The sequence below is a fragment of the Microchirus variegatus genome (assembly GCF_963457635.1).
Source record: "Microchirus variegatus genome assembly, chromosome: 14".
Lineage (NCBI taxonomy): Eukaryota > Metazoa > Chordata > Actinopteri > Pleuronectiformes > Soleidae > Microchirus > Microchirus variegatus.
In genome coordinates, this window is record NC_139815.1 from 27,219,708 (window position 1) to 27,363,886 (window position 144,179).

General features: G+C 40.3%; 4 protein-coding genes across 5 annotated transcripts; 3 read left to right on the forward strand and 1 right to left on the reverse strand.

The window, feature by feature from the left end:
- Positions 1 to 935: 935 nt before the first annotated feature.
- On the forward strand, positions 936 to 18,279 carry slc12a1 (solute carrier family 12 member 1; the record flags this gene model as incomplete). The annotated part of the gene is made up of 26 exons (XM_083900476.1): positions 936 to 1,178; positions 2,136 to 2,279; positions 3,540 to 3,615; positions 4,714 to 4,809; positions 6,066 to 6,205; positions 6,310 to 6,420; positions 6,865 to 6,976; positions 7,601 to 7,728; positions 7,805 to 7,889; positions 8,009 to 8,166; positions 8,308 to 8,415; positions 9,260 to 9,383; positions 9,545 to 9,646; positions 10,263 to 10,418; positions 10,512 to 10,611; positions 10,737 to 10,848; positions 12,023 to 12,163; positions 12,714 to 12,820; positions 12,914 to 12,996; positions 13,814 to 13,939; positions 15,527 to 15,655; positions 16,642 to 16,753; positions 16,839 to 16,925; positions 17,155 to 17,275; positions 17,349 to 17,416; positions 18,144 to 18,279. 26 exons carry the CDS (start codon positions 936 to 938, stop codon positions 18,277 to 18,279), a joined length of 3,105 nt encoding a protein of 1,034 aa, XP_083756602.1.
- Positions 18,280 to 20,771: 2,492 nt separating this feature from the next.
- On the forward strand, positions 20,772 to 23,349 carry dut (deoxyuridine triphosphatase; the record flags this gene model as incomplete). 2 transcript variants are annotated; one of them, XM_083901198.1, is made up of 7 exons in its annotated part: positions 20,772 to 20,911; positions 21,750 to 21,903; positions 22,034 to 22,125; positions 22,530 to 22,574; positions 22,706 to 22,780; positions 23,056 to 23,126; positions 23,218 to 23,349. In XM_083901198.1, the coding sequence occupies 7 exons, from the start codon at positions 20,818 to 20,820 to the stop codon at positions 23,272 to 23,274; spliced, it is 588 nt and encodes a 195-aa protein (XP_083757324.1). In that variant the 3' UTR covers positions 23,275 to 23,349. The 2 variants fall into 2 exon arrangements, with proteins under 2 accessions (XP_083757324.1, XP_083757325.1); XM_083901199.1 differs by lacking the exon at positions 20,772 to 20,911 and having other exon boundaries at positions 21,734 to 21,903.
- Positions 23,350 to 24,047: 698 nt separating this feature from the next.
- Positions 24,048 to 111,479, reverse strand: fbn1 (fibrillin 1; the record flags this gene model as incomplete). The annotated part of the gene is made up of 65 exons (XM_083901266.1): positions 24,048 to 26,900; positions 27,804 to 27,990; positions 28,066 to 28,297; positions 28,965 to 29,084; positions 29,168 to 29,296; positions 31,361 to 31,477; positions 34,811 to 34,933; positions 35,152 to 35,277; positions 36,085 to 36,291; positions 37,208 to 37,333; positions 38,641 to 38,772; positions 39,518 to 39,640; positions 40,611 to 40,730; positions 40,845 to 40,964; positions 41,615 to 41,677; positions 41,764 to 41,916; positions 48,027 to 48,152; positions 49,298 to 49,417; positions 49,512 to 49,637; positions 50,328 to 50,444; positions 50,532 to 50,657; positions 52,955 to 53,077; positions 53,204 to 53,329; positions 53,974 to 54,045; positions 54,140 to 54,298; positions 54,388 to 54,510; positions 56,516 to 56,641; positions 56,762 to 56,830; positions 57,895 to 58,062; positions 59,034 to 59,156; positions 60,257 to 60,379; positions 61,359 to 61,484; positions 61,590 to 61,712; positions 62,695 to 62,817; positions 68,236 to 68,361; positions 68,937 to 69,062; positions 70,311 to 70,433; positions 70,549 to 70,674; positions 73,085 to 73,210; positions 74,766 to 74,894; positions 76,266 to 76,391; positions 76,489 to 76,716; positions 76,819 to 76,944; positions 77,067 to 77,117; positions 77,204 to 77,341; positions 78,069 to 78,188; positions 78,312 to 78,437; positions 78,534 to 78,659; positions 78,871 to 78,924; positions 79,468 to 79,620; positions 81,299 to 81,421; positions 82,785 to 82,907; positions 84,230 to 84,355; positions 84,444 to 84,563; positions 84,659 to 84,814; positions 86,837 to 87,097; positions 87,190 to 87,342; positions 89,082 to 89,207; positions 92,591 to 92,716; positions 93,840 to 94,037; positions 102,805 to 102,900; positions 104,444 to 104,539; positions 105,276 to 105,374; positions 108,211 to 108,293; positions 111,286 to 111,479. 65 exons carry the CDS (start codon positions 111,477 to 111,479, stop codon positions 26,526 to 26,528), a joined length of 8,736 nt encoding a protein of 2,911 aa, XP_083757392.1. The 3' UTR covers positions 24,048 to 26,525.
- A 21,760-nt stretch (positions 111,480 to 133,239) lies between these two features.
- ca7 (carbonic anhydrase VII) lies at positions 133,240 to 140,825 on the forward strand (the record flags this gene model as incomplete). The annotated part of the gene is made up of 7 exons (XM_083900821.1): positions 133,240 to 133,276; positions 134,356 to 134,553; positions 137,046 to 137,164; positions 137,709 to 137,804; positions 138,122 to 138,184; positions 138,275 to 138,430; positions 140,706 to 140,825. 7 exons carry the CDS (start codon positions 133,240 to 133,242, stop codon positions 140,823 to 140,825), a joined length of 789 nt encoding a protein of 262 aa, XP_083756947.1.
- Between the last annotated feature and the right edge of the window lie 3,354 nt (positions 140,826 to 144,179).

The following is a 144,179-nucleotide window of genomic DNA, read 5'->3' on the forward strand; positions in this document are numbered from 1 at the left end:
TAAATCACTGTGGTGTATCAGTAATGAGGAAGTTCACCTGTTAAGAGGTCTTTTAAAAGCAATTTAGAAGTCACGTGTCTCTGGAGAAGGGCCGCCGGCATCTTCCGCTAATCCATGGTCTTATATTAACTCAAAATTTCCCTCATGAATGCCGCCATTCCTTCTGTGGCAGCCAAAACGCCAACTTTTCCACTTAAAGACTTTGAATCATAAAGAACAACATAGATTATCGCTGTTAAAGCTTTTATGAGCCCCATACCATGTATCACTCTAATTGATTTCCATCTTGTTACCAGACTTTAACTTTAATCACTCTGCATTAGCTGCTTCTATTTTCTCCCGTGTATTGTTAGTATCATAAAGAATGTGTAAAACTTTTCCACTTTGTTAAATCTTCCACTGTGTATGTTACCTGGTGAGTCACCCAGAGCATCACAGAATTCTGTCCCATAAAGTGCAACCACAGAACAACATGTGCTGTTGCTCTGCACTTCAGTCATAATATTAGTAATCAATTCTCCACGACTAAGGCAATGGGCGCCTTTATCTCCCGTTTGGCGTTTATGACTTGGTTAATCGTTAAGCAATGCCTTTGTGTCCCCTAGGATGGAGCAAGGACATATCTGACACCCCTCGCTCAGTTTTTTTTCGGAGGGTTGATCCTGAGAGTTAGCCAATAGTTAGCGGCCAGTGTACGATCCCTGGGATGCAAGGTATAAAGGTAGGCCGTCCAAGACAAACTGAGTTTATTCACCAGGACTCTCAGAAGAGAAGAGATCTCTGTACGTCAAATTCTTATAGTCTAGTTCAGTGGTCGATAAAGAAGGATAACCACGACCCGTTGAAGACACTGTTGGCTCACTGAAGATTTAATGCATTCACTGCAGTTTTATCCTTGAATCTTTGAATCTGAGAATCCCTTGGCTCGTGTCTCGATGGAGAGGTTCAAGTCTAACACGGGGGAGCATGTTAACCCCGCTTATGATACCACCCTGGATGGACCTCCTCATTACCAGGATGTGGCTGTCCGTGCGGTGCGGCCCTCGGTGGTCAGCGCCTTCGGTCACGACACTCTGGACCGAGTGCCCAACATTGATTTCTACCGCAATGCGGGCAGCATGAGTGGTCATCGTGCTATTCGGCCGTCGCTGCAGGAGCTCCACGATGTGTTTCAGAGGGTGAGTGCTTGTGCATTTCTCTGAGGGGAAGTTGAAACCAAACAGGGTAGTTGATGATAGTTGGTCTGAAAGAACAGATACAAACAACAACAGTCGTTAAATCATTCCAGCATCATCATAACTTTAATTGTGTCCACAGTTCAGTCATCGTGCCTTTGCTTTGAAGGACACCGAAAAGTTTTCTCTGGAACTCATCAGCAGTCAACAAACTTGACACTCTTGGGAGTCTTTAGTGCTGTCTTTTTTATTAGGCTGGAGTTATATTACCTTGTGTTGCAAAAGACAAGGGGTTATAGGTCATTTGGGTTTTATAGGATGAACTTTATTAACATTCTGCAGTGATTTAAAAAAAAAAAACCGTCTGCATTAAAGAAAGTTCCGTCATAATCATTGATTTGTGCACTTTTGTGACTCATTAATTTTGCAGAATAACTTTACAGGAAACAAATAATCTACGCTATACATTTGATTTAATTTAATCTATTACCCTGGCATAAGAAATGACTCAGATATATCGTATAACTTTCTGAAGTCACAGTTTGTTTGGTTTTCTTTCCGTAAAGGAAAAATGAGAAGCATCCAAGCTGCTTTATTAAATCTGACGTGATGGCGTAAATGTTTGCAGAGTTTTATTTTATTTCACCTCCATAGAGAGCGAATGGGAAGTTTATCTTTTTCTCTCTCGATTCCTTCTCGACTTGTCAAGGACAGACACGCAGCAGCATATCGTCTCTTCATTAGTCTTCATCCAAAATCAAATCAACAGTTCCCTGTGTCTCAATTCCCTCCTGTGTCTTTACACAGCAGACAGAAGACCGAGAGCTAAATATAAATTCAGGACATCAGTCTTTATCTCGGAGTTTGCTTAAACTTCTTCTTACAAATTTAAAATGCACATCAACAACAAAATCTAAAGATATTAAGTCAAACTGACATGTTTCTACATAACCCCAACAGAATGGAGCCATCGATGTGCCGGACACAGTGCGGGACGACGATGAGGACGATGACAGGAGCGATGGGACACCTTCTGATGATGTGGAGTCTGCCCCTGAAAAAATGCAAGGGGGGGTAAAGTTTGGCTGGATCAGGGGCGTCCTGGTGAGTTATTCTGGGTCATGTCAGGCTCCTCCTGCGTTATAGAAGCAGGGTCACTCTACATATATTTTACGACCAGGCTAGACCAGGCTCTGTATGTGTCTCCCGGCGGGGTCAAGTGGGACTTTCAAGACAAGAATCTGCCTCTGGGAGTCATTTACATTTGCATTCAGGAGCTGCTGGTTGATCATTTGCACTTTGGGCATGACCATAAAACAGTGCTTAGATGTTTCAGTTTAGTATTGAAGTTGAGACGACAGTAAACATCATTTTTAACAAGAGGATGAGCTCTTTATAAGATGACCCATCTCATTTTTTAATCCACAATATAAAATATAACAGCAGCGCAGTTACTTTATTGGACTTTTTTTGGATACTTTATATCCAACATGGCGTGTGGTCTATGGGATATGCAGGTATACGCGTATATCCACTAAAAAAGAGCCATGATTTCCGTATAACCACCTAAAATGCACAAAGATACATATCAACTCCTTTTTTGACAGAAATTACACTCAAGTAAGAAGTAAAAAGTGGAGAAAACTGTCGTTTCCATTAAAAACACTAATTAAATATCATAAAATTCATCATATGCGTACTCTTTTTGCTGGTCTGGCAACCCATGCTGCTTTTTTTAAATAGTTTTTTATGTGACCAGTGAAAAGTGGTCTGGACTCAACATGACCCCGACCGTTCCACTTTACTGTCCCCACAGGCCAATGCATCACAGTTATAAACATAGACACAAGAGGAAATGAAAAGCAAGGAAGCAAGTGACACCTTTTTGAGTGTCTTTAACCACCTGTCCCTGAATCTACAGACACTTTAGAGCAAAATGTGTCTGTAGAAAACAAGTGTCAGTATCAGTATAACATAGTATACCCTACTACAGTAGACCACAGTAAACTGTACCACTGTGCCTCATATAGTCTCTTCTGCAGTGAAATTAACATTATATTTTTGCATATTCTTGTCAAAGCAAATGTCTATACATATAAATGTCCTTTATTGTGCAAAATAAAATAAAAAAATACATAGTTGGCGATATGCAATAATTTGACATTTTAAAGCTATGAATAAATACAAATAAATAAATATACTTTTATAAATTGTGGGTATATTCACAGAATTATAGGCAGGAATGTTTGAGATACACAAACAGAACGGCTAATTTGTGATGTTGCTTTAACGTCTTAATTCTTGTGTATATTCCCCGTGTTATAACGCTACAGGATAATAAATGAAGCTCCTTCTCTTCCACAGGTGAGATGCATGTTGAACATCTGGGGTGTCATGTTGTTCATCCGTCTGTCGTGGGTTTTCGGTCAGGCAGGTTGGGGTGAGTGAGGTCAAGGACACGAACATACCAGTGTAAAAATAATGACTGCACATTCGCTGTAAAAGCATGAGTTACATTAGTTTCACAGCAAATCACTGTGTCCGAGATACTGTACCTTCACATTACATATATAGCACCATATTATAGTTTAATAATGTCAATTGACACCTTTGTATAGTTATTTCACAGTAAGGCAGTATATTACTGTGATTAAGCAGTTTGTTTTCTTTAAAAGTACTATATGTTCCTGTAACTTCACATATTCTATGTCATACAGTACATTATTTTGAGTATTTGCATATATCAATTCTGCATAAATATCCAAAATCACTTTCCTGTAGTTTCCTATAATAGGCGTAACCTACTTCCCAATAAAAAGTGGTATGATATTGTAAATAATCATGTTTAAAGCCGTTTATTGTGAAATTTGCATTTGAATCTGTGAAATCCTGAAAACAATTTACATTATAATTCTCAAACACATGCTATAGATAGAATTTCTGTTGTATTTTTTCTTCTTAAACAGCTCAGGGTTGGTTCGGCTAAATTCTCAACCCCAGTAGAACCAGAGTAATATCTGAGGGGAAACCCTACATGTCTGTGACCTCTTGCTGGTACCAATAATTGAAATTACGAGGAACAATTAAGCATCTTATATCGTCCTCCCCTTATTAGCAGGAGACGACTGAATCGGGACAGATTCATCTTAACTAGTCTTCCCAAGCTTCCGTAACATTAGGGCTCTACTGTGAGAGATAAAAGAAAGACAGAGAGGAGAAACTGTGCAAAGAGCTTCACGAGTGTGTTCGTTGTTCAAGAATCTATTGATTAGGGAGCAGCTTTTGTTCAGGAGCTCGTAACTAAGTGGTTTTGAGAAGCAGAGAAAGCTACGGGCAGTTTGGCAGAGCAGGTATAGAGAGGATGGCTTAACTTATAGCCTCCAGCTCCTGTGAGACCATGACTGTCACTGTGTGTTTAAAGGTGACTGTGGAGCGGAGGAGGTTTTCATTTCACCATCATAACCTTTTATCTGCGCTCACCTAAACGTAACGGCTTAGACCGATCATTTTCATCTGTCACATGTGTTGTTATTGTCAGGTTTGGGCATCGTGGTCATTGCTCTGAGCTGCGTGGTCACCGTCATCACCGGTCTTTCTATGTCGGCCATCTGCACTAACGGTGTGGTCAGAGGAGGTAAGTCAGTGTCCTGTCAACACACAATATGAGATGACTTCATGAGTGGGAGAATAAGTCATAGCAGCCTTTCTTACAGTCACCTCAGTCATATCTCACAGACCAGGGTCACGACAGTTAAAATGTTATTTATACGTATTTATAGCCAGGGATTACACACACACACACACACACACACACACATTTGTTTTTTAAATCTTAGTGATGACACATCATTGACATAATGCATTCCCAAGCCCCTTACCCAATATTTACCCATCACAACTAATGCCTAACCCTAACCCTACTGGCACTTTTCCATTATAAAGTTTGAGAACTATACCCAGCTTGACTATTTGGCTTTTCCATTAGTGATAGTTCCTGGTACTTTTTTGCTCTGACGAGTTTCCAAGCAAGCTGGGTCGATACTAGAATGTGACGTCAACAGACTGCCAGTCATTGATTGGTCAGAGAGTGTCGTCACTGGAAAAGTCATGAGTGTGATACCATGCCATGAGTGCGATGTCCGACACATGAATCAGTTCAAAAGACTTAAAAATCCTGAAAACGTGCAGTAATCCCCAACATTTAGCAAGGAACATTTCAGTTCAGTGACTGTGTCAGATAGAGTGCAGGAAGTACTGAACGAGTCGGTGAACAAATCTTTAAATGAACTGATTCTAATGATTCAGTTACACCCAAAACAGCTGCTTTGCCCGTCACTAGTTTGTGTGTTTGTTTGAGTCGCGTATAAAAAATCACGTCACAGCAGTTTTCACGGCAGCCGTCTTATGGCGAAACCCCGCCCATGTTGAGGAGGTTCTATGACGTCATGGACAACGATGTGACTGGTGCCAACATGAGAAGAGTCATAGAGCCAAGCTAGAACTGGCTCTAACCCTTACCCTTACCCCTAATCCTAATCCTAATCCTAATCCTAACCCAGTCTGAGTAGAGTCATAGAGCCAAGGTAAAACTGTATAATGGAAAAGTGTGATAATCCTAACCCTAAAACCAGGTCTTAACCCTGAAAAGCCCTTTAAAGTTGTGTAGAGATAGCTGTTTACTTCTTTTTTTGGATCTCACAAAGATATAAATACACAGACAGAAACAAAACTCAAAACTGGGCCTGAATGTCACCTCTTGAAAAGCCTATCTTCCTATTTTACAGCCTACTAACTTGTCCAGACATTAAATGAATAAATTAGCAGTGCAGTGATTAATCATCCACAACTTTGTGTGTGTGTGTGTGTGTGTGCTTCATTGTGTCATTTCAGGGGGAGCTTACTACTTGATATCTCGCAGTTTAGGACCAGAGTTCGGTGGATCCATTGGCCTCATTTTCGCCTTTGCCAACGCCGTGGCTGTAGCCATGTACGTGGTGGGTTTCGCTGAGACTGTGGTCGATTTGCTCAAGGTGAGAGGACGTTACAGTGATTGTGTGACTGAAGATGGAAAACTGTAGAGATGTGTTTTTTATTTCATGCCTCACCTCCTCTATCTGCCTCCTGTCACACTCAGGACAACAACGCCATCATGGTGGATGAAATAAACGACATCCGAATCGTGGGCTGCATCACGGTGGTGCTGCTGTTGGGCATATCAGTCGCAGGAATGGAATGGGAGGCCAAGGTCAGAGACGAGCGCCGTTATTGCTGCCAAAATTAGGCCTGAACAATTCAGTGTAATTCAAAACAGCTCAATTGTTAAACTGCAAAGGCTGGAACATCATTTTTCTGTTTTTATGTAAAAAAAAGTAGTGTGTACTTCAACTGCAGCTTAGTGATTACTACAATAACTGTCCACAATTCTCAATTAATCAGTTTATGTGTTGTTGTTTTTCCAGTTTAACATAAAACGTTTTACATAATACATAAGACATTTGCATATTTTGAATATGAATAGACACAATTTTGGTTCCCATCCTTGTGTTAGAGAATTGTAATTAATATTTTGACGGTGTCACTGTCATGTGGTATTTAAACATATAAAACACTGTCAAACAACAACATTTGAGATATTTTAGCCAAATCATTCGAGGGAAAACGCGTAACCGTCATTTTTTTGCTGACACAGGCTCAGCTCGTTCTGCTGGTTATTCTGTTGGTCGCCATCGTGAACGTGTTTGTGGGAACTTTCATCCCTGCAACCACTGACAAGAAATCCAAGGGATTCTTCAACTATAACTGTAAGATGCTTTTCATCCAAAACGTTTGAAAGTCTAGTGTTTTGATTTAGAGGAGGCATCTATAATTAACAGTTAGCAGAAATCCAATACAATGTTTTTATTATTTTATGATCACTTTAAGAACTGCTGGGTTTTCATTGCCATGGAGTGAGTCATAACTGTACATAAAAAGTGGTCACAGTCTTAAATCTGAGCCTTGAGATTCATGATTGATTGTCTATTTGCTGCTTAATGGGAACATAAGTTAGAAATATGACGTCATATTTTATTGAACGACCGATTCAGGCGACTAACTCATCAGTTATGAGTTCATTCCATTCAATTGGAGTTCTTTTTGCACTCAGTGGAGTCGCCCCCTAGTGGCTGACTGCTACTTCCATCCCACGTCCTGGACTTCACTTTTAAAACCTGAAGGCTATGTCCCTTTTTATGTACAGTCTATGGAGCGAGTGCTAAAAAATGTATTAAAGTAAAGTTACTTTCATTGCAATATGCAACTTCACCCCTAGATGTCACTAAATCCTCCACACTGGTACTTTAACTTTCAAAAAAATGTGAACATTCAGCTCTTACATAGAGCACCATTCAACGTATTTCCTCTCATTTCTCATCCTTCTCTCGCAGCAAAAATATTCTTAGAAAATTTTACGCCGGCCTTCCGTGAAGGGGAGTCGTTTTTCTCTGTGTTTTCCATCTTTTTCCCTGCGGCAACGGGAATCCTGGCTGGAGCTAACATCTCTGGAGACTTGCGGGTACGTTTTTTTTTACTGCAATTTAATATATTCTCTGCCCTGAATTCTCTTAACAGTGTTGTCCATACATTTACAGAATCCCCAAAAAGCTATCCCTAAAGGTACCTTGCTAGCCATCTTGATCACTGCTATCACCTACTTGGGTATCGCCCTGTGTGTCTGTAAGTACAATCATCCATGATGTTCAACTCCTCTATTCATCTTACAGTTGTTTGGTTTCTAATAACAAACAAGCTCTTTTAATGCGTTTCTTCTTTTCTGTCCGTTTTCTTTCTTTTAGCTGCCACTGTTGTCCGTGATGCCACAGGAAACTCTACGGACCTCATTTTTCCCGGCACGGTGTGTAACGGCTCGGCAGCAGTTGCCTGTGAGCTCGGCTGGGATTTCTCTTCCTGTGCAGAGGAAAAATGCAAGTTTGGCTCGATGAACAACTTCCAGGTACACAACACATTTGCACAAGTGTAACTAAACCTGACATATCTACTGCCCTCAAATGTAGCCATTGGCCCTTTTATAAACTTCAATCTACGCTAGAGAACAGGTTTGGTTAGTTTAACACTCTCCTCACACTCTGTACAGGTGATGACCATGGTGTCTGGGTTTGGTCCGCTCATCATCGCTGGAACATTCTCAGCTACTCTGTCTTCAGCTCTGGCTTCCCTCGTCAGTGCTCCCAAAGTCTTCCAGGTCAGTCGCTCATCATTCTTTCAACTTTTAAGGAAACTCCTTCTGGAACTCCCTCCCCATTAGAGACTGTAGAGATCTTCCCAGAAGAGAAGAGAAGATCCTGCTTTTAATGTGTAAATTATGTTATTCTCTGCAAAGTTTTCATATCCTAGAATGTTTTAATGTGTGAGATGGTAGACCAAACAATACACCCAAGAGCAGTGGTTCTCAAACTTTTTATATCAAGTACCACCTGAGAAAACATTGGGCTAACACCACTAGTGCCAACATTAAAATACAGTGGTGTAGGCCGAGCAAAGTCAGCTATGGACTTTTCATAGGAGGCAGGTTTATTCCCAATAAGATCATTTACTCTCTACCTCCAGAGGAAGCTTTCGTACCATTAGCATGTGCTACAATTCCTCTGCCTCCAAGTTTGAAACCAGTTTGAAACAAGTAATAGAAGAAGCCTGTACACAGAAGATAACTGTGACAAAACATGGCAAAATCAATTCCGGTGTATTTGCTGGACTAACAAGGAAACTAATTTTTTCCTCTAATTTAAAAAATGAATCTGAATTTCATGGATTGTAGGGAGACTCTGAATCGCCCTCCACATGCTAACAAGTAGCTGCTAGCTAAACCAGAAAAACAGATGGTAAAAGGTCTGTATTTCCGTAGTGCTCTTTTTTTTTAAAGTTGCTTTACACTATAGTTTTACTTTCATACAGTGCTATTTCTATCACTCCATCTTTAATACGCATTCACACAGCCGTCAAGAGTTCAGTATCATGGTTCCTAAACCCACAACCTCTACCACTGCACTACTGTCACACCCTAGACACTAACGTCCGTCTCTCCACAGGCTCTGTGTAAAGACAACATCTACAAGATTCTGCACTTCTTTGCTAAAGGACACGGCAGGAACGACGAGCCGATCCGCGGCTACGTCCTCACATTCATCATCTCCGTGGCCTTCATTCTCATCGGTCAGTTCAACTGTCTGTCATGACCAAGCAGACGGTCTCATCTCACACTTAATACGATTATTTCTCAGCTTTAATTTAACCAGTCAACGAACTGTAAAACAATCAAAGGTAACTTTCACTTTGACTGATGCTTTTTTCCCTGTTGTTCTGTGTCTTCACAGGTGATCTCAACGCCATCGCTCCCATCATTTCAAACTTCTTCCTGGCTTCTTACGCACTCATCAACTTCTCCTGCTTCCACGCGTCCTGGGCCAAGTCTCCAGGTCAGTGTTTCTCCAAACAACCGCTGATGAAATGGAAAAGCTTCAGTCAGGCGACCTGAGCTAATTGTGCTTGTTTCTTCTCAGGAATTATGCTCGAAATATATTAAAACAAGCCCATATGTCAATCAGGACCTGATTTAAGACACTACCTCAGACAAAGTGAGCTGCATTAGATATTGACTTTCCTGTCACTTCTCCTGCGATCTGCACTTACTTATGAACCTTTAGGGTTAATGTTATATTATTAACCTAAGCAGCTGCAACTGGTCTTGAATGGTCCTGGACTAAAATACATCCTAGACTTATTAGTTCCCTTTGAAGCATCCAGAGCTCTAAGATCATCAGGGACAGGTTTACTGTGTGTTTCCCTGAAGTGTTCAGTCATTCTGCTCCTCACCTGTGGAACAAACCTCCTAAATACCTGAGGTCTGCTCATTGACTGTCTGTGCATTTAAATCAGGCCTGAAAACATGACTGTTTACTGCAGTTTCCCTTACTCTCTTCCACTTGCTGAAAAAAAGGATATAAGACACTCTCTATGTATATGTTTTTACATATTAATGGAAAAAGCAGCCTGAATGCTCTGTGTTCTAAGAGATAATCTGTTGTTTCCCAGGTTGGAGACCTGCATATAGATTCTACAACATGTGGCTGTCACTGGTTGGTGCTGTGCTCTGCTGCGTCGTCATGTTTGTCATCAACTGGTGGGCTGCTCTGCTCACGTACGGCATCGAAATCCTCCTCTACATTTATGTCACGGTCAAGAAGCCGGGTGAGGACTGGAGTTCATGTGTTCGCGTTTCTTTGAAGGAACAATCGACCACGACAATCTTACAACTTTCATTTTCTCCTCCTCCTCCTCCAGATGTGAACTGGGGTTCGTCCAAACAGGCTGTGACGTTTGTGAGTGCGATCAACAACGCTCTGTCTCTGTCTGGTGTCGAGGACCATGTCAAGAATTTCAGGTAAGGAAAAAAAAAGAACCAGTGAATTCTAACCAGCAATTCAGAATTCTAAGAATAAAACTATAAACTAAAAAACTAAAACTAAAAATATTTAAAGAGGAAAACTGTTCTTTTCTCTTTCTCAGGCCTCAGATCTTAGCGATGATGGGTTCACCAAAGACCAGACCAGCTCTTCTGGACCTGGCTCACTCCCTCTCTAAGGACTATGGTCTCTGTCTCTCCTGTGAAGTCTATGTGGTGAGGAACATCTCATCATTTACCAATGAAAAAAACAAACAAACAAACATCTTTTCTTTCACCTAATCTATGTTTAATTATCAACCTCCTATTCAATTAAACATTTGTAACAGTAAGCGACTTTGAAATGTGCCGACACGGCCAATAATCAAGCAAATGTCAAGCTGGACGGAGGGAAATGTCAAGTGTCTGGATTATGGATTAAGTGCACAGAGACTTCCTGCTTTTCAATAAATCAGACGAGACTGTTTCCGGTAAAATGTCAGCCAACGATGCAGAGATGTTCTAAACTCTGTGTTTGAAGAAGTATTTAACGATAAATTAAAGATGTTATCGGAGCACAGAGGAGCATAGCGATGCTTCACTTGTTGTCCCCGCAGGACTAACTACTAACACAAATACTAAAAGACGATGTAAAAGTATCTGATTGATAGCGGACATTTTGATCTTTTATGTTACAAAGTCACTCGGTGACAACTGAGCAGGTGATATAATAACGAAGGATCTGTGTCACAATCTGAAGGTTGTTTGGCAAATGGACCTAAGAATACGTTCAAATATGGGAAAGTACAAACTGAAAGTTTATTCAGTATATATGAAAACATCGATTTTATTTTACTCTGGTCAAATAACCTATATTAGATACAGAGATGGGAACATTTGTACAGACACTGATTTTAGGAGAAGGTTATAGAGCATAAGAAGGAGTTGAAGGTCACAGAGTCTGTGCCTGTTGAAGGACATACAGAGCTGTTGACCTTGCAAAGGTAAAGGTCATGGTGATAACGGCCGCACAAGTGATTCTTTGACTTTGGAAATGTAAATTTGCCCCTGGAACTTATGTCAGAGATAGCTTCTTAGGAACATAACAGAATTATAGAACGTTAATTACATACAGAACCTTAACAAGAATATAAAGGACTTTAAGACGAACAGAACTTTTAAGAAGAACATATTGGACTTTAAGAAGAATATAAAGGACGTTAACAGTAATATAAAGGAGTTTAAGAAAAACATACAGAACTTTAAGAAAAACATACAGAACTTTAAGAAGAACATACAGAACTTTAAGAAGATTATGCTGCCTATGGTGTTACAGATGTGCTACGATGAGGTGCTTTAACCTTATAATTAAATAAAAAGTTGTATCAAAGGTGTGTTTCTGTCTCCACAGGGTCAAAGATCAGAGATTCTCCAAGACATGAACTCCAGCATGGAGAAGAACCAGCTGTGGCTCAGGAAGAGTAAACGAAAGGCATTTTACTCGGCTGTGGCCTGTGATGAGTTCAGGGAAGGAACTGAAAGTCTTCTGCAGGTCAGTGTGATCATGAAACCATGAAAAGGAACCAAACAAACAAACCAACTAACCCAGAAACATAACTGTGATTAATGTGTAACCGTCGGGAGCTTTTTTAACGTGGTAACAGGTTTTATTGACCCGTTTCTTCTATCTATTGCCGTTTCGACACGGACCTGAACCTGTCATAAGGATGTGGTCGGGACATTAGAGGAGAGAGTTAATGAGGAGCAGGAAAAAAAACAGTGTTATGGCTCTGGCTCTATCACACTCTGGAGATAAGACCCGGGTTCATAGTCAGGACTTCTTACTTCAAACAGGATGGCAGATTAAGAGCTATAATTGATTAACACTGCATTGGAGGAGCCTCTGCAGACAAAATGAGTCGTGCTGAGTGATCTGCTCGTAACTCCTGACAGTAAAAGTGTTTCTACAGCTCTCTCTCTCTTCTACGACTCTCTATTTCTGGTTCTTAACAACAGTAGGTTTTACACCATGGTGTCTGTGTTGCTTCAGTTAACAGCTCGTCCTGATTAGGCTTTTAGAGTCTGGTGTTTTCCTCTTGCAGGCTTCAGGTCTCGGCCGCATGAGGCCCAACATTTTAATGATGGGCTTTAAGAGAAACTGGAGGACGGCAGGTGCAGAGTCGGTGCAGACTTATGTGGGCATACTGCAGTAAGTCACAGGCAAACACACATTCAATGTAATGTCACGCCTGTTAGTTAAAGATAGATGTCATGAGCTGACGTCTTTCTTTCTTCTTGACAGCGATGCGTTCGACTTTGAGTACGGGACGGCGTTACTGAGGATGAAGCACGGACTTGATATGTCGCACATCATCGAAGCTGAAGGTCAGTGTGTGTGATTTAATCCACAGGAACAAAAACGATGTCTCTACTCTTCAAGCATATGTTAGACAAAGGAAGGACACACAGTGATGTCAATTCTTTACCTTTACCGATTAATTATTTAGTGAACTAATGAGCTCCATCAGAGTTCTTAATCACCAGCATCATCCATGTTATACTGCTTTATCCTCCACATGAGAGTCATGGTGATCTGAGGCCATTGATGCGATTGTTATGTAATTATTGATCAAAGAGGTCTTTGATGACACATTTGCATTAACTTCTGTAAATGTTGAAACAAATCAAAGTAGGTAGAAGTGAAAGGACAAATTGGGGGAACAGAAAAGGAAAAGAGGAAGTTGAGGTAGAGACAGAAGACAAACACCAGTTGCGTAAAGTTCAGTTAGAATCGTCCTGAATCGTCCATGGTGATATTCTTCATCACTTCCTCTACACTGACGTCTTACAGACTTTGACATGAAGGTGCAGAACGACGACCCCCAGTTTCAATGTGACACAGCAGAAGAAAAATAGAAATACCATTTACAACAGACTATAAACAACCAAAAGGAACAACACGAGTCATTGTGAAACAGCACCGTGTCACTGTGTGCTGTGTAAAATCATGTTATTCTATCCTTCATAACTACCTGTAATAAAAGGCCACTGATAAACCTGCAGATTAAAAGTCCTCATGAAGGTTAAGCTGTTGACACATGACAACTTTACGGCCGTGCCTCTGTCTACGTCTCATTCATTTTCAAATGCTTTTAATTTTTTTCCTGCACGCTAACGATGAAATGATTGTTCTGTCTTTCAGAGGAGATGCTAAAGGCAGCGAGGGAGCAGGAGGCGGTGGAGAGCGACATGATGCCGAATGGAGGGAAAGCAAAAGGACTGTTCAAGAAGTCCAGGAAATCGTCTCAGCAAGTGCTCACCACCAGAGGTAAAGTGTCTGCATCGTCATTTCACCACGACAGTCGAGGAAGTATTTAAAGACCCGGTGTGAGAATAGGTGACATTTAACAGTGAGACTGCAGCTCATTACTCCTTTTTAAACTACGGTGTCTTCACGTCTCAAAGCTCCAAATAAACGTTCGGTCTGTTTCAGCTGCTGCAGAAACGTGACGCTGAAGGTGACGGCCTCCATAAAGCGTGACTTTGCCTAAAGTACACATAAAAGACTTTATGTAAGGCGACAAAACCACAGACCTTTTAATTTAAAGCGATTATACACTCATACAAACATACCTTTGGGTTTATCTGACAGTGCATCCTCAGATTTGACCCACTTGGTCAAACTAAAACTTGTTTTTTTTGCAAAGTTTTCTGTCACACTATTTCAGGATATTACATGATCAGTGACATCATGTTGCATGTCACATACACAGAGCTCATTCTCAGGCAGAGAATTATATTTTAGCTATAAAATTATAACACAATATTCCATCATTTTTGTCGCATTTTTTAATATTCGAGATCTCACAAAGTAAAAGTGCGTGTTTTAATGTGTATTGATGTGTAGGTGTTAGGTGAAGCAAAAATAAATCTAGTAACGTCAAAAACAGAGACAAAAATCTCAAATTAAACAAATAATAACACGGATAACTATCGTATTACTATTATTACTATTATAACAAATATTGTTGGAGGTTGAGGAGGCCTCACGAGGGAGTTTTTATGATGAAAAAATCAAACATTTTAAACATTAAATAAATATTGTGTTATTTGTTTTTATTTTGGAGTTGAAGATTTGCTCATTTAGTGCAAACTTGCAAATAAATTCAGTGACACTGACACAGGTGTGGTGTAAATAACAGAAGTATAATGAATACAGTTTATACTGTTACTATGTATCTATAATAGTTAAGTTACTTCAAGGTGGTGTCTGGCCCCCGAAAATCTAATTCAGCTCAGGGGCCTCGTAAAGGCTCGGTCCGGCCTTGACTTGGCCTTAAAAACACTTGGGGGGGGGGGGGGGGGGGAGACCAAGTCTCCTCCTTCACATTTTTACAGAGTCATATAAAAATATAACAGCCATTTAACGAATGAGACCAATGACTAACTTTTTCTTCCTTCTGTGAACTTCTCCTCATTCACTCTGGGATCAAACTGAATGAAAAGCTCTCACTAAAGTGATCTGAGGCTGTGATCTAATAACACACTCCCCTTCATTCCATTTTTAAAGAGCGTAACTTAAGAGAAACTCTTTAACCCAGACAGCAGAGGGAGCTTTGCAGCCAACGTGATCCGTCTCTGTCTGTGCATCACACACACACACACTGAGCTGAATCTTGGCAGCGTGGTCAGTGGTCATTAGTAAACAATCTGCATCTGCTCACTGGAACATTAAAGTTGAGCGATGGCGTTTTCCCGCTGACGCAGAGCGAGCGTTTAATGTTGTATTTTGCACTCGTTTCCCATCAGAGTTAACTCTGTGTGATTTGTCCATAAAACATAAAACACATTTCCACTCTAGAGTCCGGCTTCATTTCATTTCATTTCATACAGTCTCTCTGTTCTCCCTCCTCAGTGTCAGTGTGTGGTCCTCCACCTCCACAGATCGCCAAGATAAATGAGAAGCTGATAGAGGCCAGTGCTCACTTCAAGAAGAAGCAGCCTAAAGGCACCATTGATGTGTGGTGGCTCTTTGACGATGGAGGTAGGTGTCGGTTACCCTTGGCAACGCTGCCTGTCGACTGTAACAGTAAAAGCTGACTGGATTCCTCAGTTTAAGTGTGTTTTTTTTAAAGAATCTGGATATTTGAGCTTCTTATAATGTAATATTTTATGGTTTCTTAGAAACACACACAGACACACACACAGAAATAATTTAAAATGAATATTTTTTGTGGTTCTCAAACTGTGGTGTGTGTATCACCAGTGGTACGCCAGCTTCCTCTCAGAAACACTGTTCTACTGTATTTACCAGGGAATATGAAACAAATAACTTATAAAATGATAATAATCTATAATCTCTCGCTCCATGTTGATCTAATGTCACTATACCAGTGTGTGAAGTGTGTGTGAGGAAGAGGATGATGAGAGCGCAAATGATCTGATTGGGATTAAATCTGCCTCCTGTAAAAAGTGCGTAGCTGACTGTACTTTGTATTAAAAAAGTTTGAGAACCACAGATTTAGAAGTTTGGGAAACAACGATCGTTTTATGGACGGAAAATAAAGCAATATACTAATCTGTAACTACACAGTTACTCCTGATACATACGTGACCACTTTCAACCTTTATTTTACTTTAAATAAATGGGTTTTATGGTCGTTTATGTTTTAAATATCATTGTTTTTATTTATTATGTGGAGATTTAATTTTTATTTATGTGGATTAATAAGTAAAGAAAAGTATCAGAGGTACAGAGAACACCATTGTGGTCGATATGATTACATACTGTATGTGATCCCATATGACTCATCATTGTTTGGTATTAATGAGGCAATTTTGCATACTGTTAATGTTATTTTTATGTAAATGTATACATAAGCACATCTCAGTACACCTTTACTGCACAAACACTTTATGTTGCTTTTAATGTCTCCATCGTGACTCACAGAATGTATAATATAAATGTGCTTTATTAACAATAAAGCCTCTCTCTCTCTCTCTCTCTCTCTCTCTCTCTCTCTCTCTCAGGTCTGACTCTGCTGCTTCCTTACATCCTCACCACCAGAAAGAAGTGGAAAGACAGTAAACTAAGGATCTTCATCGCAGGACAACCTGACCGCAGTGAGCTGGACAGACAAGAGTGAGTGTGCAACAATCATTCAACATTAAGATGTTATTGGGCTTTTTGCCGAGCGTTAATCAGTGTGTGACGATCTGTCTCGCAGGATGAACTCTTTGTTGAAGAAATTCAGAATTAAGTGCACCGACATCATCGTTATTGACGACATCCACGTCAAACCGCGCACTGACAGGTGAGAGTATAACACTGACAGATGAGAGTATAACACTGACAGATGAGGGTATAAACACTGACAGATGAGGGTATAAACACTGACAGGTGAGAGTATAACACTGACAGCCGAGCAGATGGTGCAACAGTCACAGTAAAAACTTTATCACCCTTTACCACAGCAGCAATATCGTTAAAAACAAACATGATCATGTTTTCTAAACCCTAACCCACCGTGTTCTCTCCTCCAGTCTGAAGCGGTTAGAGGACATGATCGAGCCGTTCCGTGTGCGCGGCGCTCAGGTCGAAGCCGCTCAGCGACAGCAGCCGTGGAAAATCACCGACGAGGAGCTGAACAGCTTTGAGGAGAAGGTAAAAGCAACAGACTACGCGACTACGACTCCATACAACGCTTGAAAGTTACTGATCTCTTGCTGTTTCACAGACTCACCTGCAGGTGCGACTGAACGAGGTGCTGCAGGAGCACTCCAAAGAAGCTAACGTCATCGTTGTGTGAGTATCAGCCACTGTCACATTGACCTTTAAATGGGACAAAAGCAACGTTTTAGTCATTGTAATACTTATATTTGGGACTCTGGAGGCCTTATGAGTAGACATGAAAAACATGACTCACTCATGTTTTTGTGGTCCTCCTCAGTCTAAATACAGGAGATAAAACACACAATGTTGACTTCTGCACTCATTGTTTCGTCACAATGACACATTCCTGGAATTGTTGTCTCACAGAGCTCTGCTTTGTCCCTAAAAAACATGAGAGTGCAGACGAGGACAATAGTATCCTGAAGAGCGGAAATCTGTGAAGTGTTCTATTCTTGTCTGCACAGTGCAGCACAGAGTTCTACACAAACTTCCAGCCTCAGAGGATTTACGTGTATATATAAGATGGCTAGAGTCTGCAAATGATGGCTTTTCCAAATGCTAACTGCTGTTAGCTGCTGGAGCCTCAGTGACGCTGACATAGTTTCCTGTGTCTCATTTGCATATTTAAAGAGACAGACACTCAAAACAGAGTGTTCTGAACAGGACTGTTTTGTCAGAGTGATTGAACTGATATGGTGCTTCATCCTTAAGGTATTTTGACCAAAGTATGTCACAGACATGTTCATTAGGACACCAGGGAACTAGGTTAACTTGTAGAAATAGGGTATAATATGAGTCCTTTAAATGTAAATACAAGTGTCTAACGTTGTGTATCTGTGTCTTCTGTGACCTCTTCCAGGAGTATGCCCATTGCTCGCAAGGAATCTGTGTCCGACTACCTGTACATGGCCTGGCTGGACGTTCTCACAAAAGACCTTCCCCCAACGCTGCTCATCAGAGGAAACCACAAGAGTGTGTTGACTTTCTACTCCTGAGCGCCTCACAGAGGCTTCATAGCAAAGTCCTGTGCAGAAGCTACAGGGTTGAACCACAAAAGCAAAGAATAACAATAAGTCCAGCATTTTAGTGAACTCCTGATGAAGGCCTTCATGTTCCTGTTGTCATTCAAGCATGAGAGTATAATAATCTTCTGTTTTACTGACTCATGAAGCTTTTCCATGATACAGTTCTAGCACAACTCGACTCAACTTGGTTTTTTCCTGCTTTTCCATTAGTGAAAGCACCTGGTACCTGGTGCTTGTTTAGGTACCTGCTCTAACGAGGTTCCAAGCGACCTGATTGGTCAATGCCTAACTGAAGATCAGTTAAAAAGACTTTACAAACCTGAAAACATGCAGTAATCTGTGACATTTAGCAAAGGAATTGTGTCAAATCTCAATATTTAACAGAGGAGTCTGGTGTATTTAGCGACATCACTGCCCTAAGGCCGGCGATCGTGAGCCGAATCACGACCTGTTCGGTCATATTTCAGTTCAGTGACTGTGTCAGATGGAGTCTGTGCTCCGCTCATGCAGGAAGTACTAAAATCATCTTTTTAATGAGCTGATTCTAATGATTCAGTTACACCGAAAACAACTGCTTTGACCGTCACTAGTTTGTGTAGCGTATAAAACGACGTCACGGCCTGATACACAAACAATCAGAGTGGAGTGGTGCGAGAACTATAATGGAAAAGCGCCATAACACATAAGTGCATGAGACAGGAGTGGGAAAATAGAGGATAAAAAAAAAAAACAGTTCAGCTGGCGTACAAGGATGTAATCAACATGAACTCTCCACTCGCAGCTCAAGTCTTATTTTGAGCTACTTCATCAGGGATAATGGGAAGATAAGCTGCAAATAAACTATAGTCAATGTGTAGAACGAGTTAAACTAGTTAAAACCCAAACAACTCAACTACAAAATGTGAGTTTCAGTGCAGAGGTAAAGTTTGAGGTGTGTGTGTGTGTGTGTGTGTGTGTGTGTGTGTGTGTGTGTGTCAGGGTCAGTCCTTGGATCAAAAAGCAGAAGAACATGGTTCCACCTACAGGGAACATGTTGCCTGACTGTAAAATACATGTATATAGTCGTCGTCTGAATTCATGGATATTTTTGAGCTAAACTTTAAGAAATCAGGATTAAGAAATGTTTTAATTCATATGTTTGAAAATTGTAAAATACACTGCTACTATGGAGATGTTTAGCTTTTTTCACCACACGATATAAGGTTTTAAATTTCACAGTTTGTTTTGTTTTTATCTCACATGCAGATTCTTCTATATATTTTAGCCTTTTCTCTGTATTTCTATTTAGATTGTGATTGTATAAAATAAAGAATGAATAAAATGAAAACAAAATCTGCTGTTTGTGGCTTTTTCAGAATCCAGTTCAGTGTCAGATGGATCCTTTTGGTTGTTGCTGTGTTATTTTACGTTTTCTTAAAAAATTGAAAAAATAAGTGAAAAACTGAAAAATAAATGGGAGCAAATGTATTTATCTAATTTTTCTAAAGGATTTATTTTTAAAAAAAGCATATGGAGTTATTGGTGACATGAATGTGAGCGTGGCAATGCCAATTGCCAACAGGGGGCAGCAAACAAGTCTTAGCCTACACAAAACTCTTTTACAGTACTTGTGTACAGGGTTTTCTCATTGGTTTTCTGCTGCAACTGAGATATGACTCTTATGTATAATTCCAGTTTGTCTTTTTAAAATATTTGAAATCAGGTTTTAATGAGTAAATGTGTAATAACTTATATAACTTTGCTGTAACAGGAAATCTTATCTACAAGAGGAAATCTTATCTGTTAAACACGTCCTGCACCTTTGTCTTCCTCTTATCACATCATTACGTATATTATTGTTTTGGACATGTGTATAATTATTGTATATATACACACACACACACACACACACACACACACACACACACACACACACGTGTGTATAAATGTCCACTCAATCTCAGAACTCATTTTATTTTTATGTAGAGTCTTAATTTTCAAAGGTCAGTTCAGGGAAACAAAACACTGCAACACACATCAGCTGATATGAAGGGGAGTCACGTGGTTTCAGGCACAGTGTCGTCGCCATGTTGGTCCAGGCAAAGCCAGAGTGCAGAAACTTACTGTATGGACTCAATGATCAGAACGTGGATTTACTCCACGCAGTTTATATAAATGTAGCAATGAGGCGTTGAAAAATATGGAAGAATAAAAACGTTATCGCGCTTTTTAAACGGGAAAAAACGTGCCTCGTTTACGTCTATGTGATTCTGTTTTGACCGGACCAATATGGCGGCGGCGTCGACGTACGTAGTTTATATAAATGTAGCAATGAGGCGTTGAAAAATATGGAAGAATAAAAACGTTATCGCGCTTTTTAAAGGGGAAAAAACGTGCCTCGTTTACGTCTATGTGATTCTGTTTTGACCGGACCAATATGGCGGCGGCGTCGACGTACGTACGTACGTACGTTGAAGGGGCCGTGTTTACGTGCGTCACGTGTGTTTTGTTGCGTCTTGACAAACAGTTATGCTAAGGACGCTGCTAAGTCTCCGGTATCTTCCGCAGTTCTGTGTGTTTTTAGGAAGAGAAGTTCACACTCAGACGCTCTGTTTAAACAAAGGCAAGCTTTAAAAAGAATAAGTATTTAATATGTAGACGCCGCGAACGATATATCAAGAGCGAGTTGACGTTAGCTTCTTTTTTAAGCCTAGCATCTTGTTGTGTGTCTTCCCAGTGAGATCACTGTCGATGCTATTTTCTTGTGTAATTCTATAATAAAGAGAAGCTCAATTTATCTGTTACTATACTTCGATATAACAGATCATCTGGTGGAGGATATATATATAAAGCTTTACACGTTTGTGACATGAGTCTCTATTTAAGAGGACAGTTATTTACATCAGTTCGTCTCGCGCTAAGTGTGTGTTAAACTGTCAGAACATCTGTCACAGCTTATCCCAGAACAATGCCGAACTTTAGATCAGTTCAAAATACACAACATTCAAACAAAAATATATATGTTTAACTCCAACATTGAGCAAGGAAATGTCTAAAATCTGTTTTAACAGATGGGGGTTTGGTGTAAACGAGAGCCGGAAGTACATACTTACATACTGATCTGCGATGATGGAGTTACGGGACACATTTTATTGCATCTGAACATGTTTTTACACCGATGCATTACAAATATCCGGTTGTATGTTTTTGTGCAAACGCGTTTGGTGACTTTTCTGCAGCGCATTTGAAAAAGTCTGTGCCTTTAAGATGACGTAGATAAATGGGCGCAACAACAGGAAAGTCTTATTGAAAGGCGCCAAATCACTGGTTCATAACCCGCGTGATTATCACTATTGTAGGACTAGTCTGCACCCGTCGTTAGTTTGTTTTATTCCTTACAGTTAGTTTATTATTGTGCATTATCGGTTGTTAACTGACTGTCAACATGCCTGTTCTTGAAGGTATAAGCGCATCTGCAGTGTCTCCATCTAAGAAGGCGAGGACGGAGACAAAGACCTCAGATGAGAGAACCGTCCTCAAGTTTGCTAAACTCTCTCAAGATGCGACTGCACCAACCAGAGGCTCGAGTAAAGCTGCAGGATACGACCTGTACAGGTAACTGTATATGAACAACATGCATAGATTTCTTTGTTATGAATGTGATCACATGGAACATTAACATGTTTCTATATTTGCATATTAGATCACCCATGTGAACTGTATTCCTGTGCCTTTATTCACACAGTGCCTACGATTACACCATCGAGTCTATGGATAAAGCCATTGTGAAGACTGACATTCAGATTGCTGTTCCACACGGTTACTACGGGAGAGTGGGTGAGTCATTCTGCAGCTTTTCTTGCTTCTTTTACACACTGTTCACTCTTTACCTCTGTCAGCAACACTAAGACACCAGAGTCTGGTCCTAATGAGGAAGAAACCACATTTCTGATAACATTTGAGCTGTGGTTGGGTTAGTTAAAGTTATACATAAACATCTAAAAGAATCTATCACCATTACAATCCTGTACGCTATTTGCATATGTCACAGGTAGGTCATTATTGTGTGTGTCTTACTGTTGAGTTGCATTTTAGGTCAGAGATGTAGAAAGTGTTTTAAAGGGCTCATAAGACGATGCATATTTTCAGTTGTGATGCTTATTGAAGGATACAGATGTTGTACAGAGTTTTTCTGTTTCTGTACAAATGGACCATAAATGTGTCCGTTTACGTCTTCACAGCACCGAGATCTGGACTGGCAGCCAAGCACTTCATCGATGTCGGTGGTGAGTTTTTACGCACTCGAGATGATGATGATGATGATGATGACGAGACTCTTGTGTTAAATTTGAACCCTCACAGTGTCGGCCATTTTTAAGCCTGTTCTTTTAAACGTGTGTGTGTTTGCTCTTCTCAGCTGGAGTGGTGGACGAAGACTATCGAGGCAATGTGGGAGTTGTGCTCTTCAACTTTGGCAAAGAGACATTTGAAGGTGAGCTGTGATAATATAAGTTAAATATCCATCCATCCATAACGGTCGTGGGTGGAGCTAAAGGTGGAGTCTGTGACGTGTAACCAACCAAATCTGCTCAACATGTTTGTTAGAAAAACCGAAAAGTCAGAGTTCAGAATGAAAATGATCTTTGACTTCACATTGAATTGTTGCATTTAAAATCTAGTGACGATAATAAATCACATTTTGATAATCTAGGTCTTTTAAGGATGTCACAATTGTCGTTTCATGTCCTTCTCCTCTTTGTCCCTCAGTGAAAAAGGGCGATCGTGTTGCTCAGCTTGTTTGTGAGAAGATCTGTTACCCAGATCTAGAGGAACTTGAGGTGAGAAACTTTAAAAAAAAAAAGAAGCTTTTTTTGCCCTGAATATTTGATGAAGTTATTTTTAAATGATTTGTTATTGTTTGCGTTTCAGACTCTAGATGAGACGGAACGTGGTGCCGGAGGCTTCGGGTCGACTGGACGCAACTGAGAGCTTTGAAGTTACTGCAAATGTATACGTTGAAAATATATGAATTAATTTGTTAATAAAGTTTATTTCTTATTATTTTGTTAAGTCTTGTTGCTGTTTTCTTATAACAGCATTAATCCCACACATTTAACAAAGAAGTTGCATCATTTCGAATGTGAAATATTGCGTAGTAATATGATGACTAAAAACAAAGGCTGGGAGTGTTTCACACATGTTTGAACCCTGTTAAATATATTGATTTAGAGAAGTGTTTTGTTGCATTATTCTAGTAGGTCTTTATTATTTGTTGAGAATACTGAGTCAGCGTTGTGGACATTTTCTACAATTTACACCTGAAGATGTTCAACTTATTCAGGGCTTTTTCATCATTGTTAAGAGTACAAATTACAGAGCTCAACCTGCTCTGTATGTTTATCAGAGAAGAAATGTAATTTATATATATATAAAAAAAAAGTACCTGAAATTGCTTAAAACTGTTAAATAATGAAAATCACAAAGAAAAAAATATTATCAGTAGTTATGGTGTTTCATGATCTTGACAAAATGGTAGAATTCCTTTTTTTGTTTGTTTAAGATGTCCACAAGGGGGCAGTGCAGGACAAGGATTGTACCAAACACAAGTCACACAAACTGAAACATGGAGGTCATTTTGCACATCTTTTTTAAGCCTGGCTTGGAAGTGTGTGTGTGTGTGTGTGTGTGTGTAAAGATGAAAGCACTGCAGTAAATACATGTACACCAAAAAATATGTTTTTATTGTGAATTTACAGCTAAACCCTCACTGATGTGAACAGAGAACACAGACTGGTGTCAGGCTGGTCCGTGACAATGCAGCACTGATTTTGACGTGTGAGAGAATGTGTGGCCATGAAGACCTCAGTGCATAATCATGAAGGCCCAGGTTTGGCATCATCAATGTGTGTGTGTATGTGTGTGTGTGTGGGTGCAGGTGTGTGTGTGTGTGCGTGTATGTATACACAGTTTACAAAGGAAGTAGTTGGTCATTATAAGCACCATTACAAACCCCTCTATTTCCAGGGGCTTCCTCTAGTTTACAAATGCTTCATAGATTAAAAGTGGCATTGATTATTACAGTATAAACACAATTTACATGTAGTATAGAGGAGAGCAGACAGGCTATGAAGCTAGAGCTGTTACGGCTGCAAAGACATGAAATCTTCAGAATGGCCGATGGGATTGTATCTTGACGACTACTGAGTTTTGTATAGTAGTACAGTGCATTCAGAAGTCTATGTGTTTGTGTTGCTAGCACCAGTAAATATGAATTATTCTAGTCAGTAGGAAAGATGGAAAAGCATAGTTTAAATATGCAGTAGGAGTCATTCATTCAAGCTCAGACATGGCTACATCTCAATAGTCCACAGTGGGTTCCTTTCCTCGCCTCAACATCCATCGTTTATATCTTCTCGCCATTAAAAAAACTACAAGGAGAAATGTGCTGGCGTCCAGGTTGGTTCAGTCATTTACCTGAGGGCAGGAAATGAATTTGTTTCAGACTATTGGGATAAGGGCTGGGTATCGACCGACAATACTTTTGTGGTAACGACCGAACTTGGAGCTGGGTGTCGAACGACAATACTTTTGTGGTTGTGAGTGTTGAAAAATGTAATAGTTAATATCACCAGATTCGATGAGGCAAGAAGCACATGCTGTTTGGTCAAGATGAAGCTCAAGTGTGTCTGTGCTGTGTTTGATGAATAATGGTGATGTTGACATTATCTAAAGTGCAAAAAATAAATATGAAAGCAAAAAGTTTCTCCACGTTTTACTGCAAGAAGGTGTTTGGGGCTAGCTAAAACTAAAGAATCTGACCGTAATCTGTAAAAATTATTTCGGAGCTGGCGAAATCTGTATAAATTTATCATTATCTGTAAAAAGACAAGATTTGGTGCTAGCTACAACTAAACAATTTCACCATAATCTGTAAGAAGACACTTGGAGGGGGTCGTACCTATGTTCCCCGGGTCCTATGTTCCCCTTTTTTCCCAAAAAAGGTCCACTTTGTATGTGACAGGGGCACATAGGACCCTTTTTTTGAAAAAGGGTAGGGTTAGGATTAGGGTTAGAGAAAGGGTCCTATGTTCCCCGGTCACATACAAAGCGGGGAACATAGGACCAGGGGAACATAGGTACGGTCCCCACTTGGAGCTAGCTAAATCTAAACATAATCTGTAAGAAGACTTTTGTAGCTCGCTAAAACTAAACAATTTTTACCAAACTTTGTAAAATAAAAAAAAATAAAAAACTTTTGGGGCTAGCTTAACCTGAAGAATTTTGGGCTAGCTAAAACTAAACAATTTCACCGTAATCTGTAAAAAAGACTTTTGGGGCTAGCTAAAAGTAAAACCTTTTTTACCATAATCTGTAAGAAGACATTTGCTAGTTAAATCTAAAGAAATGACCATAATGTATTATGTGATTACAGAGCTCATTTCTCAAAGGAGTAGATGAAGGCGGAGCTTAACAGGTCTGTATTGTGAGGTGAGAGGCTGGTGTTTAACAACTGAAGGTAAGTCGAGAAGATCTAAAGTGACGCGATGAAATGAATGATAGTGCACAGAATAAATATGAGAGCAGAACGTTGCTCCGTGTTCAACTGCAAGAAGACGACTGACCATGTCGACTAAGATTGAAGACTTTTACTGTCATGTGTCATTTTTGTTGTTAAAATGGATTTCCTAAAATTGCTATCAAAGTCCAGATATCAATATCAAAATGTTTAATCAATACCCAGCCCTAATCAGGACCTTTCATCCACCTAAGCTGATTCTAAAATAAAACTCTAGCCTTGAAAGCTTTCTCCAGTCCACACGCCCTTCAAATGGCACCTGATTCCACATATCATCAAAGAACAGTAAACCCAACCATTAAAGACCATTCACCCTCTCAATAGTGCTTTTTCTTTTCTTTTCTTAACACATAGCTGATGTGTGTCAGGGTAAGACGTTCTTCATTTGACTGAACCACTTCATTCAGCTGGCAGATAGTGTATGTATGATATGTAGAATCATCTTTGGTAAATCTAACGACGCAGTCCCTCCCCCACCCCAACCCCCTTTCTTGTCTCTTTGGTGGCGAGCCCTTCTTCTTCTTCTTATTGGCGCAGTAGAAGTTGCCTCGAAACCACTGATCCAGAGTCAGAGATGTTTGGCCGCTGTGTTTGGGGAGTGTGAGCCTGACACTGGATTAGCAGCCGCTGGCAACGCCTGCCTGTCTCAGTCTCGTGACGGTTAGTGGAGGATGATCTGCACCCTCATCTTCAGTATTTCCCCCAGCTGTCCTGTGAGGTAGTCTTTATCGTGTTGGTCCTCCAGCTCAGCCAGATCCTTCTTCCTGTAGAGGGGCATACTGCTGATCTGAAGGGAGTACGCCCCTGCAGGGAGGGACTTCTTCTTGCTCAGATGCAGGTAGCTGACGCCCTCTCTCTGGTTGATCTTGAAGAAGCCGTCCTCGTTTCCGTAGTCGATGCTGTAGCGCACGTGGTCGCTGAGGGCGGACAAGGCCGGGGTGAACTCCAGGATGTGGTCGCGGCTGCTAAGGTCGGTGATGTTCAGGTGGAGCTGCAGAGTATCGTCAATGTCCACACTCTCCAAACTTACAGTCTCCTAATGACAAAAAGGAAATAGAAGATATGTGAACATTTTCTGCCAATAATCCAGAAAAAGAGAAGTAGTGTAGTCGAGGTTCTGGTGAGGCTCTGAGTTGTGTTGATACAGATAATTCTGACACACAAAAAAACATTTTTATGAATGATTGTGGGAGGGTGAGAATGTATTATCCTCCTGGGATCAATAGAATCTGATCCTAATATTAGTTATTAGCTAATACAATTGTCCAACCCCTAAAAGTACTACAATTTGGGCGTCCTCCAAGCATGGGCGTCCATCCTAAAATTTTAAAAACATTACAGAAAATAACAAAAAACGATTCAGTTAAGGGCCCACGGTTGGTGTAGTGGTTAGCACTCTTGCAGCAAGAAGACCCTGGTTCCTGGGTTCGAGCCCCATTTTGGAACAACTTCGGAACAAGGGCCTTTCTGCAAGGAGTTTGCATGTTCTCCCCCTGGGTGTGTGGGTTTCCTCAGGGTTCTCCGGTTTCCTCCCACAGTCCAAAAACATGCGATATGGGGATTAGGTGAATTGGTCACTCTAAATTGACCGTAGGTGTGAGAGTGAGAGTGAATGGTTGTTTGTCTCTATGTGGCCCTGTGATGGACTGGTGAACTGTCCAGGGCGTACCCCGCCTATCGCCCTATGTCAGCTGAGATAGGCACAGCACACCCCGCAACCCTCTGGTGGAGGATAAAGCCGTAGATAATGGATGGATGGACGATTCAGTTAAACAAAAAATAACTGCTTTATAAGCCACTACTTTCTGTGTGTCGCAGCAGTTTCATGCAGCCGTGCTATGATGACTCCGCCCACAAAAGTGGTCTGGAACTAGGCCTGAGTCAAATACACATATACAAATGGCTGTGGTGCAGCTACAGCGTGAGATAAACTGATTACCTGCACGTCTTCAACAGGTTCCTCCAGTGTAGAGTTGGTGCTGCGACGCTGGCGTCCTTTCTTGGGATATCCGTTGATCTTACATTCATAGCAGGCCTCGGGAGACAGAGAATTTTCGTCGTCTTCCTCATCACCCTGTCCTTCGCTTGGGCTGCCAGCCGTAAATCCAAGGCCTGTGACACAGTGTCTGCACCAAAGACAAAAGCCGTCAGCCGACACACAAAAACATCCACAGACAGCTTTCGCACACACACTGACGTACCCTTGTCCCGCACGGAAGTATCCAGACGGACATCCGCAGAGGTAACCGCCGTCTGTGTTGGAGCAGCCGAACTTGCAGGGGTTCTGGGTGGTGGAGCACTCGTTGACGTCACTGCAGCCGCCGTTGGTCTGCTCGTAGTTGAAGCCGGTGGGGCAGAGGCAGCGGAAACTTCCCAGGGTGTTGTGACACGACGCTCCCCCGCAGATCTGGCTGTTCAAACACTCGTTCTCATCTGGGTCACAGGAAGGTGGACGGGAAGGAAAACCGACAAAGAGGCCATTCCAGTTAAAAGGACACACTGAGTACTGCAGAAGACGACGTCATTTCAAAAGGAGCAGCTTTTTTAGCTAGGAGTAGGAGCTTTTTTGTCGAGTCATGGCTGGTCTTAAATTTTAGTTTTAAGCTACAACAACATTTTTAAACTGCTTTTGTTTATGCCTCTCAAAAAAGGCCAGTCGATGACTTATCATCATCATCATCATCATGAAAACAGAGTCATCTTGATGTAGCAAAAGTCAAGAGAAATGAAAGTAAAATAGCTCTAATTGTGTTTTTGTTGCAAACATTTTGAAAACTGAAACCCTGTATGTACGGTTATTTTTAATATACAGTAATGTTTCCTTTTCTCATGAACACAGTAAAGTCTTGGGCAACAGCTTTGAAGGGTTCAAATTCCAGAGCAAAAAAAAAACATGTTGACCCTGTTTATATTTTAAGAGCGGCTGAAAAGAGGTGAAGGGTGGAGAAGTTGTTTTAAAAACTTTCCAGGTCGGACTTTAGCCAAGAACTCTGAGACGGAATTACACATACCTTGGCAACTGAGTCACCAGGATGCCCCAAAAGGAAAGAATGTTTATATTTGCTGATAAAAAAGAAAGTGGTGCAGTGGTTTTCCTCACCCACACACTGGTTCCACTGGTAGTGCTGCAGGTAGCCTTGTGGACAGCTGCACCTGTATCCACCCACCAGGTTCTGACAGCCGTGCTGACACCTGTGGTTACCGTCACACTCGTCCATATCTGTCGAGGGAACAAACGAGACAACAGTGAGACTCTGTTTGTCCAGCGACTGAACCCTCAGACGCTGACGTTTGTTTTCAGACCTTCACAGGATTGCGCGTTGGGATCCAATGAGAATCCTCGCTGGCAGTCGCAGCTGAAGCTCCCCGGAGTGTTCTGGCAGACGCCGTTGGAGCCGCACAAGTTGGGGTCATTTGCACATTCGTTGTTGTCTGCGCGGAAAGAAGGGAAAAGTTCAGGCGAGGTTAAAACTCTCTGATGACCATCATGATATTCAGGATATTCTCTGGATTTGTTCTGATTCTATGGCTGTAGAATTGTCAAAGAATGTCCTTTTTCCAAGATAAGCAGTGATTCAACCGTTTAGGAATTAGGCTACTAAGCTCTATTTGTCTGCTTTCCTGTACTTTTCCAGATATCACAAACGTCCAGGAGTTGGCGACGACAGGATGGTAACAGAAGTGTTAAAAGGTGTATATTAAGAGATAAAATGAGAATTTGTCATGAGCGGAAAATAGTTAAATTGAAATACTGGCTTTACCTTTTGTAAAAAAATGTCTCATTTATGGACCATAAACTCTCTCCAGAAGAATGTGAGCTTCAGCTAAGGGTCAGATAAGCCTCTCTTCTTATACACATTCCCTGTAGATATTTAATGTTTTTATAAAGTTATTTTTGTACTGTTGACCCCAGATCATGTGATAATGTGTATAAAACCAAAACGTAACATCGGGTAATAAGTGCAGCTTCTGTGTTTCGGAGACGCTCTCCATTGTTTTTAACTTTGATTGCAGTGTCTGTTTCAAACACTAGAGGTCAGTGCTGTACATTTTTTTTGGAGCGCGGACATTTGTCTTTGTAGAAATACTTGTTTTGGTTTCAATACTCTGCAATTTTTGAGGAACACAAGGTCTCACGTTATCGTACAAGGAATTCATAAACATTTGTGAGTGTGAAAGCTAAATTCTTAGCCTTACAGAATATCAGTGAGGCAAAATAATCTAAACTCAGCGTCCACTCGCTCACGGTCAATGAGCCTTGCTCTCAGATTATTTTGTCAAACAACACGAGCATGTTTGGCTGTTGTGATTGGAATCTATGCAAATCCAAACATGAGTTGCGTAGCTGAAGCTCCACAGTGACTGAGATCAAAGCGGTGAGAGAGAGAGATGTCATTTGTTAGATGTCAGCTGACGAACGCTGCAATCCAGGATTTTCACAGTTAATTGAGATCTGAAAATGTCTTTTAATTTAAGAGTTCCAGCTTTAGATCTCTCTTTGGACAAAATCGTCAACATGTGGGACATACTATAGTTACGTAAGAGGGACTTGTCCACTTTAATACCCGGCAATCTTCAAACAAGACTGAATCATTATCAGTCGGTGTGACTGAAAAACAGAAGCCAAACATGATTATACTGGAAAACAGGGGCACAATGCTGTGGCAGCATTAAAGAGCTGATAGAAACAAGGACTTAGAATACACCTGCAAGAGTGTTGGGTGGTAGTTACTGAGGTTTGTTGTGTTTTATGTCTCTTATCTCCTATAAACCTTCTACACCTTCTCTGTGACATTTGCCTGTGGCTAAATGTCCTATTGTCAAACAGGACAAGTTTCCTTTGCCACTGATTTGATGTGAGATCATGAAAAGCTGCTGCTTCACGGTCTGGAAAAACAAAAAAAAGGTTGTGGTCGTCACACTCCAATGTTCCATAACAAAGCACTGCTAAGCTGCCATGACGACAACCTCACAGGCTTCGTCAGATCACGGTGATATCACCAGGAGTCCATTAACTCTGAGATGAGAGTTAGGCCTCATTCATGACCTTTTTCCCTTTTCGTTCTTAAAAAGGTTTTTCCATAAACACGGCATTCTTGTCCAGAAATGTCTTCGTCCATTTCACGGAGCTGTATATCGTTTTGTATAGTCGACAATGTAAAGGTCGGGGTTTCTGTTTTCCAAAAATAGCATTTTTAAGGTTCCCAAAACATCTGTTCTATCTCGGATAAAAAAATAATAAATAAAAAATGATACGACACAAAACTTTTGCAGATTCTCCAAAACATGTTCTCGTGTGTACGAGCCCTTAGTCAAAGTTAGACAACACGATGCTTCAGAGGATTTTTGGACTGGAAGTCATTGTGAAAGGAGCAAAACGCCTGAGCTCATCAGGGCATGTAGCACATGGCTTTTGGGAGAAAACACAGATGGCCCAGATAATTACAAAATACTTGGGTGTGCACTGTATCAATCACTTGCACGTTTTGTATTTACCAATGCAGGCCGTGTGATGCTGTGTGAAGCCAGGAGGACACTTGCACGTGAAGCCACCGATGGTGTTGACGCACAAGAACTGACAGTTGTGTTGTTTGGTCGAACATTCGTCCAAATCTGAGGTGGAGAGAAGTTGCACAATATGGAAAAGTAAATGTATAGGAAACACTTCAACAGCGTGGTGGTTAATGCAATGAATGTTATACTTCATACCAATACTCAGTAATATTGAGTATTGTTGACAACACTTTGAAATTACAGTTCATTCAAATACTGGTCACTTAGTGCCATAGTTTCACTGCTGATCAAAGGTTGGCTGTTTGTCTTTATTAGCTTTAATCTGGGATTTTAAAGCTCCAGTATGTAATATCTACCACCAAAACACTGCTAATATCGCTAAACCCAATCCAGGCTACAGGCTTCACTCCTCTAGGTTCATATTCCATCCTCGTTCCACAGTCGTTTCAGTATCTCACGACCTCACTCGTGTTTCAAAGAACCAGGGTCATTTCCTTAACCTAAAGTTCATGTTTCACCTTACTCGTGTTTCAGAGAACCAGGGTCATTTCCTTAACCTAAAGTTCCTGTTTCACTTTACTCGTGTTTCAGAGAACCAGGGTACTTTCCTTAACCTAAAGTTCCTGTTTCACCTTACTCATGTTTCAGAGAACCAGGGTTATTTCCTTAACCTAAAGTTCCTGTTTCACCTTACTCGTGTTTCATAGAACCAGGGTTATTTCCTTAACCTAAAGTTCCTGTTTCACTTTACTCATGTTTCAGAGTTTCGGGGAATCATTCCTTAACCTAAAATTTGCTGCTGTTTCACTTTCCTGTCTTCCTTCCTTCCATAGGCTTGAATGTAATGGACACTTCCTTATATTGAAAACATTACACACTGCAGCTTTAAACACTCCAACATGCAAGCTCACATGTTGATATTTTTAAGAAGCAGCGTAGCTGACACTTGCCAACGCTGTGGGTTCACTCGACACACACACACACACACACACATTGCAGACAAAAATAGCTGCTCACAGCTGAATAAACTTTAATACAATTTCTGCACACACACATATAAACATTGAAGTTGAACAGCACAGCAGTGTCATGGCCTCTATGGTTCATGTGTCACATCACATCATGGCCTGGCTTCAACTTGTGTCAAACCACTGAGGTTCATCCTGCTGCTGCTTATAAAGACAGAGCATAATTACAAAGCAGCAGCAGCAGCTGTGGTAATTATCTCACCTGCAGCTGCTTTAATGAACCACCTCCACACACCTGCATCTCCACTGTCTCATGCTGCTGAGTGCCAACCACGCCCACATCCACAAGAAGCTAAAAACACCTCTAGGCTTCTGCCTGTTACTCTGGGTGTTTTTAAAAACATCTTTATATACACACTTCTGGCTGAAACTTTTTATATGAACAAAAGTATTATTACGAAGTGTGAGGAATCTGTTGTTTCTGTTGAGAATATTATTTTTCTCCGACATTGTTCTCATTTTTGAGGGGGTTAGTATGGAGGGTAGGGTTGATGAAAAATGCGATAGTGTAGCCCCAGGGCTCTATAGCGCCCCCAGAAGTCAGGTCATGATCAGAATAATGTCATCAGATCAAGACAAAATTTGGTGAGTGTTTCAGGCTTATTCCATAGTTTCTCGTGCATATTTTTTTATGAATGTTTGATGAAAGAGAAAGTGGCCAAAATTGTGTTATTGCTAAATTTTGGATTTTTTTATCGTGTCTAAGTCGCACATAACTTGGTACACTTGTTGAAATCATGATTCCAAATTTCCAAAGTCCTTCCATTAGCTCCGCCGACCCAGAAGTCGGCAATTTTAGAAAAACAAAAATGTCTAGTCTACACATTTGATCAAACTCATCCTAGCACGTTTGAGCTGGTTGTCAAAGGATTGTCTCCATGTCAAAGGTGTGGCCTCAGCGCTCCATCAAAGTTGAAGTTAAAATGGCAGGAAAACTACTTTAAAATTACACTTTTTGAAAGCTTTAACGTAAACAGAACAACATGAAATTTCTGTTGCGTGGGGCGAGGGCTCCCACGGTAACATCTGAACAATGTGATTGTCTTTCTTTGGTCAAAGTCAGTCTTTGTAATTGTCTTTGCTGAGACAGAGATTTTCCAGGCATCACGACATTTGCTCTCTCTTGCTTAACATTACTCACGCATTGTTCTGCACAGAATCTCATGTCAACAGCAGAGAAACAGTGGACAGTGTCCACAACACCACTAGGAATTACGACTCGACATTTGTTCTGCGTAGGGTTAGTCTACGCACATCAACCAATATACATTTACCTTAATATCAACTTCTTTCTTGCACAAAATTCAAGCGTTTTCAATGACCCATGTCAATTTAGGGCCTTCAAGGATTTCAATGACCATGGGGACCCTGAATACTGGGCTTGCAGCAGTGTATGTACAAGTGTATGGTCGCTGCTCTTTTCCGAGTCAAATTCCAGTCCTTGTACAGTCACTGACCTACAAATGAACTGCAAACGAAGCAGACACCGGAAACACGGAGGGGAACTGTTCGGGTGGGGAGGGGGTGGGGGGCTAAGCGATGGTAAATAAAGATGAGGAAAGACTGAGCACTTTGTTTAGAAAAAAACAAACAAACCTGATAAACACACACACACACCCATGGGTGTCCCATGGGTCTGCTCCCACCTACTTAAATGCTCTCCTAAAGGCTTGTGTTACCCCTCGACTACGAAGGATTGTCTTCTGGCCGCTCCAACACCCCGCTCAAGACAATCCAGACTCTTTTCATGTGTCATTCCACACTGGTGGAATGACACCAGGTAGGCTTGGTAGGTGGACCTACCAAGCCCTGCCAGAACAGGGGTGTGTCCCTGTCTATCTTCAAGAAGCTCTTGAAGACCCAGCTCTTTCAAGAGCATCTTCTGTCCTAGCACTATCTCCTTCTGCACTTGGATCCACCTCTGCACTCTCACCCTCGATCAGTCCACTGGTCTGATCTAGTGGAGTTCTTTCCAAGACTACTTTGTTTTATGCAGTTTATTCCTCTTTTGTAAGTCGCTTCGGATAAAAGCTAAATGCTAAATGCTTAAATGTAAATGTTCACCAATAAATGAGACCGGAGTGAGACCCTCAATCCTTGAGGGTGTTTACACAGTGGTTTGTAAACCATGGAAATCGAATAAAATCCTCCAAGAAAAATTGGCAGATATTGACAAAAATCAGCACTTTTGCTTGACATAAAGTAGAACTGATATGGCAGTACAGTGACTCGCTTAATAGTATGATAAGTCTGCAATAAGGAGGTATCATAGTAAAACAATCTTATTCCTAATGCAGCTGCTCCATAGGAGCTACTGGACCAAGTATTTTTCACTTACACACCCAGTTATAAACACAATTTCTCTCTGTCACACAATAGTTAGAGATTGGAGATTCAGTGTCACCTTTGCAGCTCTTTCCATCCTCCTGTAGAATGTAACCACGGGGGCAGGAGCAGAGGTATCCTCCCTCTGTGTTCTTACAGATGAAGTTACACGGCTTTGGTGCCTGTATGCACTCGTCCACATCTACAGAGTGAGGGACGGGGGTGAGGGTGAGAGAAAAAAGAGTGAGTTTGATCTCGTAGCCTGAAATTCCATAAAGGGGGAGAGACGATTAGATAGACAGACACAGTGTGTGGGCAGTCCACCCACAACGCTTCAGTCAGGAATGAGAACGGAAGGTCATGCATGGTCGGAAAATACTTAGTAAAGTTAAGAGCGCTGGTGGTGAAGTTATGCCTTACCCACACACAGCGTGGCGGTGATGTCAGTGGTGTAGCCCGGCTTGCAGGTGCAGCTGTAGGAGCCCAAAGCGTTGATACACTGACCGTTCTTGCACAAGTTCCCCATGACGCGGCACTCGTCGATATCTGGTCAAAAAACAAGGGTGTTTATTTTATCTCCACAAAGATTTCCTCACAACATTATGGAAACATTGTTCAGCAAACACAACCTTCATCAACATTATCAGCCAAAAACAACAATTAATTACTTTTACAACTACAAACACACACACACACAGTGGTTTCCTGTCTGTGTACTCATTACTGCTGACACATTTTATGAAGCATAACAGCTGCTACAGTTTCATCACCAGCTAATCTGGATAGTTTCCAATCTTTGTAGTACACACACAGAATGTTAACTTACAGAGAATCACATCATCTTGATGGGTCACTGACTTATAAAAGGGGAAATTATTCCCCCATTTCACTCCCACTCTGCTCCTTGAATGTCTGTCCTTGCACGATGTAAATTTTGGTGAATGGACAGTAAACGCTGAGAGACGTCAGTGACTCAAATGGCTCGAAACAGGCCCAGATATAAGAGTGATGATGACCTGACTGAGGTCAGTTAACACGACTTTACAGACATTAAAAATGTTTCTTTATCACATCCATTTTGGTTCCAGTAACTCTCATTTTCACCAACCATGTACAATTAATTTCAAAAGTTTCGAAACAGAGTACTTGATATTAACAAATTTAAAATTTAACAAATGTGGTTGTTAGTTCATTTGTTGCAGTTCTATAAAAGCGCAATAAAGGTTCTGTAAGGTGGCAGCCATCTTGGGTTTATGATGTTATGATTTCCTGTGCGCCATGACCTCAGAAATTCCGAGTTCCAACTATAAATGGACTGCACCATATACTCAAGTGTCTTCTGTAGTGAGTTACCTCTGCCATCAGTGGTGTAACCAGGTCCCAGAGGGCACATCCTCTTATACTGTGTTGTCCCAGGAAGGGGGCAGAGCTCACAGTTGGTGCCCCAGCCTCTGCCTCCATAACAGCAACACTCTGACTTGGTCACCATGTTCCGGTTACTGGAGCTCATCTGACACAGAGTGGTCAGAACCTCAGTGAAACAGAAGCCTTCCCTGTTATCTGGAGGGTGAGATACACAGAGACCACAGGGTTAGTATGACACAAGAGAGGAGGAGGAAAGGAAAGTAGACCAGACCGAACCAAACCACCCAGACAGGTCCAGACGTTAGCAGATAACTGTTCTATCACAACTGTCTGTGAGAAGGCAGATAGACTCAGGACTTACAAAGAGCTTTTCTCACCCAGTTCAGCACATCATGTCTATAAAGGAGTATATTTAGCAAAGGGAGGGTGTTTTCTAAAGGATTTCCTTCTTCTCCTATCTTAACAATGAAAGACCCTGTTTTGTAACAAGACTGTCACTGAATGGGTAATTTCCACTGTGATTAAAATGATGTGTTTCACCACCAAGTTTAAATTCCACTTCCACTTCTATCTGTCGCACCCTGCTGATTAATTGATGAGTAATTACCAAAACAGTCTGCGATTTCTTAGACCCTGAAGTGTATGACCTAGTTTTCTCTCACACACACATAACAGAGAGAAAAGCAAATCATACAGTGGTGTCTTCTGTTTATGGAACATTTAATGAAGTGTTACTTGTCCAAACGGAATCCAAGAAACTTAATTGGAGCTGCACAGTGAAGGGAACAGCAGCAGCTGTGATTCAATGTGCAGTTGGTGGCTCTTCAGTGAGCGTTTTTAATATCACACAATCGCAGTAACAATCAAAAATGGTATTCATTCTTGTGATACTTATGTGTAATAATATAGATGTCCTTTACACTACCATGGAGTGTAGTATTATATGAAATGGAGCTCATAACAAATGTCAGTTTTCAAATAATAAATGTGAAATGATAATAAAGGTGGTCTTGTTTCCTTCATCTCTGGACTTCGTTGAAAAACAGATAGAAATAGTAGAAAAACCCACAGTAATGCTGGGATATATCGATATACAGTATATGGTACGTACCAATACATTCAGTCTGTGTGGGGTTGGCAAGGAAACCTTGGTCACATCTGCAGCGGAAGCTTCCTACTGTGTTCTCACAGCGGCCGTTCTTACACACACCTGGTTTGGCCGTGCACTCGTTCAGATCTGAAACATAAACACACACATATGATCATTAGTCATATAATATTTGTTACACAGGAATTAGGATTAGTTCATGTAAAAGTCAAATTCCACATTCTTGTGGAAGCTGTTCGCCAACAAACATCTGTATTTATGGTTAAGTCAAATGTTTCTGATTATACCTAATTTCCTTTTTTCAGTGCTAACACGCAGATTGTAACAAAGGGAGGTCTCACTCCAACAGGAAACTACGGTGGCCTTGGCATACCAAGGCTTCTGCTTTAATATGTGAAATGTGCTCTTTTACTGGTTTGTCCATTGTGGGCTGATGTAAAAACATGGCGGCACAAGATGGCGGTCTCTGTAAAGTTAATCTACATATAAAAGCCTTTTTTTAAGACTACAAAATTTTTTGTTGTTGTTGTTGTTTTTGTAATTCATCCAACAAATGGAAGCCCATGGCCAAGTGGACAAGTGTCTGCCCACTGCTCCTAAGTCCAGGAAGGTTTCAAGTAGAGGATGAGTTAAATGCAGAGAAGGATTTTTCCCTGTGGGACTGACAAAGGACTCGTTTATTGATGTTTTTGCAAGAATTTGTTGTATGTTGTCTGTCTGTCTGTTTGTCTGTTAGCAACATAACTCAAAAAGTCACAGACAGATTTGGGTGAAATTTGCAGGAAATGTCCGCAATGGGACCAGGAACAAGTGATTGAATTTTGGGCGTGTCCCGTAGACGACATCACTATTTCTATCGTTATTATATGGAGGCTGAGCTGCCTTGGCTGAGGTCCGAGTGCTTTTCTAGTTTATTTATTTATGGGGTTGTGATTGCTACTGTTCCATGCAAATATTCAGAGCACAAACATTCAACCTCCAAATTTCATTAACATCAAAGTAGACAGTTTTCTTTTCTCCTAAAAACTTGTCATTACAATTTTAAAAACTGATATATAAGAGTGAGTGTAATGTGTTTACGCTGGTCCCCTGTAAATACTCGCTGTCACTCTTGTTATTCTCTTGGCCATCGGGACAGTGTGTTTTCATGGAAAGAAAAAAAAAATGACAACTTAATTTATGAATACAAGTAATTGCATTATCCCGTTTCCAGAAAACAAAGAAGAAAATAGGTTTCACACAGAATCAATCATGGTCTATTATGACACATGAACACAATGCCGTTGCCTTTCTGTCACAGCTGTTGACAGTGTATGAGCTAACACTGACTCGTAACCAGGACAATAAAGTTTGTGTTGCACAAAAGTGGATGAAAAGTAAAGAAACAACATGAAGGAATAAGGGTTTATGATTTGACACAGTCTATAAACTCTTACCCATGCAACCCTCTCCACTGGGCAGACGAGTGTATCCAGGGGAACAGATGCACATGTATGTGCCGATCAGATTCTTGCAGGTCATGCCTCTGCCGGCACAGTCGTCGATGCCGTCCTCACACTCATTCTGATCTGGAAAGACAAACGGCACACTGTGTGTAAGAGGTTGATGAATTGATTATTTATTGATTACTAAATGAATCGTCAACTATTTTGAAAATCGATTCATCGGTTTGAAGCTATTTTTCATTATTAAAACAAGATTTCTGGTTGTTTTATGATCATGTTTTTAACATTTTCTGACATTTTATAGAGCAAACGATTAATCGATTAATTGAGAAAATAATTGACAGATTAACCAATTATGAAAGTAATCGTTAGTTGCAGCTCTAGTGCCGCAGATAGTGATGTAACGCAAGCGCTCGTGTACGCGGCAGCCGCACAGTTTAATCTGACCACAGAGTGCATCGCTGAGTGCTAATGTCCATGTAGTGGGAGAGCTGCTGGTCTGTTTGGAGCTCAGATGTAAACAGTGAAGCTATAGACACTGACATGTCCCGCCTGTCTCGGCGCTTCCCTCCAAATACATCCGTTGCCATGGCACCCACACTATTATCTGTGAGTGCGGAGGTGTAAATAGTGAGTCAGCCTGTTAAGGTTTACAGAGAGTGTTTAAAGTTCGTGCCAGACGGAGAACCCTTGAGTGTCTCACAGAGGCAGTGTGTTATGTAACATTGAGGATGGGGCCAGAGAGTCTCTCTACGAGGAACTTCAGTTTATTTATGACCAACACTTCCCAGTAAATGGTCCATGACTTGGGGAAAAAATGTCTCAGAGTGTCTGAGTGAGTCATTTTTTTTTTTTTTAGCTGTGGCACCTTTGCACATCCTCTTGTCCTCGCGCAGGACGTAGCCCGTTGGACATTTGCACTCGTACGAGCCGACCACGTTGACACAGCGGAAGGCGCACAGCAGAGGGTTCTGGGCACACTCGTTGATGTCTGGAAAAGAAGAGTACAATGTTACATATAGTGATGTGGCTATAAAGCAGAGGCCCCACAGTCAATGACCTGAGGTGGTCAAGTGAAAGTAGTCCAACAGGGTGGGAAAAAATAACTGTTCAGTGATTTGAAACTACGATATTGCACACCATTTCAAAGTAAAGTAATCTTTGTTTTGATTTACACTACCGTTCAAAGTCTGTGGTCACTTAGAAATGTCCTTATTTTTGAAGGAAAACCACTTTTTTCAATGAATATAACATTAAATGAATCATAAATACACTCTATACATTGTTAATGTGGTAAACGACTATTCTAGCTGCAAACGTCTGGTTTTTAATGGAATATGTACATACAAAACATTAAATTGATATTGTACAAATGTAGTTCACTGTGAGTTAGAGAACCCTGCTGTATATGATAATATATACTGGCGTATAGAATATCAACATACAGTCAGTACATAATTAATTAATTTATTTTTCTTTTTCTTTTTTAAAAATCAGAATGACTCATTATTTCTAATGAAATGACTAATAATCATCTATTTATCAGCATTTTATGTGACTTAGAAACGTGATAAATGCATCTAAGTCACTCAAGTTTTATATTTTTGTCCAAAAGTTGAGTTTTTTGTGCCAATGCAAAAGTCTATTTTGCACATCATTTGTTATAATTATAATGAAATAGTTTTTCATCAGCTGGATGGATAAGAAATTCAATTCATTTCATTTTGCCAATAACTTTTAATAAAATAAATCCCGCCCCCTTCAAATACAGGAAGTTGTGTTTTTTTGTAACTTTCCTGACATTAGACTATTTTGTAGCAGCTGTGCAGATTTTGAAAGTTTTGCTCATTTAGATTTTATTAACAAAAACATAATGAAAGCATATTTTTACACCTATGATAATATGATTGTGAAGCACAGTTATTTTGTTGAGGTTTAATCATGACAGGAAATGTTCATACCTTCACAGGTCATCATTGGTCCAGGCTCAAAGCCGTCATCGCACGCACACTCGAACCCTCCGATGACGTTGGTGCATGTTCCGTTGCCACAGGGATTTCCAATTTCACACTCGTTTGTGTCTGTGTTGAAGAGAGTTACAAAAAAAGACCTCAAATAATCATAGTAGTGTTTAAATGTAAATATTAAAAGGTCGATGAGACACACGGAAATAGCACGGCCGTGAGAAAACAAACCTTCGCATCGAACTCCACTGATATCCAGTCGATATCCCATGGGACATTCACAGCGGAAAGAGCCGTCTGTGTTGATGCACTGACCGTTAATGCAAGGGTCGTTGACACACTCGTCGATATCTGGAATAGAAAACATCAACAACAGGATAATTACATTCCAAAACTACAACACAGATGCTGGGTTAGGGTTAGACTGGGTCGGGACCCACTGATGGGTCGTGGGAGTTTATCAATTTATCATTTAGAAATTCCAAATTATATTAAAGGTGCATTATGTAATGTAAATTTGTGGACGGCAAATCATGTTTATGTTTTGGCATGTGGCGCCACCTACCGCCGTCTACCAATCATGGCAGTCAGTAGAGTCTCAGCTACCGAGCAACCATGGGTTGCCAGTTACGTCTGAGCTACAATGGAAATTAAACGAAACCTAAAAGACCTCTGTATTTTGAATTTGAGTGTAGTAACCGTTTTTGGCCACATTTTTACAAATGGCACCTTTAAATAAAAAATATGATAAGATAAAATAATCCTTTATTAGTGCTATAATGGTGAAATTAGACACCGACAGATTAGATGTTACAAAAATTGCTACACTAGTTGCTACATTATGCATAAAATACTAATATATATCACAGTATAATACGTTTTAATACATATCCATATATCTTCTATTGTTTTGTGTCCAGACAGAAATGCAAAACCTCAATTAACTGGTTAAATTCCTGTACTTCAATGCTTTATCTGAAAGCAGTTTCACACACACATACCTTTAGGGTTTTCATCTATCCCCTGCAGATAGCCCTCATTGGGGCAGAGATGACGATAACCCACTGAAAGCATGAAATGTTCAAACATTAGATCAATCATTTTTGTGTGTGTTTCCGTACACACTGTATGTGAGAGGATGAGTCCGTACCTTCTCCTTTGCTGGGGCAGATCTCACAGGGGTCTCCCCAGCCTTGACCTGGCATTCCAGTGCAGCAGCACGCTCCCTTGGAGGTATTCTGAGGCTTTGGAGCAAGGCAGCGGCCATTATCAAACTTGGTGTAGCAGTAGTTCACGCGGATATCTAAAGGAAACACACATACACACACACTGTTTCACTAACTAGCCACTAACATCATCCAAGCACAAAACAGCAACTCTACACACAAGGTCAAGCAGACTGTCTGACCTGTGAACTCTTTCAGACCACGTTTGTAAACCCTAGAGATGCTTGTGCACGACAATATCAGGAGATCAGCAGTCAAACGTGTATGTAAACGTCAGAAAAACAACAACCATGTTGAAATAGTTTTACTACATTGTAGTTGTATATTATCAAGTTTTTATGTTTTATTGGTGTAACATTTATTCAATACTCTGTGCAAAAAACTCTTCACGTTTCCAATAGTTAGTGAGTGATATTGAACACCCTCCATATTCAATATCACTCAGTATTAAGAATGGGCATGTTCTTAAACAGGCCCATTCTTAACCCTACTGTAAATATATAAATATATAAAATAATATATAAATAAATAAATCAGAGGTACTTTATCTGTATAGCACTTCCACTCCCCAACACACACACAGTAATACATACAAGAAACACATTTTACTCATACATACAAAGGCCAGAACGAAAAAACAAAACAAAACAGAAAAAAGAAAAGCAGAGGAAACACAAGAAAGACAGTTCAGCAGAATATTGAGTAAAGAAAAGCTGAATTATAATAAGTTAAAAATCAAGGATAAATAAAATAAATAAATAAAGGGATAGCTGGAAATCACATCAAATAGTTAAACAGATGAAAATATATAAATAAAGGGATCATTTAGACAAATGGGTGGCTAACAAGCTAACAAGCTAACAAGCTAACAAGCTATCCTTCTTCTATGTCTTTTATGAAGACTCCTCAATTTCATTTCTATATTATGTTGTTGTGCAAAGAATTAGTTTAGTAGTAATCGGGAAGCCATTTGTGCTGCATTTGCATATTTGGAATAAACAGTACAAGCAAAAAACAAGAAAACAAGACAGATGTTCCACAGACTAAAAAAACTAGGTCTTGAATCTGTTTTGAAAAACATCAACACTCAATATAACTGTAATATAACTGTAGTGAAATATGAAGTTATTATACTACAGTTATATCCACAATAACAGGACAGATTAGATTTTTTTATCTGTAGATACAGGAAATTGAACAAAACTACAATAGTAAGACAGTTTTAAATTAAATTGGTGGAGAATCTACAGTAGATGCACTGACTCGTCTTTTCCATTCTCTCTCTCTCTGCTTCTGAAGACTCTTATTCCTCCTGAACGACGCAGGCACTTGTAATAAGAAGCATATGGTTGTGCTCTTAAGTTTGCACTGGCCTTCACCAAACTCAACACAAATAAGCTTTCTTACCACCATATATCACACACACACACGCACACATGCACACACGCACACACGCACACACACACACACACACACACACGCACACACACCTGGTTCTGAGACAAAGGATCACATGCACAAACACAGGGTGCAGTGAGGAGCCGAACGTCACAAAGCGTCATGTTACTTTTTCCTCCATGAAACTGATTTGTCAGCCTTTGCTCAAAAGAGATTTATGGTGCTTTTTGCACAGCTGTTATGCAAGTGTGTGTGTGTGTGTGTGTGTGTGTGTGTGTGTGTGTGTGTGTGTGAGTGTGTGTGTGTGTGTGTGTGTGTGTGTGTGTGTGTGTGTGTGTGTGTGTGTGTGTGTGTGTGTGTGTGTGTGTGTGTGTGTGTGTGTGTGTGTGTGTGTGTGTGTGTGAGAGTGTGTTTGTGAGTGGATTCACATGTGCATCTGCACGTGCAGATGTCATTCTTACTTTGCAGTTACTAACTGAAACAGATATGCCAGTGTTTGGAGGGGGGTGAACACCCTCACAGAGAGCTCAGCATGCATCCACCCAAGCTAGAGACACACACACATCATGTTTATACATAAACACACATACAAGTCAGGGAATGGAAAAGTGATTTGTTCAGATATGAAGCTAAACTGAAACGGCAACGCTGTGTGATTTATTTGAATCAGTGACAGACACTTATACTAGATATAATAATGACATATGTATTTATATGAAATAATATGTCTATATGTAATGTAGAGGTCGACCAATTAAACATTTTGTAAATTCTTTCTCTAAAATGAACTACAAACTTTTTTAAAATACAAAACTTACATCATTTGCTAGTTATTTAGTTTGTATGATGACCTGTTTCATGCACATATGATTTAGTTTGTGCATTTTTTACCTAAAATATGTGAGTGTTAAGTGTTGTTAAGTGAATATTTATTGAAATGAATAAGACATTTTTGTATTACTTGTTATTATTAAGCTGTTATATTTGACCAAATAGAAGAAATAAAGAAAACAAAAATAAATAAAAATCTGCACCAAATGTCACAGATTTTCTAGAAAAACCTGATCAACCTTAGAAAAACCCATACTGGTCGGCCACTAAATACAATATTTTAATATAATAATATAATCTTTGACTAAATTCATTGTCAGCTACATTGATCATCGATATTTGATTTTTCAGCTTTTGTAATGAAATGAATATTTTCTGGTTTGACAAAGAAATAATTTGACAACATCATCATTTCGAGGTTTGGGAAACATCCATCCATCCATCCATTATCTACCGCTTTATCCTCCACCAGAGGGTCGCGGGGGGTGCTGTGCCTATCTCAGCAGACATTGGGCGATAGGCGGGGTACACCCTGGACAGTTCGCCAGTCCATCACAGGGCCACATATAGAGACAAACAACCATTCACTCACACACTCACACCTATGGTCAATTTAGAGTGACCAATTCACCTAATCCCCATATCGCATGTTTTTGGACTGTGGGAGGAAGCCGGAGAACCCGGAGGAAACCCACGCACACACGAGGAGAACATGCAAACTCCATGCAGAAAGGCTCTTGTTCCGAAGATGTTCCAAACGGGGCTCGTACCCAGGAACCCGGGTCTTCTTGCTGCAAGAGTGCTAACCACTACACCAACCGTGGGCCCGGAAATAGATCAACATTTTCCAACCTTTTTCTGACATTTTATGGATTAAACAAATAGATAATCGATAGTTGGACGCTCTAGTATTTTCCAATTTCTTAATAACAAATGTGAAATATTGCCAAAGTGTAATTCCAGCTGTGGACAGATCATCTACCGTATATACTCTCTGTCTTATTTCCTGTTGACTTTTGTGTGTCACTGTTACTAAAGAGCGTTGTCACGGCCAAATGTGGCTTGTAATTTGTTTTCTTATAAAGCTTCACTCATTCATCGCTCCTCTTAGACCGGACTTGTGATTGGCTGCAGCCAAGCCCAGCAGACACTGAGTGAGAAGCAGCAGACTACACCCTGGTCAGATCAGCAGCCAATCACAGGGCCAACACACAAGAGACAAACAAGCATTCATGCTCACATGCCTATGGGCAATTTAGAGACCTCCAATTAAACCAAACCCCAATCTGCATATGTCTTTGGACCGGAGTACAAAGCATACGAGGAGGAAAAGCCACACAAACCGAAAAAACCTTCTGGCTGTGAGGCACCAGTGATAACCACCTTCTTGTAAATGCAATGGAGCTGGTATGCAGCACAAACACTGTTACGAGTGGAATTTTTCAGAGGAAAAAGTCCCTTTTTTTACACTCAAAAACGACTAAAGAAGACACATAATTCAATGCACTTGGGGCTGTTTTGCAGCTACAGCCTGATACACAAACAACACCATGTCTCTGTGTTGAGAATACAACTGTGGCTCCTGTTAAACAAAGACAACTTTTAAAGGATCCACATTATACCCTATTTCTACAAGTTGACCTAGTTCCCTGGTGTCCTAATGAACATGTCTGTGACATGCTTTGGTCAAAATACCTTAAAGATGAAGCACCACATCAGTTCAATCACTCTGACAAAACAGCCCTGTTCAGAACGCTCTGTTTTGAGTGTCTGTGGCTCCAGCAGCTAACAGCAGTTAGCATTTGGAAAAGCCATCATTTGCCGTCTCTAGCCGGCACATTGCCGTCATATATAAAATGTATCCACTGGACACGTAAATCCTCTGAGGCTGGAAGTTTGTGTAGAACTCTGTGCTGCACTGTGCAGCCAAGAATAGAACACTTCACAGACTTCTGCTCTTCAGGATACTGTTGCCCTCGCCTGCACTCTTGTGTTTTTTAGAGACAAAGTGGAGCTCTGTGAGACAACAATTTCGAAAGAAATGTGTCAGTCTGACGTCACAATGAGTGTGGAAGTCAACATCGAGTGTTTTATTTCCTGTACTTAGACTGAGGAGGACCACAAAAACATGAGTGAGTCATCTTTATTCACACTTTGCCTACTCATAGGACCTCCACACTCCCAAATATAAGGATTAAAATGAATAAAAATTTGATTTTGCATATGTCCTCTGTGTGAAGTACGTGACAAGACAAACTGACCAATCACATGTCAGTTAAGATGGAGAAAGTCTGATTAGCTGTTCTTCTAAACTGAGATGGACATAAAATATTATTATATATTAATGATATTAATGAGCCTTGACATTTTATCTGCGTATGAAAGTGTGTGCATTTCTTCCCTGAAGTGTATTCTGCACCCTTTAAAAGCACTGCTTCAATTAAACGTATTATTAATTAACATTATTTGTCGGATAATCCGATGAAGAGCATTTTTGCTTGCAATGCTCATCCTTAGAACACAACTAGGCCTGTGTCAGTGCCAGTGCAAGTAAAGCTGTTCAAAGATGGAGGGATTGCTTTGGCTCATCTGTCACATAGTAACTGAATGTATCTGCTTGAGCTCATCTGGTGATAGAAGCTCAGGACCAAGAGCCACGATCCTGAAAACTTTAATAGAGATAGGACTCAAGATCAGGTTCTTAGAAATGTGACAAGACAAAAGATACTGCTCCTAATACTAAAGGAGTGGGGAAAATATTTTGAAAAAAACAAGTCCTTTCTCAGTGGGACAGGGTTAATATTTTTCTTAAAAAACTCTCTTTTATTGCCCGAGTTGATCGCTCTCCACCTCCTGTTTATCCCCCCGACCCTCAGGGATCTTCTGACACCAGGGGAGAAAAGTGAAGCCCAAACAGTCCACTGCCTCACACTGAGGCCATGACATCATCGCTTCAGTGTTTGGAAGGGGGGGAACACCCTAACCCTCAGCATGCATCCACCCAAGCTAGAGACACACACACATCATGTATATACATAAACACACATACAAGTCAGGGAATGGAAAAGTGATTTGTTCAGAGCTACACTTGGTCTTGTTGCCTCAGGAGAACCACCCTGAACACAGAGTGCTATCATGGGACAGTCTGACACCACTGACTGCTGTGTTGTCCACACACACACTGTTTGATGCACAAAACTGATTCAGGACCTGAATTTAAGAGAATCCGCAGTCAGATTTTTACCCACGCGGAACCAACATTCTGGGAAACCTAAAACGTAGAGAAGTTTGAAAATTGGGATTGAAAAGAAAACCTCAAGACGACACCCTTGCTTGTTCCCATGATGTCATAGCTCCACCGCTCTCTTGCACTCGCGCTTACATTCGCTGACATCTTCTCCATCGTCAGCTTCTTCTTGCGTATCCGTGGCAGAGTTACAGCGCCACACACAGGCCTGGCATGTACTGCATATACTTGGCATATACTGTATGTTTAAGAGTCTTTTGGAGGAAAAAGGTCGTAAAAAAGGGAAAGTTTCCGTGTGAATATGACCTTACAGCCACTCAGGCACACACAGAAACTTGTTTTTATATCTTAGTGAGGACCCATCATGGGCATAATGCATTCCCTAGCCCCTTACCTTAACCTTAACCAACACAACTCAGTGCCTAACCCTAACCCTAACACTAAAAAGCTCTTTAAAGGTGTGGGGCCAAGACAAAATGTTTCCACAAGGATAAAATGGGTTAATTCCAACCCTAACCCTAAAACCAAGTCTTAAAATAAACATAAAAAGTCCTTTTACGGTGGTCACAGAAAGTGAGACGCAGCCAACTTGTCCTCACTTTCACCATGTCCTCACTTCCTGTGGGTTATGAGTTTTGTGGTTCTCACATAAATGTATGTACACGTACACACACACACACACACACACACGTACAGACACGACACAATTACCTAAACATCTGCGTCCGGAAGCAGAGAGCTGGAAACCTTCAGGACACAAGCAGATGAAGCTTCCCTCAGTGTTGGAGCAGGTTCCAAATGTACAGATCTCAGGCGACTGGGAGCACTCGTCAATATCTGAAACATACACAAAGGGGAATTAGATTAGCCTCATTATCAACAGACTGACATATTTACAAAACAGTTCAACCTTAATTCAGTCCTTATTTGTACCATCAGAAGGACATTCTTCATTGCTTCATCCAGAACCTATTTTTCCTTTAACTACCGTCAAGGCTTCACGGATGAAGTCACACCAGCACATCATGGCCTATCGACATGTGATAAAACAGAGCGTAATCTAACTAATGGGTGTCTGCGTGGAGGCGGTCACCACAATGACCAGCTGCTGCTGCTGCTGCTGCTGTTAGCGATGTTGAGAAATGAGCGATTTTTCTTTGGCTGCTTCCAGGAACAAGCACAAAGCAGGAATGTGTCGAAATCCACTGAATATCTCTTCATCAGCTCACTGTGTAAACAATCCAAGTGTTCTGGCTTGAACCCACTCCCATGTGTTAAAGGGAAAAGAGGGGTGTTCTGGAGGAGAGGGGGAACTCAAGAAGAAGGAGCTGGCGACAAAGTGGTTGATTCTCTTTTTGCATTGTCAAATATGGAGTTAAATACCAAATGAAATCAAATCAATTTAATATTAAAAAAATGATTTTAGATAGTTAAATGAGATTTTGGCTAAACATATTTGTTATAACTGTTGTATGGTGTACACTACCGTTGAAAAGTTTGGGGTCACTTAGAAATTCTTCCTTATTTTTGAAGGAAAAGCTCTTTTTTTCAATGAAATACACTCTATACATTGTTAATGTGGTAAACGACTATTCGTCTGGTTTTTAATAGAATATGTACATAGGTGTATAGAGGCACATTTCCAGTGTTCTAATGGTACATTGTGTTTGCTAATCATGTTAGAAGACTATTGGATGATTAGAAAACCCTTGAAAACCCTTGTGCAATGATGTAAGCTAATGATGGTTCTTTGAGGAAAGGACAAAATTCTTATTTTGAATAAAAATCCTTTTTTCTAATCTTGTCAATGTCATGACTATATTTTATATTCATTTTGCAACTCTTTTGATGAATAAAAGTGTGAAAAAAATTGTATTGGTGACCCCATACTTTTGAATGGTAGTGTATATTTAAGCCCTCACTCATGCATGAATAAATTGTACCATTTTTTATTTTTCTCAATGTAGTTTCAGCTGCTTTACCTTCACACGTTTCCTCATGGAGGTAGTAGCCCGGTGGACAGATGCACCTGTAGGAGCCGTCCAGATTAAGGCAAGTTCCTGCACCACACGTGCCTGGATGCACTGCACATTCATTAATATCTGAGGAAAAAGGAAATGCACTATATGAGGGATGCGCCCCTTAAAGAGCATACATATATAATACTAAAGATAAATCATTGTGTCATGTCCTTACCTACACACACTCGGCCATCCAACGATAGTTCATAGCCGTCGTGGCACACGCAGAAGAAAGTACCCAGTGTGTTCATACACTGCCCGTGTCGACACAGGCCCCTCTGCGTCGCACACTCGTCGACATCTGGTCAACACACAAACACAACAATATAAAGGCCATAAAAGAACAACAGTGAGTTCACAGTTTTAGAATTCTCTCGTCATTTTTTAAAAACACGAAAAAATTACAAAAAGACAAAGTACACTTGTGAAAAATAATCTATTTTCAATTACTTTCAGCACACCTCTTGAAATCAATAGTGTTAATAAACTGGAATGCTGCAATACATTGTAGTTTGTGTCTTGTATGCATTAACATGGGCATATTATTATACTGTATATCCTCGCAACTTGAACGGATAACGGAAATCATGGCTGCACCAAACCAATCCATACCAGAATTTCTTCTATAAATGTGCAAAGTGCAGCTACTTCCTGTCAAACCAGGCAACAACTTCCTGTCCAAACAGAAAGAAAATAATGCCTGTTGGGGTAAGGGTTTCTCATTTTGTTTTATGTCGCACAAAAAAAAGCGGTAACAGGAAGTTGTCGCACTTTCACGCATGAGAAAATAGGGTTTCCGTAAAAGATCGGGTCGTGGCAGAATCAGAAACATTGCAATTGCCGCTGAGGGTTGTGGGTAGTGTAGTACTTTGACCCCTTGATGTCATATATTAATATAACATGTTGCCCTTAAAACACAGTCAGTACGGGAGCATACAACAAAATCTCTTCTCCCAAAATCCATTTGTAGAATCCACACATGTTTACGCACCTATGCAGTCGCTGTTGTGTGAGTTGTGAAAGCCTGGGTAGCAGAGGCAGTTGTAGGAGCCCACAGTGTTCTTGCATGTCCCGTTTCCACAGGGCTGTCGCTCACACTCATCCACGTCTGAAACCAGAAAAAACGCAATCACAATTTTTACGTTTGACGAGTAAAACTGAGGAGACTGAGCTGACAGGAACCAACAAAGCTTACCGACACACATGGACTGGTCCCGTGTTGTTTTGAAGCCGTTGGGGCAGATGCAGCGATAGCTGCCCAGAGTGTCTATGCACTGACCGGGATTGCACACAGCAGAGTTCTCCGTGCATTCATTTCGGTCTGAGCATAGAGGAAAAGAGCTTTGTGACAATCAGAATGAAACAACAAGAGAGTGAGATCACAAAATCATCAGGAGACTGCATAAAATGTACAGTCCCACTAATTCCGCTTAGTGGGACTGTACTGTGTGTTAAAATAGTGAATTAACAATTTAAGAAGGAAAAACAAAAAGTTTTATTTAAAAACAAACAAACGCTGTAGTAATACATGAACACCAGATTTAGCATGATACATTTGAAATTTCAACAGTATAAAAGATATTTGTACATACAGATATAAATACAATATTTGGAGATTTTGTCTCAATGTCCAAAAACAGGCCAAAAAACGGAAACTATGTACAGGTGTTTTCCCCACGCTGGCTTTGACGTACAGCTTTTCAGCTTTCCGAAACCGGCAGAATTTTTTCAGATAGCACGTCGCGTAATTAGGGTAATGTCTTGTCGGTGTTAAAGGGTTAACATATATGATGATATTCTGGTATCACCAGCCAATAATCTTACTACAGGCCAAAGATATTTTAGTCATTTTGAAGATAGATATACAGAGAGTATATGATAGAGCTTTCTCCTTTGCTCCACATATCATTAGTCTTATAAGTCATTAGTCTTTGAGCTAATGACAATGTCAAGTTTCAACTGATTAGATGCTTAGTGTATATATTATATGGGTCTGTTTGTTTACCTACATGTTTAAAGACCTGAAGACCTGAATGATTTTGGTTTTTCTCCACTTTTGTCTATTTTAAAGCTTAAGTAAAATGTAGTTTTATGCACTTTATTATTGTGCTGCAAATCTAAATTCTGTCTGTACTGTATAATGTGTTGACTCGTGTGAAATAATATTTAAATGTCAAGATGTGACTATAACAAATTCACTCTTTAGATGATTATTATTGGTAGCCACAAACAATCACTAACAGGACTGGGAAAAGTTAATAATCTGTTGCATTATTAGACATCGTTATTAAATTAAAGTTAAAAAAAACTAAAGCACATGTTAATTCACATTGTCCTTTGTAGCAACATGAAAAAAAAAGAAAAAAAAGAAGTTCAATCAGTGTAATCATTCCATCATCTCCACAGTCGCAGCCTCACACTAGTGTCTGACCTTGTTTTGTTCTTAGGATTTGACATAAAAAGCGTGGAGAAAAACAGGATGTTGATTTAACATTTACTTATTGGTGAGGACTTCTCCAGACTGACAGTGACATGTTTCAGATGTACTGCAGCACATGTTCAACAGCTTAACACATGCTTCACATTTACTCTTCCTTAATAACAAGCCCACCATGAAGATCCGACACCTCCTCTGCCCCAACTGTCACTGTGCTGCCTTCACTGCTTCATCTTTAGAATATGATGTAAATATAAGAGTTTGACACAAAGGCTTAAAAAGTAATTTGATTTCAAACATTCAAACAGTAATTATGAAAATAATATGATGAAGAAATAATAATCAGTTCATCTTTCAGTGCCATAAATCTCTGTGTACAAACTGATTTGGAAAATTGGAAACAGGAAACTCAACTGTTTACACTCCAGCTCATTTAAAAGACTAGTGTTTCCTTTAATAAAATGTATATTTTATCATAATAAACAGGACATTATACATAATAAGGGATTATTTTTGGGTCCCCAAACAAATTTGCTGAACCTTATGATCAATATTTAAGTGCATTATGTTTCAAATAACATCCATGAAATAAAATCCAAATTAATTTACTAAACATCTCTTGGAAACTATTAGTTTACCAATTCCAAATAATATTAGCTGTTACAGTTACAGCTGTGAATGACTCACTTAACTCATTTTGCTCATGATTTAGGGTTTGTCATCTATAAAATGTGAGTTTGTGAAACACTGATATACGGAGCACCCCAAGGCTCTGTTCTTGATCCTCTGTTTTTCTTTGTTTATATTATACATGCCTTCTTATATTCACTTAAGAAGGCAATTTTCACTGCTATGATGATGATGCCGACAAGAAAAGCACACGATTGCCCGAGCTGCTCACTTTCCAATTACAGGTGATGATTGGATCTTTATGTATGATATTATTAAAAAGTAAGATCTGGAGCTGCTTTACATGTAAAGCGCCACAATTTATGTTATGATTTGGTGCTAGAGCAATCTGAAATTCGACAGCTTTGTACATAAAGAGGTGTTAATGAGTCGTAGGGTGAAATCATATAACACCATTAAGTAGAGTATGCATCCCAGAGAAGTTAGAGCCTTTCTTATTGTAGTCTTTTTTCCTCCAATCTTTTCCAATCAGTAACATGGAGATGTCTTACCTAGACATTGTCCAGTAGAAGTGAAGCGATATCCGGTTTTACACTCGCATCGGTAGCTTCCCGGCATGTTCAGACAGGCTGCGTTCTGCTGGCAAACGGGTCCGTTCTGACATTCGTCAATATCTATCAACGACAGGGACAGACACGTTCAAAGAGATTTACAAAGAATGTAAAAAAAAAAAAAAAAGATTAACACGAGTAAGGAGGAATTCACAGCATGTTATCCACGCCAACACCTCCAAGCCTTACCTTCACAAACCAGCAGCTTGTCATTGTAGATAAATCCCATGGGGCACTCGCACCTGAAGCTGCCAATCAGGTTGATGCAGACTCCATTCTCACAGACTCCTGGGATTTCCCTGCACTCGTCGATATCTATCACATCAGGGGGAAAAGAAAAGCACAAGATAAGACCAATACAATCTTTGCTTAATGTCAATTAATGACAATGTCAAGTCTCAAAAACAGAAACACATATAATATTAAAGAAGTGGTTTGATAAATACTAGGGCGACAGGATATTATATATTTTTTGATGCTTATTAACTTTTATATCCACATGAGTATGAAAAACATTATGTACATTTTTACAGAAGAGACTAAATGACCTCTGCAGGTGGGCAAAAAGAAAGATGCATATATTGGTTGTGTCGGTTCAAGCACTCCTGCTATATCGGATATTGGCAAAAAGTCCACTATTGTGCATCCCTAATAAATACAAGTCATCTCTTAATTTCAACTTAACAAAATTAATGTTATTTGGAAATTAGGAGCAGATCAACGTTATTATTAAAAGAGTGTTTGAGAATAACATGTCTGTGAGTCATGTTTAATCAAAGATGGTGGGGAGTAATGGAACATAAATCACTGTAGATGTATTAACTGTTCACTTAATAAATCAACAGTGGGATAGGGGCAGGAATTAACTACATGTACAGTCATAGTTTTCTGTGTTTTCTATGTCCTAAATAAATTAATTAATTAAATACACTCAACCTTTGTAGGGTAAATAATCTTACCGGTGACTCGTCCTGTTGTAATGTCAATGTAATATCCTGGTACCTCGCTGCCACACAGTTCTGCAAAGTCATCTGTGTGAACGAAAGACAACACAGACAGTTTATACTTTCCGTCACTGACCTTTTCAACACAAACAGTATGTAGTGTTGTAGAGTGTGAGCACACCAGTGCTGGGCACAGGACACTGTTCACATGGTTTGTTCCATGCACGGCCAATATTGTAGGAGCAGCAGCACATCTTTTTGGTCATGTTGAAGGTCAGCTCGCCGTCACACGTCCTGTTATCAGAGTAAAAGTTTCGGTAGCAGTAGCTTTTCCTCATGTCTGTGTGTGTGTGTGAGAGAGAGAGTCAGAAGGTTAATGGACAGATCTCAGCACATGACATTTTTGTCACAGCCATGTAAGAGTTTTACCCATGCAGTTGTTCCCGCCGTTGACCTGCATGTAGTCCACAGGACAAATGCAGGTGTAGTTCCCGATGGTGTTGTAACACTTGCCTGGGCCACAAATACCTGGTCTTTCACACTCATTGATGTCTGTACATACAGAGACAAAGAGAAAGAAAGAACATCATTATTTGAACACTTATACCTGTGACCTAATGTATCACGATAGATATTGCCTACACTCTTAGAAATAAAAGTGCTAAGTAGCACCATATAAGGACTCCGGCTTGTCCTCATAGGAGAACCCTTTTTGGCTCTAGGTAGAACTGTTTTATAAAGGTTCCACCTGGAACCCTTTTGGAGGGTTCCAGGTGGAACCTTTATAAAACTAAGAACCCTTTTAAAACCCTTTATTCATGAAAGGGCTTTTAAAGGGTTCTCTGGATCAACATGGTTCTTACTGGAACCATTGGTGTTACCAAGAACCCTTGAAAAACCCTTTCTTTGGGAAAGGGTTTTTCAGAAGCAAATTGTTCCAGGTAGAACCTCAGCCCTTGTAGAATGACCCTTTTGGAACCCTTACTTCTAAGAGTCTACACTGAGCGAACTATCTACAAAGCATTATGGTCCACATCTTGATGGCAAAGTATTGGAATTCATTCTTTTTTTGGAATTGGAATTTCATTGCTTTTGTCATTTATTGAGTCTAGTTGATTTAATATAGTAATTATAGGGTTGCAATAAAAGAGAAATCTATTTAGCAGAACAATGTGATGATACTGAATCAAGGCAATGCAGTTGGTAGCACTTTGTCAATGTGGTTGCAAAGAAGAAGAAGAAGAAAAGAGCCACCGTGTGACAAGATCCACCAAAACCTACATTTGTGCAATCAATCCTGTGTGAAATGAAATGTATGGGTGACAATGCTTGGTGAAAAAATTTATCTTTCAGTGTGAATTGATCCTCGATGGGAGACTGCGTGAGGAGATCCACCAGTGCCCACATTCGGAATGTGAGGACACACAAATACCATGATAATTATGTGCAGATTCTTGGCCTTGGTTGGGATGAGAGTATTTCACAACCAAAACATTAGACAATACTGCCACTCGGAACGAAATGAAATCTGGGATCAGTGGAACCAATGCAGATCCATTCATAACAGTGGTTCTCATAAGTACCACCTGAGAAAATACTGAGCTCTGGAAGTAACACCATTATCGCCAACGTTAAAACACAATAAGGTGACTAATTATTTTTATTTTTGTCAAAATTCCTCAGCTCCAGTCACAGAGCCTGGAAGCTCACCTACCACTGGTTGTTCACATGCTACAGTTTGAGAACCATGGCTCTATAAATATAGATGAAATATTACATTGTATTATCAGGTAACTTTCACATTATACATATTTTTTGTTGCACGTCCCAGGTCCAGCCAAACACTTTACAGGTAGCTTTTACTGCGCCTTCTATTTACCTCTGTTTAATAGCATTCCTTACTTAAAATGATTTCTCTAACAACATGACCAACACATGGCATTTGTTCCGTTTGACCCGGCTAACAGCTGGACTGACGATTAACTAGATACATAGTGGATGTGCAGTCCTGGACTTCACAGAGATGACACCCGACTTTGTTCATCTGGCCAACAAACACATGCTAATTAAAATGCCGCCAGCCACATGTCATTGTCTAACCATCCGCCCCCACCGCTGCTCTTCTCTCCTCTATGTTCCCATTTCTCTTTTCTTAACTCCCTTCTTATTTATCCCCCCCAACCCACCCATCCAAGTCCTCCCTCTGTCATCTCTGCCCTGTCGACAGGAGACTCAGTACTTCCCCGAGGAAAGGGCTGACCACATCTGAGCCTCGCTCCTCTGGACAGAGTTATGTGTTCAGAAGTCTCATCAACATCGCCGCGCTCTGCTGCTTTAGCAACGGACCGTACACATGAAAATGAACTGCAGAGTTGTCAATGGGACAAAGGGTTCAATATTTCTTTGTCTCAGAGCTTCTCTCTTTCCATGTGTTGCCACTGAACGAAGGCCTCGACTGCTGGACTCAATTTCCTTCTCAGTGAAAAATCCCACGGCAAGAACTAGAGAGGACCGGGTCATTGGTGAGGCTACAGAAGAATACGCGTGTGTCACATACCTTCGCAGACTCTGGTATCTGGGTTGAGGGCAAAGCCTCGAGGGCATTCGCAATGGAAGCTGCCGAAGGTGTTGATGCACCGTCCGCCCTGGCATACGCCTGGCAATTCTTGGCACTCGTTGATGTCTGCCAAACAGACAAAAGGAAACAGTCAAACATTGGCATTGACATTTTAAGGTGTCCGTAACTGTGGACGGGGCAACCGCACACAAACGCAAACACATGACAGCATGCGGTTTTTCTGACCTTCCAAGTTGACAGTGATTGGGTTGGGTCTGAAACCTTCTCCTCCAGGACAAAGTGTCTTGTACTCAGCTGTAACACAACACAAAGTCATATTAACCGACAGCCGTGGAGAGTCTGGTCAGTGAGCTGTTTCCTGTCACTCTCTGTTCTGCCTTTTTCTCCTGATGAGCTAGTTCAGAACTCAGAGTTATCCACAGAGCCCAGTGGACCGGACATGGCTGCAGCTTCTCAGAGGCAAGCATTTCCTTGAGCTGAGTCATTCCCTGTAATGTTTTGAACCATCTGTTGGTAATTTCCAAGTAAGCTGCACAAAGCTGTCTCATCTTCACCAGTGACAACAATTACAGCAAACACATACTCTTTGCATGAGCAGGCAGCATCTCACATGTATGTTGGCAAAGCAGTGAACTGATTGGACCTGGTTTACATTTTGGTGTATCGTTCGTGATTTTTCCATGTTATTTATAGTTTAATAGGTAATAAAAAACAGTTAAACCTCTCAAGGGCAACAGGTGCCAAATGAAATAAAATACACTAATAGATGGATTTTACAGGGCTGTTGATCAAAACCAGAAACTCTTTTCAGATTTTTGCCAGAGAGTCACATTCAAATCTAGTTTTTCAGCTACTTTAAGGCACAGAGTCTTTGATTCTTTCTACTTATTCACAGATGGAGGGCCGTGTGAAACCACACTTTGCTACTTAATCAGAAAAACTATTGTCACGACAAGAAAACACAGAACAAAGTTTGTGTTTTATTATCCATTTTGTATTAAGTATATTGTTTCTCAATTTTTATTTTTACATGCAATCTGATCATCAATCAATTGTAAATGTTTTTGTTTTCAATGGTATTAATGCATTTTTCAATTTGTATTGTTTTGCCTGTCATTGTTCCCTGTAAATATCATCATTTCAACTTGTCTAACTCCATTAACTCTATTAAAATTATTCTTTAAGAGGTTTGCAAATATTTTCAGTGACTCCGTGTTCAGGGTGATGCTGACTATTACTATATGAAATAATACATTTATTCATTCACATCTTGGAAGTCATTTCAAGATATATATATATATATATATATATATTAATAAAGGGAAATTATCAGTTTGTCCTGAGACAGTGAGACTCACTCGTGTTGAGGAAGGGGCACGATTCACACGGATTTCCCCAGCCTTGGCCCAGCGAGCAGCAGCAGGAAGCCTTTGAAACACCTACTCCGATCTCATTGGAGCAGTCTAAGCTCTCCGACGCGTCTCCGCGGGAACGAACATCCAGGAAGCAGCTTCCAGAGCGTGTGTCTGTTAAAACACAAGCACAGGTGTTAAGTTAAGGTATACATATACACAAAAAGGACCATTGTTCAGACCTGGTGTTAACATCCACCCAGAGTGATTCAATCACATCCAAAAACCCTAAATTCAGGTTCCAATGCCACCAATTTTGTTCTGATTGCCTTCTAAGATTTAATCACATGAACCAACTTTAGAGGTGATTTGAGGACGCATGTGACCACATTCCTGATAGAAATCATTGCTTTGGATTTATTAGTATGAGTGCCTGCTTAGCTTCTGACCCTCTGTATATTTTTTTTGCACTAATTTGCACTATGGGTGGGTCAAAATATCGATTTGGTGATATATCGTCGTCATTCTTCGTACAATACGATAATCGATACGCCAGGACAAATATCAATATTTTAATAAAAAAATTAAGGAGCTCTAAAACAAATAGTCCTGCCTGTTTCACTTGCCATTGATGATTGACAATTGGGGGAGAAAGCTACGTTAACATATGCTCCATCAACGGCCAATACATGGACTTTATACACTCTGTGTAATAGTGTAATATAATATTCATAAAAACTGTTTCTACTTTATGTTTTCTAAATGGCTAAACTCTTATTTCATGTTACTGCAGCGCAAGTAGTGCTTTGTTTTACTTACTCGTTTGCACAAAGAGACAGATGTGCACAAACACAGAAACACCATGATCAGACACATCTGTGCAGTTATACTTGTTCAAAAAACATCATTGGTTCTGGTGAACAGACATGATGTCAGTGTGTGAATAAATTAAGGCCATGGGAATCCAAATGTGTTCTCATGTGGTCACAGGAGATGCATTTTCATGTCAGGTGTGAACAGTCACACTAAGTGCTGTCCACCTGCGATCAGATCACAGAGGATGGATGTATACTAAGTATATAAATATACCATACTATTATTGATAAATAAGAACAGAAGTATCCACAGAGGTTGTTCAGTCTCACCTACACAGCCCACCCGAGTGGGGTTGAGTTCAAAATCTGCTGGGCAGTTACAGTGGTAACTTCCAGGGATGTTGACACATATTCCATTAATACATATCGTTGGGTCTGCACATTCATTGACATCTGAAAGAGAAGGAAAAAATCAGTCAACACAATGTCTTTATCTCAACAATAATTCAGCTGTAAATGTATGACTTCTTTTTGATACCACTTACAATAACATATCATGAAATTAATTTATAAACATATTAATTTTAACACTGATAAGTGGGCATAAAGCAAACATCACTTTACTGTCCTAACATCTCAGCCACACCAGTCAACCGTAACATGAGACACAAACATGAAAAAATGCTACATTAACAAGTATTTGTGGATTTAGTGGAAGAAAAGTGTGTGGAAGAAGCCAGAGGTGTTTATAACCGGAGCTCTCAAGGGTCGCATTCCTGTTTGTGTTTGTCGTTACTAGGCAACCAAAACTTGCAGGCTGCTGAGAGGACCGGAATAAAATCAACACATTAAACAAAAAAAAGACAATGGATTATCAGCCTCATATTTCCTTCAGAGCAGCCTGTATGTGTGTATCCTCTCCTTCATCAAGTTTGCTTATTTCAGAGCCAACGAAGACCAGTTTGACCTACTTGTTTGGTTTACCTAATTCACAGCTAGGTAAACCCATTCATTGCCCCAGGGCTCTGTAACGCCCGAGAAGTTGGACAAATTTTTGACGCACGAGAAAGTGGCCAAATTCTGTTAAATGTAAAATTTTGGTGTCTAAGTCGCACATAGTTGTTCTGATTTTAACCAAACTAGGTACACTTGTTGCTCTCATGATTCCGAACAAATGTCAAATATACTTCCATTAGCTCCGCCCACCCGGAAGTCAGCTATTTTGGAAAAATGGTTATTAAAAGTCGATTAAAAGCTATCAAAGGATTTTCTCTACATTAAAAGGTGTGGCCTCAGCGCTCCAGCGAAGTTGACGTTAAAATGGCATGAAAACTACTTTAAAACTCCTACGAGCGGTCCTAGTTTAAACTGTTGCAGACAATGTATGACCTTGTTAACTAAAATCCAACGCTTTTTCACAAAATTTTAATTAAGATTTCATTTTGATAATTGTATGACCCACATCTCCTCACTGCTGTTGGCCCGGTCAAATCGCCAGGGTCGTAAAGGCAGAGCGGAGCATCACTGGGGTTAGGGTTAGTAGCTCGTCTCACCTGTGCAGTTGCCTCCACTCCTGTCAAGTTCATAACCAATGGTGCATTCACATCTGAAAAGTCCTGGCATGTTGCGGCAGCGTCCATTGACACAGATGTCAGAAAAGGTACACTCGTCTATGTCTGTGAAAAATGAAAGGGAGGGAGAGAGAGAAAGAACGAAAGACAAAAAGAGAGGGAAACCCAGCTGTGAGGGATTAGTGGATCATGGGATCATGGTAGAAAATTGGCAGCCAGCAATGAGAAGTGAAGGCTACTCACCTCTGCTAAAGAAAATGACAGTTCTGGGGCAAAAAAAATACTCAGAAATATCCAGGCAGACACACACACACACACGAACACACAAGCAGAGCTGCAGCCAAGCTTATAAAATGGTGCTCTTTCACACCATGAGACTCTGCACAAGTCGTTTGTGTCCAGGCCTGCCTGAGCTGAGACAGGGAGGACTGGACGCAGATTATTTCGGGAGGTTTGACACATCAGCACAACGAGGTCAACAGGCTCATTCCACTGAATCCAGCGATGTCTTATCACAGGAAGCACAGTTCACGCTCAGCTGCTACAAGTCATAAGGGTGTTCATAAAAATGTCAGCTCGACAGTAGCATGGCTAATGACTGCATACAAGAAGGTATTTAAGTCAGCGTGTAATCTTACATCACCTCTGTAATTTATTCTGTTTTACTCTGTTTATGCTAATGCATTCAATCATTTCTTTATGCAGGGAAACGGCTGCAGAGAGGAAGCTCTTTTCAAGAAATGCAACACCACTATTGAAACATTCGTGAAAGATCATTTTTAGAAGGTCGGCTATTGGCCTAAAATTCAGACTGAGCTTTAGTTAATGTGTTTAACAGTGAAGGTACGGATAGAGGGACTGAATTGGGATTGGAACTGAAGGGTTGCTGGTTCTAATCAAGGGCAGGGGCTGCCCCTGAGCAAGATACCCAATTCCAGATAAGTGGTGCCCACTGCTCACTGTGTGCAAAAATCACTACCATAACAACCATTCACTCACACACATGAAACTCATCATTAACTTCATTATTTACACCTGTGACTTTTCCTATTCAGAGGAACCTGGACGTGTTGTGATGCTTTACCTTCACAGGCCTTGCCGTCAATGGTGGGGATGAAGCCCATGTCACACTCACAGCGGTAACCTCCCGGCAGGTTCAGACAGTGGCCGTTGTCACACAGGTTGCCGTCCTCTGCGCACTCATCGCTGTCTGTAACGGTGAGCACATGCAGACACAAAGTCCATTAATACACGTGCGTTGTTATTAAAAAGCCAAAGTGAGGTGGTGGACATTGTTTGGCTTGTGATGTGTGACCTGAACAGTAGAATCCATCGCCAGAGAATCCCTCCTTGCACGCACAGCGATACGAGCCCAAGGTGTTGACGCAGTCGGCGTTGTTGCTGCACATGTGCGTCCCATTGGAGCACTCATCAAGGTCTGAGACAAACAGAATGAACATTTATGCTCTACTTTTTACATTTTTGATTAAAAAAAAGGGATAGGGATAAAGATCAATGCTACTTTTTCATGACTGATGGCAATAGCACATCATTGAGTGCTTGAAACACGGCTGACATGACATGCTGATGATCACATTTAATGTGGTATTTAGGGTTTTTGGATCTTATTGGATTCGGGTTACATTGGAATGATTTTCCTTTTTCCCATATCGGAAAGATAATGATACTCATATCAGCTTGTTGTTGGTGTGTATTTGCAGTGTCTGTTCATCTCTTCTGAGGCTGTTTCTCATCTTCGGTCCGATTCTGTCATCAAAACTGCTTGATTTCTGTCTCTTAAGCTGAAAAGGGGTCAACCTGAGGTAACCCGTGAGGACATCGTGGACCAGATAAAACTGGTTTCTGGCACCAGGGTCGTATGTTGCCCATGTGTGTCATTGTTTTTTTTTTTTGACAAGCATCCATCTATGGTGTGCTTTATTTTTGGGGGTGGAATGTGTGTGTAAATATTGCTGTTGCTGTAATATGTGCTGTCCTTGTGTTGCTCTGACCTGCAGATGTGAATGAGCTCGAAGCTATAATCTGGTACAGTGCATCGAATGGTAACGCATACGTTTTTAACTGTACACTGTCTCTTTAAAGTAAAAAAGAAATTAAAATGATGATTTAACTCAGTAGAAGGGCAGATTTTGGACATTTATTGATTGTCCAGACACAATTTGAAGTGCCATGATTTGACCTCAGATCACCACAAACTTCCATCCTGATCAATGCTAATTGATATTCCACCTCTGCTAAGCACAAACATATTTTAATGTGAAATGTAAGGCAATGCAATCAAATTAAAATATTGGCATAGATATATCCAGATGAAAAAAACTAGATTTTCTGAACACATTATTGATAAAAATAAAGTTTCTAATGTCATCGTTCATGTTTGCATTTGAGGCCTTCCTTACCTGTGCATTTGAGGCCGTCGCCAACCCACCCCGGAGCACACTGGCATTTGAAGCTTCCAGCTGTGTTGGTGCAGGTAGCATGTCTGTCACAGTTGTGGGCTCCAATCTCACATTCATTGATATCTGACCAAAGAAAAGAAAAGAAAAGAAAAATAAAGTTATCATGTGAGGAAGCAAAAGAGGAAGTGCTCTGATGGTCTGATGACTTGGGTCTGAATTCTCCCCTGTGAGATTCTTGGCACTGTGGAGTGAGTTGATGCTTGGTTTAAATTGTGTAAAGGCAGCAGCTGAATTTGGCCGAAACAAAGTCCTTCTGGCTCATTGTCTTAATCCATGCACATGGCCTTTCATGATCTCTGATACTAAACAACCTTCCTGTGAAGGTTTAATGGGCAGACACAGAATATGTGCTTTCACTTTGTCCACAGAACTAAAATAAAAAAGGCCACTCAGGTCTTTTTTTTTGCTGTCGTCTATGACTGAACTAGCCTTTCTGAGGTTATTTTAGGCAAAGACTTCAATCTCTCACTTCCAGACACTGCACCGATCATACGAGGCGTTTGTAACATCAAAACGCAGACTTTCATTTCATGCTCATGTTTTCGTTTTCTCACCACCACGGCTGTCACATTTGGAAATTTAATAAATTTTTAGAAGAATCCAATGTGGTCATGTGCAAAGTCTGTAAATAAATATTCCTTCACTACTAGACCATAGCAAAGAATGTACAACCACCGGTCCAACTGCTTGTGAACATAAATATCTCATCAGCCAATCACATGGCAGCAACAAGTCGACCCTGCTGAAGAGGCAGAGAGGTGATTTAAGTGATTTTGAACGTGGCATGGTTGTTGTGTGCCAGGCGAGCTGGTCTGAGTATTTCAGAAACTGCTGATCCACTGGGGATTTTCACGCTCAACCATCTCTGGGGTTTACAGACAATGGTCCAAAATAGAGAAAATACCCAGTAAGCTGCAGTTTTCTGGGTAAAAATGACGCGTTGATGCCAGCGGGCCAGAGAGGAATTTACCAGAAGGCAACAGCAACTTACGATGCTAACTCAATTAACCACCCGTTACAGCTGAGGTATGCAGGAGACCATCTCTGAATCATAGACTGAAGATAAAAAATGATGTTCTGGTTTGAAAAGTGGAGCCCAGGACAGAAGTAGCACCAGAGGAGCACCAACTCTGCCAATGGCATAAAGAAGTCTATGGTGAAATAAGTTATTTATAACACCAGTAAACATTTTCCTGGGGAGTTAATGGTCTTTATCTCTAGTTTTAGATTTTCTCCAAGAGAACATTTCACCAATTCTGTCACTTATGTTTCCTTTTAGAGACAAATAGACGATAAAGCACAGCACATATGAGTGGACACCAGTGGGATTAACAGCCAGTGTCGTCCAATGGGTGGCAGGTGACTATATACACTACCGTTCAACAGTTTGGGGTCACTTAGAAATGTCCTTATTTTTGAAGGAAAATCACTTTTTTTTCAATAAATATCACACTAAATGAATCAGAAATACACTCTATACATTGTTAATGTGGTAAACGACTATTCTAGCTGCAAATGTCTAGTTTTTAATGTAATATGTACATAGGTGCATAGAGGCCCATTTCTAGTGTTCTAATGGTACATTGTGTTTGCTAATCACGTTATAAGACTATTGGATGATTAGAAAACCCTTGAAAACCCTTGTGCAATGATGTTAGCACAGCTGAAAATAGTTTTGCTGGTTCTTTGACGAAAGTTTATTATTTTGAATAAAAATCATTATTTTTAATCTTGTCATATATGTCTTGACTATATTTTCTATTCATGTTGCAACTCTTTTGATGAATAAAAGTGTGAGTTTTAATGGAAAACACAAAAAATTGTATAGGTGACCCCAGACTTTTGAACGGTAGTGTAGAGTCGTGAACTTCTGTATTCAAAGAGTGACAAAATTGTGAGGAATACATTTTACAACCTGATTTTTTTCCCCATACAACCTATGCACAAGATCCTGAACCCTGAAGCAGATGGGCTACAGCACCACCAGCCACTTTATTACAGAGGTACAGAGGAAGCCTAATAATGTGGCTGGTGCAGCGTGTGAGGTATTAGTAGAGAATGTTGACATGAAAAGACTTTTTTAATGTGTGCTAATCTATTGTATGTTGTCCTGGATACTCATAATAACAAACCAAATTAGTGGCTAATAAAATCTGCCCTGCCCTACTGTTGGGTGTAGCCAGTAAGAATCTCCACAAAGCAGCTGGTGTCGATAAGACGCTGTTACTGTGACTCTGGAGTGGTCCTGACATGATCAACAACATGGCACAATGGGGGTAAAAAAAAAGAAGCCTGTATTCAGCTACAACAATGGAGACTGCTAATCTGAGCTGAAACAAAACCCCTGTGAAACCTTGACGAACACAATATCTGGCCATGAGCCTGAGAACTGAATAATACAGCTTTGAGACAAGTGTATGTGTGTGTGTGTGTGTGTGAGTGTGTGTGTGTGAGTGTCCATAAAGGGAAGCCATGCGATGAACTCGATCAAGATGTTAAGACTTATCAACCAATGAGACACGCTCCTCTCGGTGTGTCTGTCTTTGTGAGGGTAGTAATTCAAAACAGTGTCAATTAGAGATCAGAGCTGCTGGTTTACAGTCTTCCTGAAGAGAGGGCACGGTGTATTTATACTACACTTGATGAGTGGGTTAATATGAGGGCTGGCGGCAAACAAATCTCCCTGGATTACACATGGAATTAAAGATCATTTCCCCCAAAGCCTTTGATGGTTGAGCACAACAAACACACATCACACATTTTCATGGGGAAATGTAAAATGCAAGCAGGGTTTGTTTGCATGCGAGAAACGTGTCAGCCGCCACAGCTGGTGTCAAAGAGAGAGGTTTGACTTAAGTTGGCTGATGTTTGACAGATGAAAGACAAAAAAATAGGCTTGAATAAAAAGGGATTGCAGAGAATTACACATCTGCCGCCAGAAGTCTAGCACATAGGCTGTATATAAAAAGTGGAAGTAGTCTAACATTTGCAAAACAAACTCCCCTTGAAGCCTCAAGATTCACCAGCACAATGTTAGTTTTTAAACCAGAAATTCACAGACGTCGCCTGAAACGACCTGAAACTTTCAATTAAGTCCTGCAGAAAAAGCGTGAACTATATTCCGATTTCAACGAGTTCTACTAGTTCCATCCTACTTTTTAGGCCTTTTTTTGGGCGTACATGTTATTAAACATTCAGTCTATGGTCATGATGTATTGCATGGCTGACTTTCTTAAAACCTTGCAGTAATAGATATTGGATACAAAACAAAACAAACACTGCATTTTGTCATATATTGCTGTTTAGTCCACGACTATAAACCGAATATAGTAAATATTTGAGGAAGTCTTTTTTTCAGGTTTTAACCATCAGCGTTTTTTCCACCACGTTCTCACAGTTTATGGATTACAAAATGTTGTTTCTTTCTTTTGTTCTATTTTTTTTATGTGTAAATAAAGAACCACAGCACATGTGGCAACAAGTGACACAACAAGCCTATAAAATGTTACATAAGATTAATCAGCTAGCACAAGAACAGAGGACTCATATTAGCCACAATGCAGCACCAGATTAACTTCAAATGAAGCTGACTGTATTTTCAGTTCCAATATAATACCAAACTAAACCTTTCTCATATTAAATAATGACTAATGTAAACCTCTGGTCAGTACACGACTATAAAGGCCAACAACAAAGTCAAAGGTGTGTTTTACTGCAGTAAAACTGTATTATTTCTTGTTTTCTAAACATACAACAGTCCTTTTTTATCTCTTACCTTGACATTTAACAAAAAGGATAATTATTCCAACAGGCTTAAACCTTCACTTTGATCCCCTCTTTAAAGTTAAGAGTCTTGTAAACTCCAGCGGTACATCCCCACCCAGTCCTAACTTTCCAATGAACGCAAAGACGCAAAACTACTAAGTGTAAATAAATGTAAATACTCTCTCCCAGGCCCTAAGTTTATACTATTGCGGTATAAAAGATATTCCTGTGGGTGCTTCATCAAGAGCTGGAGCTTCAGTCAAACATTAACACCAACAACAGACGTAAGAAGATTTGAGTCCAAGCATACCACTGTGGTCACGAGGGGCAATTTGACAATGAATATATTGGAAGGGGATCTTTTCCAACAAGAGTAGCAGGATTTTGTTCACTTGTCTATAATGACACATGCCGCTTGCCTGAGAGGAATTAGCATCTTGATTCCCAGGAATTCTGGGGCTGAAACTCAAAACCTGTGAATCCAAACTGGCTGCATCACTGCAACTCAAGCTTTCTCAAAACAAGGAAAATTCTGTAAGGACATTTTAATGGGATTAGAATGAGGAGAGGTTCTGAGTGTGCGTACGTGTGTGTGTGGCTTTTTTTGAGACGAACCTGTTTATTTGTGTCTGAGGGAAGACATGCTGCTGCTGCTGACTACGTGTCCGACTCATTTCAATCACCGATACAAGGCCAGAAACTACTAGCCTTCCACCCCTAATTTTTAAGTGGCCTTATAAATCAGACCTTGCGCCGGCTGGACAAGAAGCGAGTTCAAGCTAGCAAAGGACTCTAGCAGACGGAATGACTGCATATTTATGTGTTCTGGAGCCGGTACAGGTGATGACGTGCATGCCCAACTCTTCCAACCATCACGTAATGTTTAACTGACCTTAATGAAAGAGCAACAAAAGAATAAACAAAGGTGCAACGTGACGCGTACATCGAACGGAAAGACGGTGATCTCACTACCCCTGCTGCTGTTCCTGTTGGTGTGTGTGTGTGTGTGTGTGTGAGCGAGCGTGTTTCTCATCAAGTGAGACAGGAGCTCTTGACCGAGGGTGAGTAACTTCAGAGCTGCTGCTGAATAGCCTGACATTCCGCCTCGCATCCTCTCATTTCTCACCTCTCTCTCTTCAGTTTGCATTCAACAAAACGACACACACACACACAAACACAAATGTCAAATCCATGTCATTTGACTCAGGAGTGTTTAAACTCATTGTTCAAGACAATGTTAGACAGAAACATTGCACTTGGGCTGGGTGATGAAATAGATTTTATTGATTCGGATTTGTTTTCATCTTTAAATTCCCCTTGGGCTCCCATAGTTCAAGTAAGATTCCTGGAGATTGGGACATTGTTTGAAACCAGAAGAAGAAGAAGAATGCTTGTTGAAAAGTGATGTGTTTGCTGTTGTTTACAGTGGTAGGGCCTGCTATCTTTTAAACAGGCTTGTTTTGATGCTTTTGTTGCACTTCAACCCGAAGGGGAATTTAAATTTTTCCAAATCCCACAAGGGCAACTTGTTTTGAATAATTCCGCTGTCAATTGCTTTTTGTTTTTGAAAAAATCAATAAAATCGAGCCCGACATTGTGCATGTGTGAGAGTGGGGGTTAGGCATTTAGTTGAGATGGTTAAGCTTAGTTTCAGGGGCCACAGAATGCTTTGTGTCTTTATGAGTGTCCTCACAAGTGTGCGTTTGCTTCGTTCACCTGTGCAGCCGGTCGTTCCCTTGCGTACAGAGTATCCCATCTCGCAGTGACAGATGAAGGATCCCTTAGTGTTCTCACAGTTCCCGCTCAGACAGATGTTTGTGTTCAGCTCACACTCGTCCACATCTAGACAGACAGGGAGGGAAGAGATGAGAGAAACAGAGTCAGAGCAAGAATGTTAATGCGCTAAACACAACCCATCCTCGCTAACGGGTACGTTTGTGACAATGAATGAGTGAATTTGTTGATTCGGTCTGACAAACCGGTTACACATAACATAATAAGGTGACTCACGAGAGAATGACATCCTTTTGCGGCTTTTTCCTAATAAATCCAGCAATAAGAAAGTGTGCTTTTGTGATATTTTTCTCAAGCCCTTGCATTATCAATGTCAGATTTTATTCTTTCCACTTTCAGTGGAAGCACACATCCACAGCATGTGTCACATATTCCACCCCACTTAAGCAAACAAACACAATGATCAGTGTCTTGTAAATCAACAACAATAACACATGTACTCAGGGATCTGAGTCATTAAGTGTTGTTCTCATGACTCACTTCTTGGAGAACCACTAATATGATCATTACGCAGTTTCAGTAAGTCCCTGAGAAACCCCTGGATTTAATAAGCACGGTGCCGCAGAGGGAGTAGCTGCAGCGTTTTATTTTGGGCGTTAAAAATGTGCAGGGGTTAGTGTTACCCAGGCAGGTCTTCATATCCTCAGATGACATGAACCCGTCGAAGCACAGACACTGGTACGTCCCCGGTGTGTTTGTGCACTGGCCTCCGTCGCAGATGTCTGGACTCTCCTCACACTCGTCAATATCTGGAGGTTGACGACACAGAGGCAGAGATCAAAAAATGGAGCCTAGAATGCTCATAATAAGCTTTCGTTTAAACTCATAAATCACTGAGGTCAAATCAGAACATTATCCTGAATAATGGTACAGCAGATTATCTATATATATACATATATAGTCTTGAGAAAAAAACATTAAATCTGAAGCATTACATTTTTGACATTACTTGTAATAAACAAATGTGTTGGGAAACTTTTAGTAGTTCCATATAAATACAGTCCAATTGATTGATTTAATGACTGAATTGTTCCATAATAATAACATAACATCACATAAATCAAACGAAAGAGACAGAACTATTCTGTCCCTCCTGTAGACTCTGTCTGAAGCTTTGTAATAGCCTGGGCATTTCAAAAAGTTCTTGGTCTCGACCAGAAAGTATTTTTTCTTGTTTACAACATTGTCTCCTTTAATATCTTTGGTCCACCAATTTGCTATCCCTTTGCTAAAGAAGGGGAAATCTTGGGCCTGCACATGCTCCTTCACAGCATGGATGACTTCATCACCACTATGAAAATGGTGACCACCCAAGTTAGGATTTCAGTCTGGGAAAACAGCGAGAAGTCAGACTGTGCATGGAGCAACTGTTCAAAGCCAGATTTGGACTTCTTCTTCTGCCACTGCCACTTTATTGTCCATTCTTAGACATTTCTACTCATTTTCAAAGGATGTCACTCAAAGAAATGACCACAAACATTAGATTTTCCTGATGACAATCCTATAAGGTTTTAAAATACACTGCCTAAAATTATGGAAGAAGAGTCTAAGAGAGAGTCAGAGATTGTGAACACAATCACATGAAGAGATGGGTCATTGGAATAAGAATAAACACCATCTTAATATTTTGAAGCTAATAATGAATGAACAGCTGTAGCCTTGTGTGTGTTTGCTTCAGATCAGATCAGATCATTTGTTATACCAGGTGCCACAAGAGCAAGCTTGCAGTCCACAGTACACGTGCCACAGTGTGAGAACCATGGCTTTAGCTAAATGTCTGTCAATTACAGCAGCGCCTTTCTACTGTTTGAAGGTTGTTTCACGATGTGCTGCTTTATTACTGCCTTTAAATCTGGTTCTTCTAAACACAACCTTTCGTGCCACCATGTGTGTAATTCACAGGACTGAAAAAGAGGGGTTGTCTTAACAGTAAAGGCACAAGAAGAATCAAGTTTCTTCTGTAAGTGCGATGACAGAAGAGACAAACGGATATTTACCAGTGCAACTTCTCAGATCGGGCATCAGGGCGTAGCCACTGTGACAGCTACACTCGTAACTTCCCTCTGAGTTGGTGCAGAAAGTCTCACAGCCGCCGTTCTCGATGGTACACTCGTCGATGTCTGACAGGGACAAAGACACACGGTCACACACACACACATACACACATACACACACTTCTGGAATATGAACAAGAGTATGTCGTTAGAAATGGAAAGTCAGGCGTTCGGCACCTACCAACACACTCCACTCTGTTTTCGGTGGATTTGTAGCCTGTGTTGCAGGAACACTGGTAGCGGCCAATCATATTAACACACTGGCCGTTCCTGCACAGCCTGTCACTCAACTCACACTCATTGATATCTGTGAAAAAATAAAGAATACATTAACAGTAAGTTTAATGCTGATGGTTGCCAGTAATGTGTGAATGATGGTTGGATTTTTTCATCCTTGGACAAAGAAAGTGTAAATGATGATTAGGACCGTAATCGTCTCAGCTCTTCATTCACGCAGTTTCTCCACCGTCAGACCACTGTCTGCCTTTGTTGGGTGCCATTTGTCTTTGGTAACGGGGGAGAAAAACCTTTAGTATTTGAGCTATAACGTTATTTGATTGGCTGACTGTAGGAAAGTTGATCATCTCTCAACATCTGCCACATGGAGCGCATGCAAAGTGTAGCATAGAACTCATAATGCAGTCTGGCAAAGACTGATGCTGCTTCATTGAAAGCCATTGAGTTCATTGATGCCCACAGTCATTCTGCTAATTAATATGTCATAAATTTAGTTTTTCTACCCGTTTCACATGACTTACCAAAAAATAGTGTAAGAATAATGCATATTTTGTGTATCTTTTGTTATTATACTGATATATTTTATCAAATGGAGAACTAAAGATAAAATTAACATCATTTAATGGCCACTGGCTGCACTGTTTTCTCAAGATCGTCATTAGACACCTACGTTTTGCACATATATGTAATTGTCTTCATGATCTACATAATTAAACACCTGCGTGAGACCAGTTAATTACAGTGAAGATCATTAATCAGTGTTCAAGCACCAGACTGCTCCATGATGGAGTTTTAACCCAACATTGATAAATGGACTTTTTCTAATGTTTTACTAAGCACATCTTATCACACTCATCTGTATTTCATTATTAAGTTTCAGATTATGATCGTCATTTCTTTCACGCTAACACATGTGAAATTAATAGCATAACCGTTTTCTCACAGGAGATGAAGTAAGTCATTTTTTAGCTAATGCTTTAATTAGTTTGGGTGGTAATAGAGACAAGAAATTAGTTTATGGAGCGGTGATTGTTTCATCATTGAATAAAAACCTTAATGCACTGCATGAGGTCATCAATGCTCAATGCTCTAAGCTAATCGTGGGAGATTAGCTTAACAATAGGAAGGAAAACAGCGGTTTCTTGTTAATGTAGAAAGAGTGAGCAGGTGCTAACTTGTTAGCTCTGTGCTCAAATAACCAAAAGGTGAAAAAAAAAAAACTCTAATGGCGCTTTTCCATTATACACTTCTTATCTCCACTCGACTTGATTCTGGATAAAAGGGTGGATAAAAAGATTGAATACAATTAAAAAGATTAGTTCTGATTAAATGTCGGAGATAAACGTATATTTTTTGTCTTTTTATCTGATCTACAGTTCGGCATTGCTCGGTTAGATTGTTGTGTCGGACGTTGCGCTCATGACTCTTCGTGAACAAACAGTGTCCAGGAAGTCTGTTGACCTCAAATTTTAGTATCAGCTCAGCTCACTTCGAACTTCACCAGAGCAGATACTAAGAACGCACCAGGTACCAGGTAGTATCCTTAATAGATAGGCAAACAAAACAAAAAAGAGTAGAGTTGAGTTGAGCGAAGTTTAGATGGAACTTTATAATGGAAAAGTGAACCATATGTTTCAGCTGTGAGTTTTATAGAACGAGACTGATCCTCCCTTAACCCTAACCCATTTATTTATTTTATAATCCTTTCCCTCTTATCTGTGGAATGTACAAACTATTTTACTTGACCTACTTGGCTTTTTGAAGTTAACGTTGGGTTACGGCAAAGCAAGAATAAGTGACATTTGTATAAAAAATATGACAAAATGTTATGCTTGTTTACACAAAGTGCATCTATCTATCTATAAAGCAAGTTGTGTCTGTGTGTGTGTCTCTCACGGGCATATCTCGCTGACCGTTAGTCAGATCGCCCTAAGAGTATGGGCTGAGCATGGCCCAATGGTGTGCATCCTTGATTTTTTCCTCACATTTTTTGGAGTAATTTAAATTTTCGCTGATTTATCACACTGTACTTTCGCGTGTCAACAACAGGTAGGCAGCTCATCAGCCGTCAGAACACACTAGCGCTAGCAGTCCGCAAAAACCAGAAGTCTGTGAAAAGTTCTATTCTTGGCTCCACAGTGCAGCACAGAGTCCTACACAAACTTCCAGCCTCAGAGGATTGATCTGTCCAGTGGATACATGTTATATATGACGGCAATGTGCCTGCTAGAGCCTGCAAATGATCCCTTTTCTAAATGCTAACTGCTGTTAGCTCCCAGTAGTGGCTGGGCTGATGTCATTTCCTGTGCCTTTCAATAGATTGACGAGTGAAAATGTAATCGCAGGTGTGAATTAGCTCTATGCTCTAATCTGGTAAAGTGCATCCATCACATGGTAACAATTGTCCCTTTTAAATCAAACAAATACATTAATAAATAAATACACAGTACTTACACATGTACAGTTTATTTGTAACTCACCTAGACAGGCCGAGCCATCAGGTGCAATCTCATGTCCATCTGGGCACACACACTGGAAGCTGCCCTCACTGTTCACACATTCACCTCCACGGCACAGCAGAGGATTCCTCTCACACTCGTCGATGTCTGATGGTGGAAGACATACACAAATGTTTTACTCTAGGGTGCAGATCTATCGTTCACGTGTCCATAGATAACGGATTGGCTTTGGCACATTTTAAGGACATTAAGTGCTCCAAATATGTGGACTAAAGCGAAGGAACACAACCAGCAGCTCCATCACTAGCAGCAATGTTAAGAATGTAGACGGACAGTAACAAAAATAAAGAGTTTGGTAAAGGAGCCATGCAATTTTTTACCAGTTAATTATTTTTGCTAGCCTAATTGCCCAATTAGTATAATTATCTCACAATTGATACCCTGCCCGTGATACTTTCAGTCCCAGATCCGGTCTTTTGCCACAGCAAGCAATTTTTGTCCAATAGCGGCTTTAGGCCAACACAAGTAGTGAGATGCTCCATCTTGTGTGTGCGCGCAATTTTTCCCAAATAATTTAATCAAGCAGTGTTAAAGACAGACTGCAACAGAAGTAGGGCACTAAGTATTTTTACAGATGGCATAAAATGTGTATTTGTAGCTTTACACAAGAGCCACTTTTCAGGGCATCTGATTGTGTGTCCTTAACAATTAAAATCAGTCACTTTTAAATATACATTCAGTGTGCACGCAAGCAAAACGCCTTCCCACGCCAGGTCAAGTATAAAATTTTGTAAAAAAAAACACCATCTGATCTGAACTGTAGGTACTGTATGTATTATATTGCAAAAAGGTGTTTTATGCTTGAAGGAGGTGGAAAAGTTGGTGCATCAGTCGAAGGTAACTCTGACTAAGTGCAGTGGAAATAGTTCAGTGAATGAAGAATGATCTTTAGAAATCATATGACACTGGAAAACGGGAAAAACAGCAGAAACTGCGAAAAAAAAGAAACAAGAGAAGGTACTGTGTGTGTGGACTGATGATATTACAGCATTTCCCCGACCCAGAGCAAAAGGCAAATATTACTTACTACAAGAAGTACAAATAAAATGTGATAATTTATCAACAGCTACTTGCACATCAAGTTACACCTTTTCATCCAACTGGACATTTGAACCACCTACTCCTTACCTTGGTGAACATTAATATTATTGTGACAGCAGTGGATGGAGATTTTCTTTTACCGCATTTCTAAAAATGTATTTTATCAGTTTGAAGCAATTGTGACAATAGCTGAGCTGAGCCTGCAAATTTAAGATTTCATTCGCCGTCTAAACAGTGAGTTCCAGGTTTGGCACGTTAGTCCAAGCACCTCATCCACAGCTTATGGCCCATGTGGGAGCACGGAGGCGATGACTGAGTTGTGACTGTTGCGTGGCAGGCTTTCTAATCTGTGGAAAGCTTTGTCGGTTGGCAAAGTTCTGTGCGCTCAGACCCTGCCACTTTTTTACAGGGTGTTAGAGGAGGAGATCCAGTTTCTCACTCGCAATTTTTAGACAAAATTATTTCATATTAAAAAAAAAAAAAAAAAAGTGCAATGGCTGCATGTAGTGTAACTGAAGCAAATCATGTGATTTTTTTATTTTTATTAGCTGTGTGTATTTTATTATCTGTTAGTGTGGAGGTGTGAGGACTCATCACGTACCCATGCAGTTTTTCATCATCATGAAGCCGCTCTCATAACCCTCAAAGCACTCGCACTCGAAGTCTCCCGGTGTGTTGACGCACCGGCCTTGTCCACACAGGTCCGGAGAGATGCGGCACTCGTCAATGTCTGCAGGAAATGAAGAGAGTAAAGTTCCCTTATAAAATTACAATAACACAGAGAAAACTGAGTGATTTACCACAAAAGTGAAGACGGATAAGGTCAGTCGTAAAAAGCCATAATATCGCTAAAGTAAGAAATGTCATTGTGAGGCAAACAAAGCATAAAACACTTAACAGAAGGTAGAAACATTAAGGAAACACTATAAAATACAATTAAGGGGGGATTTAAGGTCTTTAAGCTGATTCTGCCAAAGTCTAAATCCGAAGGCACCGTCCCTTTTGATTTTAATCCACATTTTGAAACACTTTACTCGGCGACTGGTATATCACTCATACAGGGTTAAAAGGTCCTAGATATCATTTACTCATGTGGAGCCTATAAATTATTTCAGAGAAAGTAATGGCACTGGCATTTAAACCATAAATGAGTGTGTGCACATTTCAACAGAGCAGTAATGCATCTAACCAGACAATAAGGACTGGCTCCCACATGTCCAAAGCAGCCAGATTATCATTAGAGTGAATGAGTTGAATGTAGGCAAAGGCTTTACACCGTTTAACTGTAATTGGTGTTGGCAGAGGTATTCAGAAGAGGGGCACTGATGGACACTGGATAGACTCTTTGAGATGCAACGTGAATGCTGTAATGATGTTGTAGCTAAAAACTGTGACATTAACTGCTGAATCAATGTGTGAAACTATGGACTCATAACTGATGCTAATGTTTACATTGACAATATGGCTGACAGTCAGTATCAATGTTGATGTTGTCCTTATTTTTTTAGGTTTGATTGTTCTTTTGTGGTTGGAACACAAAGAAATGATTCTTCATTATATAACACGAACTGTGTTTGCACCAGACGATGTGCGGTTTAGATACAAAATGTACAGACACGACTAGACGGTAATTTCAAGTCGGTCGACTGCATGGTGCCTATTATGTGTACGTTTTTTTTTAAGCTCTTTAAAAATGTTAAACAGATAACGTCACATACTTGCAGAAGCTGCTCGAAATGGAGGCAAAAATGATAACGACTGTGTGTGTGAGCACCTGGAGTGACACAACACAAGTTGCTAAATGTACCGGGACAAAGAACATAAAGTATAGAGCGTGAAAAATGGCATTGCAAATGGTGTGAATGGTGTGGCACCATGCAAAAATTAGCATTTTGTGTGAATGCAGCATTAGATCGCTAGTAGCTTGATTATCGAGGCTAACTACATAGCAAGAGTTGCTAATGTGGCTAAAATTGATTGCAATAATGCGTCCACCATTGCTGGGTGAACTTTGTCCAAAGATATTTTCAGAGTGTTTAGATTACAAATTATTATTAATTGACTGAATGAATAATCTGCTCATCCCACCACAATTACTCACCAGTACAATTGCGTTCATCGAAGTCCAGGGCGTAGCCGTTGTCACAGCGGCAACGGAAGCTGCCAATGGTGTTTCTGCACCTCCCATGTGAGCACAGCGTGTTTATCATCCTGCATTCATTTATGTCTGTGACACAAATCACAGAGAAGAAGGATAATGACAGATGTGAGAGGCCATTGATGCAAAATCCTCCACTCTACACAGTCTTTGGAGATCATGATACCTTTCAGGAAGGGTCTGCCATTAATGAAGTCCCCCCTGTGTGAGAAGCCTGGGCCCCGAGGACAGAGCTGTGCATAGTCTGGAGAGCCCTTCTCCGGACACTCATCACATTCAGGGCCCCATGCCACACCGACTGAGCAGCAGCAGGCGTCCACGCGGTGTTTCCCTGAGATCGGAGCACCACAGCGCTCATCCTCATGGGTGAGGTAACAATGCTCCGTACGCAGGTCTGGAAGTCACAGGAAAATCCCATACTCAAAGAGTAAAATCAGAGGAAAAGACTTACACAATATGCAACATAACAAACTCACAATCTGTGTGTCATACCCACCAATGCACATCCTGCCACTGACATCGACAGTCATTCCCGGAGGACACTGGCAGAAAAAGGAGCCTGGTGTGTTGATACACTTGCCGTTGATACACACTCCAGGAAACACTTGACATTCATCCACATCTGACAATCAGCAACAAAAACAGAAATGTCGTCAATAATTTCACAATCCTCAAAGAAACTACGAATCTGAATTTGTCCACAACATCATTTCTAGCTCAAAATGGTTTCAACACCAAACTAACCTTCACAGTTATTCCCTTTTACTCGAGCCAGGCCTTTACCACAGATTGGATCTAAAAAGAAAGTTTGCACAATACAACATCAGACACTGCACTTAACGCTGAAACTACACTGTGGTTTTTGATATTAATTGTATCACCTTTTTCACATTTGGCACAAGGGCTGTTCCAGGCCTCGCCCAGTGTGGCACAGCAATGGGACTTCAGTGTTGCTCCGTTGATGTTGACCTCACAGCGATCATTGACTATTTTCAGCCAGCAGGTGCTCTTAGTAGTTTCTGTTTTCGGAGACAAAAAACATTACTGGCGATATTGCAGTTGGTGTCTTTTATGCAGCTGCTTGTCTGCATGCAGCTGAAAAACAAACCAAAACAAACCACTTAGTCAAGAGGACTTATTAGTGCTCCTTTATTTATGTAAAGCACATAAAATTACCTTAGTGTAATGTGCAACACTAATGCAAATAAAATTATAATAGATTTATTTACCATTACATTAGTCAAGACAAAGAAAATGTATTTATAGCTTCTCAAGTCTCTTAAATTTCTTTGTCTCAGAGCTACAACTGCACATCACTCTATACCTGCCCAACACAGAATACCAGGTCCTTTTGTGTATTGTATAATATACAATACACAAAAGGACCTGGTATATCCTAATTACACAATATTATTGTGTAATTAGGATGTCTAGACTGAACTTGCACCTTCCTACAACTTCTGCAGGGAGTCGGCTCCCCGATACCTGCTGTAGGCAAAGAGGTGTGAAAACGCGGCCTGGAAAGGCAGACTCCTTTGTCTATTGGAGGAAGGCGAAAGGCGAGTTGCTCAGGTATAAATGTGGAGGGCTCACTATGCTCTGGATCTTTCTCCAGCTAAGATCACTCGTGTGCAGATTGACCTTTTCTATGCAAAGAAGATAAAACCTTGTCGTCCGGCAGAAGTTCTCTATTTTATCCTTCACCAGCAGCAGAGAATTTCCACAACAAATGCAATGCTCACTTACCTATGCACTCCAGACCAGAGCTGTCCAGCGAACTGCCCATTGAACACAAACACACATAGGACCCTTGGCTGTTCCGACAGTCACCGTTGATACAGGGACTGGACTTACACTCATCCACATCTGTTGGAGACAAAAACACAACAAAAGCTTGTTGTTATTTTGTCCTCGCATCAGCTGAGCACAGCAGACGCAGCACGTGCAGCAAGACAGTGATAATAAACAGAACAACAGAGAGTCTCTGACCCTCGCAGACGTCCGTCTCAGGGTCGAAGCGGTATCCTTTAGGACACTGACAGGTGAAACTGCCTGGTGTGTTCCTGCACAGCCCGTTTTCACAGAGCATTCTGTTCATCACACACTCATCAATATCTGAGAGAAAACACACACACAGACACAAAGATTACGTCACTGACATCAAAGCTGTTCATTTTCTTCTTTTTTGCATTTTTTAATCACTGCACCTACCAATACAGTTTTTTCCCGTGAGGTCAACCTCAAAGCCCTCATTGCAGGTGCATTTGTACGTCCTCAACATGTTCTCACACACTCCATTCTGGCAGATTTCAGGGTCGAGGGCACACTCGTTAATATCTGACAAGGTAAAGAATAAACATCACAATAGGAAAACCAATATCTGCTTTTTAAGATGCACTGTGTAACTTTTAATGATTGTTGTTGTCGATAGATTACTATTCTACCTATGTTTAGTCTTTGTGAAAAAAACAAAACACTATATTTAAAAGTTACGCACTACAGCTTTATTGCATGTCACAAACAAGCTTTAAAACCTTGTGGCCATTACCTCTTCCATCACCAGTTATGCCAATGCTATTAGGACACAGAGCCAGGAACTCAGCTGCAAGAAAACACACAATTGGCACAGTTTAAGTTGATAAAAATAAGAAAAGTGTTATAAAGCATTGCATTAGCCAAGACATCTCAAAGTAAGACCTTCACACCATGTCATTATCCATTTCTATGCTTTCTCATTTGGCCTGAATGTATATAAAAGCAGCTCCTTAATGTGGTGCAGGTCTGGCGTGTGTTGATACAGAGACTTTAATTGGCAGGACTAATGAGAAGTGACTGCATGAAGTGTGTTTTCTGTGTGTGTGTGTGTGTGTGCGTGCGTGCTTGTGTGTGGAGGCAGTCATCGTCTCCTGATTGTGTGTGTCTCAGCCGTGACCATTTCACTGAAATCCAATCTGGTATGTCAGGGAAGACAAAGCGTTTCATCTGGTCATTTTGACATTGTCAGGTGTGTTTTGAATTTAAAGTAAGCTGTGTTTGCAGCTTGTGTGTGTATGTGTGTGTGTGTGTGTGTGTGTGTGTGTAGTGTGTCAGGCAGCGTGAGGTGGCTCCACATGTGTAAAGGGTGGAGTGATTGGAATATCCATACCAGAGCTTTGTGGTGGGCAGGGCTGGCACGGCTCCCCGTAGGCGTACTCTGTACTGGCACAGCAGCACTCCGACTTGGTCACAGCTCCAAATAAAGGCCTAACACATTGTCCTCTCTTGTAGCCGCCATAACATGTACTGCGCATATGTGTGTCTGTTTCAGGCAAACCAAGACAAAACAGAAACATAGATGAGGCAAGAGATCTGCAATGAGACTCGAACCAGACAGAAAGAGAGAAAAGCGAGAGCGAGAGCGAGAGCCTGTGGCTCCAATAAACAACAAGGCTGGCAAAACAAATGGCTTTTCTCTCCCCATAATATCTGGGGATTTGAGGCATTCTACTGCACTGATATCATCACCGAAAAAACTCAGCCAGACTCAATAACAGCATGTCAATACTTCCCACACAATACACAGAGTTGTGTTTTGAGTGAATGTGGGAATGTTGAAAGGCACAATCAGATCTGGACTCCAACTGCCAGTCCAGGGGTTTGGAACACGAGGAGACAGGAAAGCATTTATCACTGATGATCAATATGCACTCGTGAGTGACGCAGCGCATGGTTGCAACAGGTTGATATCAGCTTATTAGCTCACTGACATCATAATTCTATACTATTTATTTTTACATATGATACATATCAGCAGTGTAACTTTTATTGTGTATATAGGACGCCAAGTCTTAGCTAATTTGGAGTCCTTGTCCCTAGTTGGGTTTAAGAGACTAAATCAGATAATTAAACAATAAATCCAGCAGTCTAACTCGAACAAGCAGAGCGACTAACAATAAAACAGACACTGACAACACACAGGAAAGATTATCACAATAATCATACAGTGATAACAACAAACAGGGATTAAAAAAGTGACTAAAACCACAGCAACACAATAAAAAAAAAAAACTTAGATCTCAGTGTTCACAGATTTACACTTGTTTTGAGTTTTAGTTCATGTTTTTTCACAGTTCTAGATCTGTGGACCTTTCACTGTGAACGTTAACTGACAAAATATTTTACATTTTGCTGGTTTACAGTTTCCATTATCTTGTCCATTTGCTAGTTTTCAGATTCAGGTTTATATTCAGATTAAATTGAGAGAGTACAGTAACCTACCCAGACAATGAGATTGAGTTTGGCATCCAGTCCAGCAAGTGCTAGCAGTGAGAATTGCCACAGATATATACCATACATACAGTATATACTTTACTTTACAAATGGGATAAAAATGGGTTAAAAATACGAAATCTCCCAGCAGTGGGTGAGACTACATCTTTTGCTAGATTAAATGATCTATGTTAAGGAATACGTAAGCAGCAGCAAGAAAATGAATTTGTGGTCAATTTCAAAGCTAGCTAGCGAGTAGTTTGTCACTTGCTTGATTCGTCTGGTTTGAAGTCAGGCCAAGAACATTGACATTTTTCTGTCTGAACATGAGAAACCACTAACTGAGACCAACCTGAACCCCACAAGACATTGTGTTAAAGTAAGCGGTGCTAAGTTAGGGTTAGCCAAACTGTGACACACAACTGTTAGCATGGTAAGACCAAAAGTTTCTAAGAACTTTTTAAGCGGTCGATTAACGACTTAAACAAACAGAGACACAAGATTTTCACACGATTTGCAGAAGGACGTGTGCCAGATACACACACAAAAAAAGGTGTCTGAGTTGCCTTAAGTTACTCCTGAAGCAAAAATACATGGCTATGCAGCTGCCATCACCTAAGGACTGTTGCTTTTGAACAGGGATTGGTGTGAAATTTCTTTATGCCACGGTATCCAACATAAACACTCAAACTAGTCCTGGAAACAAAACTAGAGCTCCATTTACTCACCAACACAGACCCGTCCATCCAAGCCCACCGCCATCCCAGCCATACACTCGCAGCGGAAAGATCCCTCTGTGTTGACGCAGTGGCCGTTCATACACATGCCCGGAGTCTCACACTCGTCGATGTCTGGAAACAGATGCAGAGAATGTTTTATTGCTCCTCACAAAACAAATAATAAAAGGCTAAATTCTCTTTTTGCTAAAGCACTTGCTAATGAAGACCTTGAGCACCTGAGTCATTAAAACTCAGTCAAAAAGAACTAAGTTAGTTTCTAAACTAAGAAATCATTCTTTTCCTTCAGCCTTAATCCCATCAGCATATTATGATAATTATCATAATGAGTGTAAACAGCGATATGTCAGGCAAACATTAAAGTACATTTGTATGTGAGCGCTCTGTCTGGGTGTGTTGGGGACAATAATGAGGTCCCAGGGCACCTTCAGACTACACATGTCATTAATGACTGAGTACATCAGCACATTTCACCCACACCCTGCTCTCTCATTTATTTATTCTGTCATGACGTAACCAGGTCACTATCTTTTAGATCAATCGTCTGGATCTCAAGATACATAGCTGCAGGTTCATACTTTATCTTCCCCACCCTTCTTTAGTGGCTTAGCTAAGAGGATTTATGGCACATATTTTCAACATTACATTAATGTAAACTCCGTTTGATGTTGAGCTCAAGTCCAACACATCACCCGATAACATCAAATCGTACGTATTGTGTGTCCTAACCAAATTGCAATGTGTTTCTTCATTTTTCAGGAGAAGGCTAAATCTCTTCTCTGTGCACTGAACACGTTTAGGAAAGGCTGTCTGCTTGTATCATAAAATAGGCGGGCCCCAACTATGCACATGTCCAGCTGGCCTGCCAGGATGCTATGGGATTTTTCCAAGGCTTTTAGGGGGATTTTTTACCCTGTGTACAAAGGCTCACATAACAGAACCACTAACATACCAACATTTACTGAAGCAAGGTTAACTGAAAATGCAGGAGAACTGATCTCTTATCTTCTCTTATCTTAAATCTAGCTCTTTTTTCTTTTAAATGTTTTTTTTTAAATTGTGTTTTATTATGCCTTTTATATCTTATATGCTGCTGCTGTATTTCTATATCTTTTTTACTTTCTATTCTAAAACATGAGGTCATAAGCTTATCATAAGAAATTAGTGTAGGGATGACTGGGTGTCACTCTTGATATGTTGAACATATTTTGTTTAATCATTGTAATTACATACTTAACATAATTGACTCTGGTCTAACGTTGGACCTCTAGCTAAATTTCCTTAGACCATAATGTAGGAAAACCTCACTGTACATTTGGTATGATCTGAGGACACTGACATTCACGTATCTGTCCGCATCACTTGCTAGCAATTTTTCAATATTTCACAGACGTTGGCTTTAGGCTCAGAGCTGGAGGAGGTAGATAATCTTCCACTTATACAACCTTGTGATCTATGGGCTCTGCGACCAACACACCTACACACATGCGTCCGCTGCTGTCGAGGAGGAACCCTGGTTTACAGATGCATTTGAAGCTGCCGTCTTCGTTGATACAGAGTCCGTTGAGACACATGTTCCTGATCAGACACTCATCCATGTCTGTGGAGGAACAGAAATGAATCAATAGATTCATAAGACGGTGTGCAGACAGTCAATGTGTAACAGAACGTGATTATAGTACCACCTGAGAAAATATTAAGCTGTTGAAATAACACCATTATCGTCAACGTTAAAATACAGTGGTGTAATTCCCAATAAGATCATTTGCTCTCTCATCATCCTCCTCTTCCTCACATATAGTTCAGGTATCGGGAAATTAGATTCACAAGGATCAAAACATAAGGTGACTCTAATATTTCATTTATTATTATTATTTTGTTATTTGTTTCATTTTCTATGGACTCTAGTCAACATTCCTAATTCCAAATTCCCAAATTTTCCTCCAAGTACCACTAGAGGAAGCTTGCGTACCACTGGTGGTGCACGTACCACAGTTTGAGGACCATGGGCCTCAGTGATGTTCTATTGTTATTTTTGAGAAATGCCACTATTGTACTTTTAAGGTTACTCACAAATTTGAAAAGTATTAGCACACTGTCAAATCATTACATTTGCGAGTTATGTGTGCTGTCATAGAATCAAATATATCAAAAAAAAAAAAAAATATGACGCAAGGAGACGACTCAGGAACTTGTGGACAAAATATGTTGCCTTTAAGCAGCCAACTCTATAAAGCCAGAACTTGGAGCACAAGAGGCAGAGTTTTCTTTTTTCCGCTCCAATCCTTAAATGTCATTCATGTGTCAGCAATAAAACCTGACAAGAGAAAATATAAGGACAGAGCTATGATGAATCCAAAGTAGTTTGTACAAAGTGCAGTGTGACCACTTTGGAAATAAAAAAGTGTTAATAGCAGGTCTGAAAAAGCGACGACGGCGGACTGGGGGTGAAAAGCCTGCTGTCATAAAGGGGATATTTCTGTTCAAATTTAAAGTCACAGAAATAGTTCTGTCAGAAAATGAATAAAGAGAGCTGGAGGGTATTTCAAAATCTGCCCACCCACATCCTCCCTCAGGGAAGGTGTGGGGTGAAAAGAGGTTTTCATAACAATCTGGAAATAAGGCAAGCGAGACTTTATAGCAAATTAAAATAAATTGAAGCAAATGGATAAAAGATATATATATAAAAAATATTAAATATCCATTCTAAAAAAGGGTTGATGGTGATATAAACGGTACCACCAACATGATCTATTAAAATTCTCACTACTTTGTAATGCATGTGGCCAACATTAAATTACAACCTCCACCAGATGCAGGGTATTTTAAACAAACATTACACATACTGTGGTTATTACAAGAAAAACTATCCTTTAAATATGTTTCTACAACATACACACAGATGCCAGAAAATTGACAAACCTTGACAGTTTTTTCCATCTACTGTAATTTCAAATCCAGCATTGCAGACACAGTGAAAGCTTCCCTCTGTGTTCACACAACGGCCGTTGTTGCAGATACGACCGTTGGCCACGCACTCATCCAGATCTGGAGGAGACCGGCAGGTAGCACAGTTAATAGATACTGTTTTTGTATTATGTGCATGTGTTAATGTGTGTGTCTGTGTGTGTGTAACCTCTGCACTCTGTCCTGGTGGCAGTTGATTGGAATCCAGCAGGACACTGACAGATGTAGGACCCGGGCGTGTTCACACATTCACCGTGAGCACAAGGGTTTCGCTCACATTCATCATCATCTGTAGAGCAAACATGAAGCTCAAGCACCTTCGTCTACCTGACGTTTGCTTTTTACGCAAAAAAACAACTCAATTTTCATTCTGTCTCCACTTACCGATGCATTCTCCTCTTGAATCCAACCTGAAACCCATGTTGCACTCACAGCGATATCCAATGCCTGGCATGGGGACGCACCGGCCATTCAGGCAGAGGTTGCTGTAGGCCTGGCACATGTTGGTGATATTCTGGGTTTGGATAGGATAGGAACCACCTGATGAAATAATAATAATATAGCAATAAAACATCACACAATGAAAAGTCTACAGCGTTTCTGCCAGTGAAATATGTGTTAAATAGCTCTATGAGGGGAATGCTAAATGTTAGCTACCTTGATGCAGGAGGTGGCTATTGGTGGTAATGGTGTGTTCCAGTAAAAGTTAAAGGGGCGTTCCTTCAACTGGAATGCCCCCATGAAGTCGGATTTCCAACTAAGTCACATCAATGGTAAGAACGCTAATTTTGCTGTTGTTGTACACATAACACATACTTTTACATTTTTGTCCATGGACATGTTGCTAGACTGTTTATGTGAGGGAAGAACCCATGAAAAGCATGAACATTGACTGGCATTGCTAGCAATGGCTAGCCTGAGAAATACAGTATTTGGATCCATGGTTTTTTCCTACTTCTTAACTGGCATGCGGCTTTCTGTATTTATTCACAACAAAGAGAACAAAGTGCATAAAGTCTATGTAGTGAAGACAGATGGGGCATCCCTTAATATAGCTTTCTCCGCCATTATACCATTGTTAAGTAGCATGTATCAAGTAGCGACGCACAGTGAGTGAAACTGGCAGGGACTGTTTACTTCAGAGTGCCTCAAATAGTGGGACGGTCGCTCTTTTGCTGTCGCAGCTCCCAGGCTGAGGAACAGACTGACCCCTGACATTCACACCACTACAGACCTTTTTAAATCGAAGCTGAAGGCACATACTTTTTTAGATTGGCTTTTAACTCTGACTAGGGTAGTCCTGTTCTTAGGTGTACTTATTTGACCTGTTTTTTACTTTATGCACTTTTAGAGGGCCTCTGCAGCACTAGCAGCACTTTCTGCTTTTATGTATTATTTTATTGATCCGTCTGGACAGCGATATATCACCAAATTGATTAAATTTTGATCCACCCCTAATTGTCAATGGGAGCAGATAAATCATTCTCTGTTTGGATGGCCAGGGTTTGATCTAGAGCCATGAACATGATTTGACTGGCTAGTGCCTGTGTTGGAACTCATGACCTGATTGGCTGGCACTCTCTACACCACTTGAAAAGTGCCATTTTGCATTTTGTCATCTGGCAGACACTTTCTAAAGATGAGAATTGTTTCAGAAGTTTGTTGCTGCCAAAACAACATCTGTCATGAAGAGGGGCTTTAATTTTGAAATCTTAATCTGTGACATACTTGCTCAGTAGATAACAAAGGAACATTCAGTTACACACTTAGTAGTTTTATAAATGTTACATCTCACTTGCCTCTAAAGGCAAAGTGTCATATTAAGCAGGCTAGCTTTCAGTGGGACCTTTGCACAGCAGCCATTTTGACAGGTCGCAGTAGGAAAATCTCATGTGCAAATAATCAAATTAATGATAGGTGTGTTCATTTTAGCTTCCTCAGTTGCAGGCTACATACTTGGTTCTCTGTCACACTGTACTGGCGTACATGAACTGAACAGTGCCAATTCTTAATGTGATGACTAACACCTGTACTTTTCCTGCTAAAACATCGTCAAAATGGCTGCTGTACAAAGGGCACATTGCCAAGCCAATCTATGTACTGAGATTCAACAGTCCCAGCTATCATTCTAATGTTCAAAAAAAAAAGAAAAGAAAAAACATTGAGCCTAATCTCTGCCAAGACCTTACTTGCAAAACAGTTCAGGGAAAAATATTATTTTGGAAGAGTTAGTGCATAGTTATTTAAACTCTTGACATTGCAGGTCTTCAAATGGATATGAATGTTTTAAGATCTTTAAGATTTTCTGCACACTTCTTAGCAGCAATACCCAAAATGAATTAAGCAGTGTCAGTGCACAAATCAAGTCTAGGTCAAAGTTTTCCATCATTAACACACAGCTCATTAACTGGAGTGTGGCGGCAGTTGTTGTTGCTCAGAAACTGTGATTTTTAATAAATTATGGCAAAGAAAGAACAGTGAGAGGTGGAGCACTTCACATTTGAAGATACAGCATGTCAATTAAAGAGTGTGAAAATAAGAAACAAACACAAGCGGAAATACCTGGTGGAGGAGGAAATTGACCTGGAATTTGCCCTGGAATTTGTCCTGGAAATTGCCCAGGTATTTGGCCAGGAACCTGGCCTGGAATCCGAATGGGAATGTGACCAGGAATCACTACAGGTGGTAGCTGCCCAGGAATGTGTCCTGGAGTGTGACCCGGATACGGAATTGGGTAGATGCCAGGCAGGTCGGGGCCCCCTGGTACACGACCAGGTATTGTTACTCCATCAGGTAACTGGAAACATAGTTTCTGGTATTCATCTAAAAATGAAAACATAGATGACATAGACATTAGACATAGCCCAGAATAAACATTTATAAAGCCAGTTCCTTGTGATGTTGAGCGACCCCACCTGTTGCACGCAGAGGGCACATTTCAGGCGCAGACCCATCAGACCAGCAGCGTCCACTATCACAGCAGCACTGCACTTTGGTCAACAGCTGTGAGTTTTGGTTGGCACAGCGTCCATTAAGCACGCTAGCATAGCAGTACCCGCCTCGAGCGTCTGCAGGAAACAACACAGCACGCAGTCAGTTCAACTATTTGTCCTGTACAGAACATGACATATGAAGACATATACTATATGGACAAAAGTATTTGGCCACACATGTTAAGTATTGAATTCAATCAGGCTTTGGGCTTTTATATCCAGAGAAGGACAATCTTAACAAACCAGCATCCCAAGACATTTTGGACAATGCTATGCTTCCAACTATGGGGCACCAGTTTAAGGAAGTCCATTTTCTATTCCAACATGATTGTGCCCAAGTGGACAAAGCAAGGACTATAAAGACGGTTTGATGAGTTTGGTGTGGAAGAACTTGACCGACAAGCACAGAGCCCTGACCTCAACCCCATCAAGCAGCTTTGGGATGAACTGGAACAGAGAATGCAAGCCGGGCCTGACCTCATAAATGTTCTACAGAATGAATGGACACAAATTCCCATAGAAACACTTTGCAATCTTGAGGAAAGTCTTGAGGAAACTGCTATAGCTGCAAAAAGAAACCAACTCCATATTAAATTGGTGTAAGGGTCAGGTGTCCAAACTAAAAGTAGGTGTTTTCAGAGTCATTTTCAGAGTCATCACTTCTATGTCTTGTCTATCTTGTAGTTTCTGGCAGTGAGATTGTGGGGCTTCACAGTATAAACACTATGTAGCTGCTACTACTACTACTACTACTACTATGTGATAATGCTGTTGAAAATTGTAACATCCAAATATTCATATGTGGTGCTAATGTATTTTCCTTTGGGTTCTCTCTTAACATAGAGGTAGCGAGTAGCATTAAGTATCTTAAAGCCTCCTTAAACATGTTCAGCTACTCTATATAAAAACATCTTTACCTACCTGATTTGTTGCAATACATAAACAGAATTTTCTTTTGCAAATGCTTAATATTTCTCTGTTGGAGATTATTCTTACCTTTATTTGAACTAATGCTTTTTACGTTTATATATTCAAATAAATGAATGAATTAAACTTTTATACGATATCTCACACCCAGTCCATACACTGTTAAACACGGAGAACCTGACACACGTGCCATAAGACCAATTGCTCGGTTAGGTTCAACATGATGTCAGCACAGCTCAGAGGTGGTTGAAGGAAACAGGAATGCATGGGAAACAGACTCAAATGTTTGGCACAACAATCTTCTGGAGCAGAAGACTCAGACATTCCTTCCTCACAAACATCTTCTCCTGAGGGGGTGATGATGTGAGCGTGTGTTTGCATATGTTTGAGTGTGTATGTGCATGTACATCGAATAAACTCTTCTGAAAGACATTTCTCCCTGCTCTGTTTTAGGTCAAACTGAACTGAACTTGCATGCTTGGAGTTGTTTTTCTGCCAGTGTGTGTGTGTGTGTGTGTGTGCGTGAACATAAACTGTTTCATACCTCCCACAAAACGGACTGTCCAATGACACACACACACACACACACCACTCTTTACATAAGACTGATAGATAGAACCTCAAAATCAAAGTTACCTCAAAGTGACTACTGACCTAAATTCTACCAGCTGGAATGTTGGATCCATTTCAGTTCTTTCTGCTTTCAGCGCCAGCCATAAAGGGAGAGGAACCCAAATGGGTTGGAAAAAGGAAAGAGAACGGGACGGCACGTTTTGTGCCTCGGTCTAATATGTTACCTATCCTGGTAGCAATGAACCGAAGACAAACCCAATGTGGTAAGTGTTCTTTTGGAGCAGTCATAACAGTTTGGATGACACAGGACTCACCTATACACCGGGATCCGTCCACAGAAGAGTGATAACCCTGTGGACACTTGCAGAAGTAGCTACCAATGGTGTTAGAGCATTCACCCACACCACAGAGACCTTGGATGTTTGAACACTCGTCCAGATCTGCAGAGAGGAGAAGAAATTAGAGTTCCTGTTAGGTCTAGGTTGATAAAAGCCATTCCGACAATCGGGTGCGCCTTCCATTGTTAGGCTGATATACCCTGTAGTGTGAGGGGTTAACAGACGCTATTTTAACGTCATTGGCCACATTAGAGTCTTCCTGTAGCGAGGGTTAGGGTTAGCGAATGGAGTTGACCCGGGAACTGATCTTGCATACTTTTGTTTAGAACCGTAACTTGTACAAGACAAGATTCTGTCTTCTCAGCCCTGACTTCATCCACAGTATTTTGCACAAAACATCGCGCACAGACAACAGCTATTAACTGACGACGCCGAGGGTTCCGCCTCCATGTCTGTTTATATTCTGAAGTCACATTAAATCATGCAAGTTTCTGTGAGATCCTAAAATCAAGTCAGATTTGAAAATCCTCTGGTGTGGGGCAGGCTTAAAGGGGACATATTATATATTATTATCTTATACTTATATTTGGGACTCTGGAGGTCCTATGAGTAGGAAGTGTGAAAAATGACTCACTCATGTTTTTGTGGTCCTCCTCAGTCTAAGTACAGGAGATAAAACACACGATGTTGACTTCTGCACTCATTGTGACGTCACAATGAGACATTCCTGGAATTGTTGTCTCACAGAGCTCCACTTTGTCCCTAAAAAAAGCGAGAATGCAGGCGAGGGCAATAGTATCTGGAAGAGCGGAAGTCTGTGAAGAGTTCTATTTTTGGCTGCACTGTGCAGCACAGAGTTCTACACAAACTTCCAGCCTCAGAGGATTTACATGCTAACTGCTGTTAGCTGCTGGAGCCTCAGTGACACTGACGTAGTTTCCTGTGTCTCATTTGCATTTAAAGAGACAGGCAAAAACAAGTTCAATAACCCTGTTTTGGTAGAATGATTGAACTGATATGGTGATTCTTCCTTAAAGCTCACATAGTGGTCCTGTTGCACATATAAGTTAGTTATGGAGGTCTACTTACATACATTAACTTGTTTTTATGCTCAAAAACCTCCTAGTTGCTTTAAATGAGCCGACAGAAATCTCTCCTCACTGAAGCTCTCGTCAGCCACGCTGTTTCTTTCTGAAATACACACCACCATCATCACCATCACGCAAAACTAAACCTGTGAGGAAATACACTGCCACTGCGACCCGTTTGAAATGTCATTTACACAGTCCAGACGTTACCCGGCAATTATTTCTGGGCATGAAATAGCACATATTTTACTCTGCATATAAGTAAGTGCCACAGAAGTCTGCTCGCTCTGTTTCACCAGAGTTAAACTTGGTCTGGAAGTTGTCATATTCATGTTTAAATGAGCCAATAATTTTTAACTGTAGGTCATTATTTCTGGAAAAACAAGAAGTGCTGCAAGAAGTTTTTTTTTTTTTTTTTTGTCGTAAGCCAGAAGCTGATTCTATCAGTGGCCACAATTATAAAGTAAGATTGTGATCTGAAAACCAGTCAGACGTTGATTACTCGGATACCCGTCTGAGTTTCAAATCTACATGTGAACATAATTTTCTGTCTGAGAAGCAAACTAACTGAAACTAGTGCAACTGGTTAACACATCAAATGTAACCTTTAAACGCTTGGGCCTGAAAAAAGTTTTTTTTGGGAGGATCAACTGGTGTGTGTGTACACTTTTAGCTATTTATCATTTTGTCAATCCTGCCCAGCACCCAGTATTTATTTAATTTGAGTGTGCGTGCCTTTGCTGACTTTCTATAAACCTTAAATTGTAACAGCAAAACCCCTGAGAGTAAAAAAAAACATTGCAATTAATTTCTCATGGATTCCATTTTTTAATTATAAGAGGGGAAAAAAATTGCTGTTTTTGCTTTCAAAACTTACATATTTTCGTGTTGACGCAGGCACAGAGAAAAAGGAGCATAGCTTTTAAAGCCCACAATTAAGTGTTATACAGAATTACTGGGAGAAATGCTGAGCATTACTTTGGTTTTAATTAAACTCAATTCCAAGGAAGGGCAAAGTGGCTTATGTGCGGTCTTCCCCCCACAAAGTAATAATCACAGTGAGAGGCTGAGGTGGATTTAACCACAGTAGGGCAAATGTGGCTCTCGACTGCACTTTCAAATTCTTAATTAGGACTTTTTTAAATAAAGTTTTTAGTATACTCTGTTATTCAGACAAACGCTTAAAGTAGACACATTATCCCCTATTTCTCCAAGTGAACCTAGTTCCCTGGTGTCCTAATGAACATGTCTGTGACATGCTTTGGTCAAAATACCTTAAGGATGAAGCATCACAGCAGTTCAATCACTCTGACAAAACAGCCCTGTTTAGAACGCTCTGTTTTGAGTGTCTGTCTCTTTAAATATGCAAATTAGACACAGGAAACTACGTTAGCACCACTGAGGCTCCGGCAGCTAACAGCAGTTAGCATTTGGAAAAGCCATCATTTGCCGACTCTAGCCGTCACATATACTGTAAAATGTATCCACCAGACACGTAAATCCTCTGAGGCTGGAAGTTTGCGTATAACTCTGTGCTGCACTGTGCAGCCAAGAATAGAACACTTCGCAGACTTCCGCTCTTCTGGATACTATTGTCCTCGCCTGCACATTCACATTTTTTCGGGACAAAGCGGAGCTCCACGAGACACCCAGGACTTTCAGGACTGTATCAGTGTGACGTACACCCTTAGAAATAAGGGTTCCAAAAGGGTCATTCTACAAGAGCTGAGGTTCTACCTGGAACCATTTGCTTCTTATAAACCCTTTCCCAAAGAAAGACTTTTTCAAGGGTTCTTGGTAACACTAATGATTCGAGTAAGAACCATTTTGATCCAGAGAACCCTTTAAAACCCCTGTCCTGAATAAAGGATTTTAAAAGTGTTCTTGGTGGAACCCTCCAAAAGGGTTCCAGGTGGAACCTTTATAAAAAGCTTCTACCTGGAGCCAAAAAGGATTCTCCTATGAGGACAAGCCGAAGAACCTTATTTGGTTCTACTTAATACTTTTATTTCTAAGAGTGTAGAAGTCAACATCACATGTTTTATCTCCTGTACTTAGACTGAGGTGGACCACAAAAACATGAGTGAGTCATCTTTTTTCACACTTTGCCGACTCATAGGACCTCCAGAGTCCCAAATATAAGTATTAAAATTATTAAAAAGTTGATTTTGCATAATATGACCCCTTTAAGGCCATAGGGTAATTTTATTGATCCCCCTGTTGGGAAATCACTCCTGTACATTTTACCCATCCTCTACTAGGAGCCTTCCTAGAACTGGGAGCAGTGGGAGGAAACCCACATTAACACAGAGAAAACATGCAGCTTCAGCACAGACGTGGACATGTGATAATGGGAAAACCATTATTCACAGTTTATTCACAGTTTTAGAATCTCACCTTCGCATTTCTGTGACACCTCGTTGAACTTGTGCCCGGCGGGACATTTACATTCAAAGGATCCAACCGTGTTGATGCAGTTTCCTCCTTGGCAGATGCCCGGGATGGCCTGGCATTCGTCCACGTCTGTAGACATGGTGCACACAATTATTCATATTTGCACATAAAGCAGAATGTTTTTTCCGATTCACAAAAAACCCTGAACGGAAACACGGAAAAATTCATCCATCAAATCTATAAAAATATCGTTTTAAGTTGTTAAGCTTGACGATGATGAAGGAAGACAAAAATAGAGCAATACACCAATAAGTAACAAGTTAATTTAAACTGCTACAAAAATGTTTTATACCAAGTGCAATAAAATGTTTTGGTTAATTAATAGTTATACTTTATGTAACTGTCTAACTCTGAGCTTTCCAGTTTGTTACTGTCTTTAATTTTTGTAATCTATGTTGCGTTTTCCTGTGCCAATGAGCCAATTTACCACATCATGGTTGATAAAGTTTAACCTAACCTAACCTTAGCTAATTGACAACAGATTATCATTAAACTGTGTTTGGATGTGCAAGGGTTGAAGTTTGGTCTGTTTTACTGCGATCGACACAGAGAGAGACAAGGGGAAATAGAGGAAGAGTGAGAGGAATGTTTCCCACAGAAAGGGCAGAGATGGAAGCCAAGATGGGAAGAGGAAGAAAGAAGGAAGGAAATACAGAGAGGATCGCTCTAGAAATCAGACCCCAAACTTTTGAACAGTAGTGTATATTCTGAATGTATCCAACAACGACAAGCAAACAATGAATTTGACAAACTACAATAAAAGCTCTCAGGCTGACAAACTCCAGGAGGTCAGGTTCGACTCCCCTGCAGAGGTTCTGATGATGTTGGGTCTGGACTCTGCAGGCAGAAGACCGCCTTGCCAGGAAAAATCCCCCCCCCCAAACGTGGCACTGCCGCTGACCCGTGTTACTGACTCTGACAGTCCCACCACGGAGGGTAACCATGGGCATTCCATACACATGTGGGAGGCACTGCCACCCACCCCACTTTAACCCAATTAGACTAATCCTCTGGAGAGTGGAAGGTGGGCAGAGATGAGGGGATAAAGGAGGGAGAACGCAGGCGAGACAGGAGGTAAAACGGTCAACGATAATAGAAAATACACTTAACTTGGAGAGGAGGAGGAGGGAGTGACAGAAAGAAAACAGCCGAGACAGAAATAGAGGAAGAGACACTGAGGAACAGACTTTACCTTGGCATGCACCAGTGCGGTGGTTTGGTATGAAGCCTCTTCGGCAGGGGTGAGGCTGTGCTGGACACATCTCGCAAGGGTGACCCCATGCCCGTCCAACTGTGGCACAGCACAGAGTCTTTGTGCACACGATGCCTGTGAGCTGACCTTGACACATCTGCTTATTCACAGAGGCAAAACACGGCCCGGTGCGGTAATCTGCAGAGACAAAGCAACGAGGTTATACTGTGTGTAAACATTTGACTGCAGTACAGATGAAATGCAGAAAATCAGGATTTGGTGGCGGCTTGAACACATACAGTACACTGAAAGATCTTCTTTTTTTTAGGGCCAATTCTAGCTCCCATTTCTACATCTTGCCTTTTGGAACTGATGCTATGTTCATATTACTCTATTTTTAATTTAAAACGCAGAAATTCTGCTCTGGATATGTCTGTCAGCCTCGGAAACAGAGAAAGTTGAAAATGCGACTGTTTGGCTGAGTTATTTTTATTAATATATATTATATTATTTTAAATAATCCTCCATCTGCTAAAATATAATTTGAGAAAACAATAAATGCTTCACTTATTAGTATTAAATTATTTTAAAACAGGGTAGTAGAGGTGCAGATAACGATTATATTCATAATTGATTAATCTGTTGAGAAGCTAAAACGATCAGAAATCTTGTTTTAATAATGAAAAAAACCTCAACTTGATAAATCGATTATCAAAATAGTTGACGATTCATTTAGTAATCGATTATTAATCGATTACTCAAGTAATTGTTTCAGCTCTAAGCTGGAGATTTAACATACCATGTGATTGACAGCTAGTGCCATCCAAATGGTGTCTGTTTGAAGGTCATATCTGTAACATTCCAGTTAAAAAATCTGACATGGCACTGAACACATCACAACTCTCAAAGCTTCAAAATGGGAGTTTGATTTGCGACCAGAAGTCCAGTTTTTGGAAGTTTGGCTAAGTTGTTCAGGCAAGTGTTGAAATGGGATTCAGCCGTGAAATATGTTCGATTTTCTTCTTCTTTTTAAATAATACCAAACATTCAGAAAAGCTTGTGCTGTAAAAACCAAGAACTCGACTGAACCTTGTTCCTGTGAAACCACAAACAGAAACGCTGTATGTGACATTTCTGTGAGCCAGAATCACAGTCGGCTCCGTACGTACAAGAGTAACACAAGTCATTTTGCATGACATCGACGCAACACATGCACCATGTACTGAACGTGATGAAAGCACTGCAGAGGGGACAGTAACACACTTCATAAAGAATGCATTGTCTGTTCCTGGCACTTTAATCCGTCTGGCTCTCAGGTGCCCTGTACGTGTGTGTGTGTGTGTGTGTGTGTGTGTGTGTGTGTGTGTGTGTGTGTGTGTGTGTGTGTGTGTGTGTGTGTGTGTGTGTGTGTGTGAGTTATTGAGAAAAGCAGAGATAGCAAAAGGGTCTGGAAAACCTTTTAAACTTGTGTGGGCAGCTGTTGAGAGTAATAGACACATGTAAAAAGTAAGCAGGGAATGAAAATGAAAAATCAGTCTGGTGCACATACATGATGATGGTGATCAGCCCTCTTCAGTTACAGTACTGTGTTTTAATTCAAGGCAACATGACACCTTTACCTCGTCGTGGTTAATAGATTATTGGTCAAAGCGCAATGTGTGATTTCAGCACGTCTGGAATTCAATCTAAATATGTTAGAATAAACATATGAGCTCAACAGTGTGGAGAAATTCCCTCATCTTAATCTCCTCTCTCCTACCAACTGGGTTAAATCTGATTCCTTGATCCTATTGCTTGCATGCATCAATCCCCCTCACTTCATCCGCCGTCCAAACACCACACCTTAGCTGCAAACTCCCCGAGGATTGAACCAAATCTCTGTATCTTATCGGGCAAAAGGACTGAAGATGGTGAAACAGAGATAGGGACAGGGAGAAAGAGAGAGAGTGAGAGAGAGAGAAAGTGGAGGGAAAAAAACTTATCCCTCCCAAAAGAATCTGACCAAGATCCAAAGGCAAAAATCATTTCCACATTTCACAGCAGACAACAGACAGCGAGAGGAAAGAGGGAAACTAGTTCCAACTGCGCAGTCGTTTAAAACAAACAAGACATTGTGCGTTTCCCCTTGTGGACGAGGCTCGGCCCAAACCCCGTCACGTGCACCACAGCCTCCACGGTCGCTCTGTCTCTGGCATCAGTGCTGTGTGAAACAGAATTGGGTCATCTCTGCTTCTCTTTCTCTCTCCTGCTCTGATCCTACTGGAGACTGAATGCTTTTGATTCTTTGTCTGCTCTGTCCTGACCCTCATAGGTGAACAGTAACTGAGGACATTTACATGAGTTTTTTTAACTTTAGACAAACTTCAACACGGCAAAGGGAAAGTTCAACACACTTCTCAATCCATTAAGTTTAAATGAGCGCTTCCTACATCCAGACGTCCTATTGGACGGTAGCAGCAGTCAGTCACACTGGTGTCTATACATACACTACCGTTCAAAAGTTTGGGGTCACCTATACACTTTTTCTGTTTTCCATTAAAACTAATACTTTTATTCATCAAAAGAGTTGCAAAATGAATAGAAAATATAGTCAAGACATATATAACAAGATTAGAAATAATGATTTTTATTCAAAATAATAATTTTGTCAAAGAACCAGCTGTGCTAACATAATTGCACAAGTGTTTTCAAGGGTTTTCTAATCATCCAATAGTCTTCTAACACGATTAACAAACACAATGTACCATTAGAACACTAGAAATGGGCCTCTATGCACCTATGTACATATTCCATTAAAAATCTAGTTTGAAGCTAGAATAGTTGTTTACCACATTAACAATTTATAGAGTGTATTTATGATTCATTTAATGTTCATTTAATTGATTGACCCCAATCTTTTGAAAGGTAGTGTATGCACCGTAATTTGTCAAATATATTCCGTAAATGAGATCATTTACAAAACTAAAATCAATTGTGCTATTGAAGACGACCTTTAGTGATTGAGACCATTAATTCCTCAGGGAAATGTTTACTGAAGTTATAAATCAAGTAAGAATCATTAGCTCATTTTAAAATTGACTTACAATCAATTCGCCCCCTGGTGGCTATTTAGTATATTTTCACTTCTGCATCAGCCTCTTCAGGAGAACCAGAGCACTATATGTTTTTCTTTTTTTATAGAGTCTATGGGTATAACACGTTTGACAACACACCAGCTGGACCAGCTACAACATTTTACTTTGAACACTTCATCATTGCAGAACTGGCGTAAAACAAGCAGAGAAAATCATCGTCAGAGGAAGTCGGGAAGAGGAAACGACTGTTAGTATCTTTGGGATAAACTCTGTTCTCTATGCATTTATATGTATTAGCACTTTCACAATGATTTCTATTGTTGTTCTGGCGTTTACTCTACCATTCTTGTGAAAATATCTGTTTTTACAGCAGTGAGGAAAAAGCAGTAGACAAAGGATGGATGGATGTTTGCGGTGGAGTTGTAAAAACATGTACTCTGAAACTGTAAACGGGGCTTCGTAGAGAAAAAGACAACATTTTTTCACCGTTCCATATTAGGTCTTCACCAGGCAAATCCATACTTAGTCCAGAAACATTGAAATTAATTTGGCAATTCGAGTTCCGAGCCCTAAACTTCAGGGTGATGTGAGCACTGGCCCTTGACAAAGGCAGCAAATGACATAAACTTTCTTCAATCAGTTCCTTATTTAATCTAGACATTGGTGCGACCAGACTTTGGGTTTCCCCATTTTCAATAAAGAATACAAACTACTGCCACTTGCTGGTAAGGGATGTAATTTCCTCTCACTCGGGCACAGAACATATACGTGCTGATTGCTCCTTGGATGTAGTCGATGCTGTGTGAGCAACTGACAGCGTCATAGTTGGTCATTATTCTTTGCCGCCAGCTAGTCCTGAACTTTTTATTCAAATTAAACAAAGAAGATAAAAAAGAATGGTAAATACTCAGCAGTTGGCTATCTGCTGTTTGCTTGTAAGAGGCACATGTTTAACTAACAATCCTCTGGCTTCATCGTCGCGTTTCATTTGTATCAAATGCACCAGTTTATCAGATGTACACTACCGTTCAAAAGTTTGGGGTCACTTAGAAATGTCCTTATTTTTGAAGGGAAATCACTTTTTTTCAATGAATATAACATTAACTTAATCAGAAATACACTCTATACATTGTTAATGTGGTAAACGACTATTCTAGCTGCAAACATCTTGTTTTTAATGGAATATGTACATAGGTGTATAGAGGCACATTTCAGTGTTCTAATGGTACATTGTGTTTGCTAATCGCGTTAGAAGGCTATTGGCTGATGAGAAAACCCTAGAAAACATGTAAGCACAGCTGAAAACTGGTTCTTTTGACGAAAGCAAAGTTTGAAGGACAAAATTATTATTTGGTATAAAAATCATTATTTCTAATCTTGTCAATGTCTTGACTATTATTTTCTATTCATTTTGAAACTCTTTTGATGAATAAAAGTGTGACTTTTAATGGAAAACAAAACATTTTATAGGTGACTCCAAACTTTTGAACGGTGGTGTAGCTCAATATCAGATGACATTCATCTCGTTGACTATCCAAATGGCGAACACGATGACAGACAGTGACATGGACGATGTGGTTGAATGAGAGGCTAACATGCCTCTAAAAGTGAAAAAGTATTTTAAGCATCGGTCTCGGCCCAGAGTTTCCAAATTGGCGCATCGTTACTTAGTATCTGTAATTTATGACACTCTCAAAAGGGAACACTCTGCAAAATAAGCACATTCCCTTATGATACCGAGGAAATTTATTAGCCCCTCTCTACTTTTACTCTACATTTTTAATGTGGAGCACTTGAAATGGAACATTAACTTTGCTGTATATTTTTACTTTTACTTCAGCGAGGCATCAGAGTCATTCTTCTTCTTCCACTGATGTGGTGGCTTTGGCACCGCAGACCCGACCAGTCGCCAGTATCTACTTCAAACTACATTATCTAACTTACCTACAGAGAATACACTGTATATAGGAAAAGCAATTACAGGAGCGATGGAAACTTTTTACATGGCGCCCATGTAAGCCCAAGACAGCAGGCTGTGTAAAAAAAACCTCAAGTTTCTCTTTTCATCAGGTGAAGGTTTATACGTTATTACTGTCAGACTGCTGCAGGTAATCCATCTGACGTAATACCTGCTCATTACAGCTCTTAAAAGCAGGAGAGCGAGCACGAGAAAACACCAAAGATCTGAGCATGAAAGCAAGCAAACACGAGCAGAGCACTTTAACAGTCAGCTGAGGTAAACAGGGAGAGGCGGACAGCTGTAGGGTGAAAGTGGTGTCATTTCATCCGTCATCTTACTGTCTCTCTGTGAACTGCATACAGCTGGGGATCCACCCATGTCCTGTACATCTGGGAGCAATCGTACACACACACACACAGAATCTCAGCCAATATCCCAACCCCTCATCAACAGTCTAGCCAGAGATGATCACAAAATGTTGCTCTTGTTTTTGCTTCACAGCTCTACTTTTGGAAAACTCGCTTGTATATCACCAACAGATGCATCACTAAAAATGCGTCTTAACGTGGGAACAGTGTGTGTTGGTTTCGAGACTCATACGCGAATGATTTCATGTCCGTAAAGCTACTTTTGGAAAACAATAGAACTGTTGGCTTCCTCAATAACCGGTGCACTACAGCAGCCTCAGTGCAAACAGGAGGGAAGCCCGTTCAGGAAGTGGGTCAAATAAGTTTCCTGGATTAAGACCAAAAAACATTTGCACACACAAACAGAAAACAAAAATATGTGTCCACCTTTTCCATATCCACCTCGCTTTATTTTGCCCCTCTCACATACAGCTCAGCCTCACAGCATCCTTACATGCCCAAGCATAAGTGATTTGTTTTTTGAGAGTGTGTGTTTTCATGGGTCTTTTATCTGGGTGGGACTTTCCCTATTGGTCTGTCAGCAATTTCTCCATTTCTCCCTAGACTAACACACACACACACACACTCAAGTTTGTGCAGCATTCATAGTGAGGACACCCATTGATATAATGTGTTCCCTGGTCTCTTACCCTAACCTTAAACATCACAACTAAATGCCTAACCCAAACCTAAACCTAATTCTAACCCCAAAACCAATTCTTAACCCTCAAAAAAAAAACCTTTCCATGGGTGACAGAAGGTGAGGTGAGCTAAAATCCCACTTTCCTAAAATGTCATCACTCCCTATAGTTGGTCCTCACAAAGCTATCCATACAAGAACACACACACACACACACATATCCCAAACCTAAACCATGACCAGTTAAAGCCAAACCCTATCCTTAACCTGACCACAATTAAAACCTTAACCCCAAACTTAACCTCCTAAATGAGGTTTTGCCTCATTAGGACCAGGTTTCAATCTCCATGAGGACTACTGGTCTTGACAAAGTCAGCGTTTATGCCGGGAAAGGTCGTAAAGCGGTAACAATTACAAGTACACACATACACATTTGTTTATACATCTCCTGGGGTTTGCACTGGGCTAGAACAGAGCCTGATAGGGGGAAAGTCAGTGAGACATTAAGGGACCAGTGAGCTCCTCAGCTGACTGATTCCCTGTTGTGCTCTGGCTGCAGACTTTTTTCACTCTGTAACTCACGTTTTTTTTCCAATTTTTCAGGGCCCAAGTGTCACATCGAAAGCTCGTCTTTATGTTAAACAACTCTGCAGCAGGAGGCAGTGAAGCCTGCATGCAATCAGCAGCACACATCCACAGACATTCCAAACTAAATCACATTTGTAAAAAACAAAGAACACATTGATGTATCAGGACTGCATTTTCTACTGCAGTCAGCTGCGCCGTGGTGGTGGGACCACTGGTCAGCAGATCACCTCAGTCACTTTGGCTGCATCTAGCGCAAAGTCAGACATCTCTGCAGGCGTGATGTGGTCATGTTGAGCCCTGATTGCACCAGGATATTTCCCCGTCCAAGAAAAGCTCTGGCCCCAGAGCGCAGCTACTTTTCCCCTGATTGAATCACATCTTTTTTGGAAAACCTTGTTTTCTTGCTAATGTGATAAGATCGAGTCGTAATGTGCAACAGTGTGGGGTTGTACTCAAGCCCTGTATACATGTGGCTGTGTTTGTATGGGAGCACAATGTCTTTTACTGGGAGGTGATGGATCCTAGCGATAGTATTCTTTCTAAATCTTTGTTAAAGCTGTTCTCCTAGCCCACTCCAAGGACGATGCCCCGCTGTCGTCCACAAGCTCACACAACTTCCACTACCACAGGCTTCAAATCATTCAGATTTTAACAGAATCTAGACTCATGTGTCTACTATGTGTATTTGATTTGAAAGTTTGCTAAAAAACATGCTAGAAAACATAAAGAAACAAAACAAGGACATACTAGGGATAGAGCAGAGTCATCTCGACTACGAAAACTACAATATTTTAAAGAACTGCTTCAGTGTTAAGTTTATTCCAGCACAAATATATAACACAACTTGTTAATATTGTAAAAGTATTGCAATTAATTGAGGTTTGATTCATTATGTGCATGTGGCATCCATTTTTCAATGTGAAATTCACTTCAGGCACCATTTAAGCACAGGCACGCTCTGGTATAATATGTCATAATGTCTCTTCTGAGAATTCTAAGGGCAGCAACAGACAGGAAGTTAGCCCAAAGTTAGCCAAAGGATTACATCACTACCAGCAGCCATAAGTCAATAAATGTTAAATTTGACCGATATTACAATAGTTCCCATAACAATTCCCCCAAAACCTTCTCAGTTTGTTGAAAACAGCAATTGTAAATGCAAATACTGCACAATATTTTCAAATTTGAGGAGCTGGTAAATGAATTGTTAATATTTCTTTCAATTAAATGAGCACCATGTGGCATACTGTATATTATAATTTCTAAGCTATGTATTCCACAATATAAAAGACAATATTTGATGAATAATAGTAACTGTCCCTCCCCTACTCACCAACAAATGTGCAAAGAAAGACACTAAAACTAGAAGAGAGAAGAAAATAACATTCATAAATCAGATTTTTGCTTTTCTCCTCACATTACAAAGCATTGTTTTGAAAACAGATGTGACAGAATTATTCTCCCGAAATCATTACACAGGAAACAACAACAATTTCCTTGTAGTCGTTGCAAAAGCGTAAACATCGAGAAAGAAAGTACCATGTGTTGACAAATTGCTTTGGATTTGACCTTTGAGTCAGTCTTCTAAAGGAAGGAATGGAAACCACCGTCACAACATGTAGAGGAAGATAAGGCTGGTGCAAACTTTGATATCAAAGTAAACCAAACAAATCCACACTGTAGTGACAACTTCTTCAACCTCTGAACCACACGGCCTCGTTAAAACAGACATAACTAATTAGGAACTCTGCTGTCAATACAAATATTAGCTTTACAAGGTCGACTCTTTTGACCTCTGCAGGTCACTGCTGCTACAGCCCCCAGCACGTTGCCTGCATACATGCACACTTCACACACTGTGAGCCACTCTTGGTTTGCGTGTGCTTGTATATTTTGGAGCCCTTGCTCACATATGCCAGAGAGCAACCACAGGAGGTTGGGAGGTCTTCAGTTAACAAACAGCACACATTTAGAAAGACGTTACATTCCCCAGAGCATCGTACCAGAGCAGATGTGGAAAATAATGGTCACTTCTGAGCGCAAGAGTATGTTCCACAACAAACCACATTACTAGAGCCGGTGGCATGACTGAGCAGGAGTCGTCTTCGGTCACACAAAAAAAAAACAACCGCCATTCAAGGTCGAGTCACGTTTTCAAACAAGCGGCACGTGTGGCTTTGAAAAACCACTTTGGCAGGAGTGAGTCGTGAAATGTAGAGCACAGAGACAGTGTGATGTAAGATGAGAGAGCGAGTGAGAGAGAAAATGCTGAGTCCTACAGTGTGGTGGTCATTACCTCTCTCACACTGGGCCCCGGTGAAGCCGTAGGTGCACACACATCGGTTGGGAGCTACACACCTTCCTCCGTTCAGACAGCCGTTTTCACAAACCGCTGTTAATTAAGAGGGAAAAATACAACAAATTATTTGGAGGGAGTACTATGTGACTTATCATATTCCTGGTTAAAAGAAACTGGGTCTTAAGTTTGCGGTTTTGACTGGTTCTGATGATTATATTACAGAGATTTGGGAACACAATGACATGCCTAAAAAGAAGTCAGATGGCGCAAGACACGAGCAGCCGCAGACAAGCATTTTCCTCACCGATTCATCTGGAGGTCAAAGCACTTATAAGTGCAGCCAAAATGCAGTTGACAGGGTTTGGGAACGTGACCTTGTGACTGATTGTGTTCTTGTCCCCTATGTTGTTGCCATGATTATCTCTGAGCAAACAGCTTGTTAAAACAACACTAAACAACTTATTTTTTCTTCTTTTTTAAACCTTAAATAATAACAGCTTTGAGATAATTTTGGGTCCCTGCAAAGGGGAGAATGGTGCCTCTTTCTGCAACTTTAAACCTTTAAACTTTGTGGTTTCACTATGTAAGTTTGGTGAGCAAGTAGGAAAACTGTAAGAGTTGAGTAACTTGATGATAGAGACTCAAACTGCCAGAATCAGGCCAGCACGTTCAAGAGTAGTGTCAAATGTAGCATCTAAAAATGTGTGAAAAATAAGTCTCAACTCGCTGTCCACTATCCGTATCAGTTTCATCCTCTTTCGTGTCTGTTCAACAACAACATAAAACATAAAAATATGTCACGTTTACATGGATCAGACACGTGATTGGCGGTTTAAATGAACACTAATCTGAATGACGTTTTTGGAATGGCCAGTTAATATGATATCTTTTTATGCCAATTGGCCTTTTATTCTGATTACGTGTCCATGTAAACACTGACTTAATTAACACATTAAACTAAGAATGAAGTAAAAAAAAAAGAAGCTTCTGTTTTCAGAAGCTTTGTCTGGATAAATTGAGGTTCAAAGCAAATTCCAGAGTGGACAAAGACCAATCTGACTTCATTTTTGCCCAAATATCAAAAATTGTACCGTAACTACTCTACGTTCATGGACCCAAAGAGGAAAAACAGAACAAATATTAATATCCGTTTGCACGTAGCACATGTAGCAAAGTCAACATTACTCATATTTGTATGTACTCTTGTCATGTGTCACCATTTTAAATAATAAATGCACATAAAGGACCTTACATGTAAACGGCCCCTTAAAAGTTTGTTTGCTCCAGCGACAGCAAATGAGGGCAAAAGTTACATAGCACTGCTTCATAAATGTTACTAATAATAGTTCATATTATTATTACTTTTAATAATCTGGTTGTTATAAAAAAACAAAAAAAACTACAACCTATGAGTCCATATCAGCAGCTCTGTGGATGATTTGCTAATGCTAGCATGAAAGCAGCATGTCAACAAGCTAATGTTTAGCATTTTCTTTTATGCTAACATTTAAACCCTACCAGCAGTGAATTCAATTCTAAAATACAAACGTGCAGTTTTACCCTCTACCTATGTAACAAAATAAATCTCAAATGTGGATAAAGAATGTTGAATTGTGATAAGTAGTCATTTACTTACGTTGACCACAGTGGTTTCCCACGTAGCCCTTCTGGCACTGACAGTTGTCCTCAGCACAAGTTCCTCCATTCATACAACGAATATTACAGTGCTGAACTGTGGGTAAAAACAATATCAACACACAAACACAAAGAGTTCAATTCACTGAGCACAAAACATACCGTACAAGTTTAGGACATAAACAAAGTGCACTATGCTGTCCTGTGCTGTGCTTGGAAGGAATATCCTCAAAACTACACCCCAGTTCTCTCCATGCATTACAAGGAGATGAGCACATTGGGTTGAAAGGTCTGCGAGCTGCTGGAGAGCAACATGGAGAAGATGTTGACTGTGGACGTCGTCCAAAACACACATACACCCAAAAATTCATAAACAGACACGCAAAAACCCCACAAGATTTAACATTATTTGCCAGAATGTGATTGCAACATATATCAATCTTTGAGTTTTAAGGGACGTGTTCATGAGATTCTTTGGCTGAGTGTTTAATTTTTTTTGTACCACACTAGTTAGTGCTCATTAGTCATAATGACATTTTTCATTCTACAGAGGAGAAGATATGACAAGGCTCCATATTTTCTGTCCTCTATATGATGAAATGTTTGTCTTACGATTACGGCTCCTTTACTTTCAAAAGTGCAGACAGGGTGTGGTGTGGTCAGGGTGTGCTTTCCCCAAAAAGTTTGAGCATTAATCATGCTGTAGAGTTGTTTATCTATTGGCTAAGTACCAGCTCTCCTCTCATCTATACATGCTATACAATCTCTTCTTTAAGCTGATAACGCCAAGCTTCAAAGGCTCTTCCTGTGGGAAAGGGGAGATGCTAAACCACCTGACTTGGATCCACAGGACGGGGCGATCTGGCCGTTGGGACAGGTGCACATGTTGGGTCTGGAGCAGAAACCATCTCCGCATGAACTCCGGCAGATTGCTGCAAAGAGGAACATGACACTTGGTCAAACAATATAAAAACGTCCTCTGACAGTTGCGAGATGAAATAACAGTCCACTGCTCACTTCTTGGCCCCAGGGTTTGTCTTTACTGTGCGTGAGAGAAAAACTCATGTTATGGATCTGCTGCTTGTGTGTTTGCTCCCTGTAGGTTTTGAATTTCAGGTTAGAATTTCATTTGGTGTCACTTCAGCCATGATCTGAAACTCATACTGACCTCTTATCTACAGTAAAATATTTAATTTTAAACACTCTGCCATCCAAATATGGCCAATTGGTTATAGTTATATAGGCCTAGAGAGTTGGCAGTGATGCCGAGCTATTTCCTTCTTTGTCTTTTGTTGCCATAAATGTGACCAGTTGATACTTTTAGCTGGCCATTCTTGCTCAGTTGCTTTCTTTCCCACAGACTGCTCTTGGCATCATCCTCTGTCCCCAGCTATCCATCAGGTAGAGTCCGGCCACTGACCCCTCGTCCCTGAACCCCACTGCTAAACAATGTCATTAGAGCTGCGACAGGCATCCTGCCAGCCGAGCAGCCAGACTGCAGTCACACAATTTGACGGCCTCTCAGACCTTCCTGTCTGCTGAGGGACGAGGGGAGGGGGCACTGACACAATACCAGAGTAATGAACCACATTTCCCACTCGTTACACTTCATGTTATTGTCTTATCATTTCCAATGGACACATTATCCCACTGCTCATGTAAAATTACTGAATGACCAAATTAGTGGGCTTGTACCTGAATAAAAGCCCACAAATAAGTCTCACTAATGAGGTGAATCCACTATCTCAGATATTTCAACAATACATTTAAATAATAGAGAAAGTATAGCAGTTTGTGAATTTGTATTCGGATCACCACCAAAATCCAATCTCATCTTCCTTAGGCCATAACCTATATCTCCCATAAAATTCCATCCAAATCCCTCCCTTACTTTTCAAGTTATAGTGCTAAAACAACAAAGGATTGCATGATAACACTTTTTCGTGTCCAAGATGTCACAAACTTAAGTTCTTGCAGATACCAATATATACTCAACAAAAATATAAACGCACAAACTTAAAATGGTGAACAAAAATAGAATGTTATGACATTTGCTCAGATTCTTGATGCATTTGTTTATGGAATGATTTGTTTTGCTCAAACCCAGTAGTCCAGTGTCACTTGACCACTCCTATTGACTATAATCTCAGATTAATTATTTCAACTCACCAGAGTCATGGAGCATGGCAGAGTGGTGGTGATCAGTGACCAGTACACAGACACTTCTTATGGTCTGGTCAATAAAAGGGCACACCAAAATGTGGACTTTTGTCACTTGTCAATATGCCACAGATGTCACCAATCATGAGGGAGCGTGTCATTGGCATGTTGTGCTGGGTTGAGCGTTACAGCTGTGACAACACAACTGAATGTGCGTCATTCCACGATCATTCCAGGCCACGATCGACAACCTGGTGATGTCCATGTGTCGCCGGTGTATCGCTCTGCGTGAGGCTAATGGTGGACACACACGTTATTGAAGTTTGTGAACTTGGAAAATCGACCCCCCATTGTGTTCTTCCTGTCATTACTCCAGGACTTTTGTTTTGAAATTGATCCTAATGCTCGCAAATTAAAGCCACTTTATTGATAAAGTTGTACTGTTATTTTTGGAAAGATACTCTGTTTTGTCACATAACAATAACAACAAGTTTTTCTTTGTGCATTTATATTTTTGTTGAGTGTAAGTCCAATAAAGTCATGAAGCTGTGAACAACACATTCAAGCTATTTCAAAGACATATTCTCCAACTGTGGAACAAATATTCTTCTTTTTTGATTGTATCAGTCTTTTGTAACTGCTCATCCCTACACAAAATAAGACAAATGCAACGAAAACAATAACCATAACCTCTATGATGGAGGTGAAATACCTTATCCTGCCTAATCAGTTAAGAAAATTCCGAAAACTCAAGACAAATCAAGAAAAAATGCATCGCCCTAATTGTTTTTCCAATGATTTGCTTTATTGTATGGTTATTTATATAACACTATTCTAAGAGCTATAATGAGACTTTGAAGCCTGGAAACTGCAGTCTCATAATGGTATAATGAGACATACTCATGAAAAGACCTCAATAAATTAAAGTAAACGCAGATACCCACAATAAAAGTCGGTTTCTCTTCCTCTTTTAATTTGACAATGTTCTACAAAGCTTAACTGACTTTGCACATGGTACAAATAAAAGTGCATTTAAAGCTCCTTTATAAGAGGCTGCAACTAATTATTAGTTTTTTCCTGCACTTGTAAGTTTGTCTGTGGCGCAGAATAACTCTGTAACAATTGAGAACGGATTGCAATTAACTTTGCTGGTGATGTAGCTCATGGCCTAAGGAAGGAATTGTGACATTTTTTCGTTGTGATCTAGAAAGATAAACTGAGCAACCTGGATAGAGGTTCACTGTCTGAGTTATTAATCTAGTTGTAAAATCTGTAGCACACGAGATGCTGTCTTCAAATAGCTTCTTTTGTACTTGCACAATAGTCCAAAAAAAACAAAGATATTTAGTTTACCACAACTTAATGATTGGAATGCTCACAGCGCACAAGCTGCAACCACCAAATGTTGGTGGTAAACAGTTAATCAATTATCAAAATAGTTACTGATTAGAAAATTTATTAATAGTCTCAGCTCGACTCTGGACGAAATGGCTCCAACAGAAAAATACTCAAGTCGCTGAGTTCAGTGCGCTTCGTCATTATTACCACCAGCAGTTTTCAAAGTTCTACTCCACCGAAATGTTGCGGAATTGTGGAAGTGATACTCACGAACAATGCACTGGTTTCCTCCAGTCAGAGTCTTCCAGCCTGGGCAGCAGAATGCGTTGTTCCTCGATCCACACACATTTGGTCTGCGGAAGACGCAGCAGTAAAACGTCAATCATCCATGTCACAGCTTAGACCGCTCAGGTCAAGTTCAATTTAGCATGCACACCATAATCACAGGTTTGCCTTTGTGACTTCAAGTTCTGAGCAACATGTAAAAGGCTACTCTCACTCGCTGTAGGAACAAATCTTATGATGCTTCCTCAGAGCCAGAATTAAAAGTCCAGTGTGTAACACTAAGGGGTGGTTATTGGTTATGACCATATAAAAATGGTTTGGTTTACATAGGACAAGCCCTTTATATGTACTTTACGAAAGGGCCTTGCTTTGAAGAAACACTTTTAGGAAGAAGAAGAAGAAGAAGAAGCTTGCTCTGTAAACAAAGAATAACGAGTCCTCCAATTGTCCCAATCTACAGTCTCACCTTTTTATTATAAATGTCACTTATTCTTACACACCAGAGCTTTTATTAGTGATGCATTTGGACATAAATTCAAAGGGTGTGTAGTCGTTATAGCAGGGGTCTCAAACTGGCGGCCCCCCAATCGATTACATGGGGCCCCCCACTTAATATCATGTTATAATGAAAACATGGCCCACGACCTCACCGTCTTTTAAACACAGTGTGTAGCTGAGGCACAGCTGCCAGTGAGGTGACAGAATATAATATATGTTTGCTAGCAATGTTTTAAATAACAGTAATAATCAGATATTTGGTCATAATTATCCCATGATTAAATGTATCATATACAACATTCAGGTCACTGGGGCCCTAACAAGTGTATTTATATATTATATAAATACACTTGTTAGGGCCCCAGTCACGAACGGCAGTGGCCGAAAAGGCTCCTGGTACGGTAATTACAGTTGTCCACAGTATTATTTATGTAATTTAAAATAAATGTCTGTTTTTAATATGAATACATTAATTTTGCCTAATAAATAGTATTATTAAGTATATGTGTGATATCATGATGCAAATAGTTTTTTCCCCCACTTTTTCCCCACCTAGACCGGCCCCTCTTGACCACAATAGATGTGCATTGGCCCCCAGGTCATGTGAGTTTGAGACCCCTGCGTTATAGTCAAGCTTGTTGTTGCGGATAATGTGGCCAAGTAGGAGGATGTATAAACTGAACATTAGCGGGCCCAGACTTGACCCCTGAGGAACACAACAGGTCAAAAGAAACATTGAATATGTTGCTTCCAATGAAGACAAAAAAAAATATCTGCCTTCCAGATAAAACCTAATCAAAATTTAAAATCCAGCCATTAAAATTCTAACCTCCAAAACCCAACATTTCCACTTGTACGTAATCACCTAATGGGTCAGTGCTGACCCAGGTGTTAGTGCATATTGTACAGTGTAGTTCCAAAAAGCGCCATGAGTTGAATAATGAGGCCTCTTGGAAGTGTGAAACATTTTTACAGCATTAAGTCAGCATGACACAATATACAGCCTGTATGCACTTCCTGCCTATGAACACAGATGTTTGGATAAATTAACTTAAACAAGTATGTCAAATAAAAATGCCTGTGGAGATCACTCACTGAGCTGTCTACTGTGTGACCTCCATCAGCTGTTTGCTGTCATCACAAGACACAGATGGTTCTTTCTTGACTTTTATTTTCATTTGTGCTTTCCCTCTGTATGTCTCTCTCTCTCACTCTTTTTCACATATGCACATGCACAGACAAAACCTTTTCCAGCAGTGACCCACTGTGTACAGCTGCAGATGTGATTTATACACAACTGGGGTGTGGTGTTTTTGGCCAGAAAGAGGATTAGGCTGTTAGCCTCTCTCTCTCTCTCTCTCTCTCTCTCTCTGTTTCTCTCTCTGTGTTTCTCTCTCTCTCTCTCTCTCTCTGTGTTTCTCTCTCTCTCTGTGTTTCTCTCTCTCTCCTCTCTCTCTCTCTCTCTCTCTCTCTCTCTCTCTCTCTCTCTCTCTCTCTCTCTGTTTCACTCTCTCTCCTCTCTCGCTCTCTCTCTCTAACGCTCTCTCTCTGCCACAGCCACACACACACGACCAATGGCCTCCTTTGTTTGGATGTAATTTATTATTGCAGTCAGCAGGAATGTGGTATTCTTGCCAATATTTAATTACTAAACTTTGCTCCAAACTTCCCATCACAGACAATGTCATTCATGGGTCTCAGCTTGCCTTGTTAAAAACACACACACACACACACACACACACACACACACAGTTACCATGGACATGTAAAAAGTGGATGCAGTTGTCCAGTTGCAAAAGGAACCTCTTCTTTTTTGATACCATATCCATTCACCCACATCACCTGCAGTCAGCACTGATTCAGTCTGGTACAAGATGTCAATCACACTATTGTCCACTCATTTTTGCGACACGGGAACATAAATGCACAAAACTGATTTCATGTGCTATTAAAGAGGACCTGAAACTAGCGATCGAGACAATTAACTCCTCAAGAGAATGTTTACTGATGTTATAAATCGAATGAGAAGTAGAAGCTCATTTTCCCACAATTTTTTTTTTTATCCCCATCCAGAAGAGTTGCCCCCTGGTGGCCAACTGTGACTTCCATCCTACTTTCTAGGCTGCACTTTTCAAACTGGGTGGCTATACACAATTATTTAAATAATATTCCAAGTCATTTTTCTTCCTTTTATGTAGAAAACCACCACTCCAAAACTTTGTCACGTGTAGAAGCAAAGATGCATGAAGGCCTCAGGAAAGCAAAGCCCTTGCTTTAAGTAAATATAAAAGGCGTATTCTAAGGCTATGGAAACTGAATTAATGTTATTTTTACAGGGATTATACACTTTAAATATCTATGACCTATAGGTAGCCCATTCAATTTCTGCCAATTAGATATTGCATACTACACCTTTAAAAGTGGAAAGAGCACACACCTGCTCCAAACCACATACAAACGACTAATAAGTTCATTGTTAAATTAAAAGTTATAAATAAATAAATAAATAAATAAATAATTCTCCCCAAAATGGACTAATAGGGATTATCGTAGTCACGTTACCCTCTCAGGACGTCTGCCCCTCCCCGTCGCTTGGCTCTGCTGGCTTTAGAGTCGGTTTGCCTGTTCACCAGCTCGATGTCCCCGGAGTCCAACGCTTCTGTTGTGTCACTCTGTGCAGCGCAGAGCCACAGCAGGGTCACCAGAGCCACGGCCAACTGCAGCAGCCGTCCCACACTCTCAATACTGTCCGGCATATCCACGCACTCAAGTGTCCAGCTCCACTGCTGATGAAAAATTCACTTCGAAAAACTTTTTTTTTTTTGTCCCCCAGCCGCGTCGACCTCTGCAGTGGAGTCAAAGCTGCAAAACAATTAAAACGCACTGGGGTAAAGACGCAGAGGAGAGCGCACGGAGAGGAGATGCTGCGCAAAAAAAAGCAGAAAAACTCTACTTAGAGAGTTGGCTGTTGTAGTGAAATGACTTTTAACAATATTGTGTGACAAACATCACTCCCACAGCTGCAAAAACACAAAGTGTAAGAGAAAAGTGTGCAAAATTACGCACGAATGAGTCCTTACTTTACCTTGTCTCCCGAGCAGGAGATTCGCCTCAGACCCGAGGACTGTTTCACTTTTCCTGGCAGGTAACTGTTGAATAAAACGCTCAGAAGAAAACTGCGAAGGAAGAAGAGAAGTCAACTCAAAACCTGAGCTGCTATAAATAAATGCGCATGGTAACTGTTTGGAGGCTGCATCCAGCTGCGTGTGGACTGTGCACACAGATAAGTTAGAGGAGCTGATGCATTCCAGAGGATGAGAATGGTAACACTCACTGAGTCTCTGTCTCACACACGAGCTTTTTTCCTCATCACTGCTCCACTCAACTTTCCCCAAAACTTTTTTTTTTTTCTCCCTTTCTTCCCCCTGGTCTCGCGATACAAAAGCATGGGTGGAAAAAAAAAAAAAGGAAAAAGGAAACTCAAATCTATGAACCTTGATATAAACATGTTCCAGTGAGAACAGGAAACGCTCGGAAGAGGAAGTTTATACAAACCTAAAATCAGTGTTAAAGTTTGGTTTGATCATAAAAATATAAAAAGATATATAAATATAAATCAATGCACCTGTTCACTCAATCTAAATGTTTCATTTTAACACACAAACCTCCCTTCTATTCTTCCCCTTTGAAATGAAATATGTTTTATAAATATTTACACAGTGGACAAACTCTATGATTTCAGGAATTTCGTCCGGTGCAGTGATAGTTTTCACACACACACTGATTCATGTCTGCAGCCACACCCAGCAAACACAGAGCCGACCCTGGCTCCTCACTCCAGTGTGTGTTATCACTCTCATACCAAGAGAAACCCCTTGACTCTGCCTCAGTATTACACACTACACACTCTCTCTCTCTGCTCTTTGTCATGTCATGATACTGTATTCTCCCACTCACACAAGTCCAAACAGCCTCAACCTGTACTTATCCATAGATAATGTGTTGGCTTTGCACATTTTGATTTTATAGGCTTGATTTGATCAAGAGTATGCAAATCTACTTTTTTGAACCTATGCTGCAAAGAAAATGGCGATGACAGGCTTTAACTGGGATTAATTGCGATAAAATGCCACATTTATGTGTATGAATGTGAAAAATAGTCGTGGCTATTACAGGAAACTCCTCCAACAGTCGGGAAGATACTCAGTTACATACTATATGGCATTACCACTGTGGAGTTATACAGTAAAATGCTTTATTTATAAAGGTAAACACAATTATATATGACATATATACTATCTGTGAAGATAAGATGAACACCTGTCAATTTAATGTAATGTACTATAAAATCATACACTGCAAAAACAGCCCGACTAGAAATAAGCCAAATATTCTCCAATTGATTAAAAGCAAATGTTACTTGGCTAGAATTCTTAAAGCTAGACTGTAACTCACTTTCAGACTGTGACGTTCCTTAAAACAGGCCAAAAAATAGACACAACTGGACACAATTTAAGAAAGTTCTTTTACTTTTACAAGCAAACTAATTCAAATGCTCACTTAAGCTGAATTAAAGAATTCATACCTTAGTTTTTCTTATATTCACACACACACACACACACACACACACCAAGCTGTGATCGTGATCACATCCTTGGGATTTCATGCAAACCATTGTTTTAGCTTGTTACTCGTAATTCAAGTGAGCTGCAATATCTTATTGAGTTACATATATATATTTTTCCTAAAATTACTTTAGCAAAACTTGTTTTGCCAAGATTATTTTACTTTTTTTTGCAGTGTAGAGTAATAAATGCTGATATACACAGTGTGAGAGTACTGCAACTAGCAGCCAGTAATATACTGTTAATGGAGTCAAATGTTTCCTTCAAACTCATATGAAATGAGTTCATGCTGATTAAGCCTCTATCTCTCTGTTTTACAAGTTTCATTAGTGACTTTTCAGCAGATCGACCGTCAAAATTTGTGACGTTAGCTTCTCAGTACTGTAATTCCCTAAATGGTTGAATCTCTGCGAGATATCGAAAGTGAAAGTTATCTTGGAAAAAGAGGCAGAAGCACTCACTCATTGAAAGTTTTTTTTTTGTCAATTCTACAGCCATAAAATCAAAATAAATTCAGGAGGCCTGAATATCATGATGGTCATAAGAGGACTAAGGACTTAACATACAAAAAAAAACAAATTTTCTGCTCACAAATATCAAACAGCTGCAGAATAATAATAATCCACAAGCGAAAATCACCAAACGTTTTCGCACTGCAGATTTAATCTGGATTTCCATAGTTCTTTTCCATCGTCAGACACTCAGGTTGAGGCACACATCTCCACTAACCTTGCTGACATCGCCAGTTGGTCGTCTGCCCATCACCTCAAAACCTAGTCTCAACAATACTGCACTGCTTCTTTTCCCCCTGGAAAGTCCTGCCCTCTGCAAGGCCTCTCCATCACTGCTGACAAGACCACGTTTACTCCAGCGCCGACTGCCAAGAGTCTTCGTCTGTCTCAAGACAACTAACTGTCAGGCAGCGCCCAAGAGTGCAACCGCAGTGCAATCCTCCAGGTTTAACAGCCCGATAGCCTCCGTTCAATCCAGCCTTTTCTAATCAGATTCCGAATAAACCGTATGTCCTGTTTGTGCAACTTCAGCCCCAACAACTCCATTAAAATGTTGGCGGCCGCCCCATATTCGAGTCTCATAAGTTTTGTCCTTCTCGTGACCTTTTGTATGTCATTTTAAATGCATATGCTTTTGTATAACAATTTAAAGAGATCTGCTTACCTCCACGTCTCGGTGCAGACTCTGTTTTTGCTGGCTCTTAGACTCTGCAGTGCACCTGGTCATCGCTTCAGCGAGTCCTGACTCATCTTTCTGTTGGCTGCATCATGGGCAAAACAACTACTGAACATTTTTAGCTGAATTTTATTTGTGCGTGTGTATAATTTGCCTCACTTGTGACAGGAAACATTCCAAATTATCATTCACCAATGACACAGTACTTCGACATTCGACTTTCTACATGAGACAAGATCATGTGTGATTAATACCAGACTCTCCTCTGGCATCTGTCTTTAACCGAATCATCATTTTTTTTCCTCTTCTACTTGTTCCATGCACTACTGTTGTAGAAAATTACAAATATCTTGAACAGACATAATCTGTTTTATTCATTTCACAAAGAACCTTGCATACATCAATCAAGATTTATTAAAGATTGGTTTTAAATCCTCTGCTGTGGATTTACCAACTCATTATATGACCATTTCAAGCAGTTGGCCATCAAGTGTTACTTTCAGCTTAGGTCCAGTGTGTAACATTAAGGGGGGGTTATTGGCAGGAGTTGAAGGGGCAGACCATAGCCAAGTGGAAAGGGAACTTTGAGAAGTTTTGGAAGTTTGAGTCCCTGCCAGGCCAAGGACTGGGGTACCCCTGAGCAAGGTACCCGGTCCCCTGTTGCTCATTGGACACTATAATGGCACTTTTCCATCATACAGTTCTAGCTCTACTCATTTTCTTTACTTTTGCATTAGGGAGAGTACCTGGCACCTGGTGTTTTTTGTTGGTACTTGCTCTGGTGAGGTTTCAAGCGAGCTGAGCCGATGTGATGTCAACAGACTGCCGGCCACCGATTGGTCAGAGAGTGTCATCACTGGAAGACTCTTGGACGACAACACTCCCACATGGAGGAGGAGGTACTATGAAATAATGGGAAACGACGCACCTGATACCAAACCGAGAAGAGTTTGAGTAGTGCTAGAACTGTATAATGGGAAAGTGACATTAATTAACCCCAGCCACAGGGGGCGCCACATGCAGTGGACTCCTCGTGCCGGTCCCAAGCCAAATGGGAGGGTTGCGTCATGAAGGGTATCCAGCGTAAAAATCTCTGCCAAATCAAAAGTATATGGATCATCCACTGTGGTCACCCCTATGAGACAGAAGCTAAAAGAAAACATGGGCAGGAATTGAATATACTACCCATAAGTATATTTGTATATGTACTATAGTATTTAGTCAAGGGCCTTGCTTTATAGAGGCTGCCATCTTGTGCTACCATGTTTCTACAGAATCCCAAACGTAACCAGCCAGAATGTGTCACACCCTTTCTGGTAAGTAAAGACCACTGTAGTTCCCCCGATTGGTTGGGAAAAGGGTGATGTGTCCTTTGATTGTTACAATCTGCAGTCTTGTCGAGTGTGTAAGTCGAAGGCAGTTTGCCTCTCATTCAAGAGGCGTCTCCAGTTCTATAACTATTATAACTATTAAAAAAACTGCAATCGATACACCACACCCCCTCCCATTGGCCCTCTTTGAGCCCAATACACTGACAGTCGTCTGTGGTGGAATCAGGGGATTTTTGCTGCACTTTCGTTGCCATTTTTTTTTTCTTGCTAATTTATGACTATCGTCTCTGCTTAAGCTGTGTATGACACTGTGGCTTGTTGTGAAGACACCTGTCACAAGCTGTGAGAGCATGACAGGGTGCACACAGGTAGGCAGGTCAGTTAGTAACAGACAGGTATGCCAGAGACTCAATCTATGAAGTTCCAAATGAGAACGGGCATGTGAATATTAAATAAAAGCTCCTTAACAATGACCTAAATATAATGGGTGAAGAAATGTATGGAGTTTTTTCTTTATGAGGTATTTATAAGGTTTTAATAACCACCATATCAAATGACTTACTCGCGAGTGAACGGTAAACTGCAGATAAAGCTTGCTGATGGTTTTTATATATTTCTATTCAGTAATCTATATATATATAATGTGTGAAAATTAGAATATCTACCTTCGCTTTACTCAGTCCGGTGATGTAAACAAGAACTGAACATGATATCACTGTCAGACTCAGTGTAAGATAAGAACGTTCCTGACTGTAAATGGTATGTATTCACCGAGACAAGGGTCAAGGACAGAGAATAAGAACGTTTGAAGTTCAGGAATGAAAGGGAGGGGAGAGGACAGATGACTGAAGGACAACAGCCTGGTCATCTCATGTTAGCCGATGAAATATTAATTTCCAGGGTTTGAGGGCCCTACGATGATAGTGAGTGCTGAATTGTGTGAGGTTCAGAATAGCCAAAGAAGTCAGTCATGCCCTCTCCATATCCAATATGATGAATCAGTCTGGACTTACGTATTACATATAGTTTACATCATGGTTGCATGGACACTCTGGTCCTCTTTCAGCATGATCTAATGACTGGCGAGTCTGTCAGGTTCCTCATGCCAGGACTGAACTGGAAAAAAACTGCTTTCTGTGTTAGTGCAGCAAAGTCTTGGAATGTGCTGCAGCATGACTTAAAACGTGATTCTCGTATACTCCATAATTGTGATTTTATCAGGTTTGCTTCATGTCTTCATGATTTCAAATATGAGCAATATTTGAAATCATTGCAATTGAGGTTCCTCCTCAGGGTTGTCAACCATCCCCCTAGATTATCTGGCAGGAGGTGAACACTAGATGTGGTCAATTTGCTGTGTTCGATCAAGAATGAGCAATGGGGATTGGGTACTGTAAATGAGGGCCTTCTTATAATAAGAAAAATAATACAATCAAATATAATCACATTCTTGGTGTGAGAGATAGAAAATACAGCAATTCAAGGTAATTACACAGTATCAATGGCTCATTATCTCATTACGTTTCATGAAAGCAATAATTCAGACTCAGATTCAGACTTTATTGATCAGAAGAACACACACACAAAAGCTCAACAGTGAATGATATGTCAGATAAAATCTTGAAGAGTGAGCCTTGGATGTAATGACCAAAATTTAAAAGCATTTATTAATTTTCAGTTGTTTCTGTGGAAAACTTCTTAATAAGATGGTCGACACATAATGATCACGATCACCATATCATTTTATTCTAGTGTTGGGTCACTTTTTATGCTCTTTTAACCTCCTTTTGCTAATTATTGCTCTCTATCTGGATTAACATTAAACAAATATCTTCTTAGGCTTGGAAAATGTGTTCTGATGTTCTTAACTTTGGTTTGGTTTATAGAAACCGAAGCTGGTTAGTGATCTTTTTACTGGCTCAAACTCAATGTTTACAGAAAGTGGTATTATTGTTTAAATACAAGAAAGTGTATTTCCCAAAATGATGAACTATTCCTTTAAGTGTTTTTTTTTTTTAATATCTTACGTCATTTATTCCCCTGCTCCATAATTCAAGAGGAAATATGGTTCTTTTTATCAGACGACAGCAGATACTACTTCTTAAATCAAGAATGCCGATGCATATAAACTCAACTCTCTGTCTCTCTCTCTCTGACACACACACACACACACACACACACACACACACACACACACACACACACACACACACACACACACACACACACACACACACACACACACACACACAGAGTGACGTCAGAGTCGACTGTTCTGCACGACTGTTTCTTGTGAAGCTCAAAGTCATGGTTCCCATCATCGAGATGTTGAGTGGGAGAAAGTTGATGCCAACGGCGTGGAGGTTGCCTTCTGTTCTTCCTCGGGCACAGAGGTGGTGTCATTTACTGTTAGATATCAACCCCTACACCCACACACAACCACCCACCTCTGTGTCTCACCACAACCTTTTCTAACTTAATCTCCTCACTGTTCTACGTAAGTGAGTGGTTTCATTTTAGGGGATGTTTACGCCTCTGGCCTGAAATGGCTGAGGTAAAATGCCTGAAATAGTAAGACAAGCACAGCGTGAGCATAAACAAAGTGTAGTCTGATTGTTTCAGTGGAGTTTTCAAAGGTGCTGTGTGTAACATTTGTGGAAGGTTTATCAGCAGACATTGAATAAATTATGGACAGAGGTTGTCATATTCGGTAGCTGTAGGATTATGTCCCTGCTTTTGCGGATGACGTCGTCCTTTTGGCCTCATCGATCAGTGACAGGGTGAGGATCAGCACCTCTAAATCTGAGGCCATGATCCTCAAAGGGTGCAGTGCCCACAAGTATTTTGGGGTCACGAGAGTGGGGAAAAAGGATCGGGAGATGGACAGACGGATAGGTGCAGCATCTGCAGTGATGCGGTCTCTACACCGGTCAGTTGTGGTAAAGAGGGAGCTGAGCTGTGAGGAAAAGCTCTTAATTTACCGGTCCAGCTACGTTCCAACCCTCACCTATGGTCATGAGCTCTGGGTAACGATCGAAAGAATGAAATCATGGATATGAGCGGCTGAAATGGGTTCTCTCTGCAGGGTGGCAGAGCTCAGCCTTAGGATGAGGAATTCGGACATCCAATCAAGGCTCAAAATGGTGTGGGCATCTTCCCTTGGGGAGGTGTTTCGGGCATGTCCATCTGGAAGGAGACGTCATGGTAAAACCAGGACCTGCTGGAGAGATTACATCCCTCGGCTGGTCATGAAACACCTTGGGATCTCCCCAGAAGAGTGAAGTGTGGGGTCGGAGAGAGGATCCCAGACCCAAGGATAAGCAGCTGAAGATGATTTAATAATAAATCAACCACAGAAAGAAAGGGTCACCACCAAGTTCACCATGTTCCAGTTGAGAGGAATCAAAGTCACTGCCTGTCAATTCATTTAATTTGGCTGTTATTGTTGTTACAATATCATGATAGAATATCGTGATATAATCTTAAGCTTTTATGGACCTCATCTACTCAACAGTTGGTTTATAAAAAAAACAATTGCAACTTTTTTTCTCTTGAGTTTGTCATCCCATGTTGGGTGAAGTTGTTTCAAGTTTCTGTGTTGGAAAACAAAGGGCCTTGATGAACTGAGGCTGCCATCTTGTGCTGAAATATTTCTACAGCAGCCGGAATGGACAAACATGTCACCTCTACCCACATAAACACAACTTTAAAAACATTTGTATCTATGAGAACCACATCAGCTGACAATCAACTCAACTCAGTTGTTGATGACAACAGTCTTCCTGGTATGTGAAGGCCACCGTAGTTTCCCTTACATACTTGGAAAAGGGGAACATAGTCCTCTGTTTGTTGCAAACTGCCGTCTGATAAATGACACCATTTATAACCTGTTATTCACTTTTTTGCATATATGCGTTTGCATATACACTCAACAAAAATATAAACGCACAAACTTGAAATGGTGAACAAAAATAGAATGTTATGACATTTGTTCAGATTCTTGATGCATTTGTTTATGGAATGATTTGTTTTGCTCAAACCCAGTAGTCCAGTGTCACTTGACCACTCCTATTGACTACAATCAATACAAAAGTATTTCAACTCACCAGAGTCATAGAGCATGGCAGAGTGGTGGTCAATATACGTGACCAGTACACAGACACTCCTTATGGTCTGGTCAATAAAAGGGCACACCAAAATGTGGACTTTTGTCACTTGTCAATATGCCACAGATGTCACCAATCATGAGGGAGTGTGCCATTGGCATGTTGTGCTGGGTTGAGCGTTACAGCTGTTGCAACACAACTGAATGACGCCGTATTCACCAGACACGTCAACTATTGAACACCTTTGGGATGTTCTGGATAGGCGTATCCGCCAGCGGGTTCCAGTTCCAGTTCCCCAGAACAACAACCTGGTGATGTGTGGACACACACGTTATTGAAGTTTGTGAACTTGGATCATCGACCCCCCTTGTTTTCTTCCTGTCATTACTCCAGGACTTTTGTTTTGAAATTGATCCTAATGCTCGCAAATTAAAGCCACTTTATTAATATGGTTGTACTGTTATTTTTGGATAGTTACTCTGTTTTGTCACATGACAATAACTACTAAGTTTTTCTTTGTGCGTTTATATTTTTGTTGAGTGTATATATATATATATATATATATTGTATATACCAGTAGATTGAGATTGTCTCTCACTGCACTGCGAGCAGCAACTGTAGCGAGACTTTCTCACACTGCGTGTTGTCTTTGGCTCCAGCAGCTATGGTTCATTTCCTTTTGTCTTCTGCAGCACAACTGCTGCCAATATTCATGTGAAATATTTCAAGAAAATGAGCTGCAGCAGAAATGAGTCTCCCCCTCCTCTCGCTCTTAGCCTTTCTCACACACACACACATACACACACACACACACACACACACACACACACACACACAAACACACACACACACACACACACACACACACACAGTTTACATGTTTTTCTGGGGTTTGGCCTCTACTTTTTTTTTTTAATTTTGTCCTGACGATAATGTAATGATGGCATTATAACAACTGTTTGGGCTTGGCAGGCTATTATCACATATGGTCTCCTTCACTAAAGCACATTACACATATACAGTGCAAGTGCTGCAGCGCAAGATCAAACATAACCACAAAATAACTAGGAGGAATCCCTTTTTGTCTCCAAATTGGATCACTTTCCTACCTAGGCACTGCATGAACTCATTTCCCTTAAAAACTGTTTATGCAGAAGAACAGAGCGCAGTCTTTCTGGTCATTATATGTTGTAATAGCTCCTTCACACAGTGAGGATGTCTGTTTTGGAGCAATAGCTATGAGGAGGAGGAGGAGGAGGAGGAGGAGGAGGAGGAGGAGAAAAGAGGCACAAGGTTGACAATGAGTTACCTGTAGAGCTGGTAAAATCACCCAGGATGTATAAACTACCAGTATAAACTCACTAGCCACTCACAGGTACACCTGTACCTATGTGGTACCCTGTGGTACACCTGTAGCAAATACATATCAGCCAATCACTTGCTTATTCTCACAACCCTAGGCCAGAGGTCTCAGACTCAAATGACTTGAGGTCAGTAGAGAGCAGATCAAGTGGAAAAAGGTTAACTTTTCGTTTCAAAATAAAAGTGTCTGTTTTGCTATGGAATGATACATACTTCATAATAAAAGGGATTTATGTTGCAAAATTAATCTGTAGCTAGAGAAAATGATACAGAAGTAAGTTGATATTAAGTGGTGGGCCACATGAAGTCTATTGGGGGCCCACAATTGGCCCACGGGCCGCAAGTTTGACACCTCTGCCCTAGATCTTGAATAGACAGGTGAGATGCTGTATGAAAATCAGCAATAAAGTAAATGACTAATCACTTTTGGCTTAATGAAGCTCATATATTAGATAATGCCTTATTAAAAATGAGTCCCATTAATCTTGTGTACATGATATAGTTTCATACACAGGATATTAATTCAACCGTTCATCAAGTAGTACATTTTAATGTGTCCACATCCTGTGACTGAATATACAACAGTTTAATTCAGCGTCTGTTCCCTGTGAGGCTCAGTGGAATCGTATTTTTGCTCCGAGCCATTCATGCAGGCTCGTCTAGCCGCCCACTTATCTCCTCCACATGTGATTTATACAGCGTCATTGTCCCCCCACACAAATCTGACCATCTTAGGGATGGAAAACATTCCCTGTGGAGTCGTCCCACCAGGGGTTTGCTGCCACCCTCTGTAAGACACACTCAGCACAGACGGAGACGTCCATAAACACACTGCACACACCTATAGAAATAGAGGAATATGTTAATATGCTTTTGCAGTGAGACTTCAGCTTCTGACGTCTTCATCAAAGGGGAGGTGAAGAGGACGACAGACAAAGTAGCTGTCGACTAAGATGTAATATCAAAGATAACATCACATAAATATAACCAAATGTTGGGTAATCTAATTTAATTTGACCCGTTGATGGCTCTGAGAAGTCAAGTCAAATCCTTTGGGAACCATAAAATTTGATAATAACTTGCAGTCATTGAGATAGTTAGGTCTAGACAAAAGGGGGTGAACCAAATGACAGATTAACAACACTGACATGCTTTCAGAATTTTTATTATTTTGTTTCCTTTGCTTGGGTGCTTATACTTTAGTGCTGTTTCATGGACAGTTAGCAGAATAATGCAAAGAAATATAATGGAAACAGTTGATTTCTAAATCAACTGGCCATAAAATCCTCCTAATATGTCACAGAGACTCAGGAATAATGTTCATATAACAAACTGAACTCACCAACAACAACAGTACAGACAAAATATTTGCATTAAAAAAAATATTTTAAAATATTTTGCAGACTGCAAATCATGGTTATGTTTTGGAATCATGTTTTGGCATGTGGCGCCACCTACCGCCATCTACCAATCATTGCAGTCTGTAGAGTCTCAGCTGCTGAGCAACCATGGGTTGCCAGTTACGTCAGAAAACGAAACCTAAAAGACCTCAGTATTTTGAATTTGAATGTAGTAACTGTTTTTGGCCACATTCTTACATATGACTGTTCCCAGACAACTTTATTTAATGAAGGCTATCACGATGTGAAGAGGATTTTAAAGACGCACATTGCATACTTTGACATTTCTCTGTTCTCTATCCAACACGTCTAACCTTTTGTGTGTGCGTGTGTGTGTGTGTGTGTGTGTGTGTGTGTGTGTGTGTGTGTGTGTGTCACTCCCCCTCACCTATGTGTGATCGACTGAACTCCACTGAAATGTTTCAGGTGTGTCAGAGACAGAGCAGAATCAACAGCTGCACGTCATCCAGCAATTAACCTGCCTTCATATACTCAGTCACTTCCACACTGACATATTATCGACACTCTTCTGCTGGTCTTTATTTGTGTTTAAATATCAGTGTTTTAAAGTACCTCTGTCTTTTAAAGTGCATATATAGTACATATATATCTTGTGACTTTGCCAGATTTTAATGACTAAACAAGTGTTTAATCATAGAACACCATTTCCGGGTGGTTTTCACCCAAGCAAATAAATGTATGTGATTTTCATGAAAACCAAGTTTTCAGCTTCATTATTTATTTATTTATTTATTGAAATTTTTTGTTCCCAAATTCCTTATTTTCCAGTAATTTTGGAGAATTTTTATATGGTCCCCTCATGATGCTTTTCTTTCATTTTGTTAGACATGACACAGTTTAAAATAAAAGAACACTACTCACATTTATCATGTATTATCATGTTTTGATATATTTTGATGACAAGTACTTTTTGTTGGATGTATTTATTATCTCGGGTAAAAATCACCCAGCGTTAGTGATGGTGTTTTGAATTTGAGCGATAGTGTTCTAGGGTTAAATGTCAGATTTAAAATAATGTCATATTGAGCAACATTTTTTTTCTTTTTTCTTTGAAATAAAGTGTCAGAGCTTTTCTGTGTTTTTGCATCAAGTTAAGACACATTTTAAAAGACAAAGACATCTCAGCGTGTTCAGTGTGCAACAAGGTGCAGTTAGTTTTGAGTGAAAGGGTAAATGATGATGAAGCTTTTCTTTTTTATATCATTATAGTGTTTTTTTTTTTACATTATTACAGTGTTTGAGGAGGACTTATGCTAACTACATGTGGCTACATGTGGCCATATTTTAGACACACCTAAGGAATCCTGAACAGAAGACTGAAGAGAAACTGTTTTCTCTCTTTACTCCATAGTCAAGTTTATTTTATTATTTTATTAAGTGTTGCCAGCCACTATTTTTCACACACACACATATATATATGTGTGTGTGTGGAAAAGGGAAACGCTGCATTTGCTTTACAGACACTTTTAAGGATATTGTGTTTATTTAGTTACCGCACAGTTATTGCTGGGCTCATAAGAAATAAAACATTTATGTGAGATGAATGTATGAAAAAGCTGTGTTGAGCAAAGAGGGGTTTGTTGTTACTACAGCACTTAAGAGTTGGCGAATGTAAGATAAGCAAATCTATGATATGTTATTGCACACAGTGTTGTTTGGGGTCAGACGAGAGAGCAGTGGGCCACAGACTCCTGGTGGCTCATGTTGGTACTGCAGGTAACGCTAACCCTAACCCTAAACTTTTGAACCTATAGATAAATACTGACCTTTTCATACACAGTCTGTGAACCTAATGAAACAGGTGTCACCAGATTTGTTGACCCCTTCACTTTCACCCTGGAACACATCTTAGTGGATCATAGCTGGTGGAACTTTCCATTATGTGTTGGCTCGTAGGTGGAAAAAGAAAGACGAGTGTGTCAATTAGAGTTGTAATTAAAGGTTTGTATCTGGCTGCTCCACAGGAATCGAACAATTCCATCGAGTGAAATCCAAATAGACTGCTGCAGAAGTTAACACCAATCAAAGAGACAGGACATAAAACAGCTGCTATCTTCATGAGTGCAAGAAGGTGCTTTAAAAACACATTTATGGGCTGTTTATAGTGAAAGTTGTGAATTATCAATGTGACAAAACAATATTTAGTAGGGTTTTTTTGAGCTGCCGAAGAGACCAAGGGTTACAGGACTACAAACAGAAAGTCCAGCATGACAAAGATTCACTGAATCATCCCTCCTGGTGTTAGCTGTGATCCAAGTTTTGATCTCAGCCTCAGCTTGAAATCCAGGGGAGACGTTTGAGTCGCTGGCCAAAGCATGAGGGAATGACAGAGGAATGAAGCACGAGGAGATCAACACTGGACGAGCAGTTGCCTTTTGAAGTTGGCCAACAGAAAAGTTTTGATTCAAGTCTCCCACATCTGTCTGCTGCCTCGTGCTAAAGTCCTGGAATCCCCCACCCCCTCATCAACACTGTGTCACACACACGCACGCACACACGCATGCACGCACGCACGCACACACACACACACACACACACACACACACACACACGCACACACACACACACACACACACACACAGTCTTGCTTCCACTCCACTGACAGAGCGCGCATGAAAACAAACAATTTCAAGGAAGTTCTTAAGCCAAGTGGCAGATGAGCATGGCTACTAACTGAACAAGAACGTGTACCACACACACACACACATGCATGCACACACACACACACACACACACTGACAATGTCATACACTTGGAGCAGAAGCTAATGGCATGAACTGACAGTGACCTAGTTTCAATGATAAAGAGAGAGTGGAAAGATGACGACTGAGTGCATTGTGCTTCAGTACCGGGTGTATTTTTATTTATTTTTATGTCTCTCTGTGTGTGTGTATACTTGTTGTTGTTGCCTCTTTAGGACCTGGTATATACACTGACTTTTTCAGGACCAGAAGAATTTTGGTCCTAAAGAGGGAGATTTCTTTTTTATGAGGTTAAAGGTAGGATTTATATGAACTGAGGTCAGGTTAGGCATTAAAGGTGCCGTATGTAAGAATGTGGCCAAAAACAGTTACTACATTCAAATTCAAAATACCGAGGTACCGTAACTGGCAACCCGTGGTTGGGAGGATTTTATGGCCAGTTGCTTTAGATGTATAACATAATGCACCTTTAACTAATGATGGTTAGGGATAAGGCTTTTATGTGCTGTCCAGATGAACGGGAGTCAATGCAGTGACCTCACAGGAGTAGCTGTGCAAACTTGTGTGAAGTAATTTTGTCAGCTATTTGGGAATTTTCTGGCATTGGTCATTTGGTAAGGCCGTCTAAGTAAAGTCCTAATAAGAATAGCAGCATGCGTCCACACACCCATCAGGGCTAAGCAAAGCTGTGGTACGTGCAGAGGAGTGAGAGGATGCACACACCTTATCCCCAACATTTACTATAACCAGCCAATGCCTAATCCTAACCTTAACCTAATCACCAATCCAAATCTTAGCTCTAAACATAACCAGTTCTGCAGAAGTAAGGTGCTGCCTCATTAGGGCCGGGTTTTAGTCCCCATGTGGACTGTTAGTCCTGACAAGACCAGTGTTGATGCAAGGACACGTCCTACAGAGGTAACACATAATGTTTTCCCTAACCCTAACTATCACAACCAAATGCCTAACCCTAACCCTAAGGCCAACTCTTATTCATCTTAACCTTCAGAACCCCCTTTAAAGCTGTGAAGACCAGTCAAACTGTCCTCACAAAGATAGGTTTGATTCTAATGTATACATAGTCACACAGTCATCTATTCTACCCTGACATTGGCCAACAGTAACTTACTCATTTAACAGAGACTCTTGGCTCACTCCTCTCCACAGCGTGTCCTCACTAGTTCCTGACTTGTGGAAGCAGGAAACAGAAAAAAGCAGATGAAAAACAGAGAAGAAAAAGAAAAGTCCAGTTGGTCTCTTTTTGTTTGTGTGCATTTGTTTTGCGAAGCTGAGCTGCACTCGCTCACGTGTGTCCTCCTCTGCGTCTCCGGAGAAACATACATGTAGATTTTGGCATGTCAGTCAGTCAGTGCTGCAACACGACTCAGTCAGTGGCCAAGTCTTGTTTTGTTTCCTCCCAGATCTGAACTCTGTGTGACTCTGATAACATTGAAACGAGGAACAATTTCATGCTCTTGTACTCCAGGCTCTTTGTGTGTGTGTGTGTGTGTGTGTGTGTGTGTGTTTTTTTTTACACAACTTTAATTGTTCCATTAAGGCACGTCAGGGTCGAGGCTGCTTTGTCATACAATGCCATTTGTGTGTGTGTATGTACAGTATGTCTCGGCGTGTTTGAGTGAATGAGTGAGCGTGTTTTAAGTTAATACCTTCAGGCTCATCAGCACTCACATTTATTCTATGAAGGAATCCAAAGCGTTCAGCCTTTTTTAATTTTCTGGATCCGAACCAAAGCCACAGAACCTGAGGATTAGTCTGAATGTTTATCATTTCCTGTTTCATGTCACTGGCTGAGTTTAAGGAATGCACACACATGCACTAACAAATGCACTCTCCATATACACTATGGCTGCAGGCATTCAGTTTTGTGCAGGCTCTGATAATGAAGCGCGCTGACAGAAATGCCCTCAAAGTGTGATACTGTTTTATTCTTAAAGGCAACTCATGTGTAATGATGTCTGTGTTTTATCAGCGATGTGGTTTAATTAGATCAGAGAAAATGAGTTGCAGATGAACACGGTGGCAATTTCATGGAGGCTACTATTCAGTGAGCTACTATTCAGTGAGCCAGTTTAATCGCATGACTGAGTTTATAGATTTAATTGAATTATTGTTATTATTTAATTATTGTTCATTATTGTTTGTCTATTTCTTAATTAATCCATGAAAACCTGTTTATATATCTATCTGATTTTGATGTTACAGTGCACCAATTGAATATTAAGTGCTTTGTAAAAGAAATGGATTGGAATGAATTTGTTGGCGTCTTCATCAAATTGGTGATTTTTTCCAACCAATTCAAAGCTTTAGGTTTTCACTGGCTGCTTTTACAGCATGTTGTGTACAGAGACGGTCGTCTACTGTGACCAGTGTGTAGGAACAGAAATGTCTGTAATGATTATATTCACTTGTATGGTTAATACAACACAGATACTTTTACATTTATTCCCAAAATAAAGTAAACCCGAAGAGTCGATTGTGACTCTGGATGCTGACAATGACTTAAAACTGGCCAGTTGACAGAGTCTGAGTCACAGAAGATGTTGATTTCCGTGATGTTCTCCAGTGCGTCTCTTATATGACATACAAATCAAAAAGGTCAACATTCAACAAATATGACACAGTTGTCACAATTTAAAATAGTCTATTTCCTGTGAAGCTGCATGGAGTTCAATTTACAATCAAATTCATATGCTTTACAACATCTGTTTATTCATCTCTAGATTGTTGTCTGCAAACATAGAACATGTTTCTGCACTTATGAGTCCATTTCTATCCTCAAATCCAGTTCATTTTGCAGCGTTTGTTCAGTCATGATTGTGCCAGTGCCGTAGAGGATGCTACAGCCAGTCAGCCAATAACTTCAAATTAAACCTTATACTTCTTTTTCTTTGGGCTTCTTCCTCGAGGGGTTGCCACATTGGATAATCTGCCTCCATCTTGTCCTCTCCCTCGTGTCCTCTTCTGTTACACCAACTGTCCTCATGTCGTCCTTCACAACATCCATGAACCCTCTCTGTGATCTTCCTCTTTCCCTCCTGCCTGGCAAACTGATCTGTCCAAAATGTGGTACAATAACATATCATACCAGGAAACACACAAAAAAGATAATGGACTGATGTTCTGTCATCAACATAAAGTCAGCCATGAGGATGATACCATTCAATATAAGAAATGCTCAGGTATATACTGAGATATAACATGTCAAGCTCATTTTATTTGGTCTAATGGTATCAATTTAACAACTATAACTTTGGAGCTGCTCAAAATTTCACTTTTTACTGTGGTTTGAAATGTCTGAAAAGATAGAGAATTTATATTAATACATTAAACATTATTTATACAGAAATCGAAGACAGTTATATCACAATATAGGTGGTAGTTTGATTATTGCCCAGACCTAAGTGTTAAAATACAAATGTTTTAATATGTTATGCCATATTAACATGACCTATTACAATATGTAACAGAAAGAAGTCTTCAAAATTGCCAAATCGTGAGTTGATTGAGTCCATATTGAGTCACGAGTCTTGAAAACGAATAGCTCTCTTGTGAATATACTGCATTTCATGAGTGACAACTTTCACTTTAATCCCAAAGAAAAGAAGAATTAGCAACGCTGTTGAAAGACTTTCTTCCAATTTGTCACTGCTGCTTTAAAGATAAATAAAGTGAGTGTAACCAGGGACAAAGAGTATCCCTCAGAAACTGACCCAGCTTATGTTCCTCCTAAAAACTGCTTACACAGGAACACAGGCTGCCAGCTGCTGCTTTGACATTAATGATGGGTCAGAGGTCAAACGGTGACCTCACACGTTTGACAGCATGTGATCATCAGCAGGCCTCACCAATGCAAAAGAATGGCATCATACACTAGGTCATTGTTGTTTTTGGTGAGTTGTTTCGGGGCGAGGTCCGTGTGACTCAGAGAAAATCCGGAGGGATGTCATGGAAGCAACAAAATAACTTTATTCGTTTGAAAAATCACTTCATGCCTCAGGTAAAAACAGCTTTTACGTTCATTTACAATAGTTTTATGTGCTTGTTAGCTGGAGGGAGGGACACTTTCACTCTCTGTTTGTTTACTGACTGAATCAGATAAGATGCAGAAAGTGTTGGAAAGAGCAGAGATAACATTTCCAGCAGCTCATTTCCTGCACTTTGAAACTGACCAGAGATGCCTGCGTTTTGACACCCCAAAAACTAGTCCTGTGATTACATCTGACAGAATTATCAGAGCAGAACTGCTTTAAGTGTTGTTTTTCCTCCAGATAGCGTCTCAGTATTTATCTTTTTTTGCGTCAGTTCTTAGCTGAGCTGCTTCTTTCCCCATGAGCCACGACCACAGTTGTTCCCTGATCTCAGCTTAACAAGCTGCAAGTGAGGGTGATTAATGTGGGCGAGACCCTGCGAGTCGATCACACAGAGGATGACGAGGGCCACAGCCCGAAAACAGTCGACTGCATACTTTTAGCACACAGTCATCGTTTGCTTCAGCCGAATCTACAAGTGACAGGCTGCTGAAAACTGAAGAAGTGATGCTACAGTTGTTAGATATTATACATATACAACAGGTTGTTTATTACCAGTCACTTTTCTATTATTCAGTCGTCTTCTATTGCCATATCCTCCATGAGGGTCACAGGGGTCGCTGGTGCCAATCCCATAGGCATAGGCATAGGGATGAAAGGCGGGGGTTCACATGGACAGGTCACCATTCAGATCACAGGGCCAACTTTTCTTATAGTCATGTTTGAAAAGTTACTAAAATAACCATTATGATGGATGTAAGTGTTGCTCAAATCAGTTTTAACATATGTGCTTTTATCATATCACATAAAACCTGCGTAAAAAGATGTACAAGTTGAGAAAAATAAATAGAGATGTTTGAGGATTGAGCCACTTACTATTTGACCACGAAAGCATAAATTACTGTACACTTACTGCCCTCCTTATCCTTAGGGTACTTGCACTATAATGTATTACTCCTTACTACCCTACATAATAATAATAATAATAATAATGCATTATATTTGGAGGCGCCTTTCATGACACTCAAGGTCGCCGACATACACCATAGTCACTAAGTACTAGAAAACTTACAGTGTAATTCAGTTAATCTAAAAATGACCAACTGTCACTTGTATGTACTGTTGTTACTGTGAAATTACACAGTCTGAAAGAATAAGACGATACATGTTGGGTATTTACATTGTATTGTATAGTGTTAACAATAATTCTTACATGATGTTACAGAAGCAAAAACAGTCAAAAAAGAAATTTATATATTTTTTTATATTTATGAATATGCAATGTAAAAAATAAGAAAATAAAGATAATTGAAAAAAATTAATAAAGAGCCATTTAGACAATGAGTAACCAGAATAATATTCTAGAGTAAAGTTTGTGTTTATTATACACAAACCTATTCCACTGACTCATTGTGTGCTGAAAGTAAACAAGATCTTCTAAAGGTGGACACCGCCCTCTTGTGGCTTGAAAGCAAATTTGAGTCAATTTAAATGATCAGTATGACTAAGATGACTATGACTCGATCTCAATAATTATGCATAATATGCATGACATCTGAGATAATTATGCTGTGATTAATCAAGTTCAGTTTTTTCTAGATGAGTTTGTCCATTAATTACCTGAAAGTCCAAGGTGAAATCTTCAAATTATCATTCAAAATCATAAGGATATATATATTAAAAGATGGCATATAAAAGCATAAAATTCACACAAGAGGAAAGTTAGACACCACACATTTTCTTTCATTGGCTTCTTCATTTTTTAAAATAAATTTCCATTTAACAATCTGGCTAGCAACAAATACATGAATCATCTACAGAAGAGAAGCATTTAAAATAACAAAGGGAGCAGAATGAAGAATAATTGTATTAATTTGTTGTAAAAATATGTTACAAAGACTATCATATATCGTATATATCTATTATATTCTATAGTAGCACTAGTGTGGGTATAATAATAAATAAATTGTGCATGGAGCTTAAAGAATGAATCAATAGTGAGGGTATGATAAATAGTCGTAGTAGCAATACCATTGTCCTATATATGTCAGTATTGATGTTGATTTCTACAGCCTAATTTGTGTAAACTGTTTCTATAATTCAAAGTATATGGTGTGGTTAGTTATTGTATAACAGAAAAGGATACAGTACATGATGTAGTGATACATGTACATCATGCATATGTTGATTGCATTGCCAGGTTCCTACTTCCTTATTGTACGTCAGTCTCTACAGAAAAGCAAGAATACAAGACTGTCGTACATGTAAGCAAAATGGTGGACTCCACCCTGTACCTGCTGGGGAAAACTCACCACTGATATTATTGGTCCTTTTGAATCTGCACCCAGAGACTGTGAGTATACCAGTGACCACGAGTGGCTTTTGTTGCACATGTTGCTGTCATTCAGTTCCTTTTCATGAGAAGAGAATTTAAGAGAACTAAGTGGGTGATAATGGAAGTCACTTTACCTCAACTGAGCTCAAAGATTTTCTCAGACAAAGACATTATTGTCTGTTTATGTGTGTATTGCAACTTCAACAGAAAACACAAAGACTGTCTCAATACAATAAGGCACAGACTGGAGGTAATTCCTCCCCCTATGGATTACACACTACTCCTTATACAAATGATACTATTATTATTGTACTTTATTGTATTTTTATAGTATTTAATTGCATTTTTATTATGTTTACATTATATTTTATTTACACTGTTGACGTAAGAGACCCTTACTGTAACTGTGTGTAATAATTGCAAATAAAATCCCAAGCCTCAAATGAGGACAAACCAAAAATGTTTGTGCTTGATTTGAAGGCAACAGTTCAAACACAGCGTGTCTCTGTGAGTGAGATCTTTATATTCCAGAGGGGAGACGACATCTCATTCTCAACACTCTGTAGATCCTTATCTGCAGCTGTGCAGCTGATAAACCATAATAAATGAATAAATATCAATAAATACAGTGGGTTCAACAGCAAGAGCAGGGGTCTCAAACTCAAAAGATCTGGGGGACCAATGAGCATCGAGTCTGGTCAGGAGGTGACGTTCAAATGAAAAAAAGTTCAGTAAAGTTATGATGAGCTCAAAATTACATTTTACATAATTTCAAAATAAAAGGATTTGTGTTGATATGGAACAGTGAACAGTAAAAACCTGTTTTTTGATGCAAAATTAATCTACTGATGAACAAACATACAGCAACAAGTCATTATTACTTGATATTAATCAGCCACATGCATTGATTGGCGTTTGACTCCTCTGAGGTAGAGAGACAATGTACAACCAGTGGAACTGTCACCTGCAAACACGTGAACATATACAGTTTTTGTGACTCTCAGCATGTACTGCATCTCGCCACTAGAGGGTGCTGTCAGTCCATTAGCTGAGTATATATGGTTTTAATGAGCTTAATGAGGCAGAAAGTAATTTATGCACTAATGTCACTAATATTAAGGATAATCTGGTTTGTGGTGAGGTTATGGTCACGTGTGTTAAACATTAAATGTCCAGAGTTAGATTAGTGTCCCGTGTAACGCGGTATGTATTGAAGTGTGGGCGTGGCTGTAGGGGCGTGTCATCAAGGTATCAGGGATCAAACGGATCATCGCTCCGCCCTCTGTCGTTCGTCTTTGGCATCAGCAGCATAAACTTGATGAATATCGTCACCGGTTCATTCATGTGTGAGTCTCACAGCGACTGACTGAACACACTTGACTCCACAAACGGGGACAATGTCAGGGAATCACTGGGGATATGGAAAAGAAGACGGTAAGATATTACAGCATCTACATCCAGGATCTGGAGACAATCATCAGCCTCTGTTTCAGCTGTGTTTCCTCTGCTTTGCTTGTTTTATCCACTTGAGTCTTAATCAGGCTTTAACCTCCATGTTAACACGGTTGTTAATGCGGGATTAGAGTCTCACTCTCAAAGGCTTTAACGAGACTCGAGCCTGTTTTTATAGCCTGTTTCACTGAAGAGCATTTTAATAGAAACACTCTCACCTGCTTGATCATGTAATTATCCTCTCAGGCTCTGAAGTGGCAGTTAATTAAGTCTCTGTTTATAATATTTCCACTGATTATGATGCAGATTTCTGTTTTGTTGAGGGACAAATAATTACAAACAGTTTTAATGTGATTTTACAGCTTGTTAAATGGGACTATTTTCTGTTTCCTTTGCTCCATATACCAAACAAAACATCACAACAGAGTCATTTTTGGGATTTAAGAACATCATCATTTCCAGATTTGGCATTTTACAGAACAAACAAGTACTCCAGTAATCACCCTAGTTTTTAAGCCTGTGATATATTGGCAGTATATCGTTATTTGATTTAGAGTTTCTACATGAATTCACAAAACGATGATCTACTGTATGTCACCATTGACCTACATCTTTACTACTTTGAGGCTGTTATAAGAGATACTGTGTGATATTTCTGGTCCATTTGTAGTAGACGGACGGAAGGATAATATGTTTAAAAAAACAAAACAAAAAAAAACATATAAACAAACAATAAGTAAATCAATAAAGATTAAAGGAATTTAGTTTCATAGCCAGCTCAACAAATAACTGACATCTTATGAAATTTGCCTCCTAATCCAATAATCTTGTAGGTTTTTCCAAACCTGGAAATGATGACGATCTCAAATGCTTTAGTTTTTATTTCTTTGTTATATGGATCAAAGAAACCAGTAAATATTCATATTTAAGAAGCTTAAAAAGCAGAGAAACTGATTCTTTAAAAAGCTAGATGATGATTAATTTAGTAATCGATATAACTCTTGTTTTATTGAGTGTATTAAATTCTAAAAACAGAGTTATTTTCTGTGTTGTATGTCAAGGCCCTTCTGTGTGGCACAAAGACTTCCCCGTTGCTCAAGGGCAGCGTCAGTCTCCCATAGACATCGTCCCTCAGCAGGCTCCACATGACTCCAGCCTGAGCCCCATCGTCCTCCACTACGACCAGTGCACGTCCATCAAAATCACCAACAATGGACACTCTGTTGTCGTCGAGTTTGAGGACATGGACGATCGTTCAGGTAAGAAAGATAAGATTGACACGAGTTTACACGTGTTGTACGTCCGTCTGAAAATGGGCTGTGTCAGGCAAAACTATCAGACCTAATTGAGGCAGTGTTTGTGTGTATGCAGCAGCAGTGCAGGGGCGGGTACAAGAAGCTTTTATACCATCAAACTTCATCAAGTTTCTCGAATTTAAAGTTATCATTGGCAAAGCAGTGAAAGCAACAATCACAGCTACGTACAAGTCTTTGAGTTGTGACGAGAGAGAAATATCTTTGCAGAGCATTTGACCTATGGCTGCATAAAATTGATTTATCGGCATGCAATAATTGACAGAGGTCACGGTTCAGTGATAATCGCATTCCTATTATTTGCCGTCGGCCCTTTATTGCTGATAGTATTTAGTTTTTCTTTTTTTTTTTTATTCTGCCGACTGTAACAATATTTTGAACAGGTACCAGGTTGCAAAAAGAAGTCTTTGAATGGAAATCTATGAGGAAATGAGCTTCTGCTTCTCACTTGATTTATTATGCCAGTTAATGTTTATGGTGTCAACCTCTAGCTGCAGCTCTTCTTCAATACAATGTGAGGTCCGTTGTAAATGTTGTTCCCATTTAGAGGAACATGGATGATATACAGGGTTCCCACGGGTCCTTGCAGCCCTTAGGTTTTTGAAAATGTCCCTTAATATACATGAAAGTGCTTGAATTTTGTGAAAGAGAGAAGTTCAGTTGATATTTAGGTAAATATCTCCTTTTGTTTGTTACGGCGCCACCTACTGTTTTAATGTACGAAGACTAGGCCTAAGCAGAACAAACGTTGAGTTGTAATTACTAGCGGTGTTGTAGACACTGTCCACTGTGCGTCTCTCTCTCCGCCGTTGAAGTGAGATTCCATGCAGAACGATGAGCGAGTAAAGTTGAGCAAGAGCAAATGACGACGTGATGCCCGGGAAATAAATTCTTGTCTCACCAAAGACGATTATAAACACAACCCAATGACAATCACATATCCAGATGCAGATCGTGCTGTACATTAATAAAAGCAGACGTTGGTGAAGCGGCTCTTACAAGTTACTCTCCCATCTTAAGCGTTTTCGGCACATTTGCTCCTTGAATTTGAGGGAAATGTTCCACTTGTGTCATGTGGCCACACGCGGTGGAAGTCAGTGCTCAAAGTGTAACTTTCAGGAACCCTCCATTAGAAAAGGTGTGATTGCCTTGTTTTTGCAAAGAAAGTGCAAACGCTGTGCATTACTGCCCATAATCAAGAAGTTGCAAGGAAGCCTCTGATTATGCTGCAGGAAAGTGAATCCAGCAATTAGACTGTATGAGAGTCTGTCTGCCTGACAAGAGATAATAACCTGAGGTGATCTTGGTGTTTATTGTGACAGTGTTTGCTTTTATCTCTGGGTGGATCCATGTTTACCCCCCCGGTCATTATGTCATGAGCGATAAACCCAGAAACGTGAGCCTGGTCGGCTACGGCAGTTTCCATAAAGCAGGAAAATTACGATTAATGAACGAACGTACAGACCTGTCGTGAAACGAATGTAGTAATCTAAGTGCACAGTTCCTTTTTCTAAAATCGCCGTGGTCACTCATTCACCTGTGATCTGAGTAAACACACGGAGGATGTTCTCAAATGGCAGTTTTATTGTTCTGATGATAAGAGGAGGATGGAATAAAACAAAGATGAGTTTCCTTTTCAGACCAACGTTCACCATTCAGCTCGTTTTTGAAAGCAACAACAATGCTGCACATGACATACGATGAAAGATCAACACAGAGGCTCTGAAAGACTCGCAAACATCACAGAAGTGAAGCTAAGAGGCATTATTGTTGGTAATGGACGCATGGCAGTTCTTAGTGTCTAAGTTACCATGGTTACCACCTTAACCCCAACATTTTCATAGTGACTTTTAGTGTTTATAGCAGAATTATGCAATTACTAAATTAACAGCTTCAAAGTCATTGTGATGGTTAAAATGTCTTGTTGGCTGTCTACACTGCCCCCTACTGTCTGTTGGCAGGAAAACCTTACAGGGTCAGGGCCGCCGACCACAGAGTCCTCAGAATCAGGAATTCTCGCAAACTCTCTGATTTTCAACGTTATCTATACAATGCATTAGAAGTGAGAAGTTCAACGTCGTGATGAGTAATATTTTAGATTATCAATCCATCATCTAAAACATTAGATTAGAAATACAGAAAAGGTAAATAAAGGTTCAGTTCAGTACATGTAGTGTGACCAGCATATCAAGTCTTTTTGACCTGTATTTGTTATTTTAAGTTTAGAAACATCCAAAACATCTTCAGCACTCATTTAATAGATGTGTGTGTTGTTTTTGTTCTCCCGTCTTCAGCTTTGAGTGTGAATTCTGATTAAAAAGCCTGTCGGGTGTTTCCAATGTGTGTCCTGCAGTCGTAGAACCGCCTGCTGTGCGTGAATGTGTTTGAGCAGGTTCCTTTTCCTTTATTCCTCACCTGCATCTTTTCCCCCTGTGCAGTGATCCATGGAGGCCCTCTGGAGAATCCCTACAGACTCAAACAGTTCCATTTCCACTGGGGCGAAAAGGGCTGTCAGGGCTCCGAGCACACTGTGGCAGGAAACAGCTATGATTCTGAGGTCGGTGTTTTAACATTCATTTTACTTGCTAATTTTAATTTTTAGTTTTACTCTGTAAATATATGAATATGAACTTTTCTTGTACACAAGAATCAAATATAATGATTATCTCAATAAAACTCAAGTAGATATTTTGTGTGGGTTCTTTGAAATTGGTAGAAATTGTTAATTAATATACAGTAAAACCACCCACTTTCATTTTACGTGTACACTGACAAAAAATGTCTCTCCATCTAATGCATACTAGAAATTTCTGATTACTACATTAGTACATACTTGGACGTAGAAAAAGCTTTATGTCCTCCTGTGTTTTGCAACCACAGATTAAGCTGATGGTTAAAAAAAATCCATAATTATAACCACAAATATTACGCTCTCCAAATGTATCAGTGTTATTTCACATCATCTGGTCCACATGGCTGCCTCATTTTCTTGATTTTGGTTACTGACATGGGAACATTTTGGGATGATTACAGTAGACTATGCATGACTTGGCTTTAATTTAACTAATGCTGATTCCCGTTGTGTTTTTCTGTCATTCCAGCTGCATTTAGTTCACTGGAACGCCGTCAAGTACAAAACGTTTGGGGAGGCAGCAGAAGCTCCTGATGGCCTCGCTGTCCTCGGCATCTTTTTAGACGTAAGATATTTCACTTTAAAGTGTGCAGTAGTGTTTTCTTTGTTTTGTCCTTGTGCTCTCTTTTTTTGCTCTATATTTGTATTAGTTTTGCCGTTTCTCTATAAATGCAAGGAACGTCAGTCTGCGTGTCAATCACTTGATTCACTTGACAGGCTTCAAACTTGACAAGAGACTCACTGAGAACATCAGAAGAGTTCAGACAAACAAAACACACATTTAACTGCTACTGCATAGAAATTTTCACATGGCAGCCTGTGTGACATCTGTTCATTTTCTTCAAACGCCAAATATTAAATTCAGAATCTCTCTCATTAAAGACGGGCGACGACCACAGATGGCTCCACATGATCACAGATGCTCTGTATATGGTGAAGTTTAAGGCGAGTACAGCTAACACTTGATTGTCGCTTTAACAACATAATTGCAGCGTAACATATAAAATCTGTTGTCTGTGTGTTTCTCTGTTCCAGGGCAGCGTCACTGATTTCAAAGGTTTCAACCCCAAGTGCCTCCTACCCAGCAGCCTCCACTTCTGGACGTACCTGGGATCGCTGACCACTCCCCCGCTACATGAGAGCGTCATCTGGATTGTCCTGAAGGAGCCAATCATAGTGTCTGATAAACAGGTGAGTGTTGCAGACACCGACGGTCCCTTTGAAAACAATACATGCCACATTTACAGCATGTGTTAACTGAAGCATCATCAAACATCGAGGATGTTGTTTGTTCTCGGAATCTCTTCAGCATACATTCACATTATCCTTCACTATATGTTAGAAATTAGAAGCCCAGTATCTGTTTTTAATTGTTGAGGAACAAAGAACTGGTTACTGTTAACATTCACTCGCCTGTTCCCCGGGTCCTATGTTCCCCGCTTTGTAAGTGACTGGGGAACATAAGACCGTTTCTCTAACCCTAATCCTAACCCTACCCTTTTTCAAAAAAAGGGTCCTATGTTCCCCTGTCACATACAAAGTGGACATTTTTTGGGAAAAACGGGGAACATAAGACCCGGGGAACATAGGTACGACCCCGTGCTGACCATGTTAACCGCATTACCGGTGTTGGCGTAAGCGCATGATTCGTTTCCATGATGAAAATGAGTCTCTAAAGCATTTTCCAGTTTGCTCCTTTAGCACCATTAGCGCGCCTACAGTCGAACTGGAGTGTTCTGTTTATTAAACAAAAAGAGCAGCGCTACAAATAGCCAGCCGTACCAGTGTACTGCGTATGTATGCCTCTGTTTTTAAAGTTTAGCGTTACTTTAGAGACGTCGTTGTGCCCAGCACTATCGAACAAGATGACAGCTGACATTTAGCAAGGCCCTAAAGTGCGTTTAATTTAAAGTTCTGAGTGTATACAGTATGTTGAGTTTTGTGACTCCCAACCCAGCCATTTTGGCTCCAAGTTAGTCCAGGGAAATGTACTGCTTTTGTCAGCGTGCAGCATTGCATGTTTTATCTCTAAACTAGCTTATCTCGGTGCTGCAGTTGATTGGTCATTTGTGAAACCCAGGTTTCCTGTTCTGTGCAGGCATAATGAAGGTTAAACTGACTCTGACGATCCACTTCCTCCCCCTTTTTCAGACCAAAGTTCAGCATCACTGGATCAGTATGTCAGGTTTTTTTTTTTTTTACGACAGGCTGGACGGTGAAGTGCCGTAGCCATAAAATCAGTGTTTGGCTAAAGTACACGTGCTATATTTAGAGATCACAACAAGGGGCTCCACATCATTCATGGGGAAGTCCTGTAAGGGTTGACATGTTTGGTTTTGTTTTAAATCCGCAAAGTTAAGGGCTGCTAACTCCTGGTCTTTGAGTGTTAGCATACAGTGGAGTTATATGAATATGATTTAAGTGTCTGCACTGCAGCACATTCAGTCCTGTGGCGACTGTTGTCAGTCTTTTGGATTAAACTCTCGCCCCTTTGTTGATCTTTTGTTGTCTCAGTTCTAACTCCACGAGTCCACATGGGGAAAAGGGGAGTTTTAAAATCAGCTGTATGTGAGGCGTAAGCTCCGCTCAACTGGCATCCACAACTTATGACTCTAGACTTGAAGCCCTTTATCCTCACCAGCTGATTATCCTGAAGCATGGATGACTGCAGGCAGGGCTTTAATTGTGGAATACATACATGGAGAGCCAACAGGAAAAAACTATAAGCTAACAAGATATTAGCTTTCTATTTCGTTTCCTAAAATAACTACTGTAGAGAAAGTTTTAAGAATGACATTTAAAGGGTTAGGGTTTTGCAGAACTTGAATTTACAACCAATAAAATTAGATTTTCATAGCCTTAGGATAACCATTATATGTACTTAAGGCAGTGTCACCATTAGATGTCACTAATTCTTACACGCTGGACCAGTTTGAAAGAAAGTGTGAGACATGAATTCTCCTGCTCAAAAAACGCTGGTTGTTGACCACTTTGATGGAGTATATGCTTCTTATCCCTGCCCGCCCCCGCTCTGCTGCTGTATACACACAAATGCTTCCTCATTTGGGTCTGATAGTTTTGCCCGACAGAGCCTGTTTTCAGATGAAATATGCAGCAAACAAATGGTATTACATCATTTCTGTTCACAGAGTACAAGCAGAGGCAGAATGATAACATCAGCCACAACAACAAGTTTTGGAAAAATTGTCTTAAATGGATAAAGACAATTGCATAGACTGACTTTGACCAAGATCCAAAGGACAATAAATTGTCCAGATGCAGAGTGTATGCAAATCTATAAAATATAGTTGGCTCTTGAATTTGAAGTCCTGGAAATTCCCTTGAAAAGTCCTTGTATCGAATGTCAACCAAGGTGTGGCAATCCTGGTAAACAGTACATGATGCAGCTTTAAGCTGTAATTTGTCTAATCAACCTCTTCTTCTTTTTCCGTCTCTCTAATCGCAGCTGGGCAAGTTTCGCCTGCTCCAGTTCAGTGGAGAGGAAGAGGAACAGAGGACGCGCATGGAAAACAACTTCAGGCCTCCACAGCCTCTCAAAGGAAGGAAAGTGCGTTCCTCCAATTAACGTGACCTCAGCACATCTGAAGTCAAAGGTGGCGAAATGAAAGCGATGCATAAAACAAAACAGCGAATGCAATAATTTGAGTGTCGTTTTGTTTACCTCTTCGTAATTTGATTTGTACAGAAGAAGAAAACTTGCCAGCACAATTAAAGGGATGTTATAAAGTAATATATTTCGTGAGGTGACGTGTAAGATCTTCCTATTTGCTCCATATTCCAGCACCTTAACTGGTGTTTGCATACTGGTCTCGCATCGCTCTGCAGATTCAAGGCCTCGGTCTCCTTAACTGATCCCAGCTCATCCCTCGTTGATCCGGTCTATTGCTGGTGGATTCGCGCTCCCTCGGCCTCTAGAGCTCGTCCAGTCCTGCACTTCTTACTGGAGGTGGAATGGGATTAGAGCTGCAGTTGCTTTAACTGGTCTGTTTGGACACGAGAGAGGGCATGAAAGACTCAAGAGCTCAAGGGACAAGGGAGGCAATACTCTCCCTGGAATATTTATAGAAGTCCCCCCAGATTTGACAAAAACCCAAACTATTTCTTAACATAACTTTACATTAAAACTCCAGCACAGAACACGACACATACTCTTTGTTTTTATGACCTATAATGTGATATGAAGCTGCACCCATTGCTTTGGTCACATTTCAGTTTTTTGCACTTCTGAGAAAAATAAATACACACAGTCCAGTATACGAATGCCTGACGGAGGCCGACGGTGTCTTATCTGGATGAGTTATGGTCACTTTGTGTAATGCTGGTCCTGATTTAGACGGACTTTGGATTTTTACTGATGCAGAGTTATGGCAGGGATGAACTTCCTGTACAACAAATCTCAAACGACATGTTTTATGTTTTCGATGTTGGAGAAACGACTATAAAATGTAATTTATGGGGTGGTGTGAATATTTTTGTAATGTATTAAAAGAGGTCACGTTTGCAAAGAATGAAATAAAGGTTTAAATTGTGTTTCAGTCTTTGTCGTTTTAATCGCTTATCAGATTCTCTTTATAAGGAAACTTTTCTTGGGAAAACCGCTGCGATAAACAGTAGAACAGATCAAATGTGAATAATGGAATAAAACATGAGTGTTGCTCCTGCTTTACAATGGACAAAGAAGAAAAGAAAACATGACAATATATGTAAGAATCTGAAATAACAACTTAATCCACAAACACTGTAAAGACAAGGCATTAAACACCAGTAACCAGAGCAATAATAAAGTGTTAACTAAAATATCAGTGTTTTAGTGGTTTTACATTCACTGCCAAAACAAACCCTTAAGTGACTGATCATTTGGGATTTTACATCCAAATGAGATTAGACGAAACTTAATTTTTCTTGGGTAAAAGTAGTTCAACACCTGCAATACACAGTATGACAGATAAAAAATAGTTTAGAAGGACATGAAATTCATCGGATATAAAGAGTAAAAAAACAAGCTTTGCTCCTGCCCTTAAATTCATGTCTTGACATTAGTGACAAGACAAATGTGATATAGTTCAGTAAGTGAATGAGACGTTGACTGTGAAAGTCTCGACAGTCTGTCTTTAGTATTTACAAGCAGGTTTTTAAACTAACTTTAAGGTTTTTAGAACTGAACTTGTACCTGGTTTATACATAAACCCGATGTCACTGCAGTCTAATGTTTAAATTCACTCTCATGTCAGAATAAGAATCACTGGGATCCATTCTGTGGATAAAAGACGCAGAGAGAGAGAAATCACACGGTGAGTCTCGTTAATAATTTACCTGTGATATCTTCAGTTTTATGTGGCCCTTGAAACTGCTGTGACCAGAGTGTTACTACTATCAGTAAATTAATCATTTAATGCATCCTAGGTGTGGTGGAAATGCATATTAACTCACATTATGCATAATGTGACATTTTTTACTATTTAACCTTTATTTTACTAGGAAGTCATCTTTGATATAACTTTATGAATATCATAATCAAAAGATCATATTGATGAGTGTGCAAAAACTACATTTTAACAGATAAAACTTAATGTACATAATGTACAAACCCTTAAGTAATGAGGTAACATGGTAACAGGTATAGGAACAAAGAATAAGACTGTCTTACAGTGAGTTTTGACACTAATGACACTTGTGTGATTAGCTTCTGTCGAATAAAGAAGAACAAGGCATTTTATGTGTTTACAGTGTTTATATATATTTTTAGGTTAAAAAAATACAAGAAACTTAATTAAAATTTGAGGCAGAAAAGCCACAAAATACACATTTATATGTGTGCATCAATCAGAATAACTATTTATTCATCTGCAGTTAAAATAAATGACATTTTATGCAACAAAAGGTTTGAAAAGCAGGGCACTCTTATTGTGAAAGGGTTAGGTAACAACATTCTAAAACTCCATGTTTTTACTCATAGTTTTACTTAGGATTTATATTTTCTGCCTTTTTTAACCACATACATTAATGACCCAGTGCATTCAACAGCCTGTGTAGATTCACCTGCAGGTGGCAGCATCGGCTCTCTTTTTGCGTCCTATTCTGTGACAGATTATTATTGAACCAGACGAGTAAAAATAAACCACAGACAGCTGTACAACACAGGAAGGAAGGAAATATCACCATGTGGAATCTAAATAAAGTATTTCATAGATAATGGCCGACTTTCAGCATAGCACAAATCATCACGACCTTGTCTTTGTCCGTCCACTGTGTGTCTGCTGTGGATCATGTCCGTCGGACACATGATGGGTGTAACAATAGAGAAGACTGAGGCAGGGGAATAATATGCAAGCAAAGGGATTTATTAAATTATACTTTTTGCAAAGGGGAGAAGTTCCAAATGACCTCAAATTGCAAATTCTAGACACGAGAAGCCACATTTCTTGGTGCTTGGGATAGAAATGGACACGACAGACTTGTGTCCAGGCTGCCACCACCTACACACTTTTTCTCAGTGACCCATCTGCAAATGTGACCCTCCATCAAAGGGCCCCCTGTGGAGGACAGGCCTTTGGGTTCAACTCCAGAGTGAACAGAGTTCCCTGCCTGCTGCACATGGATGCTCTGTGGAGACGAGGGGCACAGGACAGACTTGTGTCCAGGCCACCACCACCTACACACTTTTTCTCAGTGACCCATCTGCAAATGTGACCCTCCATCAAAGGGCCCCCTGTGGAGGACAGGCCTTTGGGTTCAACTCCAGAGTGAACAGAGTTCCCTGCCTGCAGCACATGGATGCTCTGTGGAGACGAGGGGCACAGGACAGACTTGTGTCCAGGCAGAGGAGGCCCTAACCCAGATGGTATAGTGGTCAGAGTCCCCTGGAGCACAGTGGATCTCCATGAAGATAAAGACTTGTGTCCTTTATTGATCTCCCTTC